The sequence below is a fragment of the Carcharhinus amblyrhynchos genome, chromosome 13, assembly GCF_965287045.1.
Source record: "Carcharhinus amblyrhynchos chromosome 13, sCarAmb.v2.hapA, whole genome shotgun sequence".
NCBI classification, from domain to species: domain Eukaryota; kingdom Metazoa; phylum Chordata; class Chondrichthyes; order Carcharhiniformes; family Carcharhinidae; genus Carcharhinus; species Carcharhinus amblyrhynchos.
In genome coordinates, this window is record NC_137336.1 from 41,861,953 (window position 1) to 42,006,131 (window position 144,179).

Here is a 144,179-nt window from a genome sequence, read left to right on the forward strand (position 1 = left end):
TGAGCGTGCGCCTTGGCGGGGAGAGAGGGAAAAGGAGTGATTCAGCTGAGGGGCGTGCTTAATGTCCACAGGAGTAGTCATATTGTAGGATTGGTACTTTAACACCTGGTATTTACCCCAACTTGAAATAAGCAAGGTCCCATTAACAAGAGAGGTGAGCCTCTTCCTCTCATTAGCTGGTTTTTCCAGCAATTTCTGTTTTTAAACTTGCGATTTCTAGCTTGCATTTTAGCTACCAAGGCATTTTTTCCCCCATTAAGGAAAATAGCACTAGTCAGCAACAGCAATGATACCCCTATGCCTAGAATCCATAAGCCTAAGGTAAGAGAACCTCGACATTATATTGTAAATATGAATATAGATTCATACAGTAAATACTTCCTTCAAATGGTTGAAATTCAAATATGTTATAAATAATAGTTCACTTCTATATAACAAAGTATTAGTTACTCTGTACAAATGCAAGCCAGGAACTTAAAATGAAACAGCCACAAAAGCTGAACCCTATTCCCCCAGCTGAGGCTGTGGAGATGCTGATGTTGAACTGGAGGAAAACATAGAAGTCTCACAACACCAGGTTAGAGTCCAACAGGTTTATTTGATTGTAAACACCATAAGCTTTTGGAACAATCAAATAAACCTGTTGGACTCTAACCTGGTGTTGCGACTGTATAACTGCTGTAGAGAGTCAATTACCATGTTTATCAAGAGAACTCATCTGACTTGATGTAGCAAACTGCCTCTATGTAATCACATGCTGGACAGAAGATCTCAGATGGAAATGATTGGGAGGCTAATAGTAGCCATTGTATCACCATGTTCCCCCCAACCCACCATCCAAGATTGGGGATGTGGGATGAACATCATATCTTACATTGAAGAGACCCTGAACACAAGCCAGATGGGGACAGCACTAGAAGAACCAGATGTTCTACAGGCAGTTCCACCTAAACCAGCAACTTAACCAATTTATGAACCAGAAATGAGCTGCAAGGCATCAGGCAACCAGATTACAGCTGTGCTCATTTGAAGTTCAGCTGAAAACTAACCTATCTCCTAGTTACTCAATTTAAAAAAAATCTCAAATCTGCTGTGAACACTTTTTTGTTTAAAAAAATGAACAAGACCTTAATTTAAAATGATCAAATCCATTCAATAGATGACAAACTTGTCACACAGGAAACCACAAAATCAGAAAACCACAAATCAGAAACTGAAATAACTAATCTGTTGAATTGCATTACCTTTATCTGTATCTAAATTTTTGAATGGGTGAATGAGATAGAGTGCAAGACGTTACATTTAATTTGTGGAAAGAGAAAATAAATACACACAAAAGCTTGCTGCTGAACTATTTATTTGGAATACACACTCCAACCTCTTTCCTCACAGAAGATATTATTCACAGGCAGAGAACACATTCTGTCCAATGACAAGGCATAGGCTAATTTATACCCAGAACTATGACAATTATCTGAATTCAGATTGGCAGCACCAATGCTTAAAGATACCATTTCTGCCAGACAGATTTACCTTCAGCTTTTAGCAGCTCTAGTTTAGTTCTGCAAATTCATTTGCCTTTTTCCAATTGAGTTTTGATTGTATACTCTATTCCCAAGCCTGCTGTCTAATCTTGGTTTTCAAATAAATGGTGATTAGACTACAAAGACTGGCTAACTTCCTTCCCCATATAATCTTCAAAATGTCCCCTATCCCAGTAGAGGACTGTGAACTGCTAAAAAAGGTGACCAATGTTTGATATTTATTCCTTTTCAAAATCCAGGTAAAGCTAAAAAGAGATGTTCTTTCCTACCTAACCCCCACTTCCTCAGCCGCTAGATTGTCACTACATTTCTAATTTAATTGCTAATCTCCAACACCTCCCAAGCTGCAAGCTGCCATGAGAAACAATAGTTCACATGGTACTGCACATAAGATATTTTGAATTGCAACTATATTCCAAAATAATTCCCTGCAGTTACAGTCAGAGGGAAAGCAGGCTAATATTCAAAGATGATGCAATCCACTGGTTCTTGAGCTCTAATCAGAGTTATTTGGACTATATTTCATCAGCCAATCTACAAGTAGTAATGCTTTAAAGTTTAGAAATGGAATACAGCATTTAAATACTTATAGCAACAATTACAGCTGCATTCAAAATAGAAATCTAATTATTGACAGTGTTTGAACCATAATGAAAGACTACAGCCCAGTGTATATTATATTAGACTTCGAGTTCATTTTAATCTTGTAGATGTTTCATTTCTAGATACTCATCTTGAAAAGCAATTGACTGATATTTGTCTCACACTGAGCATCAAAGAAGTATTGGTGAAAATTGAAATCCCATACTTGCACAAGAACAATATTTGCAACAGCTGAATTTTTAATTGAATAATTTAGTACAATACTGATTTAAGTGCTGTACGTGCTGTTTATACAGCTTTAAAGTTTGGCTCAATTCAAGACACCTCAAACAACAAATTTGTTTTTAATTCCCAATCCACTCTTTGTAGCTGTGTCAGCATGCGCTTGATAACCAATGACAACTTTCATGGGAAGACCGAGCCTTTGCTTGTAGGTTCTCCTAAAGGTGAGGAAAAAACAACTTTAGCTTATAATTTGAAGTTCATTCAATATATTTACTCGTTAACACTCCACACTACAACCACTGGACATATGTTTATGGTCCCTCATGAATGGTGGCTAATAGAAGGGAACATTAAAGTTACATGTATAAGTGGCTAAACATGAAAATTCTAAAAGTCAAGAATATTCCCCACAATTAAGAAATATTTACCATTTAAAATGAGCTGCTTGGTGATACTGTCCTAGACAGTTAGTTTGTAATTACTTCCACCACTTGAGGGGCAGAGATATTTTTCAAAAACTAAAAGAAGAGATTTCATTTGGGAGTTTGGTCCAAGAGAAGCAATTTTTTGAAAGTGGTGCAGATCTGAATTCAGGAATGAACTTGTTGACATTAGTGCAAGTTGACAACTAAGAGTATAATGGACTGTCTCAGCAGCTGTGGCACAATTAGTCAACCATCAAATGGAGCTGAGCTTTCAGAAAAAGAATGTTGGATGTGGATTGGCCTGAACTTTAAGCATAGAAAAGCTGAATCAGAATGGTAGAGTTAAGTGCTCTACTGGGTGCTTTCTTCAGTTAGAACCAATATAAAAGTTACAGCACAGAATGAGGCCATTCAGCCCAAGGACACCCAGATGCCCTAGCTCTGTGGCTTACAGCACTCAAGATGCAAATCCAGGTACTTTTAAAAGAGTTTAGGGTCTCTGCCTCCAACACCAACCCAAGCAGTGAATTTCAGACACCTACCACCCTTGAATACAGAAGTTCTTCCTCATTGCCAATTATCTTGTATCTATGTCCTTCAGTTCTCAAATTGACCATTAAGATAAACAAATTTTTCCTGTCCACTCTCTTCCTGTCATAATTTTGTACACTTCTATCAAGTCACTCTTTAGCCTTCTTTGTACCAAGTAACCCCAATCCATCCAATCTCCTCATAGTTACACTTTTCTAACCATGGCAACATTCTTGAAACTTCCTCTGCACCCTCTTCAGGGTAATTATGTTCCTCCTATAATATTGTAATCAGAATGGCACAATACAACATTATATTGTTACTACTCTGCCAATAAAAAGGAGAGCATTCCAAATGCATTCTTTACAACCTTGTCTACTTTAACTGATGCCTTTAGGGACCTGTGTACTTATATGCTAAGATCTCCCACTTCATCTACCCTTCTTAGTATATTCCCATTCATTGTGTACCCCCTATACCTGTTTGACCTCCCAAATGCATCACCTCACATTTCTCTGCCACCCACTCTAAACAATGATCTGAATGGGTTGGTAGAGGATAACCATAATCTACAGATTGTAGAATAGCCAAGTTGTTAACTACCTACTTCTTATCCCCACAGCAAAAAATCATCCTCCTTTACAGCCAAGCAGAACTGCCCTCCCCAGTTTGTCTCACTTCTGCAGCAATATCTAGAAGAATCACCTGCAAGAGATCTTTTGTCTTGAATTGATCCTGGAGTTGAATTTCTCAACTGCATATTCCTAGGCATCACATACATGCAGACATTGCACCAACTCCATCACCATTAACAGAAACAGAAGATAGAAGCAGGAGGCGGCCATTTGGCCCTTCAAGCCTGCTTTGCTATTCATTACGATCATGGCTGATCATTCAATTGCCTAATCCTGCTTTTTCCCCATAACCTTTGATCTCATTCACCTCAAGTGCTATATCCAGCTGCCTCTTGAAAACATTCAATGTTTTGGCATCAACTATTTCCTTGGTATTGAATTCCACAGGCTCACCATTCTTTGGGTGAATAAATGTCTTCTCATCTCCATCCTAAATGGTCTACCCAAATCCTCAGACTGTGATCACTGGTTCTGGACTCCCCCAGCATTGGAAATATCCTTCCTGAATCTACTCTGTCTAGTCCTGTTAGCATTTCATAAATCTCTATGAATCCTCCCTCATTCATCTGAACTCCAGCAAAAACATTCCTAACCTAGTCAATCTCTCCTCATACATCAGCCCCACCATCCCGGAATCAACCTGGTAAACCTTTGCCCTCGAGAGCAAGAGCATCCTTCCTCAGAAGAGACGACCAAAACTGCATATTTCAAAATCAACAAGAAATATTCATATGTCCATGGTGGAAAAGAACCAGGGCAAGGGCAATTGCTGGAATAATTCAGTTTCTATCCAAATTGAAGCCTTATAAGCAGGGAAGGGATTGGCAACACCAGGCTGAGTATTTGATTGTCTGCCAATTTCACTGAGGACTGAAATGTCATTATATGAAGGTACATATGTAAATGGTACAATTTATAAACTCCACCTAGAAACTCTTGAGTTTCCCCTCCCCTCATGAGTGCCAGCTATTCTGTTGAGTTGGATAGCTGAACAAACAGATAGGATGTGTGCCAGCAGTCAAACCAAAATTTTGGAAAGACTGAAGCCACTGTAGGAGATCCAGCACAAATTCAGTTCTGTGTGGCTCCCCATTTCTATCCTACTCTATGGCAACGGCTTGAAATGGAGCCAGAACATTCACAAACTGAGGAGCTTCCAACTATCCATCTGCACAAGTTTCAAGAGTGCAGACTAACATGGTCAGACTCTGATGTCATTCCTTTGTGGCTGACAAATTCTAAGTGTCAAGTTAGTGTGAAGATGAGAGAATTGCAGATGTGCTCTATTTTTGGGTGAGCTTTTACTCTCAATCTTACAGTCCTTGAAAAAAAATGGGCTAGACTGTTTCTAGTAACTAAAGGCAGTGAGCAGGGCTAAACTCAGCCAGCTTGCTCTAGCAGAAGAGGCAGCTATTGCATATGTGCAGACACATGGAATTTTAAAACAGAAGCCTGACAGATTGATATCAGTCAGGCCTTTGCTGTTGCATCCAGCCTCAACTCAGCCATGCTGCCATCCCACAGCTAAATCACAAGCTCCACTGCCCCCCCCCCCAAAAAAAAAATATAGCTGCCCTCCCCCTCCTCCCAGGGTGCAAAGTGCCCCCTTCCTCTCCTCCAGTTGCATGCAAAGCAGCAGCAGGATACCATCCTTCCTCCTCCCTCCACTGATTGCAGGCTGAGTGCACAGGGGAGCCCCATCCCCTCCTTGATTGGGTGCCCCCTTGACATCCCTAGCCCTGTTCTACCAGTGAGGGCAAAACAATTGTTCCCTGTTGCTGGGGAGCAGGTGTTTTCCCCTCACTAAAGCCTCTCCCCAAAGGGCCACAAAACTGAGTCCAGATGATTGAGCATTGGGCTTGCAAGACACATTTCAATTCATGCAGCCTTGCTGGAAGTGGGTAAGAGGATGACTGTGCCAGAAATCAGGTGCCAGTAAGATTGCACTTGTGCTGAGAAATCAGGCAGGATCCTGCTTTCTCAGCTCATTGATGGGCAGGGCAAACCAATAAAATCACAGCCATTATGTTGCCTTTACATTGGAGTATTCAAACTTCTGCTGTTTGATCTCCCCATCTTTCACTGTCCAAATTCCTGACATAAAATTCTGCTGTCTGTACTCAATTCCTATCCTAGTTTTGAAATTCCCCCTCAGACTCACTCCTCTCATCTCCAACCTACAGCACTAATAAAGTTTCAAGATCTGAACTCAACATATGCACCTTGATTGTTCCCCATTTTAAAACTCTCCACTATAATATAATTGTGCTGCCAGCTGTCTGGATTCCAAGCTCTGGAATTTCCTCCCCATATTTCCACTTTCTTTAAACTGTCTCATCTCAGAAATATTCCTTGAAACCTATCTCTGACTAGTCCCAGTATATCCTTGTGACTAATGCACACTTTGTCTTTGTCATTTTGTACTGTTAAAGGCATTATACAAGTGCATGAACTTTTAAAAAGCAAGACTTATATTACAAACAAGAGTATGGAAACCACTGAACAGTCACAAAAAAACACAAATTATGCATCATGCACTATAAGAGCTTAATGTTTGGAAAACTTGCTGTTTTCTAGCAAATTTTCCAACTATCAAGCTCTCTAAAAAAGTAAAATTTAAGAATAAAAATGTGATATCACTTTGGGCAGGGGGTGTGGGGAGGTGGTGGTGGGCAGAAAGGGAAGGGAAATTAAATCAAAGATAAAACTGCAAGGTAAAGCAAAAGATTAAAAAAAAAACTGGGGCAGTGGAAGAAAAGGATTCTGGCAGTACAAACTTTCCATAGTTTAGTAGGGAATGGCCCCCATGGTGATCAGAGAACAAATTGCTAAAGCATTAACCTACCCTATATGTAAAACTGCTTCTTCGTTTTCAGTGTCACGGGTCCATATTGCTATTTTATCTCCCTTTGATCGGACATTGATTACTGCACCACATACTTCATTGCTATAATCATCAAAAGCTTCTCCAATAAGGCATAACAGCTTATAAAAAGATATTAAATGCAAATATTAATACAAAGTCATTGTTACCTTACAGATTCTGAATGCTTAATTGTTCTATAGGCAATGACTGCATAGATCTTTAAGTAGAACTGAAGACAGATTTTTAAAAATTTAATTCAAACTACAACATTTAGATAAAAAAACTTCTGATCCCAAAATGCTTTACAAATCAGTGAAGCGTAATCACTGTTGTAGTTAGGAAATACGACAGCTAATTCACACACAACCAGCCCCCATAAACAGGAATGCACGAGTGGTCAGATAACCTGTGCGGGTGATTTTAATTGAAGCATAAGTGTCATGTGGGAGGCTGGGGTTGAATCCCTTGCTCTGCATATAATAGCATCATAGGAACCAAGAGGGCTGATGGAGCCTGTTTAACATTTCATCTGAAGCAGAGAACCTCAGTAATACACTAGAATTTCAACCTAGATTTTTGTGGTCAAGTCTCTACAATAAGATGTAAATCTACAACTTCTGATTCAAAAGTAAACATTACTGCCAGACATGGTGTCCCTTCATAAATCAAAGATTTAAACCTAAGCAATTCTACTTTGACCTCAAGCAAATTTTAGCCACAGCCATTAAGTAACAGGTGCAACAACTCATGCCAATAATCAATAGAACGCTGAATAGAGTTTGTCACCTAGAAGGGCTTTTACAATTTCTAATTGTTTAAGAAAAAAAAAACAAAATAAGCATTTGAACTGCCCATGACTGAACATCACTAAATAGGCTATACTTGTATTAACTCACTGTTTCTAGCCAGAACTGATCGAGTTCAGTCATCCTTTGCTGCTTGGACAGTGTGATTAACCATCTTCCACCACATTTGTTTCTGTCGTCTTCCCACATGGGTTCAATACCATCCTACTTAACAGTGCAATTAAGAGTGTCAAGTCAGATCCAAATCTCAAAGTTCAAATTTAAACTCAAATCCTTTCAAAAGGAAAGCCAAATTTACAATAAAAACACCTGGTTTACTTTTTACTCAAGTCAGCAAGTGTGATGAACCTGCCGTCCCACTTAAAGTTCATTTTCAGATTGAGTGTAATCCAAGTTTAATTTCCACCCCCCCCACCCCGCCAATAAAAAAACCTGCAGAGATTACCTATTTTAAACAAGTACCAAACAAGATGAAAAGGAACTTCAGGTTGCATAAAATTCTCAAGTATAATGCCCTTGAGAACATTAATTCCCACAGCTAGCACTGCAACAATGTGCTCCTCTTCCAGTCAATATGGTAATTTAAGCAAAAATGATAGTTGGGTTAAAATTGTATGAAAACTAACTGCCATTGAACAGGAGAATGTATTTGCACCAGATCAAAGGTTTGTAAAAAAGTGGTTAGCACTGCTGCCTCAGAGCCAGGGACCCAGATTCAATTACCAACTTGGGTCACTGTCTGCATGTTAGCCCCATGTCTGGGTGGGTTTCCCTCCCATAGTTCAAAAAAAAACATGCTGGTTAGGTGCATTGGCCATGCTAAATTCTCCCTCAGTGCACCCAAACAGGTGCCCAAACCATGACCAGGGGATTTTCACAGTAACTTCTTTTCAGCATTACTGTAAGCCTGCTTGTGACACTAATAAAAACTTTAAAACGTTAGGCAATGGCAATTTTTTTTGGCAGTCAGGTCATGGACATTTGGTTCCTTAAAACATTAAGGAAAATCGTCACTTTGCTACACTTCCTCATGGGGGCACTGTAAACAAGGCAAATCACGTTCAGTACTCATCTTTCAGAAAAGATTTAAGGTTATGACTAAGTTTAGATTCTCTGGAACAATTGCTAACTTTGCCTAAAGATATCAAAACATACAAACCTTAAAAAGAGAGTAATCACAGCCTGACATCAGCCTACTGGCAAGTTGAATGTGGTTATATAATCTATCGAAGCAAAAGAAAGGAAGTTTCAGTAAGAGAGAAAACACATTTGATGCGGTTTTGCAACAGTTATCCTCAGCATTGATACATGGTTGATCTCACAGAAATAAGTAGTTGCACTCATATTTCAGACAAGGTTTGCTGTAATCTGCACTATCCTAGTGATTCATGGCCAACATGTTCAGCACATTGAACAAAGACAAGAACTAGTGCAGAACAAAATCTATATAAAAAGTGAGAAATGCTAGTCAGATAGTACAGGAAGAAAAGAGCTAAACAACTGGTCATAAGAGCAAGAGCTTAAAACTTAGATTTAGTTGGTAGCTATAATTAATGTTTCCACATGGCATATCAAACAATAGCCTTAAAAATGGACAGTCAGTTCACTAGCTATAATCTCAATTACGCTCCAGAATAGTGTGCAATAGCATGGAAGATGTACAATCAATTCCAAAAAACCTCGTCTGGATTCCTTGTTTTATTGTTACCAAAGCAGAATTTTTCCAAAAATAATTTGCTAGGAGATTTGTTATCAAGTCATTTAAAAACCTCTGTCCCCATATCAATAAGTTCTTAATGTTCCTTAATTAACATTAATGTACAGTGCTTCAAGATATCACATCCCCACAAACAAGCAGAAAAGAACTTTGACAATTTTCTTGCACACCATCCTCCTAAGTATATCTCAAGGCAGGAAAAGAACATAAGAACATAAGAAATAGGAGCAGGAGTAGGACATCTAGCCCCTCGAGCCTGCCCCGCCATTCAATAAGATCATGGCTGATCTGTCGTGGCTCAGTTCCACTTTCCCGCCCTCTCCCCATAACCCTTAATCCCCTCTCTTATCAAAAACCCATCAACCCGCTTCTTAAAAATACTTAGCGAGGCAGCCTCCACCACCTCAACGGGCAGAGAATTCCAGAGATTCACCACCCTTTGAGTGAAGAAGTTCCTCCTCAACTCCGTTCTAAACCGCCTCCCCTTTATCTTGAGGCTGTGCCCCCTAGTCCTACTGTCTTTTTTGAGCGGGAAGTCTCTCCACCTCTATCCTATCCATCCCATTCATCATCTTATACGTCTCAATGAGATCTCCCCTCATTCTTCTAAACTCTAACGAGTACAAGCCTAGTTTATTCAGCCTCTCCTCATAGCTCAATCCCCTCAACTCCGGTATCAGCCTAGTAAACCTCCTCTGCACTCCCTCCAGGGCCAAAATATCCTTGCGCAGGTGCGGCGCCCAAAACTGCACACAGTACTCCAGCTGCGGCCTCACCAATGCCCTATACAGCTGCAGCAAGACCTCCCTACTTTTATATTCAATCCCCCTCGCTATGAAGGCCAGCATCCCATTCGCCTTCCTAACCACCTGCTGCACCTGCAAGCTGGGTTTTTGCGATTCATGCACAAGGACCCCGAGGTCCCTCTGCACCGTCGCCTGCTGCAGTTTTTCGCCACGCAAGTAATAGTCCTTCCTACCATTCTTCCTACCAAAGTGGACCACCTCACACTTGCCAACATTAAATTCCATTTGCCATTTCCTGGCTCATTCACCCAGCCTATCTAGATCCTTCTGCAGACTCTCCACACCCTCTGCACAATTTGCCCTTCCCCCAATCTTGGTGTCATCAGCAAATTTCGACACCCTGCACTCGGTTCCCTCCTCCAGATCATCTATATAAATGGTAAATAGCTGAGGCCCCAGCACCGACCCCTGGGACACCCCACTAGTCACCAACCGCCAATCCGAATAGCACCCATTGACCCCCACTCTCTGCCTCCTATTTGACAACCAATCCTCTAAACACGCTAACACCCTACCCCCAACTCCATGTCCCCTGACCTTCTGCAATAACCTCTTGAGGTACCTTGTCAAACGCCTTCTGAAAATCCAGAAAGACCACATCCACCAGCTCTCCTCTATCCACTGCCCTAGACACATCCTCATAGAACTCCAGTAAATTTGTCAGACACGACTTCCCTTTAATGAAACCGTGTTGCGTCTGCCCTATCAAGCAATTCCCTTCAAGATGCCTCGCAATTTCCTCCTTAATGACGGATTCTAACATTTTACCTACCACAGACGTTAAACTAACCGGCCTATAATTCCCCGCCTTTTGCCTGGCACCCTTCTTAAACAACGGCGTAACATTAGCCGTTTTCCAATCTTCCGGCACTTCCCCGGAATCCAGCGACGTCTGGAAAATAACCACCAAGGCATCCACTATAACCTCCGCCATTTCTTTCAGAACCCTCGGATGCATTCCATCCGGTCCTGGGGACTTGTCCACAATCAGCCCCTCCAGTCTGTCGAGCACCACCTCTCTAGTAACAGTAATGTCATTAAGACCCTCCAGTCCTACCACCTTTCCATCACTAACACCCGGCAAATTATTCACGTCCTCCTCCGTGAAGACAGAAACAAAAACAAAAACAAAGCCTTGGATAGAACAAATTGCTTCTATATGGCATATGGGAAAAGCAACAAAACTGTCAAGAGACAAGATCTAATACTATTGCAGTCTGTTATGCTTTCTCACCCCACCCACAGGTCATAATCAAAATTTGACTCTAAACTGTGCTGTAAACCCACTCAAAAGTTCCATGTTTAAGAAAGATAAAGCAGAACACTGAACACATGGGATGTTGCAAATGGTCAATGTCATAGGGTGTTTGCAAGACCCAAAAATGCAGCAATTTTGTTGGCAAGTTCATTTAAGTTTTAGGAGAGATTTAGAATTAGCACTGATTTAGGCTCATTTGTCACAGGAATTGATGGAGCAGGTGCTATAACACTAGCCAACACGATCAGCTGTTATTACATAGTGTCAGTTCACTACAAACAGCATTTTATCCTGAAGCAAAAAAATCTAAATTTTAGAAGTAATTCAGTTCAAAGTTAAACCTTTAGAAATATTTCCACTTTCTAGAAATCATTCCTCAAAATACTTACGCCCAAAAATCTTCCACAGTGTCAAATTTAGTAACAAGACGAAGATTTGCCTGCCAGAGTTTACTTCTATCATTTTTGAAAAACCAGAGGGTCCACCTGCATTTGAAGATAATAAACAGAATGAAACATGTCAAAAAAAGTAGACTTTTTAAAAAAACTGCTTCAAAGCAACAATGTATCTGACTAAAATAACTGAAGAATCAGAATTCTGACAGTGCAGAAGGCGGCCATTTGGCCCATCGACAACAATCAAGCCCAGGCCTTATCCCCAACACCTCTCTCCCACACGCGTTTCCCCCCTCCCCCCCCCACCACCCCTGTATTTAACCTAATAATCCCCAACACCAAAGGGACAATTTAGCATGGCCAAGTCATCTAACCTGCACATCTTTGGACTGTAGGAGGAAACTGGAGCATCCAAAGGAAACCCACACAGACATGAGGAGAATGTGCAAACTTCACAGGCCATAATCGAACCCAGATCCCTGGAGCTGTGAACCAACCACTGTGCTGTCCTGAAGTCTAGTAATACTACCAATGCAGTCTCCATTCTAAATAATGAATATTTAAGTACAATTGAAAAATGTTGCACCTATTTTCAAAGTAAAATTATAAAGAGACTGACATAATAAAAACCCTGCATTCCAAATACATGAAATTCAGCTTAGTCAGAACTCATTGCAGAAACTGTCTTCCGAAAGCAAACTTACCAATGGCTCAAAATATTCAACTATCTTGTACAGTCATATTTCTAGGATATTTAATTTAAACACTTGAAAAATATTAGGTTTGTACCACAGTTGCTATGTTTTCTAAAGATTAAAAAAAGCCAAATTGCAGCATCCAATTGCATTCAACTACTATTTTGGTATACTAGAGGAAAATATACAAGATGTACTTTTTCCTCCAACTGAAACCAAGATATCTGCAAAGTTCGTCTACATTGCATGCACCAAAATCTTATCATGGCAGCACTAGTGCTGACAGATTACAGAATAGCTTGCTTGCCAAATGCCAAAGCTACCAAATCAGATTTGATTATCTTATGACAAATAGATTCATTCAGGATCTCTCAATACAAAGTCAACTTTGAAAATAAAGTTGTTGGACTTTAAACTGGTGTTGAGATTTCTTTCTGTTCAAAGTCAACTTTATCAGAAGAGTTCATCTGCATGGTGTAGCAGACTTACTAATCTGATAGTCACAAGTTTTATCCAATTCAATATTGAATCAAATAATAGGCAGGGAGTAACAAAAAAAAGTTTAGTGAACTTGATCAAAATTTGTTGACCCATGCTGGAAAAGTCACATGTGAATGTTTGGCAAGGCCACAATTGTACTGAGGTGTGATAACCCACAGATTGAGCAGTGCATTAGCACTCAAAATCTAAATCTAGATAATGAAGACACCATTTGGCTTACATCCATTAAATTATGCTTATTAAAAGCTCATTTTCTGAGGAACAGAAACATACTAAATTGGTAAATAGCAAAACAATTCTCATCCAGTTAACCAAAAGAGTACAACACAAGAAAGATGATACCTATTCTGTAAAGGATGCTTCACATATGGTTGAATAGTCAGATGCTCCTTTTCAGCAGACTTAGTTTCTTCAGACTCTTCAAAAACTACCAGGTATACCTTAAATGGCAATGTATAAACATAAGCTACCATTGTTGGAATACAAACATCTAACAATATTTTTATACTCAAGTCAAAATCCCAGACTACATTACCAAAGAGCATGGAGTGTACCTTCAGGAAGAACTCTATTCAAAGAGACAAACCACCATCACCACATTCTCAGGCCAACATCAAATTGACAAACATATTGCTTTATTAGCAACTCCACAGAGAACAAAAGAACAAAACAAAAGGTATTGTTCAGACATCAAGTGGGCAGGGCATCCCATGGAGGGGGACTCAGATCATTATATCATGCATCAATTCCATGTCCTTGGTGCAATTATAACAAAAAAAAAGCTTTAAACAGGGATTCAAAGCCAAATAGCTCCTTGTAACTGTTGTAATATCCCCAATGATAATGGGTTCAAAAGACAATACAATACTGGGACATATGACAAAAGATTGTTTTCTTCAAATTTACTAATGTCACCATTTAAGAGTGTCGATGGTATAATGGTATTATCACTAAGCTATTAGTCCAGAAACTCAGCTAATGTTCTGAGGACCCAAGTTCAAATTCCATCACAACAGATTGTTGAATTCAAATTCAACAAAAAAAAGTCTGGGGATTAAGAATCTACTGATGGCCATGGAACCATTAACAAATGGTCAGAAAAACCCATCTGGTTCACTGATGTCCTTTAGGGAAGGAAATCTGCCATCCTTACCTGGTCTGGCCTACATGTGACTCCAGATCAATTGACCTCAGGCAACTAGGAATGGGCAATAAATGCTGGCCAGCCAGCAACACCCAGTTCCACAAGTGATTTTTTTTTAAAAAAAAATGTACTTCTGGCTAAGATAACAAGGCAAAACCAGGAAACCATATATTAGATGGAGTATAGATTTATGGAAATATTCTTTAAATGGCCATTTTCAATCATACCTAATTTAGGTTACCATCCTTTCCTTCTTTAGTCTGCAAGATGGATTTTCTTCAATAAAGAATTTAAATTCTAATCTCATCATTATCTGATAAATTCAGAACGGCTTCTCAATTTTAATCTCAATATTCCCTCAACCAAATTAGTTTGATTTTAAAGCAAGCAACAAACCAGCCAAAACAGATTATAGCCGCACCCGTAATGAGTTAAATCCAGTTTACCACATTCATTGCAACGAAATGCGACTCGAGTCTTGTTCCTGACCACAGGAAATAACTTAAAATCGGTGCTTGTTAAAAAATGAACAAAAAGTAAAAATCACAAAAAGCAAGGTTTGATCTAAGGTACCCTGTGTAAAATTAGCCTTCTCTATTTTCTTCTGTTGTTCGACTCCATTGGAGTCTTGCGTTCGTGAGTTTGAGAGGGCGGTCAGGCGGACAATTAAAAATACTGGTGTTAAATTACATTCTTCTAACCTGACAGCGTTACATACTCTTGATAATTTGTATTACATCTGTCCCCCGGGCAAAGAAACTTTGGTTTAATTAAAACGTAGCTGAAAAAGAACTTCGAACAAATTAAATGGCAAGTTACAATTCGCAGGTATCCCTTTTGTGTCTAAACAATTGTATGGCACTCTTTCACAATACCGACTACCGAGACTCACTCACCGGCTTTGCTACCGCCATACTGAAACGTAGAACCTCCCAATTACCTGCCTCGTCCCACATTTATGGGGCTAATTGATCACTTGTTAAAGGGATTCCATTCCAACTGCTTAGTTTGATTTAGTAACTGTAACTGTAAAAGAATCATCAAATTCGTACCTAATAACATTTTAGTAAATCATCTGACACTTCCATGTATTTTTTTTCTGGATTTACTGTATTATAACCCCGTTCACATAAAGTGGGGGAAATCTCCCACTATATTTGGAACATTTGTTAACGGAAAGGAGAAAAAAAAACTGTTTACAAAGTGTGATAACGAAATTTAATCGGATATGGTCTCTTAAAAATACAAACAATAACATTATGTATATATGTTTTAGTGTTTTCAAATCGTTTGGGTAACGCAAAATGTAGCAAATCACGAATGGATGGCAAAATCCACGTGGAGTCAAAAAACCAAGTGTTTTGCTAATTGATGAAGCAGTCCAGTTTTTCAATCCCCATTAAATGACTAGGAAAAGAGAAGATGGTTCGGGAGAACTGTGGGCAAGCATTCAATACATTAGTTTTGGAGCATGCATTTATATGAAGGAGCTGGACGAAATCCTCTTGGTCATGAAATGACCTATTAGTGCCATTGACACCACTGACCCTTTTAGTGCATAACTGACGCTGGTATCCTATGGGCAGATTGCACATGCTTTGCATCTTTCTGTCAATTGATACTAAGACCCAGTGGATATTCTCCTACCAATATTGCTAAGTGGGACGAAAACGGTTTCTTCCATTCTTCCAATTCTTCCATTGCTCCTCCTCATCTTGGATATTCTACCTCTTTTAAGGTCAAACCAAATAGACAAACTCAAATTAAATTAGGACAAAGTATCTTGGATATTCTAAAACACTAAGAGTGACAGACTACCTAAAACAAAGGTCCCTGACTAATAAGCAAATAATAAAAAAACTCAGAAAGAGCCTTAAAATGTTTTTTTTTAACTCTTACTCTGGTCTATTTAAAAGCTCCTGGGCAAGAACCACATATCCATAGCCACATATGTTCATTTTATGTGGACAAGTAATATGATTGCCCCATTGGCAAAAAAAACAGAAACGTGTGAATCACTGGAGACTAATTCTCAAAGAATCAAAATACTTTTTTCCCCTTGAGATGTGGGCAACATCAGTTTTTATTGCCCTGTTCCAGATTTCCTGAGGGCATTAAGTGTAGACCATATAGTGTTGACTGAAGCACATGTAGGTCATGGCTGGTCAATTGAATTTCTTTAGGGCATTTATGAGTCACATTCAACATTTAGGACTGCAACAAGTATAGTCATTTTCTGATGCCAGCCTACAAATTAGCCGATGGAATTCAATTTCATAACTTGTGGTCTGATGGGATTATGAATTCCTAGGCTGGCTTGGGTGGCACAGTGGTTAGCACTGCTGCCTCATAGTGCCAGGGACCAGGTTCGATTCGCAGCTTGGGTCACTGACTGTGCAGAGTTTGCATGTTCTCCCTGTGTCTGTGTGGGCTTCCTCCAAGTGCTCCAGTTTCTTCCCACAGACCAAAAGATGTGCTGCTTAAGTGCATTGGCCATGCTAAATTCGTCCCCAGCGTACCCGAACAAGCGCCAGAATGTTGCAACTAGGGGAATTTCACAGTAACTTCATTGCAGTGTTAATGTCAGTTTTACTTTAATAAATAAAAAAACTTAAAAGTGAACAGAAGAAGGTAATCATAGAGAGGGCTCACTGGGAATGAAGTCATCTCCCAGCTCTGCTGAAGAAGAGATGCTGGTGTTAGGGACTCAGTCTTTATGCACAATTGTGTAACATACTGAAAAATGTGCCTAGAAACTGCTGCTCTACTTTCAACTGACATAATGTTCTATTGCAAGACATCAACACTCTGTAACCTTGAAAGTGACCATATCCTAGTTAAGGTAAGCATAACTGTTGTCGTGGATTTCAGGAAGGGAGCCATGCTCCCTGACTGGTAGGGAATTCACAGATATAGATAGATAGCGGAATTAATAGGAATTCATAACTTGGTGCCCCTTGCAGCGTATGATGCATGGAGATGTTAAAAGAAAACTAAGGGTTGGTTTAAAACACAAACAGGTATTCAACAGGAGAAACAAAATAAGCACCTGTGTATTTGAACACAGCAAGTAGTCTCACAACATCAAGTTAAAGTCCAACAGGTTTATTTGATAGAAAAGTTGGACTCTGTTGGACTTTAACCTGGTGTTGTGAGACTTCTTACTGTGTTTACCCCAGTCCAACGCCGACATCTCTACGTCGTATTTAAACATAGTCAGAACTGTTTTAAAATTCAGACTGCTGGGAGGAGTTATAGTTACAAGACCGCAAAGTGTCTGGAAATTGATAATGGGTGTACATTAATACTTAACAGCTCTCATCTCTTTATGTTAACAGCTAATTGGAAGACATTTATATGTACTCTAGACCTATCAAAATTGGCATTCCACTATATAACATCTTTGAATATGTAATGGTAAATGATCTCCAAGCATTATACATGACCTCCAGGAATCATAGAATCCCTGCAGTGCTAAAGGAGGCCATTCATCCCATTAAGTCTGTACCAACCACAATCACACCCAGGGCCCTATTCCCATAACCCCACATATTTACCCTGTTAATCTCCTTGACACTAGGATTAATTTAGCATGGGCAATCAACTTAATATGCACATTTTTGGACTGTGGGAGGAAACCAGAGCACCCGGAGGAAATCCATACAGACAGAGGGAGAACGTGCAAACTCCACACAGACAGTGACCTGAAGCTGGCAATGATCCACCTAACATTCCATGAGTTACAGCTTGCCTACCTGAAAATGACCCATTTACAAGAACACTGGAGCAGACATAAGTCATTTGGCCCCTTGAGCCTGCCCTGCCATTTGATATGATCATGATTAAGCTGTGTTTCAACTTCTACATTCCCATCTACCGCTGATAACCTTTTGATTCCCTTGCCTAACAAGAATCTATCTACTTCCACCTTAAAAATATTCAATGACCGTACCACCAATGCCTTCTGAGGTGGAGAGTTACAAAGTTGTAGAACAATAAGAAGAAAAAAATCTCAACTCTTTGTTTGCTGTTAGTACACCAGTGCTCTATCCATGCTAATATTTCACCCCCAAAACTGTGAGTTCTAATATTTAGCAGTAACCTTTTAGGTGGCATCTTACTGAACATCTTCTGGAAATCCAAATATATCTGCTTATTTCTCTTTATTTACCATTTTGTTACATCTTCAAAGAACTCGCTAATAACTTAGCCAAACACAAAATTTTGTGGACTCTGCCTGATCGTATTTTGATTTTCTAAATATCCTACTACCACCTCCTTAATAATGGATAATAATATTCTCCCAATGCCAGACTAGCTGGCCCAAGGTTTTCTGCTTTAGGCTTCACTTGTTTCTTGAATAAGGGTGTCATATTTACAGTTTTCCAATCGCTGTGATCTTTCCAGAACATAGACCAGAATTTCACCTTGCTTGGACAGGCATGCATCCAACCTGAAAGCAGATGGAATGGGGCAGCATTGTGGCACAGTAGTCAGCACAGTGCCAGGGTCCCAGGTTAAATTCCAGCCTCAGGCCACTGTGTGTGCATGGAGTTTGCTTGTTCTCCCCATGTCTGCATGGGTTTCCTCCAGATGCCCAGGTTTCCTCCCACAGCCCAAAGATATGTGGGTTCGGTTGATTGGCCATGCTAGATTGACCCTAGTGTCAGGGGGATTAGCAGGGTAAATGCGTGGTTTGTGGGAATAGGGCCTGGGTGGGATTGTGGTCGGTATAGACTTGATGGACCAAATGTGCTCCTTCTGTACTGTAGGAATTCTATGAAATTGCACAAAAAGACATCAGATTTGTGTTCTGATATCATTGTGCACTTGCGCACTATTTCAGTTGGCAGGTATGTGTGAGAATCAAAAATGTGCCTGTTGATAATTAAGCAGGCAATTTAGCTCATTAAGGAGTCAATTGAATACAATTTTAAATGGCCAGACTGCTCTTACAGTTTGTAAGCAGTCTGATTGGCCAGACATTTTGCTGCGACTTCAATTCAAGGTGGGATGAATTGTCGGGGCTGAAATAAAATTTAAAAAGGTGCCTAGGGACTGAGGTTTGTGTTTGAAGGTGCTGCCTAAAAACTCTTTGCATAATTTTTCCATTGCAATTCATTTTTTTACAGGTCTGCAACTCCCTGAGACAACTTCACAGCAGCTATTCCCTTGAGGAAGCATCTTAGAAGCACCAGCTCACACCCTCCTTTTCCTCAGTGCCACTCTCTTCGTTTCTTGCCTGGGAAGAGCATTGCTGAACCTTTCATAGTGCACATTTCACACTGCCTGCCTGTTAATTGGCCAGCCAGCGTGAAATCATGTCCTGAAGTGTTTTGCTCCAGCCTCCAAGCTGACTGAGTGCACATTCCTGAAGGATGAAATATTCAAGCTATGTGGAATTTTAGAAGATGACAACCCAATGCACCTACTCTCTCTGTAGTCACTTCCTTTAATTCTGACGATAGGATTCAAGCCATCAGGTCCAGACACTTGTCAGACTTTAGCCCCATTAGTTTTCTTGTTTTTTTTCCCAGTGATCATGAATGTTTTAAGTCCTTCCCTCCTTCTTGCCTCTTACTTTCCAATAATTTTTTGGTATGCTTTCTGTGTCTTCTACTGTGAAGACAGAGGCAAAATAGTTTTCAAAGCCTTTGTCATTCCCTCATTTCCTAATAATTCATCAGTTTCGCTCCTTATGGGGCCAACACTTACTTTAGCTGCTCTCTTCCTTTTTATGTACTGGTAGAAGCTTTTACTGTCTATTTTTATATTTCTTGTCAGTTCTTTTCCTACTCCAATTTCTCTTCGTTTTCTAGTCTTCCTTAATACAATGACACAACATACCTGTGTATTACAGCATTCTGAAGTCTATCTCGATTGAAAAATATTCTGCTTTCATTTTTTTTTAATGTTCCCAATCTTCTAGGCTACCAATAATCTTTGCAACATTGCACTTTTTGTACATTATGCAGTAAGTTAAATGGCCTACTCCTGTTTCTTGTTTGTACACTATTCTTAACTTCTTTAGTTAGCCATGATTTATGAATGATTTATCCCTCTGATTTATCCCCTATTCCTTTCTCAATGGAATATAACTTTGTTGAGAATTATTGCCATGACCACATAAAGGGCATTTCCTCAAAGTAATCTATGAGCTAAAATTTGTATGGCTGTATGCAGTTCCCTTTTAATTTGCAAGTGATTCAATTTAAAAATGCCCAACAGCAAAGCATTAGTCTTAGGTAAGATAGATGTTTGTTTACTATAAAACTACAGCTGTAAGGTACTTAAGTAAAATGAATAAAGTTACTAATTGGCAACATACAACGATTAAATGTGGATATGGATTAAAGATGAAATGATGTTCCATCCTTTTAGATACTGTTGCAGGCCCAGAACTTACAGCTGAAGTATTGGTTATCTGAAGCGAAAGGTTGAAGAGTTGTGCTCAGCAGCTGTGATGACTTCTATAGTCAATTATTTGCCTTCTCAGGTGGACTCAGCAGATTTTGGGAGGCAGAAAGTTCCATGTTCATCATCAGTTCTATGGTTACAGTCCTTGAGGTTTTCTTAGATTATTTTCCAGCAGAAGAGTTGATTTATGGATAGCTTGCTTTTTGTTCTCTCTTGGCCAAGTACCCTCTATGATGTTGTTTCTTAGAGGTCCTCTTGGTAGTTCTGCATAACATGACTGTTCTCAGTCAGATTTTATTCAGTTCAAAACTCAAAACTCAATCCCAAACTGTTGAATTATACTTCATATTCAGTTTTGGATTTGCCCAGGTCTGGGTGTAGTCCCATCTGTTGTCTTTTAGCAAAAGTAATTAACTTTTCAAATGTCTCAGCCATTAACTTGAAAGGCTCCCATTCTTCCAGGTTTGGTGATACTAGAAAGAACAATTCACACTTTCAGGGAAACCATTGTAAATGAGTGTCTGTTTATGCTTGTCGAAATGTGCATTGAATTTTAAATGCGTTCACATATCTGATGTGTTTATTTATGATCCACTTGGAACCTTGTGGGAGCATAAGAAATATTGCAGTTGTAAAAGGTTGGGAGACTTGTGGAAGCCAAATTAATGCTTCTAGTGTATTTTTAAAAGAAAAATTGACATTTTATTTACAAAATTTATAATATCACAACTACAGTGATATATATCATATGTATATCACAACTATATCATACTACTATAAGTATGAAATATATCTTTAGATGTCTGTCACTGCTTACCTACCTTTTTATTTTTTAACCTACTTTCCCAATCTATTTAACCAACTCTGTCTTCATACCCTCAAAATTGCCTTGATTTAAGTTTAATGCACTCATTTCAGACTTCCCCTCCCACACCCTCAAACTGAACGTGGAATTCTATCATGTTATAATCACCCTTACCTGAAGGATTTTTTACTATGATGTCATTAATTAATCCTACACATTAGTAGGTCTAAAATAGCTGCTCCCTGTTTGGTTCCAGTATGCGCTGGTTTAAGGACCTGTCCTGAATGCATTCAATGAACTGATGCTGTAAGATCATTTCGCCAGTTTGATTAATCCAATCTATATGAAGACAAAAATCTCATTATTATTGCAGAACCTTTTTAACAAGCTCCATTATTTCTCGAGTTATATGTACTCTGTCCTCTGGTGCAGCTACTGTTGAGGGAACTATAAATTACTCCCACTGGTAAATACTTCCTTTGTTACTTTTTATTTCCACCCAAACTGTTTCTACATTTGATCCACTGAACCATGATAATTTCTCACTACAGCACTCATCTCATCTTTTATTAACAGGGCCACCTTCTTCCTCTTCTTCCAAAATGCCAATTCCCCTTAAAAAACCTTACAGGTTTGAGGTTCTTGCTTCCAGTGTGGATGAGGAAGAGGGAGGTGAGGTCGGTGAGCAAACTGCACACAGTACAGTGATGCAGCAGGGCATAGGCAAGGAGAAGGTGAAAAGGAACGTAGTAGTAATTGGGGATAGTGGGGTTAAGGGTATTGACACTGTCCTTTGTCACAATGATAAAGTGCACAGAAGGGTGTGTTGTCTGCCTGGTGCTCGGGTCCGGGATGTCGCATCTGGGCTGCAGAGGAACCTGGAGTGGGAGGGTGAGAATCCGGTCGTTCTTGTACATGTGGGTGCCAACGACGTAGGCAAAATGCGAACTGAGGATCTGGGGAGGGAGTATGATAAGCTGGGAATGGAATTAAAAAGTAGAACCGACAAGGTGGTTATCTCTGGGCTACTGCCTGAACCGAGTGCAGACGGGCGTAGGGTTGATAGGATTAAGGAAGTGAATGGGTGGCTCAGGGATTGGTGTGGGAGGAATGGGTTTGAATTTATGGGGCATTGGCATCAGTATTGGGGTAGGTGGGACCTGTTCGGGTGGGATGGGGTTGGTCTGAACCGTGCTGGGACCAGAGTCCTGGTGAATCGTGTAAAGAGGACTGTAGACAGGGCTTTAAACTAATTAGGGGGGGGGAGGGTGCGAGGGTAGGTGACATTACGAGGCCTAAAGTTACGGAGATGGTACAGGTGAGGGAAGAGGCCAAGGATGTCCCAATAATAAAGGGAGTAGGGGGCGTGAGTATGGTTGGTGGCTTACTGGCAAATAGGGTCCAGGTGAAGGCTGGGATGAAGGCACTTTATCTGAATGCACGAAACATTTGGAATAAAGTGGATGAGCTGGTGGCGCAGATCAGCACAAATGGATATGATCTGGTGGCCATTACAGAGACGTGGCTGCAAGGTGACAGGGACTGGGAGCTGAATGTCCAGGCGTATCAAGTGTTTAGGAAGGATAGGCAGGAGGAAAAAGGGGGGTGTATAGCTCTGCTGGTTAAGGATTGCATCAGGGTGGTAGCAAGGGATGATATTGGAGCCAAAGAGCAGAAAGTGGAATCGTTGTGGGTGGAGATTAGGAACAGCAAAGGGAGGAAGACGCTGGTGAGTGTCGTCTATCGGCCCCCGAATAATGATCTGGAGGTGGGGCGGGCTGTTAACACGCAAATAAGTGCGGCGTGCAGCAATGGGACGGCCATAATTATGGAGGATTTCAATCTGCATATTGATCGGTCGACCCATGTTGGACGCGGTGAGCTCGAGGAGGAGTTCTTGGAATGCTGCCGGGATAGTTTCCTTGAACAGTGTGTGTTGGAGCCGACGAGGGAGCGAGCTATCTTGGATCTGGTATTATGTAATGAGGCGGGTAGAATTAGGGACCTTGCGGTGAAGGATCCTCTTGGGGAGAGTGATCATTGTATGGTGGAGTTTCTGGTGCAGATGGAGGAGGAGAAAGTGGGTTCCCGGACACGCGTCCTTTGTTTGAACAGAGGGGAGTACGGTAGGATGAGAGAAGAATTGGTGAATGTGGACTGGGGGAGCGCGTTGGAAGGTAGGTCTGCTGAGGAGCAGTGGAGGATCTTTAAGGAGATCTTTCTTGGTGCTCAGCAGAAATTTATTCCGATGGTCAAAAAGGACCGTAGGAGGAGAGGTAATAAGCCGTGGATAACGAAGGAGGTGAAGGAAAGTGTTAAATTAAAAGCGGAGGCGTTTAGAGTAGCTAAGAGTAGTGGGCGAGAAGAGGATTGGGAGAGGTTTAAATGTCAACAAAGATTGACAAAGAATTTGATAAAGTAGGGTAGGAGAAACTATGAAGCTGGACTAGCGCTTAATATAAAAAAGATAGCAAGAGTTTTTATAAATATATAAAAAGGAAGAGGCTGGTTAGGGTGAACGTTGGACCCTTAGAGGAGGAGAAGGGGGACTTAGTGGTAGGGGATGGGGAAATGGCTGAGGTCTTGAATAACGTTTTTGTTTCGGTCTTCACGGAGGAGGATGTGAATACTTTGCCGGGTGGTAGAACTGGAGGGTCTCAATGACATTATTGTTACTAGAGAGGAGGTGCTCGACAGACTGGAGGGACTGATTGTGGACAAGTCCCCAGGACCGGATGGAATGCATCCGAGGGTTCTGAAAGAAATGGCGGAGGTGATAGTGGATGCCTTGGTGGTTATTTTCCAAACGTCGCTGGATTCCGGGGAAGTGCCGGAAGATTGGAAAACGGCTAATGTTACGCCGTTGTTTAAGAAGGGTGCCAGGCAAAAGGCAGGGAATTATAGGCCAGTTAGTTTAACGTCTGTGGTAGGTAAAATGTTAGAATCCGTCATCAAGGAGGAAATAGCGAGGCATCTTGAGGGGAATTGCTTGATAGAGCAGACGCAGCACGGTTTCGTTAAGGGGAAGTCGTGTCTGACAAATTTACTGGAGTTCTATGAGGATGTGTCTAGGGCGGTGGATAGAGGAGAGCCGGTGGATGTGGTCTTTCTTGATTTTCAGAAGGCGTTCGACAAGGTACCTCACAAGAGGTTATTGCAGAAGGTCAGGGGACATGGATTTGGGGGTAGGGTGTTAGCGTGTTTAGAGGATTGGTTGTCAAATAGGAGGCAGAGAGTGGGGGTCAATGGGTGTTATTCGGATTGGCGGCTGGTGACTAGTGGAGTGCCCCAGGGGTCGGTGCTGGGGCCTCAGCTATTTACCATTTATACAGATGATCTGGAGGAGGGAACCGAGTGTGTGGTGTCAAAATTTGCTGATGACACCAAGATTGGTGGAACGGCAAATTGCGCGGAGGGTGTGGAGAGTCTACAGAAGGATCTAGATAGGCTGGGCGAATGGGCCAGGAACTGGCAAATGGAATTTAATGTTGGCAAGTGCGAGGTGGTCCACTTTGGTAGGAATAATGGTAGGAAGGATTATTACTTACGTGGCGAAAAACTGCAGCAGGCAACAGTGCAGAGGGACCTCGGGGTCCTTGTGTATGAGTCGCAAAAACCCAGCCTGCAGGTGCAGCAGGTGGTCAGGAAGGCTAATGGGATGCTGGCCTTCATAGCGAGGGGGATTGAATATAAAAGTAGGGAGGTCTTGCTGCGGCTGTATAGGGCATTGGTGAGGCCGCAGCTGGAGTACTGTGTGCAGTTTTGGGCGCTGTACTTACGCAAGGATATTTTGGCCTTGAAGGGAGTGCAGAGGAGGTTTACTAGGCTGATGCCGGAGTTGAAGGGGTTGAGCTATGAGGAGAGGCTGAATAAACTAGGCTTGTACTCGTTAGAGTTTAGGAGAATGAGGGGAGATCTCATTGAGACGTATAAGATGATGAATGGGATGGATAGGATAGAGGTGGAGAGACTCTTCCCGCTCAGAAAGGACAGTAGGACTAGGGGGCACAGCCTCAAGATAAAGGGGGGGCGGTTTAGAACGGAGTTGAGGAAGAACTTCTTCACTCAAAGGGTGGTGAATCTCTGGAATTCTCTGCCCGTTGAAGTGGTGGAGGCTACCTCGCTAAATATTTTTAAGACATGGGTTGATGGGTTTTTGATAAGAGAGGGGATTAAGGGTTATGGGGAGAGGGCGGGAATGTGGAACTGAGCCACGACAGATCAGCCATGATCTTATTGAATGGCGGGGCAGGCTCGAAGGACTAGATGGCCTACTCCTGCTCCTATTTTTTATGTTCTTAAATATTTAGGTGCCAGCTACAGACATTTTGCAACCATGGGCAGGATTCTCTGGCCATGAGCACCCCAAGATCGGAAATTTCTGCTCAAGCTCAAAAGACCATTGACTGGTCCACCGACTTTTCTGTCTCGCGTGTACAATTCCTGTGTTGGATGAGACAAGAGAATTTTGACCCATGTCTCTGCTAAAGCTATCATATATTTATCTACTTCCATTGGTGCTATCAATTCGCCCATCTTGTTACGATTGTGGCCCACATTCACATAAAGAGCCTTTCATTCTGCTTTGATTACTATTTTCCCTTACTCTGATCTTATTTAGGAGTGCACTCGTATGATTGTAGTCTCTATCCCTTTCTCCCACACTTTGAATCATAGAATCCCTACAGAGCCGAAGGAGGCTATTTGGCCCAGAGAGGTCACAAATTCTCCTGTCTCATCCAACACACCAACAACAATCCCACCCAGGCCCTATACCCATAACTCCACATATTACCCTGTTAATCTCCCTGGCACTATGTGCAGCTGAGCATGACCAATGAACCTAATCTTTGGACATTTGCACATCTTTGGACTCTGAGAGGAAACCAGATCACATGGAGGAAACCCACACAGTAAGAACGCGGAACTCCACACAGTTACCCAAGGCTGGAATTGAACCCGGGACCTTGGCACTATGAGGCAGCGGTGCTAACCACTGTGCCACCATGGCACCCATAATTTTAGTTAGCATTACCCTTCAGCAATCCTGCTCTATCACATTGCCCTTTCTTTTTTTCACTTTGCAAAACTCCCCTCACCTGAACCCTCCCTCCCACCTTATTAGTCTGCAGTTAATGAGTTTGGAATTTATTGGAAACTTCACTTTAGGAAATAAATATGACTAAATTAAATCGCTCCACACCTTCCAGCCGTGGAGGCACTATATATTTTTTAAAATTTTTATTGACACAAAATCTACATTGCAGAATTTTATGGAGCAGTGTGTGCTGTAATGAGCCCAATTCGTCACCGTTAATGTACGAGGGTGGGCGGAACGGCTCAAATATGTTTGTAAAAAGAAGAATTCGCCCTCCCACCCACGCAATGGAAAACACTCCTGATATGTAAGGACAAAGGACAGAGATCGGACTGGTACAAAGGACACAATGATCACTTGGTGAAAATAATATTTGACTTGTCTAAAGGGAATTACAATGCAAGCAGTGTGTGTGTGTGTGTGTCGGGGGGGGGGGGGCGGTGGCGGTGGTGGTGGATGTGTGCGAGTGTCCGTGTGTGATTGCACGGCACTTTGATGAAATCACGCTCTTTCTGGAGAGCGATAGGTACAGAAGAGGAGGGAAAGATCCTCGGAGGGAGCACACTACAAGACAGCAAGACAGCAGCTTCAGGTTGACAGGTCAGTTAATCGGTGGCCACATCGGTGCAGAGCTGGATGATTTCCATTCTCGCTTAAGCACACCCCCCCCCATCCCCCCTCACCCCCCCCCCTCTCCCCCAACTCCCCTAGCGCCCCACCACCACCACCACACAAGCCCCACATGATGTTTTGATCCAATCTGTTCAATCCATTATAATCCAGTTTGACAAAAGGTCAGTACTGATGCCTATGTAATTGTCAGTCGGCGCCCGTTACCTTCTTGGCTGATGTCTGGCTCTTTGAGGGTGAATGCATCAGATTTAGCAGATGCTTATTCTACAGTGTTCCACTGATCGAGGAGGACCAAAATGGATGTTTTCATGAAAGGACTGTCCAAAGCGAAGGAAGGAGTGGCTGCTGCGGCCGAGAAGACCAAACAGGGGGTAGCAGAAGCGGCAGAGAAGACTAAAGAGGGAGTGCTGTATGTTGGTATGTACAGACCTAAAGTCAGTGTGAATGTGTAATGGAAGGGAACTATCGCCCCTTCCACAGTCACATAATGAAACCCTCCCTTCGCACAGTGACTGGTCGGCTGAGTTTTTACAGTCGCGGCATTATAATGGTCCTTTCTTTAAAAAAAAATGCATCGAATATTAGAAATACAAATTAAAAGTGAACGGGAAAGGATTAATCTGGAGGAATCGACCCACTCTCCACCCAGGGATGCTCTCGTTGTTGGCTCGGGTCTGCTCTGATTTCCGCTAAGCAGATGGACCAGCCATATGGCACACTCCTCTCAGCCCAGGGGAAAATATCCTCTTCCCAAGGATGTGGCATCCAACACATTCAGATCGCACGCCTGTCGTTAACCAAAAAAAAGCAAAGAACCGTCGTGACACTTAGCAAGAAATGTTCAATTCGCGCGAAATCGTTTCTGAAATGATACATTCAAATATTTGCCCCCCCGGAATAACCGTGTTTTATCATCAATTTCTACCCTTAGGCTCCAAAACCAAAGAAGGCGTTTCAAGTGTCGTTTCTGGTAAGTTCCCATGAATGTTTACATAATCCAGTAATTGAAATGTGCAACAATGCAGTTGTTGGTACTCGCTTCCACCCGTGTACCGAAATCAGAGGCTTATTGTGTTCGCTATCGAGAGGCTGATGTGTGATGTTGGTTCTGCATCGGTTAGATTCGGGGACAGAAAGAAATCAATTCATTAACATCAACAATTCTTACAATAACGTGACGTGAAACTCGAGAGGATTTATCGGATGTGTAGATTGCCCTTACATTGTACCTGTAGCTGATTAAGTAACTTGTCATCCTGTACATCCGTGAACTGCAACGGTACATTACAAAGAGTGAAGTTAAATAACGTGAAACGCTTCTCAGCAAAGTTGACTCATTGCTGTGTTAACCTGGCTTTTACTATGAAGTTGTGAACACGTACAAAAGTGTAGAATTGCCATGTGCTACGTTAATGTATGAATACTTTATATCTTGGGTATTGCTGAAAAACACATTTTGTCGAAGCTTTTGGTCTTCTACTCATCAGGACAATTGCAAGAATACCAATATTAGGGGAAAGGACAACTTTATACTGTATGAGAAGAGAGTGATGGTGGGTTGGCAGGTAGACATCAGTATTTTTTTGATTGTCCCGATGAGGGTGAGATAAAAGCTTTGACAAAATGCCTTTTAGGCCAACTCTCAAGTTCTGTACTACCAAATGATCACTTAATATTACTTACTTAATTTGCTATTTTATGGGAAGGATTATCTATTTAAAAGAAAAGGTTATAAATTCTCTGTTTTTTTAAGCATTAACATAAATGTCTAAGAACAAAGAACAAACAAAAGTACAGCACAGGGAAAGGCCCTTTGGCCCTCCAAGCCTGTTCTAATCATGATGCGCTAACTAAACTAAAATAACCTACTCTTACTCGGACTGAAAGAACAAAATCCTACATGTCATGCATGTAGGTTTGAAGAACATGTTAGGCGAATTTTAATTGCCCATTTGTTAGTATCACATCCAGAAATTACTGAGCTATCGCTTTCAGGAGTAATGTAATTTTGATTAATATAAGATTACCAAGAGATTTGTTAATAATTCAGAACAGTTATACTGCACATCTTGGTCCAAAACCATTGGGCCCGATTTTACCATTTTCATTCTAAGTGCTGAATCTGGGCGCAATTCAGATCCGACTTGGAAATCTGCTTTCAGGCGACCCATACACTCAGCCTGAAAAAAAATTGCGGGTCCAAATTGCACTGTGGGCGGGACTTAGAGTGTCCGAAACGATCAGAGCTCTGAACTGCACATGTGCAGTTAGAAAAAAATTTGAAGAAGCGTGCCCATGTCAGATTGCTCCCAAGCCGCAGAAAGCGGAGAAAGCAGCCCGGAAGCGAAAAGCAGGAGTGATGGCTCCTATAGATATCACGTCCCCCCTATCCACCCCCTCCCGCTACCCAGACTGATCGTGACTCCCTGCCCCCTTCCCCCACACCAATCGCCCACAGAGTGGCAGCAGACCCCACCCCCCACCAAAGATCCATTTCCATCCCCCCCCCACCAGTGAGTGATCGGGCCTCCCTCCACCTCCCCCCCCCCCCGCCTCAAGATACATCTTACCTGCCTCCCTTCTCCCCTCCCCTCCCCAGAATGATCTGGCCTCACTCCCCACAGCACCCCCCCCCCCCCCCCCCCCCCCAGAGGAACATCTGACCTGCCTCCTCCTCCCTCCCCTCCCGTTCACCAGAGAATGATCTGGCCTGCCTCACTCCCCCAACCAGATAATGATTGGTCCTCCGACAACCCCCCCCCCCACCAGACAACGGTCGGCCCTCCCCCCATCCCCCCAACACAGGTAACGGTTGCCCCCCCACCAAACAACAATCAGCCCTCCCCCCCCCAACCAGACAATGATGTGGCCTCACTCCAACCCCCCCCCCCCCCCCCAAGAGAATGATCTGGCTTCTCTCCTCCACACACAGCCCCCAAGAATGATCTGGCCTCACTCTCCTCCCCCTTCAATTAGAGAATGATCTGGCCTCACCCCATCCCCCCTAAACAGGAAATGATCTGACCCACCTCCCTCCTCCTTCCCACCACTGATCTGAGTCAGAAAGCCATTGGAAGCACTGAACTCGCCTCTTCAGCAGCTGGAGCGCCTGATTCAGACTTTAATTCAGCATGTTTATTTTGGCGCGATTCTGGATCAGCGAATGCGGTGGTGAAGGGGAAAATGCTAATAAAGTTGAGTGAGCAGTTCATTAATTCATTTTAATTGCATGCAAATACATTTAAATCACTGTTGCACCTGTTTTGGAGGCAAATCAGATTGCGGCCATTTCCGGGTCTCAGTAAAGTGGTCATCTGCGCATCCGACTTTACCTGATTTTTGCACCCAAAATGCAATGGTAATGTAATGGTAAAATAAGGCCCATTGTGTGCTCAAATGGATGTAGTATGATAATTATATATTAACATTTCCATTAAAGCACTTGCTGAGACCTTTGACAAGGTACTGCAGTTGTCGCATAAGATTAAATGTCACAGGATCCAGGGTGAGGTAGCTAAATGGATGCAAAATTGGCTTGATGACAGAAGCCAGAGGGTGGTTCTAGACGGTTGTCTTTCAAACTGGAGGCCTGTGACCAGCCGTGTGATCATAAGAACATAAGAACATAAGAAATAGGAGCAGGAGTAGGCCATCTAGCCCTTCGAGCCTGCCCCGCCATTCAATAAGATCTTGGCTGATCTGTCTCTGCTCAGTTCCACTTTCCTGCCCTCTCCCCATAACCCTTAATCCCCTCCCTTATCAAAAAAAAACCCGCGTCTTAAAAATACTTAGCGAGGCAGCCTCCACCACTTCAACGGGCAGAGGAATTCCAGAGATTCACCACCCTTTGAGTGAAGAAGTTCCTCCTCAACTCCGTTCTAAACCGCCCCCCTTTTATCTTGAGGCTGTGCCCCCAGTCCTACTGTCTTTTTTGAGCGGGAAGAGTCTCTCCACCTCTATCCTATCCATCCCATTCATCATCTTATACGTCTCAATGAGATCTCCCCTCATTCTTCTAAACTCTAACGAGTACAAGCCCAGTTTATCAGCCTCTCCTCATAGCTCAATCCCTCAACTCCGGTATCAGCCTAGTAAACCTCCTCTGCACTCCCTCCAAGGCCAAAATATCTTTGCGCAGGTGCGGCGCCCAAACTGCACACAGTACTCCAGCTGCGGCCTCACCAATGCCCTATACAGCTGCAGCAAGACCTCCCTACTTTTATATTCAATCCTCCTCGCTATGAAGGCCAGCATCCCATTAGCCTTCCTGACCACCTGCTGCACCTGCAAGCTGGGGTTTTTGCGACTCATGCACAAGGACCCCGAGGTCCCTCTGCACCGTCGCCTGCTGCAGTTTTTTTTTTCGCCACGTAAGTAATAGTCTTCCTACCATTCTTCCTACCAAAGTGGACCACCTCACACTTGCCAACATTTAAATTCCATTTGCCATTTCCTGGCTCATTCGCCCAGCCTATCTAGATCCTTCTGCAGACTCTCCACACCCTCCGCACAATTTGCCGTTTCCCCAATCTTGGTGTCATCAGCAAATTTTGACACCTACACTCGGTTCCCTCCTCCAGATCATCTGTATAAATGGTAAAAAGCTGAGGCCCCAGCACCGACCCCTGGGGCACTCCACTAGTCACCATCCGCCAATCCGAATAGCACCCGTTGACCCCCACTCTCTGCCTCCTATTTGACAACCAATCCTCTATCCACGCTAACATCCTACCCCCAACTCCATGTCCCTCGACCTTCTGCAATAACCTCTTGTGAGGTACTTTGTCAAACGCCTTCTGAAAATCCAGAAAGACCACATCCACCGGCTCTCCTCTATCCACCGCCCTAGACACATCCTCATAGAACTCCAGTAAATTTGTCAGACACAACTTCCCTTTAATGAAACCGTGCTGCGTCTGCTCTATCAAGCAATTCCCTTCAAGATGCCTCGCAATTTCCTCCTTAATGACAGATTCTAACATTTTACCTACCACAGACGTTAAACTAACCGGCCTATAATTCCCCGCCTTTTGCCTGGCACCCTTCTTAAACAACGGCGTAACATTAGCCGTTTTCCAATCATCCGGCACTTCCCCGGAATCCAGCGACGTCTGGAAAATAACCACCAAGGCATCCACTATCACCTCCGCCATTTCTTTCAGAACCCTCGGATGCGTTCCATCCGGTCCTGGGGACTTGTCCACAATCAGCCCCTCCAGTCTGTCGAGCACCGCCTCTCTAGTAACAGTAATGTCATTAAGACCCTCCAGTCCTACCACCTTTCCATCGCTAACACCCGGCAAATTATTCACGTCCTCCTCCGTGAAGACAGAAACAAAAAAGTTATTCCTTCAGTGATCAGTGCTGGGCCCACTGTTATTTGTCATTTATATTAATGATTTGGATGAGAATATAGGAGGCGGAGGCATGGTTAGTAAGTTTGCAGATGACATCAAAATTGGTGGCATAGTGGACAGCGAGAAAAGTTATCTTGGATTGCAATGAGATCTCGATCAATTGGGCCAGTGGGCTGATGAGTGGCAGATGGAGTTTAATTGAGATAATTGCAAGACGATGCATCTTGGTAGATTGAACCAGGGCAGGACTTAGTCAGTTAATAGTAGGGTGTTGGAGAGAGTGACAGAACAAAGAGATCTAGGGGAACAGGTTCATTGTTCCTTGAAAGTGGAGTCGCAGGTGGACAGAGTGGTGAAGAAGGTATTCAGCATGCTTGGTTTCATTGGTCAGAACATTGAATACAGGAGTTGGGCCATCTAGTTCAAGTTGTACGAAACATTGGTAAGGCCACATTTGGAATACTGTGTACATTTCTGGTCACCTTATTATTAGAAAGGATATTATTAAACTAGAAAGAGTGCAGAAAAAAATTATTAGGATGCTACCAGGACTTGATGGTGTGAGTTATAAGGAGAGGCTGGATAGACTGGGACTTTTTTCTCTGGAGCATCGAGGGCTCAGGGGTGATCTTATAGAGGTCCATAAAATAATGAGGGACATAGATCAGCTAGATAGTCAATATCTTTTCCCAAAGGCAGGGGAGTCTAGAACTAGAGGGCATAGGTTTAAGATGAGAGGGGCGAGATACAAAAGTGTCCAGAGGGGCAATTGTTTCACACAGAGGGTGGTGAGTGTCTGGAACAAGCTGCCAAAGGCTGTAGTAGAGGCGGGTACAATTTTGTCTTTTTGTCTTTTAAAAAGCATGTAGGCAGTTACATGGGTAAGAGGGATATGGGCCAAATGCGGGCAATTTGGACAAGCTTTGGGGTTTAAAAAAAGGGCAGCATGGATAAGTAAGGCCGAAAAGCCTGTTTCCATGTTGCAAATCTTTATGACTCCAGGTACTTATGTGGTGGGGAAGGATGCTGCTAACATGGTAATCCGGCCAATTCAGGGTACAGACCTACAAACATTACAATGATGTCCATAATTGCCAATCACACCAAAAGCAACTGGAAATATAAACTCAGTAACAAATTGTTGATAATAATGAAAAAATGTTTTCAGGATGCTTCATGGCTGAGTTGCAATTTTAGGCTGAATATTTCTGTATGCCCCGAGTCCAGAGTTATAATGCCTCCTGCAAATTGAGAAGTGGTGCCTTTTGTCACATGGAATTTTATTTCTCCTACTTTCATGCACGACAGAATTAAAATTGACTCCATGACTTTGCTGCATAGAATCATAAAAGTAACAGTATGACTGCAATTTAAAAAGACTATGCAGAAATTGCATTGACATAATGTTTCAAATGTAGCAAATAAAAATATCCTGAATGGTGCACCAAGCTCTATCTCTAAAGGGATATGAGTTTTCTGTCATGCGCAATTAAAAATAAACAGAATGCTACAATGTGTTCTATATCTCATGTCTGCTGCTTGACCAGGGTGCAGTTATTTGTGGTCAGAGTGACTGAAAGAAAAGGGAAAGGAAAACAAAATTGTTTGATTAAGTAGTATGTGGGGTTTTTTTGGAAGGAAGAGGTCATGATATTTTTGGATAATTATGGGACATAGTTGAAAGATGTCATATTGACCACGTTAGACTGTTCAAGCTGTGGACCATGTAATTCTGAAATTGATACAGATATGCACAATCACAACCCTATCTTTGTGTATTCGCACTGCATGGAGTTCAAGGGTAGAACTTTCCAGTTAAAAATGATAGCACTTCACAATAGGAGGTCAGACAATTTGTTTAAAATATTCCTGCATTCATACATTAATTCTAACTTACATTAAAATCAAACACCTCACAGTGAATCCAGGCTTGCATTCAAGAAATGGTTAGAGGATTATTTCAATTAAATCCCACAAAACGTATTGATTCAATTTAAGCATTTAATTTTAAATTCTCTTGAAAAGTGGCATTGAAAAGAAGGAATTGAAATAAGTAAAGTCTCCTTTGAATAGGAATCAAAGTATACTGATGCTTGCTTTTTAGTCGCTGAGAAGACAAAGGAGCAGGCCTCGTTGGTGGGTGGCGCAGTTATCACTGGAGTCTCAGCTGTGGCTCAGAAGACAGTGGATGGAGCTGGGAGCATTGCAGCTGCCACCGGTCTGGTGAAAAAGGAAGATTTCCCATCTGAACTAAAGGTGAGCCTTTATCAAATTGTCCACCTCATCCTCTGCTGCTGTAATCATACAGCAAACCATTCTGATTTAACTCACTTTGTAAGCATGTTTTAAAAAAAACTATATAAACACCCAGCATATAATGAGTACACAATACTGAAGATCTTAATTTTACTTAGATTTTAATATTAATGAGTTGTTTTAAATGCCTCAGGATTTGAGGTATACTCTTCCTAATAATTTCCAATATAGCAAGAATTTGCATAAAAATTCAATGGGTCTAAATTTGGCTGTGTAGAACCACTTTTTAAGGCACACTGTGGTCATCTAACAGTCAAAGTTGGGTCTGAGAAAGATGAACTGACCTTTAATGGGAAATGGACAGAATTCCATCCTAGTAAAACAGGTTTGTGCATGCACATCAAATGACTATTCGCAGCATGGAGAGCATGTAACTTAGATGTTTATCAGTGTTTAACACTAATTTGACACCATCACTGCCATTTCCAAACTTCACATTCTGACCAATACCCAGAACAACCAAATCCCTGCCTTAACCTGGCACAGCAGAGCATGACTTAAAATGGACTGAAGGCTCTCTACCCCACCTCCCTGCCACTTCTTTCAAACTTGTGCTATTTAAAGGGATCATGAGCCACCTAAAGATTCATTGCTGGATTATTTCTTAGTGTACTCACCCTGGTTGTTGATGCAATTGTACTTGTTTTTGGAATATTGTTATAGTTGACTAAAGTTTGAATAGTGTTCAGGTGCTGTATATCCTTTGCCGTAGTACTCGTGGAAAATGTTTGTTTCCCCAATGGCTGCAAGATAGATGCTAGATTATTGCTAAGGCTTCAATAGAGAAGACTGCAGATGACGTTAGACAGTGACCTCAAGCTGCTCTGTACCAGTAGGACCCAAATTCTAGCTGTACTATCTCAGTCTGGCCTGCAGCAGTCAGGTCTGGCTGGCTGATGGGGAACAGCGAGGGCATTGGCAGATTGACTGCAATAGAAACACAAATGGATAACAGGTTTGTGCTCCATCAAGCCACTGCCACTATTCTGAGGAGCTGCCTCATCAATGATACTGATTTATTGGCAGACAGATTGATGGACTGCAGTGACGTCCTGAAAGCCCCTTCGATAAAGGTAACCAAAGTCACAATGGCAGCAGTCTCAGCTCGCAAGGCAACATTCTGACCTTCCAGTGAAGCATTCAGATGATTGACGTTAGTTGTTTGTACTGTACTGGAACCTATTTGTGTGGCAATGCAATCTTTGACATCTGCCATCAGACTCTGCATCATAATGAATTCCACAATGCTGCTGGAAGTGACCACTCATTCATGTTGGGAGGGGCGACTTCATGTTTTGCTCAACCTTGTGTCAAGTTTGTACTGAACTCTTCCATTCTTCTTGACATTGAGTGCTGGCAACAAAAAATTGATTTTACATACTCATTAACCTTCTTCGTAGCCAGACCCAACAAAGCCATCATCGTCTGCAGTGAACTAGCAGTGGTCTTGCATCCTCATTATCCTTTCCCCTGTCCTCGCGCTGAATGATTTAACCTTGGTGTCAAACCATCTGCAGATCCCTACTCTATGTTGGTTCTAAATTACATATAGTATCAGTATCTGGTGGTTATAAGTGTAAAATTAGGAGACAGTATCTCGCCATCTTCACTGTATCCATCTTCTTCTTCCTCTGACTGGGATGGTTCCAGTTCTTGGTATCTATAAAAAACATGGGCTGAGTTGTGTTGGGGAAAGAGGAGAAAATACAAATTGCATGCCTACATCATCTGAAACTTGTAATTCAGAAAATGTTATCTGATCAGGGGGTGGTGGAACAAAAGGGAGATTGAGTATGCAGCTACCCTCATTATCAGTCCTGTCCAGCTGTAGTAGTCATTACAGCCTCTTTCCCAGATAGCCACCAGTTTCCTTTACAGGTACACACTTGTCCTCTTTTGCTTCTTTCCTGCTGCCTCACATTATAAACTGCTTTCTCCAGAAGAAAGAGGGACGTGTGTCATTGAGCTTCCTGCAATAGATTGATGTGATGTGATTGTTGAATACTGCCAGTGTGTCAGAGCTGTGTGTTGTGGATGTGATCTCACAAAGGTGTTGTGTTTGAGGAGTATTGAGACTGAGATTTTAAGAGGTGGGTGATGAGAGTGTGGAGAATTGAATGAGGCTAGTGGTGGAGTTGGTAGGATATGCTATTTGACGATGAATTCATTCACTTAACAGCATATTTGAGATTGTTAAACATCTTTTTTGCAATGCACCCATGTTCTTGGGGCAACACTCCTGGCATTAAATGTCTGCCACTAATTCTCCCCACTTCCTCCTGACCATATGGCTGGTGGACCTCCTATCTCACAAAGATGTTTCTCCTCTTTTCCACCTCCTATAGTAAGGCCACCAGTATACTATCCAAAAACCTTGGTCCCACTCTCTGCCATGTTCAGCCATTCCTCAAAGCATTACAGCCCACATTCACTATTGAAAAAAATCACATCACTTCTTGCAATCACCGTGCACATTCATTAAAAGACATGCAGGCTGCTTTGAAATATCGCTGGCCAATCACGCTGATGCATGAAGCCAACGTACAGCACACGTTTGAGCTGGCTGACTGCAGCTATCTTTTTAAAGCATGATTTAACATGCTCCAGCAATGCAATGAACCAACGTGGGTTAATCTCGTTGCCCATTTCTGGGTGTTGTTCGAAATAACCTCTAAATAATTCTATCAATTTCTTCCTAAAATCCTTATTCATAAAATCTTATTTTCCATCTAAGGATAGGTCTTGGTGAGTTTTAAATTTATAGAAAAATGTTGAGTCTCCTTCAAATTATTAACTCGAAGAATTGTCTGCTGCACAATGCAGTGGTATTAAATATGTTATACCACAGAGTAACAAGATGTAATGTTTTGGGCCTGATTATTTACAATGTGGGTTCACAGTCTTGGTTAGGTTTTCCGGAGATGGGATGGGTTCATACTTTCTAATAGCTGCTAGATACTGAATGTACTGAGGAAATAGTGAAAAAAGGGACCTAAAAGAAAGTAGAATTAATGATTTTTTTAAAAATTAAAGTTCAGTTAAAGTGTGCATTGTTATAATTAAAGAACAACATGGAGTGCACAAGCCTTGCCAGTTTATTAGAAAATCGTACAGGAAATAATAAGGATGCAACATTACCTGTCATTCACATAATGCTCCCGCAGCAGCGCCCAGTTAAATCTCCATTCACTGAAGCAGGAAGGGAAAATCCTGCTGTAACATTCCAGCCCAAGACTTTTAAAGAAGCAGTTTTTATGGAATAGCTTTGATCAAGTGGAATAAAACTAAGTGACCCAAGATGACATTTTATCTGGACAAAAGTAGATTTGGTGCCCTCATTCAAAATCTGTAAATTAAGTGGCATATATGAAATGGAACATATAGATGGAAGTTTGCAGCTCTAACGCAGTGGGAGCAGGGCTGGAAAATGTAGCAAGCCATTCAAAACTCCATTGACTTCAGTGGGACTGAAAAATCCCACTGCCCATAATATTGAAACACATGACTTCAGGAATGTCAGTCATGTGTCACTGTAATAAGGTTCCTTCATACTTCTCAAATTGTTAGGAAGTCATTTAACCAGTTTAAATAATGGAATGTTTGGTGAGAAAGTTGTGTCTGAAATGAGAGACTCTTTACAACAAATGAGAGTGATTAAGGGTTAAGAGATTAAGGGATTAATCCAGCAGGATTAAGGAAAATCCCAAGGCTTTTTATACATATATAAAGAGCAAGAGGGTAGCCAGGGAGAGGGTTAGCCCACTCAAGGACAGGGGAGGGAATCTATGTGTGGAGCCAGAGGAAATGGGCGAGGTATTAAATGAGTACTTTGCATCAATATTCACCAAAGAGAAGGACTTGGTGGCTGATACATCCAGGAAAGGGTGTATAGATAGTTTCAGTCATGTTGAGATCAAAAAGGAGGGGATATTGGGGTTCTTGAGAAACATTAAGGTAGACAAGTCCCCAGGGCCTGATGGGATATATTCCAGACTACTGAGAGAGGCAAGGGAGGAAATTGTTGGGGCCTTGAGACAAATCTTTGTATCCCCACTGCCTACAGGGGAGAATAGCCAATGTTGTTCCTTTGTTTCAGAAGGGTAGCAAGAATAATCCAGGTAATTACAGACTGGTGAGCCTTACATCAGTGGTAGGGAAATTATTGGAGAGGATTCTTTGAGACAGGATTTACTCCCATTTGAAAATAAGTGGACATATTCACGAGAGGCAACATGCTTTTGTGAAGGGGAGGTTGTGTCTCACTAACTTGATTTTTTTCAAGGAAGTGACGAACATGATTGATGAATGTAGGGCAGTGGATATTGTCTACACGGATTTCAGTAAAGCCTTTGAAAAGGTCCCTCATGGCAGACTGGTGCAGAAGGTGAAGTTGCATGGGATCAGAGGTGAGCTGATGGATACATAACTGGCTCGGTCATAGTACAGTAAGAAATCTCAGAACACCGGATTAAAGTCCAACAGGTTTATTTACTAGCACAAACACAAGTGACTAGTGCTACCAAATAAACCTGTTGGACTTTAATCTGGTGTTGAGAGACTTCTTACTGTGCCTATCCCAGTCCAACGCTAGCATCTCCACACCATAGAAGACAGAGGGTAGCAGTGGAAGGGTGCATTTCAGAATGGAGGTCTGTGATAAGTGGCGTTCTTTAGGGATCAGTGCTGGGATCTTTGCTCTTTGTAATATATATATAAATGATTTGGAAGAAAATGTAACTGGTTTGATTAGTAAGTTTGCAGATGACACAAAGGTTGGTGAATTTGCGGATAACGATGAGGACCATCAGAAGATACAGTAGGATATTGATCGGTTGGAGACTTGGGTGGAGAGATCGCAGATGGAATTTAATATGGACAAATGTGAGGAATGCATTTTGGAAGGTCAAGTACAGATAGGAAATATGCAGTAAATGGCAGAACCCTTAAGAATATTGATCGGCAGAGGGATCTGGGTGTACAGGTGCACAGGCCACTGAAAGTGGCAATGCAGGTGGAGAAGGTAGTCAAGAAGGCTAACGCATGCTTGTCTTCATTGGCTGGGGCATTGAGTTTAAAAATTGGCAAATCATGTTGCAGCTTTATAGAAACTTATTTAGGCCACACTTGGAGTATAGTGTTCAATCTTGGTGCCATACTACCAGAAGGATGTGGAGGCTTTGGAGAGTGTACAAAAAATATTTATCAGGGTGTTGCCTCGTGTGGAGGGCATTAGCTATGAGGAGAGGTGGAGAAACTTGGTTTGTTCTCACTGGAATGACAGAGGTTGAAAGGCGACCTGATAGAAGTCTACAAGATTATGAGGGGCATGGACAGAGTTAATTGTCAGAAGCTTTTTCCCAGGGTGGAAGTGTCAATTACTAGGGGGTATAGGATTAAGGTGTGAGGGGCAAGATTTAAAGTAGATGTATGAGGCAAGTTTTTTACACAGGGGGTGGTGGGTTCCTGGAACTCGCTACCTGGGGCAGTAGTGGAAGCAGATACAATAGCGACTTTTAAGGGGTGTGTTGACAAATACATGAATAGGATGGGAATGGAGGAATATGGTCCCCGCAAGAGTAGGAGGTTTTAATTCAGTTGGGCAGCATGGTCGGTGCAGGCTTGAAGGGCTGAAGGGCCTGTTCTGTGCTGTAATTTTCTTTGTTCTTTGTTCCTTTTTAGAAACAAGTGAATGAAGTAGGGTGTAAAGGTGGTTAGATTGCCAAAATGGCTTCTCCTGCCTTAAATGGCTTCTATGTTACTGTTGCTATGTTAACATCCATCCGTCTGAGCAGAATTTAGTGTCATGTATTGTCAGGAACAATTAGCTACTGACATGCTAAGAATTTTTTTTCCAGTACTCAACTGTATATTTTGTGGTGACGGGAGATCTGATCAATTTTTACCAAATTTAGTGTATCTACGTAAGAACTTCTGAACCACTGACATGAACATCATTAAAAAGAGCAGCCAGAATATAGGGACAGGAATAGACCATTCAGTCCCTCAGGCTGATTCTGCCATTCTATTACAACATGTAAACAGGCAACATTTCATTCTTTTTGCCTCTTGGCAGTTCGGGAGGTTTTCAAATATCCCAATTAAATTAATGGGCCTAGAATGAATTCAGATAAAATAAATTATTATATTAACAGCATTCTAGAAACTCAGAATTGAAATAAAAAACTCATAAAATATATTTCTGATATCCTTTTTAAATTAAATGTTGGTCAGATAATGCCTCATTTTATGGAGCTGGTCCTATCTCTTCCCATATCCATCAAGCTACGATATGGAAGTTATGCATTCGTTGTCTTTAAACACAAATCCATCCTTCGGAATAGGTAGCAAAGCTCCACAATAATTAGCAACACTTTAGAGTTCTGTTAGGAAGTCTGACATATCTCCTGAATGCTATACAACAGTGGGTATCTGAAGTGTACTTAACATGGTTGTGCTGTGAGCAGAACGACATGTCTGTTTATACTAGATTTTTGGATCGAGAAGTGTAGTTTACAATCTGGATTGCCAACCAAGCTTCACAGTCTTTTACTTGACCATCCTTACAACTTGCGTCAGTTTCAAACCTCATACAGAGAAAAGGCTGAGGCAGAACAAATTATTCATGACAGGAGTCAGGATGAATCAGCAACAGACATTGATAATATTTTATATTCTACTGCACTGAGGGCCTTAGGAACATTATGGTGGCACAGTGGTTGGCACTGCTGCCTCACAGCGTCAAGGACCCGAGTTTGATTTCCATCTTGGGTCACTGTCTGTGTGGAGCTTGCACATTCTCCCCATGTCTGCATGGATTTCCTCTGGGGTTCCAGTTTCCCCCGCAATCCAAAGATGTGCGGTTAGATGGATTGGCCATGCTAAATTGCTCCTTAGTGTCAGGGAACTAGCTAGGGTAAATGCATTGGATTATGGGGATAGGGCCTGGGTGGGATTGTGGTCAGTGATGACTCGATAGGCCAGATGGCCTCCTTCTGCACTGTAGGGATTCTATGATTCTATTTTGACTACCACAGAAAGCTGTTGCTTATTGAATCACAGGAACAAGATGTCGTTATTTGTAGAGTATACAGTGCCTTGACTATCATGTCAGCTCCGAGGCTATGGAAACAATTAGTTGTCTGGAAGTTAAATGCAGTTTTTATCTTCAACTTTGCTAGAATAATTGTGTTGTCTGACGTAGAAGCAGTTCTTCATTGGAGCCTTTGGTGCTATTGAGACTTCACTGTTTACAAGGGTATGGAAAATAATTCTACAGTACCAATCATAATGATCAAGGAACTATGTATATGCAATAGAAACAGAACATGCTGGAAAAACTCACCAGGCATGCTAGCATCTGTATAGAGTGGAAAAAGTTAATATTTGAGTCTACATGACGTCTTTAGGAATAGAATCAAGTGGAATTCAAAACATGAACACTTCCACAGACGTTGCCAGGCCTGCTGAGTTTTTCCAGCATTTTCTGCTTCAATTTTGGATTTCCAGCATTCACATATTTTGCTTTTATATTAACTGTGTAAATAGAGTTGTCTAAGTGTTGCATTTGTGAATGATAATATATAGTTCTGGCCATAGCCCTTCCCCCGATTGCTGAAGAAATAGCACTACTGCTTTTAGCAGAGCCCAGAACACTAGCTAATAAAGTATGCAGCTTCCCCAAGAGTTGCATTGCTATCACATTTGCTTAATAGCTCACCAATGTAATGTGAATCGTGGCACTGTAATGTAATGGGATCATTTGACATTTGTCTTCAATTTCAACCTTTAAATAAATCAACCATTGATTGCTAATTACTGGTAAGCTGAAAGAAAAGGCATTTGCAAATGCAGGGAAAAGTGGAAGTCCAGCAGGCAGACAGAGTTGTAAATAGCAACAAAAGGATATAAGGAAAGTAATGGGGTGCAAAAAGAAAATTTGCAAAAAAAATTGCAAAGAGTGTAAAATACGATCTAATTTAAGGTTAACGTAGGAGAGATAATAATGGACAATAAGGAAATGGTAGACTTGTTAAATGAGTACTTGTGGTACAAAGGAACCTAAAAATAAGTCAAGGAGAAAAACTTCAGGGACCCGGGTTCGATTCCAGCTTTAGGTAAGTGTCTGTGTGGAGTTTTCATGTTCTCCCTGTGTCTGCGTGAGTTTCCTACTAGCGCTCTGATTTCCATCCACAGTCCAAAGATGTGGGGGTTAGGTGAATTGGCCATGCTAAATTGTCCCTTAGTGTTCAAAGATGTATAGGTTAGGGAGATAATAAATATATTGGGTTACAGGAATAGGGCAGAGAATGGGATAGGGCAACATGCTCTGTCAGAGAGTCAGTGTAGATTCAAGGGGCCAAGTAGCCTCCTTCTGCAATGTAAGGATACTATTTTATGATTAACAATATGATAATAAAGAAAATAACGGAACTTAAGACAAATCTGTAGGATGTGATATCCTCCACCTTGAAGGATTAAGGAAAAATACACATGTTGCAAAATTGCAAATGATTTAGTCATGATTTAGTCATAAAGCTCTCTCGATTCAAAATTTATCCAGTTGGTTAATAAAATTGCAAATGTCACTTCATTATTTAATGTTAGAGGAAGGGAGGAATCTTGTTAGGCATGGTATTTAGTAACATATGAAATCATATACTCCTCCTTTCAGAAATTCTGTCCAAATATTGAGCTGTAACAATGCTCCAGATTCAATAATAATAATCGGTGGACTTGTATTAGTCTGCTGAATAATATCTGAATAAAAATCAGAAATTTAAACCATTGTCTTCCCACATCGTTTAACAAATGCACTCGCAATTTTTTCATAGATTTTTTAAAATCTTGGGTAATGGAAACTGTCAACAGAATTTTTATAAAGTCAACAAACAGAAAAAGGGGAGAAAGGATTGATACTGTAGAATTATTTTCCATCAACTTTTTTCATGGAGCTCGACATTTTCTGTCCAATATAGTACAAGATCGAGCAGTGAAGCGTTTATATCCACTGGTATGAGTAATAGGTCAAACTTTAGCATTGGTTTTATTGTTGATCAATATTATAACCTTGCTGCGTTAGGAATTTGGATGAATCGGAAAATATCCCCATTTCAAATTGTTCAATCTCCATCACGGTTGTTTGGATGGCTGTTTTAAGACTGATGTAGTTTAAGTAGAACACGGTTTCATAAAGCACTTCTAGTACTATACCAACTCAATTGTTTTCATGGAGCATGAATATCATTGGCAAGGCCAGGATTTGTTGTCTGTTCCTAATTGATCTTTGGGAAGGTAGCGTGAACCACTGCAGTCCATCTGGTATGGAGATGCCGGTGTTGGACTGGGCTGGGCATAGTAAGAAGTCTCACAACACCAGCTTAAAGTACAGCAGGATTATTTGAAATCACAAGCTTTCAGAGCACTGCTCCATCATCAGGCGAGTGCAGAGGTAGGTTTCACAAATACAGCATATATAGACAAAGACACAATTGTAAGATAATGGTTGGAATGTGAGTCTTTTCAAGGCGGCCGTTTACTCCAAGGTGGCCTTCAAGACACACGACAACACAGAATCACCGAGCAGAAACTGATAGCCAAGTTCCGCACACGTGATGATGGTCTCAACCAGGATCTTGCGTTCATGTCACACTACATTTAACCCCTACCTTTTGGCCTGGGCTTGCAAAATCCTGCTAACTGTCCTGGCTTGAGACAATTCACACCTCTTTAACCTGCGATAATCCCTCTCTCCACTTGCACTGTCTGTATCTGTAAAGACTTGATTACCTGTAAAGACTCACATTCCAACCATTATCTTGTGACTGTGTCTCTGTCTATATATGCCGTGTTTATGGAACCTAGTGTCCACTCACCTGATGAAGGAGCAGCACTCCAAAGCTCGTGATTCCAAATAAACCTGTTGGACTTTAACCTGGTGTTGTGAGATATCTGGTGCAGGTATACCAGTCTAGCTGTTTACAAAATAGGCTATGATTATATCACAATTTTTTTAAACTCTGAAAAGGTGAGTGTAAGATGCAACAAATAATGCTATTTTGATGCAGTGAACTGCAAAGCGATGTTCTCCCCTTTGTGCTTTCACTGCACAAACCTTTTGGTCTTCATGTGCCTTCAGTAAAATGACAATGGACGTATTTCTGCAAAGTTGTTTTTGATGCTTGATTCTGTCAGATTTTGGAAGACCTGAATCTATTACTCAACTTTCAGGAAAAGGAAACCAGATTTAATGTAAACACAAGGGACTAGATTTCTCTATCAGTGGGTTTGTAGATGGGGGTGGTGACATGTAAAATCCAGCAAGTGATCTGCCTGCTGGATTTTACATGTCAATGGGGCACGGGGAAGGTGTCAGACCCTCAAGCTCACCCTTGAGACTATGAAGATTCTTAAGTGGTCCATTAATGGCCATTTAAATCTTTTCCCACCACCGTTAATATTCCGTCCACAACAGAGACCCAAGCCATGCAGATACTTTGTAGCTTTAACTGCGTGATTTGATGCCAGTCAAGGTTGAGGGGAATCATCCATTAGCCCTTGGGCCCTTTGAAGACACTTCCTCCAAATTCGACGGATATTTATTTTCTTCTCACTGGCACAAGTAGTCAGTTTTGTTTTCAAGTTTTAAAGGGTAGGGATTTAAATAGCCTGACATTTCAACTTAACTTCATGCGCTTAAGAACATTGAGTTCAAATGGCCCTGCTGAGTTCAGGTTTTGGACAATTGGTAGTCCCTTACCACCCTCAATTGATCTGTGCTCCACACAAGCCTCCTCCCATCCTTCTCCATCTATCCAGAGCAAGATAATCTTTTATACCTTTCACCTTTGTGAGTTTTTCTAGCTTCCCCTTAAATTCATCAAATCTATTTGTCTCAATTATTCCATGTGGTGACAATCTCCACATTCTAGCCACTCGCTGAGTAAATACATTTCTCCTACATTCTGTATGATTTATTAGTGACTATCTCTTAGTCACTAATAAATTATGGCCCTTAGTTTTGATCTCAACCACAAGTGGAAACAACTTCTCAACATGTACCCTGTCAAACTGCTTCACAAGCTTAAATATTGTATTATGTACTTCAGCCTACTCTTTTCTAGAGCAAAGAGCCCTACCTGTTCAATCACTCCTGATGGGCTTGACCAGCTAATTCTTAATTATTATTGACTCTGAGTACAGTTATGTATGTTCGAATGGGACACAGCAGTCCCAAGCCTTGGGCGTAATGATGATTTGTCTGGAATGTGGCAAAACATGCAAACTCCAGCTCTACTTTTGTTAAGTTTTAAATCCACTTCCTACAGCCAAAGAACCCATTAATTCACACAAGAAAATTATGAATTCTGGTACTCCTTGATGCCAGGACTTTTCAGTTGCCTACGATCAGCAATGTGAGTACTATCACAGCATGATAGATATGTAACAGTGAGCATGACTAACGTGTATGATTCAGAATAGTATTGTAGGAGAGGATGTGTTATGTCAGAGTGCTGTGCCAAATAGTTTCTCCATTACGCAGGAATATGTGGTGTATCAAAGTGGTGATGTACCAAAGTTGTGATACATGAGTGCCATATCAAGAGACGAGCATCTCTCAGATATGGTGGGCCCACAAAACTGATGGTGTACTGGCGATAGTGATACCACAAACACTGGTGTTGCACAGTTGGGTAGCATGAAAACTAACATGACCTTAGTTCCCTCACCCCCTCTCCTCAGTGTTGCTGTCACCTGCACTCTTGCTTAGTTTTATTTATTATTGTCACAAGAATGCTTACATTAACACCACAATGAAGTTACTGTGAAAATCCCCTAGTCGCCACACTCTGACGCCTGTTCTGGTACACTGAGGGAGAATTTAGCGTGGCCAATGCACCTAATCGGCACATCTTTTGGACTGTAGGAGGAAACTGGAGGAAACCCATGCAGACACAGAGAGAATGTGCAAATGCCACACAGACAGCTGGGAATCAAACCCAGGTCCCTGACACTGAGGCAGCAGTGCTAACCACTGTGTACTGTGCCACACTTAAACAAAGCTACGAGTGTCATTGTCATTAGTGAGCTGTATTTTAATAATGATCCATATCTGACTGCTACAGCCCTGTATAATTTAGGGATGAAGCTGGCCTGCCTGCAATTCAGAAGCTGGGCTTCCTCCACTACCAATTCCTAGCCCCATCATGTGTCTTGCACCAGCTACCCACAGTGCCCCTATTGACCACAGGACATCCAAAAGTGCTTTACAGTCAATGAAGTACTGTTGAAAGAAAAGACTGCATTTACATCACACTTTTGACAACCACCAGATGTCTCTTTACAGCCAATGAAGTTCTTTCTGAAGTGTTATAATTGTTGTAATGTAGGAAACACAGCAGCTAACTTGCATTCAGCAAATTATCAAAAAGGACAATGTGATAATGACCTGATAATCTCTTTTGGTGATGTTGATTGAGGGATAAATATTGACCAGCTCAACTTCCCTATTCTTCTTCAGAATATTGCTAATGAGATCTTTTACATCCTTGTGAGCAGGTGGAAGGGGCCTCAGATTAACATCTCATCTGAAAGACAACACCTCCAATGGTGCAGTGCCTTCTGAGTAGTGCACCAGAGGGTCAGCCTTGATCATGATGTTCAAGCTGAGAGTGCAACTTAAACCTGGAACCGAGTAATTGTGTTCCCGTCTGAGCCAGGGCTGACACTGCACTCATTGACAATGCAATCACTGTCACAATGCAGGAAACAAGGCAGTCAACCCATGCTCAGCAAGCTCCCATTTAAACCAACGATCAGGGAGAACCTGCTTCTGTGATGTTGGCTGGAGGACAAGATATTGATCAGGACACCAAAGTTAACGGCCCTACATTGGTCTAAGAACAAACATTACAAGTTTCAAGTGAAAAAATATTGTCGATATTGAAAATCTGAAATAAAAATGGAAAATGCTGGAAACACTCAGCAGGTCAGGCAACATTTGTGAATAAGGAAACAGAGTTAATGGGCTGACTATATTAGAGTTTATTGCAGTGGAAACAGGATGGCAGAGCCCACTTAATTATAGATGGAGATCCATGCCAATCTTGCAGTGGGATTGTAGAAACCTGCTCCAGTTATACTGGGGAGGAGAAGGGATGATACAGATTCCCCACTGCCAGTGATGGGATGTCAATTAGGTTCATTAATGAGCCAAATGACACCCATTAACTCTGAGCCCACTGCAATTTAGTGACCACTCTGGGATTAAGCAGGGGCTGCACTGCATTTCACACCTTCCGAAGACCACTCAGCAAACCCTGTCAGGTACACTCTGCCTGATCAATGGATTTGGCATCAAGGAGTGGGGTGTTGCTTCTGCCCTTACCTCTAATCCTGCTGCTACCCTTCTCCTGTGATCTTCCATCCTGTGACCCTCTATTGTGCCCTCATTACCTTTGGTCTGATGTCCCATGATGACCAGTGTCACCTCTTGTGAGTGCAATGACATTAACTGCCACCACTTCCTAATGGCATTGGTGTTTTAAGGAGCTTCGAGCCTTGGATTGGATGGCAGTTCTTGATGGCGTGAATTAGTTGCCAGGGACCTCAATCTCAGGGAAAACTCAGTGGTGGCCATTTAAATGCCTGAAAGAAATTTGATTCCGTTAGGCCTCCCCTACAGAAACTGATAAAGTTTCCCAGTGGGTTATCTGACCAATGGCCTGACAGAATCTAGGCCAATGTTTCAATGTTTGATAATGTTTCTTGAGCCCTGGAACATTAACCTTGCTTCTGTCCCCACAGTGATTTGCACTGCTGCCTCACAGCATCAGAGACCCGGGTTCAATTCCGGTCTTGGGTGACCGTCTCTGTGGAGTTTGAATGTTCTGCATGGGTTTCCTTCTAGTGCTCCAGTTTCCTCCCAAGCTCCAAAGATTTGCAGGTTAGGTTGATTGGCTATGCTAAATTGGCCCTTAGTGACAGGGGGACTAGCAGGGTAAATATGTGGTGTATGGGAATGTGCCTTCATGGGATTGTTGTCAGTGCAGGCTCGATGGGCTGAATGGCCTTCTTCTGCTCTAGGGATTCTATGATGCTGCCTGACCTGCTGAATATTCCAGCAATTTCTGTTATTCCAAGTTTCATTTTTTATGTGTTATCCATAATTCAAAAATAATAATTGCCTTTTCTTTACTGAAATTATTCGCAAATTATTCATATATTAAAAAAACATAGATGGGAGGACACACAATATGATTAAAACACACCTCCATTTAATAATTAAACACAGCTACTGAATATGCATTTTTCATGCACAACAGACAGTCACATTTAACAAGTATTATATTCTGAGAGGCATAATTTAAGAGTCAATGCAATCCAGTTTAGCTGTTTTACATAAAGTATAGTTAATTAACTTAATGTAAAACAAGATTAATATGCAGGATGAAAAGAAGATGTAAGATGGCGGGTCTCTGAAATAAATTTGTTAAATTGCTAGAAAAATCACAGAAGCACAACTATTCCAGGCATAATTTTTGCTAGTTGCAATGCAGCTTTGAAAATGCATATTACTCAAATAAAATAAAACATAATGTTCAAACTAGCAATAAAACAGGCTGCAAATTATTACCAGAACAAAAATGTTATAGTTGTTAAAACATAGGTCAGAATTTCCTTTGCACCCAATGACTCATGTAATTGGGTCATAAATGTCAACACCTGACATTAAAGATTGAAGAAATCTGAGCAGTGTTATGCACTGAGTCGCAATGGGCCCTATTTTACCATTTTGATTCTAAGTGCTGGGAGGACTTGAAACTGGGAGTGTTTCAGATCCAATTTTTAGACCCGTTCTCAGGCGCCCCCATACGCACTCTGCCTGAAAGAATATCAGCAATTCCAAATCGTGCTGCAGAAACCTGTGGGCGGGGCTTAATGCATCCGAAATCCTGCAGCTACAATTGGCACCTCCAACTGCACACGCACAAGAAAAAAGTTAAAATGCGGCTCCTTGCTCCCGGGCTGGATAATGCCTCCCTTGGCCCCCACAGGCATTGCCCCATCCCCACAACGTTACTGACCCCCTCATCCCCCCAGACCCCTGCCACCCGATCATGGGGTCCTACAACCCCACTAACCACAGGCAGAGTGGCAGCGGACCCTCCCTCTCTTCCTCCTCACTGTTTACAGGCAGAGTGGCAGCGGATCTTCCCCCGCCCCTTCACCCCTCCCTCCCCCCCACCCCACTGATCTCAAGCAGAGAGCTGTCGATCACTCAGCACTTATCTCCTCAGTAGCTGGAGCACCCAAATCGGACTTTTGTAGAGAATGTCTGTTTCATGCCGATTCTGGATGTGCAAACACGGTGGTAAAGGGGGAAGTGCCAGTAAGGCTGGGCATGCAGAGCATTAAGTCAATTTAAATGCATACAAAATGGCCTGAGCATGGCTATTTTTGGGCCTTGGTAAAGGGGGAACTGGCACGGAGGCGGACGCAGATCTTGCTACACGCCTCATGCCCAACTTTACCAAGCCTTTTCACCCAAGAAAGGGTGCAACTTGATGGTAAAATTTGGCCCAATGTGTCCAGATACAGCGTTTGATAAATAGGTAAGAAAGATTGAGGAAATCTAGGCAGGCATTGGACAAACACTTGCACTGTCCAAATTTCCTCTTATCTTTTAATGCTGTTTATTAAGCTCTGCACTCAGACACATCACAGCCGACTCTCATGGCTTAGTCCCCAAGGTAAAGAGTGGTACACAAATTTCCTGCAATTGCAAGATATGAAATTAAGTCTAGAGTTCCGGGGATATGCAGGCACCAGATAAGAACATGGAAACATGAGTACTCCATTCAGTCCCTCAAGCCAATGATAATGAGATCATGGGTGATCTGTATCTTGACTCCATCCACCTTACTCGGTTCATATTCTGCCCTGGGTTAGCAAAATATTATTGACCTCAGATTTAAAATTCTGAATTGAGTCTGTTTTTCTGGAGAGAGTTCAACACTTCTACATTCTTTCCATGAAGATGTGTTACCAAACTTCATCCTGGATCATGAATCTGAGCACCATGTTGATGATTTTTGCTTGGCATGAGATTCTGAAGGGACTTAACAGGGTAGATGCTAAGAGATATTTCCCCATGAAGGAGAATCTTGAACTGGGGAGCACAACTTCAAAATAAGGGATATACCATTTAAGACATGAGTGGTGAGTCTCTGGAATTCTCTGCCCGTTGAGGCTACCTCACTGAATATATTTAAGTCACGGGTAGATAGGTTTCTGATAGACAGGGGAATTAAGGGTTATGGGGAGAAAGCGGGAAAGTGGAACTGATCCACTTCAGATCAGCCATGATCTTGTTGAATGGCGGGGCAGACTCAAAGGGCTAGATGGCCTACTTCTGCTCCTATTCCTTATGTTGTTATGTTAAGACAGAGATGAGGAGGAATTTCTTCTCTCAGAGCCGTTAAGTTTTGGAATTCATTATTCCGGAAAACAGTGAAGGGTGGGTCGTTAAATATTCAAGAGTGAGTTAGACAGATTTTTGAACTACAAAGAAGTCCAGGGTTATAGGGGTGAGTGTGGATGGGGGGAGGCGAGGTGGGGAGCCGGAAAAGTGAAGTTTAGGCCACAATCAGATCAGCCATGATCTTACTGAATGGCCAAGCAGACTCAAGGGGCCAAATGGCCTAGTCTTGCTCCTATTTGTTCCTATAACTACAATTTCCAAACTTCTGTCAACTTGGGAACCATTGGAAAAATATGCATGTCACTCTGCTATTTAAGGAAGCTGAAAGATGGAAACCAGGGAATTAGAGACCAATTAGTTTAACATCTGTTGTCAGAAAATTACTCGAGTCTATAATAAGGATAGGATGACTGAACACTTTGAAAGTGTTCATCTGATTAGAGAAAGCAAGCTTGGATTTGTAAGTGATAGAAAATGCCTGAACAATCTGACTTTTTTTTGACGAGGCATCTAAATTAATGAACAATGGAATGTCTATTAATGTTATCTATATGGATTTCCAAAATGTATTTAATAAAGGCCCTTATAAGATACTGTTAACTAAAGTTGAAGTCCTTGGAATTGAAGGGAAATTATTGATCTGGTTAGAAGATTGTCTGAGTGCCAGGTGGCAGGGAATAAGAATAGTGGAAAGGTGCTCTAATTGGCAAGATGTCATCAATGGTTGCCAACCCTCCAGTGGAGGCTTCAGGAATTGAAGATCAACCTTCAAGACACTGCTAGGTGCAATCCTGGGGAAAAAAAAACTCAAAGGGACATTAAAAAAGATACATTTTTTCAACTTTCTTTGAGCATTCCTCAGTAAGGCTGTTTGACTGACAGTCAAGTTTCATCCAATTGGGTAATGAGTCTTTTTGCTTTGCAATTGGCCTAGGACATAAGTGCATCATCAGTGTTGGCTGACAATTGGCTGGACTGTAGGGACAAATCAGATGTTGAAACCTCCAGGAATGTGTTTAACCAAAGTAGGCAGTCCTAATGGTATTTTGGGACCTTAACTATTTGTGATATTTATTAACAAATTGGATAATGGGATAGAAAGTGACATATACAAATCTGTTGATGACACAGAACTTGGCAACATTGTACATGACATGGATGAGTGATTATACAAACTAAGGTTGTATTCCCTAGAATTTAGATGGTTTTGGGGCGATTTGATAGAAGCTTTTAAGATATTCAGGGCAACAAATAGGGGAGGTAGAAAGGATTTTTAATCACCTGTTAGGAGCTAGAAGTTGGAGCTGGTTTTAGGTCCTCACCCTGCACTGTAATTTCAAAATCTTGGGCCAAATATGGGTCAGTGAGTGGGCTTGACATTCAATCAAGGATAGCAGATGGACCCGACATTGGAGATTCACTGTGGCATATCCCAGCATTCTGTGACCTACAGTCTCTTGTGAGAACCATTCTGGGAAATTTCTGGAAATTCAAATAAACACCATCTGGAGAGATTCCACTGCCTACTGATTTCACAATAAATTCAGTTGAGTTTGTTATCCATTACAAATCCATATTGGTTATCTCTAATCAGCTTACATTTCTCTAAATGCTAAGTCATTCTATCCTTAATTTTAGATTCTAATAGCTTTCCTAGAATAGATGTTACACTATCAAGGCTCTAATTTCTTTGTTTCTTTCGTACACCTCTCTTAAATAATGGGGTTACATTTGCAATTTTCTGATCTAAAGTGTTAATTCTTGAATCAATAGTGTTTTTGAAAATATTCTGAAGAAGCATTTGGAATTTTCTCAACTATGGCTTTTGCATTGCTAGAGTAGAAACCATCAGTCCTTTATAGCATTATGGACTGAAGTTTCCTACTTATGTGATGACCAACTTGGAGTTGGGAAAATTGAGAACATGGGTGGAGTGATGCTGGCATAGCTCCCCGACATTCCTCCTGCCAGGGGACTTTCCCAGGGTCAGGCATGAAATCGCATTTGTTGTTCACTCCAGGGTTGTGGGCAACCAATAATGCTGGTTAAGGACCCAGTTAGGAGTGATTAAGGAGCCTCAGTGGCATTCTACCATGAGTGGAGTCATCCCTTACTGTGTGTGGATGCAGTCAGCTCATTTGTGATAGCCTCTCTACATCAGGTTGGATGGCCATCAGAGCAGGAGACTTCATATTCAATTGAAAGGGTTGCGAGAATGAAGGGCCCCAATCTTGGCCTAGTCCAATCCAACAGAATCATCTCCATCCATCTCTGTGTAAAACTGCCAATCTAAATCTTGTTGAGACCTTCACTGCTTTGCAGCCCCAGTGGAGCATCGCCACTTTGAGGCACCCTCTTTATTCCTGAGCTGCCTCAGCAGTGCCCACCTCCACCTGTGGGACTGCCATTGCTCCAGAACTGACAGCCCTCTAATTGGACTGCGGCATCAGATCTACATGTCATCTATAATAGGATGGTGAGTTCAGCACTGGCCAATTAGGAGACCGCTGATTGCTGATCTGGTCTTCGTACTGGCAAGACTCTATACTTTCAACACATTTCTGTGAGAGGGGATAAACTTGAGACAATGAAGATTCTCTATTGAGGGTCTTAAGTTAATAAAGAAGAATTAAAGGAGATGGGAAAATGGTGGTCTAGTGGTAATGTTGTAATCAAAGGCCCAGGCTAATACTCTGGGAATAGGGATTCAAATCCAACCATGGTAGCGCAGAAGTCTGGAATATAAAGTTAGTCTCAGTAATGGTTACCATGAAACTATAACCAAGTGTGATTAAAAACCTACTTGGTCCACTTTCCTTTAGAGAAGAAGATCTGCCATTCTTATTTGGTTTGGCTCCAAATCCCCAACAATATGATTCACTCTTAACTGGAGTCAATTTTCACAAAAATATACTTTATTCATACAAAATCTGAAAGACACATTGTACAGCATTTCAAATTGTTATAGCAGTGATGATATTCACATTTTCTCCAGAGTCAAGATGCACTCTGAAGTGCTTCACGTCAGTAATGAGAACATTACAAACACTTCAGTATTTTCGTCACAGAGTAGTGGCAGGATTTTGCAGTCACACGCGCCCAAAGACAGGAAATTTCCACCCAAAGTCAACTGACCTTTAAATGGTCCACCAAATTTCCTGTCCTGCCCACTATGATTCCCTTGGTGGGAGGGAAAGGAAAATTCTGGCATTCAATTCTTTCCAAACTATATACATCAGTCATGTTGCACTCTGAGTTGCTTCAATAAAGTTGCATGCAGTTAACAGCTGGAGGGATTTTAACAGGTTACCAGCCCTTTGGCATATATTGGCTGAAAGGCCTTACATGATGGCCTTTCTCCAATGCGCCTTGGCAGTGGCTGCCCAAGATTGAGTGTGTCCCTCAGCACATAGTCCTGAACTTTGGAATGTGCCAGCCTGCAGAACTCAGTCAAGGATAATCCTTTGCACTGGAATTTTAACAAGTTTCAGGCAGACCAAAGATCATCTTTCACCGAGTTGACGATTCTCCAGCAGCAGTTAATGTTTGTCTTGTTGTACATCCTTGGGAACAACCTGAAGAGCAGAGTTCTGCAAATTGCTTAGGATGAACCTCAACAAATATCTCTGCATTTCTCTCCAGATCTTCTTTACAATGCTTAGTTCATGAACAATTAAGGGTGTGGAGCAAATGCTACCCTTGCCAATGATGGCCATGTCCTACAACAGAATAGAGGAAGCACTACTTCGAAATAAGGATTTCCCAAGCCCCCTAACCTTACCCCAATGGTTTTCACAGACCCCATCCCTGGAACTTCAGTGGCTGATTCTTATCTTCTGGAATGGTCAAATTAGAGGAATTAATGTCGACAAATAGGTGCATGAAGGGTGCATAATCAGCAATAACTTGTTAATTATGCCCCCTGACCACAACTTAATGCTGTTTTAGGAAGCATTAAAATAATTCAGCACATAGATCAATGTGAGAGAGAATTGGGAACTCAATTTTATTAGTCAGGCATCATCAATATCTTCACATTCAAGATGAATTGAGCCATCACATTGCATCATGAAACCTTCATATTAACTTATCCAGTGATCAACTTGAACTGATGTAGTGCAGTTAAATACAGGAGTAATGTTTTGATTTCTCCTATTGACTATTTGAATACAAGATGGCATAACTGTCATGAGCAGTCAAAGACACTGTAGAAAAGTCACATGAAACTGCTTCTGCATTATTTATTTTGAAAATGAGCATTAGGGTGGCCACAGGAAAAACTGTGAAAAATCTTCCATAACAAAGCATCTGAAGGGAGAATAACATTCATAATTACATTAATTTGGTGGCCTTGAGGATATGTGTAATGTAACAAATTGAATGCATGGAGTCTACTCTCTCGATATGGGATGAGCCTGAAAATGACTTGAAAGGTGGTCTAGATGTTGAAAGGATGGACAACTCCACAAAAAGCTCAATATTATTCATGTGTGCATTCAAGCATACATTCCCCATATTCTGTAATTGTTCCAAACTGTAGAACCCAGATTTTAATTTACCTTCTTGTTTCTTACCTTTCTACAGGTAGAATGATTTAGAGGGGCAGCAAACTCCTGCTTACTGCTGCCCCTAGTTCTTATGTTCCTGTGTAAACAATGTTGATGTTTAACTAAAAGGAACAATGATAAAATCACTTCAAACTATATGAAGAATGCAGTTAAGCTGTAATAATGTTAGCAAAAGATGGACACAGTTTATTTTCAAATGGAAGGCAGTAAATCTGAAATCTAAACAGCCAATTAAATAATGTTTGAATGGATTATTAATACATACCTTTCAGGTGAAGTGATAGTTCATTTTGATACCTTATAGGGCAGGGAGTCCATCCTGATTACTGTAATCATTCCAAACCAGGAAAACAAATGGGGTTAGAGTTGTACTTGCAGGTGGAAATCCCCAGTTGATGATCTTCTGGTTGAAGTAATGACGCAAATCTAGACTGTACTGCTTCAAATTGCCAAGTGGATTTCATCATCTAGAACTGTCAGTGCTTGGGGCTTACAAGATCTAAATTCCTTCTGTAGGGTAGGTTTTCATTTCCAATTGCATTTTCTACCCAATATACAACTGCTCAACTGATACTGCATTGAGATGAATGGATCCATGATAAGCAGATGATTCACCCCATCAAGTTGTCACTCAAGTGGAGAAATCAAAACATTACTCCTGTATTTAACAGCACTACATCAGTCCAAGCTGAACCAGCCTAGTGAGTTTTTCTCTTTTTCACAGTGCCTCATTATTTACAGATAGATGTTGTTACAACAGAATAAAAATGAATATTTGCCCTAGGGATCAATAGCTATTTGTCAGGATTGACATTAACATGCTCCATTGAGTGATATTAATCTATGTTGAGGCAATTAAAGACTAACAAATCAAAGCTTGGGTCCAGAAAAACATTGACAGCAGTATCAACAATCGAAGACTAAAAACTGCAAATCGCGCGTATGAGTGAAGTTTGGCTTAAGTACATTCAATGTATCTCTGATTATTTGAGTAAATAAGATGCAACTGGAGGAGAGCTCTCTGTAATTAATAATTTGTTACCCTACTGGGACAGTTATCCCTGCCACATCAAGGAGCAATTTTCTTGTCTGAATACATAGAATCATAGAAAGGTTATAACAAACAAAAATGCCTTTGTGCCTGTGTCAGCTCTCCACAAGAGCAAATCACCTAATTTCACTTCCTGGCCTTTTCTCCACAGCTCTACAAATGTTTTCTCTTCAGATAATTGTCCAATTCTCTTTGAAAACCTTTGACTGAAGCTGCTTACATAACCCTCTCAGGCAAATCATTCCAAACATCCACTGCACAAAAAGGATTTCCCCCATGTTGCTGCCTCTTTCCTAGCCAATTACCTCAAAATAATGTTGTCCAATCCTTGATCCCTCAGTCAATGGGAGCAACTTCTCCTTATCCACTTTCCATTGTAACTGCTCGTGATGCTGAATGCCTCCACCAAATTTCCCCCCAATTCCCTCCTCTCTATGGAGCACAGTCACCTGAAGCCACTCCCATGATCCTCCACTGCAAAATAGTTCCACATTCTTCCCATAGTGTGGTGCCAAGGACTGGGCACAACATTCAACTGATACCAATCCAGCGTGCTGTATGGATTTGTTATAACTTCACTGCTCCTGCATACCTCATCCTCACCCATGAATCCCAGGATCCATATGTTTCACCAACTGCTCTCCCAACCTGTCCCACCTCCTTTGATGACCTGTACACATACACTCCCAGATCCTTCTACTCCTGCATTATCCCACAGAACCATACCCAGCATTCTACATTGATTCACCTAGTTCTCCAGAGTGAATCAATCCACGCCTTCCTGTACTATATTTGCCACCCATCTTCCCACTCCACCAGTTTGTCTATGTCCTCTTGAAGTTCATCACTATCCACTTCACAGTTCACTACAACCCCAATTATTGTCATCTGCAAAGTCTAAAATTATGTTCTGTACACCCCAAGCCAGGGTATTAACATATAGAAAGAAAATCAGAGATTCCAACACCAATGCCTGGGCAACCCCACTATATCTTCAACCATCACAAAAAACTGTTTGCCATTATTCTCTGTCCCCACCACTTAGCCAATTTTGTTTGCCTACTGCTACCATTCCCTCTCCCTTCTCCACAAGTTCTAACCTTCCTCTCAAGCTTGTCATGTGGCACCTTATTAAATGGCCTCAGGAAGTCCATTTATACCACATCAACTGCACCAACCACATAACCCCCATCAACTTTCTGTCACCAAATCAAAAAACCCAAGCACCTCCATCAAATATGACTGCCCCCAATAAATTCATGTTGATCCTCCTCTAACCAATCCAGATTTATCCAAATGACTGTTATCTTTTTCATTTCTATAGATCTTCCCACCACTGAGGTCAAACTGACTGGCTCATAGTGGCTGATTTTTAAGTACAAATACCATGCTTGTTCCCAGAAATCATACAAAATTTACTTTTGTACTTTCAGTCAAATCTCACATCGATAGTCTCAGGATAAAGAGCTGATCATTTAGTATAGAGATGAGCAGAAATTACTTCACTCAAAGGGTTGCGAATCTTTTGAACTCTCTACCTCAGCGAGTTGTGGGTATTCTAACATTGAATATATTAAAGGCTGGGACAGGCGAGTTTTTGGTCTCTTAGGGAATTAAGGAATATGGGGAGTGGGCAGGCAAATGGAGTTGATGCCCAAGATCAGCCCTGATCGTGCTAAACAGTGGAGTAGTCTCGACCGGCCATCTGGTTTACTCTTGGTCTTATTTCTTATGTTCTCATCTTCATATGCTTTCTGTGTTTTCTAGATTGTTTTGTAATTCTTGATTAGCAGATAATAACTGGACACTTAGAGTATTCAAATGCAGTTCATCTGGTGGCAGTGAACTATTTGTAGTCCGCAAATCCCAATCCAATCAATTATCCTTTGACTTGGAATGAATTGGAGATGTCTCTTGTTGCTGTGCCAATAGCCATTTGCAGTTTGCCCATTGAGCAACGTAGGAATTCTTTTTTGGCCTTTTCTGACAACAGTATTTCCCTACATTTTTTATTTAGCAATCTAACATTTACTTTCTCATTAGATTCTAGTACTTGAAATACATAGAATCATAGAATGGCTAGAACACAGATACATCCCTTTCAGCTTATTGTGCCCATATCAGCTCTATGCAAGAGCAATTCTGCTGGACCCATTCCCCTGCCTTTTCCCTATAGCCCAGTAAAGTAGAACTATAGTACTCGCACTAAACATTGTTAATTAAGGTAAAATTGCTTGCATTTATTGTTAAATAATGATTTAGTTTATCTTGTTATTTTTCATCTTGGCTACTTTAACTTCAGATTTTTGCCTAATGAGTGATAGCTTCTTTCTGTTGTTTTATTAACAAAAGAGATATGCTTTTACCTGACTGAATAATGCAGTGGCTGCTTGGAGCTGTCAGATGATTGAATTTAAATAATCTAGTGTAATAGTCAGTAATAGCATAGTATCTTTGTCTTCTGCAACCTTCTGTCGAGGTTTCTGCATGATGTTGTGACTTGCTTCTGTGGAAAAACTTTTCCCTTTGATATCTGGTCCTGGCATATCATGATACCTTGATGATCAGGCAGAGATGCCAAGGATGGTTGAGATGGAGTTGTAGAAACATTGGCCATGGACTTTTAGTCCTCCTTGCATGCAGTGGTGATGCCAAGGAACTAACGAGTTGCAAGTGTTTACCCTTGCTTGGAAGGTGGGAGAAGTGAATTGAGAGATAAGCAGGTGATACCTTTTAGTTACACCTTTAGATAGTTCATAATTTCTTGGACGATAAAAAGCCCAAAATATACCGAAAAGCAATTGGCACCAATATTATTGAAGGAAGATGTGCATACTGCCAGTGAGATATTTATTTCCTTTGGGTATAGGGGATGATGTTCCCTCCCTGAGAGGTCTGATTTATGACAGCTCAGGCAGACTTCTCCCATGCCCTTCCACGGGTTCATTGGAGGGCAAGAGGGGAAAGATATTGGCGGACAGGAGGTTCAAAAATTGGTTTCACACCAGCATGAATTTCCTGTGGGATCTACAGGTGGACCTTCCAGCTTCAGTATCATCGAGGGAATCCATCTTCCAGCTTCAGATTGTTCCTGGAAATCAATCTTCATTTTCAGGTGTTCCATCTTCTTTTTTCAATAGTGGGTCAGTGATGTTGGGCACCTTTGCAATATGGCATTCAGATACAATGGCCTGCCCCACCATGGAATACAACACAAAACACCTGGCTGCAAATTAATGAGGTCAGGGCCAGAAGATATGACATATTTTCCCTGTGGCCTTCACAGAGGGAAACACTCCACGTTCCCGACCCTGCCGCAGAACTTAGTCCCCAGATGGGAGAACTCTGCCCTTCATATTGTGCGTTTTATTGCATTTTTAGTCATACAATAATTCTGATCTCTGAAATAAAAATCGTTTTTGAAATAAAAATAACGAAGTTTGAAACATTTTAAATAGGAACATAAAAGGTTGTATGAGCTTTAATCCAATCTTTCAGCATAAAATCAAAAAAACCATGTTAATGTCCCCCTGTTAACACTGACAGAGGGATGTTGTATCAATGCAGTCAGTTTTTGTCCACTATTATCACCCACAGAAAATTTCTGCTTTTTTAATTTGCTTAATTTTAACTGTCTCAAAATGTTGATTTTCTTCTACTGGAAGTAAAAGGATAAATATCCATTGCAATTGTCAAACAAAAGTAAATTATGTGTGATTCCCAGGAACAAGCATGATATTTGTATTATCAAGTGCAACTGGTGGATTGTCTCCAGCATGGGGTTTGCAATCTATTACATTTTTATTGATTGCGATTCTTGTCTCTCCTTGAATGTTAACTGCTCTAATATAGATGGAGTGAGTCTCTTTTTATTTACTCTGTGGGAATAAAGAGACAGACAAGTTAGAAAAAAAATCCACGTGACATCAGTTAGTTACACGACTCAAATCTCACTAAACCAATGGTCCATTCCACACTTCACAGCAGTATATCATAAGAAAATCCACATGGCTTTCAAAACTTCTACCTCAATCTTGATTTCCAACCCTTGGGATTCCATCAGTGCAGTACCAAGAATACTCACTGAAGTGTATTCACATCTTCACAGCAGTTAAAATTTGAGATGAGTTTATGTGATTGTTCTCATGATTGTCCAATGCAACTTAAGATCTGTACTAACTCCAAAGAAGGCAAACAATGCTGTTTACCACTTTTTGGAGGGATTTCTTTGCATTTTCTGCAGAGGGTGAAGTAGACGATTAGGAAAGCTTCATGGAAATTCACCTCCTCCCTCCTTAAGCAGAATTTTACTGCTCCTCCCACTGGCCAGATCTTCCGGTCCCACTGAAGTCAATGGACTTTTGAATGGCTGGCTGGATTTTGTGGACCCAACATGTCGCAACGGGGTCAGAAAATTCAGGCAACCTAACTCTAAAATGTGGCTAGAACTAAGTCACATGAGACTGCAAATGCCTCAGAAAGTTCCATTGCAACATATCAATAGTGACCTTACGTTTGTTGTAAGGTAATCTTTTTTCAAATACTAGAATTCTCAGAAATCATCAACTTAAATGTTTTACATTCTTTCATTTATCCCCAGCCAATAGTGGAGACAAAAATGACTAACAGTTCTGTCTAACTGATCTGATTGATTCATATTGATAACGTCGCAGCTCAATGCTGATAGTCTCACAGCCCGAATTTAGATGCAGTCACCTTTATAACTTGTATTTGGTTGTTTGAGTGGTATTAGTTACTTGAGTTTTGTAATGTCTGGGAAATGCTTTTAGCTTATCACTGCTGGTTTGAGAAGTTATATTCTCTACATAGGTCTATTATCTAGCTAATCAGTGAACGCTGTGCCGTGATGTAAAAAGATAATTGCTACACAACTGAGTTATATTGAAAGCGGGTTTGAATTTAATGCATGGAAAGCAACTATTCAGGCCTTCAGTGCTCTCGGTACCCTGGGGAATAATTTCATCTGGTTAGTAAGGGATGTGCCACAGATCACTAATCGTTCATCCAGCTGAGTATGAAGTGAGTCTTGCGATCAACTCGTAATTGCTTCTAACCAGACAGAGACTGCAAAAAGAAGATTTCCCTTTGCATCCTTACTATTATTCACTAATTGATTCTGTTGCCTTGATTAGATTTCAGTTCAGCATTCTGAGGAAAACAAGGATGACTTAAATAGGTGTTTCAAATGATTAATGCCATCTGCTCCCATTAATTACTTCAAATTCATTTGACGTCACATCACCTTCAATTCCATAGAAACAAAGCCATGTTAACCCTTTGAGTATTGAGTATCCTGGTATTCTTTCCAACACAATGTTACATCAAGCCGCTCTAACCACCATTCAGATAATGAGATAAGAATAAAGGATTGAAGTTTTTTAAAAAATTACTCATTGTACCATACTAACATTCTATTATTGTCCAAAATATTTCTAGAATGCCATGAAATTTAGCCACTGTTGTGATTTTTAAGCATTCTATAGAAATAATCCAATATAAAATAAATCAAACATAAGCATATAATTTTATCCTGTAGTTCTAACAGAAAACTTTTGTGTGTGTTAAAATAAATTTTGGTACAATATTGCTAGACAGAACTGAACAAAAGAGAAGACAATAATCACCCCTCATATCTGTTGGTAACATGGAAAAGCCTGAACCAAAAAACACTACTTTTCAGATTTATACTCAAATATTTAATTATTTCCTATTATTATGACAATGTAATAGAATAGCTATCGACAGCATTCATATGGCCTGCAGGCTAAATTTGCAGCTCTCGTATCCCTTTTCCACTAGGGACAGCAAAGTTCTGCTTAGAAATAAAAATTAAGTTGAGTGAATGGTCCAATTCTGGGAACTCCTTAAACTTTGCTTCACATAGTGGACTGCAGATAGATTTGTAATGCCGATGTGAAAATCCAAGCAGTGTAAAACCTTATCTACCAACACTAGCTTTGTACTTCTTGTTGAGAGTGACCACCTAGTTTTGAATTGGCCAGTTGATGATTTTCACAATTTGCCTTAATTCCCCATCCCATTCAGGTTTTCAGCAAACCAGAAGTTGTCACCCTTGCCTTCTTATAATCTGATTCAATGAGTGATATCGCTGAGCCTTCTTTTGATTCCTCTTAACATTAAAAAAAAATTTTGTCTTAAAATCAACTGTTAGTGTAGCTGCTTCATTACATTAGGATATGGATAAATTTAAAATGTTTGAAGCAAATTTTAACATTTTGATACAAAATAGTGTAAGAAAGCATTTACTGCTTTAAACTCACTAATACAGTTTTCCTGACAGGTCATAAATTAAAGAAAATATAGCTTCAGATTTTTAATGAATTTAGATAACCATCCTAACTAGCATCAGAATTGACAACCTGACATGACAGGGTGACAAAAAGAAAGAGTGAGAGATTTTTACAGTGGTTTAAAGAAAAGTATATTTGTATGTGTAAAATGTGGTATGTGGATCACATATCACAATGATTCATTCTCCATTTTTATGATACCAGCTGATCCCAGGATGAAATCTGGCTTGCTGGATCCTAAATTTTATTTAGATTTTGTTTAGATACATGGAACAGTCACAGGAGTCAACTGCAGAACTTTCAAGAAAATAATAAAACACTTATTAAACAAGAAAAAATGAATTATGATACACAACCCCTTTACCCTAATTTACCTTTACAGATATATACAGATTTATAAAGATAACACAAGTTATGCGGATATATAAAGATAACACAAGTTACCAAATCTATCTGATATTCTAATGTTTTCATGAAGTACACAGTCCACATAAACCAATAGATGAAATGTGGTCAAATGCCCCACACTCTGAAACCAAGTGACAGATGCTACTCAAAACAATTCCTATGGATTTTTCATCAATTCCCCCCAGACGCATGTCACACTGTGAACCAACTGGTCTCTCTGCACTCTGTCTTCCACACAAGGATTTTCAATTTCTGCTCTAAAAGGACACACCTTATAATCTTCTCCCAATGACGCTTTTTCCAGATGTCTTCGCGAAGGGTTCACCTCCAAGGTTCACCTCTTCTTCTAGTATTCCACTGCCCTGGAGCCTCATGTGCTTTCAAGCTTGGTCATGCTAAATTGCCCCTTAGTGTCCAAAGGTGTGTAGGTTAGGTGGATTAGCTGTGATAAATATGGAAGTGGGGGGCTACAGGGATAAGGGGGGATTGGTTTAGGTAACGTGCTCTGTCAGCATGCTGGTGCAGACTCAATAATCTGAACGGCCTCTTGCAATGTAGGGATTCTATGGCAAGCTTCTGTTCCCACACAATCTCTCAGATACCCTGACGTGCCAACAGAACATCACAACTTCACAGGCCTATAGAAAGGAGTCACCAAACTTTGGGTCTCCTTGGATCCCTGGTGAACCATGAGCCCACTTGGCTTTCTATCGGCTTTCTGCAGCTTTATCTTTTTCTCTCTCTGTCTCTCTCTCTCTGTTCCTCACTCATAACTTCACCAAACAGAACTTTTTTCCCATATTTCTTTTTTTTCCCCCTTTTAACTAGGAACTCCACTTGGAACTTGCTTCTCTCCCTCTGCCTGATTTCTAGGATGCCTGAGATCTTATTTAGTTTCTGGGACTTGCTTTCTCCTCACTGTGTGTTATCGTGCCTGTTTTGGACATTTCTGGGGAATGCTGCTTCCTCCTGAGTCACCTTGTTCCAACTGGACTCAAGCTGCTTTTGCCGCCTCTTTAGGCTCCTGGTTGCGAGGCATTAGCCTAGATTGTTTTACAGTCATAAAAACCTCATTATAGGGCAGGCATCTAAACAAACTCACATACTTACAGGTAACTTCTTTGAAGTTCTTAACACACAACTGTATATATATGAATTGAGCTTAAACTTAAAGCAATACTTTATTCCTAACATCCACAATACAAATGTTTCATAACGTATGGGTGGCATGGTGGCACAATGGTTAGCATTGCTGCCTCACAGTTTTAGAGACCTGGGTTCGATTCATGCACTGTCTGTGTAGAGTTTGCACATTCTCCCCATGACTGTGTGGGTCTCCTGTGGGTGGTCTGGTTTCCTCCCTCAGTCCGAAAAATGTGCATTGCTAAATTCTCCCTCACTGTACCCGCACAGATGCCAGAGTGTGGCAACTAGGGGATTTTCACAGTAACTTCCTTGCGGTGTTAATGTAAGCCTACTTGTGATACTAATAATTAAACTATAAAAAAACTTTAACATCATTTACAGGGCATAATGTACACTGTTTCTTATAATTCTGCTATAATGACTGTCCTTAAAGTGTATAAGCATTAGCATAAAAAGATTTTACTTTAACAGAATCTGTGTTAAGAACTATATACGAGGTCACACTTTCAAATAGATTACACAGCATCTTGATTTATATAATTAACAGGCACTCTGAAAAACATTGATCTCTACTTCTTGAGGCTAATCATGAAAACATCACATTTATTTCAATGCTAAATTGCATTGTGACCAACAACCACAAACTTCCAACTTCAAGATGCATCACCAATTAAGCAGTAATAAAACAAAATGAAAAAAGGCACATTTTCTCATTGAGAATAGCACTTAATTGTTATCTATCATTACATGAATTGCAAAACTAATAACTTTCAATGGTTTAACACAAAATTAATAAATTGCTCGCTCTCTTAATGAGAAATCACAGCAGATCCAAAACAGACCCTCGCAGAATTTCATTCATAACAGTTCACCGAATCAAAATTTTAACCGTTTACTAATGCCTTTTAGTTCCAATTGTTGAACCAGTTTTTAAATTCATCTAGTTCATTGTAAATAAACATGTCAATATACTCTGTTTCAAAGTCTTGCATGTAGACCTTAATGAAGTGCTTCTTGAAAATCAGATTCAATCTTAGGGATATTCTCCCAGCTTGCTGCACTGTTCACATAGCACTGCAGGCTGGGAGTTATCAGTGGCAGCCATTTTGTGGGATTCCTGCTGGGTGTCATGGCATCCGTGTGTTTCCCAGCTAAAGATTTTTGGCATTATCAGCCCCATGCCGGAAACTGGTGTGGAGCTGATTATTACATGGAAATGTCATGGAAATTGACATATGACAAACTGACATTTCCATATGATTAGCGGGCCCGGGACAGTATTCTCTGGGTGGTTTAGGTTCGTGGGTCATTGTTTTGTAACTGGTCGGCGCAACATCGTGGGCCGAAGGGCCTGTTCTGCGCTGTAATGTTCTATGTTCTATGTTCTATATGGTGACTTCCCCCACCCTGCCAGAAGTGGTTCCCTCCAGTGAGGTCCACAACTGCTCCCCACTAACGGGGAACAGGTGGCCTGACCCCACTGGAGGGAAGAGAGACGATTGGGCTGACCAACAATCCGGAGGCTGGCAATTGGGGGGGAGCCTCTGCACATGCGCCAACCTCTATGCTGACAGATCGTTGCATGCGCAGTGGCCTGCTTAATGCTATGCTGTCAGCCTTTTGGGCAGAAATAGGCCCTGTCCACCACTTTTCAGTGGGAATCCCGCCAAGGCACTCGGCAATGCTCAGAGTGTTGAAGATTCATTCTGGAAATCACAGGAAAAGAATCAGTGGGAGTTATTCCTGTTTTCCCACATGTTTGGGAATTTAGAATTTTTTGGGGAGAAGCTTGGCCTTATCTTTTGAATAGTTAGAATCAGCTAGTTTTGTACCTACTGACGGAATTCTAGCTGGCCAGGAATGTATTGTATCCTATAATACTTCTAAATTCACATTGATTACACCATATAGATTCTTTACTCCTTAGACAGTATTGACAGCTCATTTTATATTCCATTCAGGGGATAGGCATTGCTGGCAAGGCCAGACTTTGATGCCTATTCCAAATTGCCTTTGAAAATATGGTTGTGAGCCACCTTCTTGAACTGTATAATCCATGTGGTGCTGATATCCCACAGTGCTATTAGATGGGGAGTTTCAGGATTTTGACCAAGTGGCAATGAAGGAATGGTGATATAGTTTAAAGTCAGGATGGTGTGTGACTTGAAGAGTGACTTGCAGGTACAACTTCAAACTTACTATGAAATGAAAATTAAGATGTAAACACATGCCAACCGACTCAAGAACAGCTTCTTCCCTGCTGCCGTCAGACTTTTGAATGCATCTATCTTGCATTAAGTTGATCTTTCTCTGCACCCTAGCCATGACTGTAACACTACATTCTGCACTTTCTCATTTCCTTCTCCATGAACTGTGTATTGTATCTGTGGAGCACGCAAGAAACAATACTTTTCACTGCATGTTAATACGTGTGTCAACAATAAATCTTACTGACTGAATGGCTGGAAATTGGGAGAGGATTGTGCAGTGGGACCTGGATGTCCTTGTGCACCAATTGCTGAAGATAAAGAAAGCAAATGGTTTGTTGGCCTTCATTGCAAGAGGTTTCAAATACAGGAGCAGGAATGTGTTATTGCAATTATGCAGGGCCTTGGTGAGGCCACACATAGAATATTGTGTGCAGTTTTGGTCTCCTTTTCTGAGGAAGGATGTTCTGGAACTTGAGGGAAGGTTTACCAGGCTGATTCCAGGGATGGTGGGACTGATGTATGAGGAGAGATTGACTAGGTTAGGATTGTTTTCGCTGGAGTTCAGACAAACAAGGGGGGATCTCATAGAGACTTATAAAATTCTAACAGGACTAGATGCAGGGAGGATGTTCCCGATGGTGGGGGAATCCAGAACCAGGGGTCACACTCTGAGGATTTCGGGTAGACCATCTAGGACGGAGATCAGGAAACATTTCTCACCCAAAGAGTGGTGAACTTGTGGAATTCATTACCACAGGAAGTAGTTGAATGTATTCAAGAGGCAACTAGATATAGCATTTGGGGCGAATGGGGTCAAAGGTTATGGGGAGAAAACAGGATTGGGCTATTGAATTGGACGATCAGCCATGATCATAATGAATGGCGCAGCAGGCTCAAAAGGCCAAATGGCCTCCTCTTCTCCTAACTTTTATGTTTCTGTGTAGAAGGAAATTTGCTCAATTCAACTTCAGCCAATGAAAAATATCATGGCATATGAGTGAATATATAAATTGCAAAATCAATTTTTCCTTTGATAAATATTTGGAAGGCATTGTAGCCTTGATTTAAACTCAGAAAGGGAGCAGGATAAGCAGGAACTTTGGTGGAGTGGGAAACCATTCTGAACTTGGCAGTGAGAGATTTAAACATCTGGGCCTTATTTGCCTAGTCTCTGTGAGTCCAACGTGCCAAATCACAGAGAACCAAAAGCTGGCCAGGGATCAATGAGCCACAACTGGTCAACCAAAGGAATGATTGCTTCTGGTAGTCAGTGGGGTGCGGGGAAGTAAGCTAGGGCCGAGGAAACCTAAACTTTCCTTCTGGGACCTGGAGAACCATTCAGGGCCCATTGGAAAGTTGAAAAAATACGCAAAAGAAAAGTTTAATTATTTGAACCTCACCTCTTTCTGCTGCCTTGTCAACAAAGAACAAAGAACAACCCAGCACGGGAAACAGGCCCTTCGGCCCAACGAGCCCGCGCCGCCGCATCGCCCTACACCTATTCTACCCTGCATGTCTACGAATGGGACCCTACTCAGTCAGATTCAGGGAAGAAATAGTGTCAATTTGGTGGAAACCAATTAGCCTAAGAGCACATCTTTGGGGTGTGGGAGGAAACCGGAGCGCCCGGAGGAAACCCACGCAACCACAGGGAGAATGCGCAAACTCCCACAGACACAGGCCCAAATCCATGTATCTGCACAGCTAGCAGTGCTAGTCACTGAGCTGTTGTGGAGCCCGTCTATCGGTCCAGGATCAAGCACACACACCGACATGAAGTACTAGGCCACTCCTGGACTTCCAAGAGCAGCCCACGCACAACCCGCCGTGTGCATGCCCCTCGCTTGACACGAGGTGGACCTCCACCTGTGGAATAAAGACAAAACATATTAGTTATACAGCCTGCCCTTCCGGTGTCTCCCGAGGTTTACCCTATTTAATAGCCCCTACCATATCCCTCCATTCCCGTTTCACTCATATGCCTATCTAACTGCATCTTAAACGAGTCCAACGTGCCTGCCTCCACCACCCTACTCGGTAGCGCATTCCAGACCCCCACAACTCTCTGTGTAAAGAACCTTCCTCTTACCTCCAAATTATACCTCCCCCCCCTCACCCTTAATTGATGACCTCTTGTGTTCATACCCAGTCTAGGGAGCAGTCTCTCACTATTAACTCTATCTATTTCCTTCAGTATCTTATATACCTCTATCATGTCCCCTCTCAATCTCCTTCTTTCCAAGGAGAATAGCCCCAGTCTCTTCAGTCTCTCCTCGTAACCCAGTCCCCCCATGCCAGGCAACATCCTGGTAAACCTCCTCTGCACCCTTTCCAGAGACTCCACGTCCTTCCGGTAATAAGGTGACCAGAACTGGACACAGTACTCCAAATGCGGTCTAACCAACGTTCTGTATAACTGAAGCATTAGACGGCAGCTTTTATACTCTAAGCCCCTTCCTATAAAGGCTAACATCCCATAAGCCTTCCTAACAACGTTCTCCACTTGTGACACAACCTTCATGGATTTGTGGACCTGCACTCCCAGGTCTCTCTGTACATCTATACTCCTAATCGGCCTACCTTTTATCACATAACTCCTCTCTGCATTATTCCTTCCAAAATGCATCACCTCGCATTTGTCAGGATTAAATGCCATCTGCCACCTATCTGCCCACTGCACCAACCTATCTATATCCTGTTGTATCACCTGACAATCCAGTTCTGTACCCGCCAACCCTGCCATCTTGGTGTCATCAGCAAACTTGCTGATCACACCACCTACTCCCTCTTCTAAGTCATTTATGTAGACTACAAAGAGGAGAGGTCCCAGTACCGAGCCCTGCGGCACACCACTGGTCACTGGCCTCCAGCCCGACAAGGTACCCTCCACAACTACCCTCTGTCTCCTATTTCCCAACCAGTTCTCAATCCACCTAACTACCTGGCCTCGTATCCCATGCGCCTTAACCTTTTCTACCAGCCTACCGTGAGGGACTTTGTCAAACGCCTTACTGAAATCCATGTAGATGACATCAACGGCTCTCCCATCGTCAACCGTTTTTGTCCTGGGGGAAAAGTCATAAAATTATGTTCTTGGTTGGTCTCTGGTAAAATAATAGTCAGGTCCCAATGCTGCTGGTGAAGCCTGATTTGCATATTCATAGAAGGACCCTGAGAGCTTCCAGCAGGTTCCCTTCTTGATGTGTAGATGAGCTAGTTACAATAAGTGTGATCAATGTAGGAGTCCCATAGCTACATCCACCCTCTTTGCCCCAGTTAGGTAGCTTTGAACTCACCCAATGACTATATTTATACCTTCAACTGATGTGATTTTCTGTTATATTTGTGGGTATATATTTATTTTCTTCTCTGTTGATAGCCAGAAGAGGTTGGGGAGGAAGCTGTTGAAATCATAGGGGAAAGTACAATGGAATCAGAAGGCGAAGTTGAACCTGAAACTTATGAAGAGGCTCCACAGGTAAGATAGTCACAGACTTAATTTTAAATGACTGATGTAAGTATGTTTGTAAGTTGTCCTATTGGAATTACCAGCACTGAAACCTAAGGGCAACTTTTCTTTTTTAATGTGGTCTGATCTGAATCTGCATCACAAATTTCAGCTTTCTGGTGTATCCTCAGTCACAGCCCATAATAAATGATGGATCAGACTAAAAGTATTTTGTGGAGATTTATAAAAAGCTATTTATATCTAATAACTGATAATCGAGCAGAAGTGATAAAATAATAACTGATTTAGTAACTATGCTTCATAAAGGAATAATGGAAAAAATTCTCAAAGGAAGTTCTATACTCTACACACAAAATATGATTACAATGTGAATAATAAATACATTGTTATTTAAGTGAATGAAAATATGAAACATTGAAGGCATTTAAACAGCTTTATCCAATGAAACTAAAATATAAGACCAGTTATAATAATATCATACAGCAACTGTCTCCATTTTAACCTAAGTTACTAAAGAATTCAACCATGTGTATGGTGTAACATGTGGTCAATTATTTCTAATCGATCATCGCTAACTCTAGGAGCAGTATAAATGGTAACATATGGACACTAATTTTACACTCTCCAGGGAGCAGGCTGGCAGGGCAAGGGAATAAAATGATGTTCATGGCAAGGGGCACCATGCCAATAGTTAACTGACCTTCATGGTACTTTACCAGTGGTGCGAGAGGTGCCAGATCGCCCTTGGGCCAATTGACATCCTTAACTCACAATTAATGGCCGCCAGTAGTATTTTTCAAGTGGTCAGGGTTGGGGGGTGGGGGGATGGAGACCATGCCACATGGCAAGGCCACCAGGTGAACCCTGGTAGCACTGTTATAGTTAGAGGAGTCACCCTACTGTTTGCGGATCCGTGTCCAATGGAGGCCATTCCCCTACCACATCTCATACTTTATCCCCCACTTATGTGTGCCTCCCCCCCCTCATCCCCCTCACCCAGTTTCCCAATGGCAGACTGGCAGACCTCCTACCCCTTCCAACCCCATCTTGACTGGAAACAACTTGACTAGTTCTAGTGAACTCTCCCTCCTCAACACCCCATGCTCGTTTATATCCAGACCCCTCAATATGCTCAGTTGGGGACTGATGGCTGAAGATCTGGTGGTCATCTGATTAGGGTGGAAGTCTCACCCTGAGTTAAATAACGGCCCAACAACCGTAAAATTATGTTTGAGATTCCCAGTCAGTCATTCCCGGCTTTTTAGCCGGAGGCCACTGCCTCTGATCAAATTTTCAGTCATAATCTTCAGTCAAATCTATCATCCACCATTGAATGAAACTACTTTCTGTGATACCATGCATAAATGTAGACTAAAACTAATCATTTTGGACTGGTCATATTGAATATGCAAGTTAGATTTCTTTGATTCTGATCGGAGGAGGATTTTACTGTATAAGTAGATATTGCACAGTGTGAGCTAACCTAACACCTTGAACACATTGGAATCAAATGTGGAAGTTGGCAAGTTGGAGTCAGCTTCCTGACACACTGACAATTTTGTCAATGTTAGCACTCCCACCTGCTCCCAAAGCGCTAACAGCCGATATTAAACATCCACGTAATCCGTTGCTATATTTCGTATGTTCTGCTGTGAGTTGACTCAGAGACACAGAAGAAATCTTTGAGAAGCCATTAAGTAAAATTATAGTGAGAACCAGAATTAATAGGAAGTCACTAGCACTTGATTGTAGTGTAACTGTGGATCTGAGAAATGCTTAGAGTTTACCAGGGGTAGAGTCTTCTGAACTAAACTACTACATTGCATGTCAAAATATTTAAAGGTTACACATGATCTTGATTCCAACACTAAGGATTTAGTAAGATTTGCACAACAAAATCTAAATCTTGTCAGATTTTGACACAGATCCATAATGAATATAATACTTTTCATAAAACAGGCTACCTTCAGGAATCTGTTAGATTCCCCAACGTGTTGCATGCTTATGTAAATTTGCATATTCTCAATGCCAGTTTCTTGTTTGTGAAGTTGAATGTTTTGGAAAATTTCAGCGAGCAATGATGTCAGTGAGTGGTTTATATTCTAATAGTTGAGCGTTTGAAATTCAGAAACTTTCTTTCCGGGTATTCTGTATATCTTCCAGACTGAAAGCTCTCATGTGTTCTGCCTTTAGTCCTGTTTCATTGCCCCACCACAACTTTCATTAGATGCTCTATGAGAGCAAACTTGATTCCCTGATGTCAGTCATCACGCCCTCCATGGGTGGAACTATCTTAACTATCAATTGCTGAAACTTTACATCATTCCCAAGCTAAAGTTCACAACTCTCAAACAAAGAAATGGACGCACAATTGCAATACGACATTCCATGATGCATCAAATCATCACGCTACCTGTAGCAGGAAGCTCCATGGGGGATGGGAAATTGATCCTTTGGAGTGGAAGGAGTGGGAGGAATAGCCTGCAGAATCAGGCCAAGAAAAGTGCTCAAGTTTCAGAATCTTTTACTTGAACATAAGGGGTGCCGAACTAATGGAGGGAAAGGAAAAAAAATTCTGAGTAGCTTTTCCATCTTAGCATTATAGCTAGCAAAAAGGCGACAATGACAATTCTGATCTGGCTCCAAATAGTACATGCTGAAGAATATGGTATAGGAATCTTGAGCTTTGGATTTAATGAAACGCCATGTAATTGTAGAAAAGGGTATCTGCAGATTGACCATCATAGCACTGATGTACAAATATTGTCTGATATACATCGCAAACCTTATAGCTTACTCAAGATCGAGCCTACTGATGCTTCCCAACGGAAGTGGGAAAGTGTAAACATATTGGCTGGAACAGTTGCGGCTACTTCTGACAGGTCCTGCGTGGTGCATCCTGTGCAGCAAATCTGGATTGTAAGCATCCTAGCACTGCCTGCTGAGAGGATAATGGAAGCTTGTAGAGTGGGCTGATCATGGCATCAAACAATATTTAACACTGATTTGATGCATTAATTGTGGACTTGGAGGTCCTGTTAACAACCTGTCTTATAGAACATAGAACACTACAGCACAAACAGGCCCTTCGGCCCACAAGTTGCACCAATCATATCCCATAACTCTCAATCCCATTAAGTCCCTGTCTTAAACACTGCCAGATATACATGAATTCTGTTATACAAGTTATACCAACTCTATTTAAAAGGAACACGTAGGGACTTTTAGATGATGGGTGCAATTTTCCCAAAATAAACCTAAGTGCTTTCCCATGGGCGAGCTGATTTTTGATAATTTACGGCACTCTGTACAATACAGAGGCCATCAGGAGAATCCCGCCAATGGAAAGGGGGAGCCTAATCTCGCTGGAGAGACTGGCAGCAGAGTGTCCAGGGGGCCATTGGATATGCACTAAATGCCCGGTATGCTCAAGGAAAAATTCTGAGTAGTTTTGCCAAACTTAGTGTTATAGCTAGTGGCAGTTACTCCCAGTAGCACTGGTAGGCTGCCCGTTGGACAGTGGTAGGGTGTCCATTGGGCAGTGACTGGGTGCCAGGCTGGCACTGCCAGGGTGGCATGCACCCTACCCCACCCTGCCCCCAACCTTCTGTGGAGCTTCAATGGCCTCTGGTCCCACCAGCAAGGCCATACGACAGGTCCCTATTGCTGAGGACTATCAGCGATTCCCACTGGTGTGGATCCTCCACCGGTGAGGTCGGAAACCTAAGTGAGCTCAGGTGATTGCATTTCTAGCTCACTAAAGAGATTTAAATAGCGTTACAAATAGTGCACGAGGCTGATCACGTTATAAAAAACAGCCTAGGAAAATCACGAGCGGCATCCTGTTATTGGCCTTTCACTGATATTTCCTGCCCGTCACACTACTCAAGCAGCGCAGCGGGTTGGGGAAATTGCGCCTGATATGTTTTTAACTTTCTTTTCCTGGTATAGAGTCAGTGTGAGTGTAGTGTTAAATGGTTTTTTTAATTCATTCGTGGGACATGTGGCATCACTGGCTGGCCAGTATTTATTGCCTATCCCTAATTGCCCGAGGACAGTTAAGAGTCAACCGCATTACTGTGGCTCTGGGGTCACGTCATAAAAATCATTGAAACCCTACAGCACAGAAGGAGGCCATTCGGCCCATCGAGTCTGCACTGACCACAATCCCATCTAGGCCGTACCCTCATATCCCTACATATTTTACCCGCTAATCCCTCTAACCTACGCATCTCACGACTCTAAGCGGCAATTTTAGCATAGCCAATCAACCTAACCTGCACATCTTTGGACCATGGGAGGAAACCGGAGCACCGAGGGGAATCCCATGCAGACACGAGGAGAATGTGCAAACTCCACACAGACAGTGACTGAGGCCGGGAATCGAACCCAGGTCCCTGGAGTGTGAAGCAGCAGTGCTTAACCACTGTGCTACCGTGCCACCCATGTAGGCCAGACCAAGTAAGAAGGCAGATTTCCCTCCCAAAAGGACATTAGTGCAATTTGGAAAATATTTAGGATTTACAAGGGAATAGTGCTGGACTTTGACAAGGAGGTTACAGATGTTAGACAGACTCTCAGGCCTCCTCCTGAGGTCACTAGCATCACAGATGCCAATCATCAGCCAATTTGATTCAGTCTGGGTGATATTAAGAATCAATGGCATGAAACATTTTGTGCTAGGAGCAATATTGTCAGGAATAATCAAGACATTGCAGGAACTAGTCTCACTGCAGTGTCGTACAATATTCACAAAAGTGTATTTTCCCCAGTCATGCAAGATGCTTGAAAGTTTCTCTTCAAAGTTTCCTGGAAGAGAAACATAAAGGGAATCAAATTTTGTATCTTCGGTTTATTAAAAGGGCTGTAGGCAAAGACGACATTGTCCATTCTTACATCTAGATGAATTTAATCTTTCCGATATTAGGATTTGTTTCTTCAAGAGAACCAGAGGCAGTCAAGTGGAGAAGGCATCTGCATCTAAGTGAACATAGAAAATCTCAGAACCTTATTTCAATTTCCCATTAAATGTCAGGGGAGTAAGATTAAGTCAGTCAAATAATGAGAATTCCAGAAAGGAGATGATCTGGTCATTGATGAGGTGATAAACAGTGAAGGAAGACAGAACTTCGTGAAGCTGACTGGAGCAGGCAAAATGGCAGATAGGCCTGAGAATCATCTGTGAAGACTCCCATCCTATTCCCGACGGTGGGAGAAGTGCACTACCAAGTGCATGGTGGGGGAGAGTGTGAAACACAAAACAGCCTGCTGGTGGCTTGTTGATAACCCACTTTAACTCAATTTACGTGAATCTCACCAGACTTTATGATGGCTCTCAAATTTAACAGGATTCGGAAAGGTAACCTGTGCCTTTGAAAATCCCGACCAGAGTAAGCCGGCGTTATATAAGTGGCTCCTCTGACTCATTGTGAGAATGGATTTGACTTCCAGGGCTGAGGTATGACGTGTTAACTTCTCGAGCAGAAAGCAGAGTGATCAAATGTCCCAATTTTATGGGATTGTCTCATAATTGGCCTTGCTGTACTCCATGCCAAACATGGGCTTCCTGGAATGCCATTTTCCCATGTTTTTCTGGGCAGCAATTAGAGACTCTTCAGAGTCTCATTTTGCTCTTGCCTGAGTATCATTGGTATCTGCTCATGTGCACTGTACTACTGTGCATGAGCAGTTCACAACCCATACTCAGCATTGTTTATTCTTGGAGAGGTTAGCGAAGGTCATAGATTGGTAGAACCAAGAAAATACACAATGGATGGCTGGTGTTGGTGCAAATCTACAGCCCATCACTGCTTCCATGAGCTCATCACTCTCGTCCTCAGAGGAAGTCTGAGGACATTTGCCAGCAGTTTCCTCACGGCTCTCAGCTGCAGTTACACCTGCAAAGGTAAAATACACACAATTAGTTCTTTACATGTTTGATGCTGTACTCCCATCCATGAGTGCCCTGTCCTTCCTTTTCAGCTAGAGTGGATGTGAGAGCCGCAGTCCTCCTCAATGACCCGTTCCAGATTCCCACCAGCCTTCAGTCCCACCAGTGGGATTCGCAACACCACACCTTTTTTTAAAGTTTTAAAATTTATTTATTAGTGTCACAAATGGGCTTACATTAACACTGCAATGAAGCTATTGTGAAAATCCTCTGGTTGTCACACTCCATGAGACAAGGGATTAATGTTAACTGAGACACAAGGGGAATTCACCTGCCTCCTTTAAATAGCACTCAGGGATTATTTACATTCATCCAGTAGACACAATGTTCGCTACATTGAGGGAGAATTTAGTATGGCCACTCAATGTCCATCATTCCAATCTCAGCATCGGAGATGGAACCACTGCCCTTTCTCTGGCCAACTCTGTTGCCTCCATCTCAGCAAGGTCAGAAAATGATTTCTTCCATTAGTTTTCACCCTTTCAATGTTGCTCTTTTATTCTGGCTGTATAAGGGGATAGTGAGTTAGCTGCTGAGCAGAATGCCTCACAGCAGAACATCATTGGACTCATGATGGATTATAGCATCAATATGTCCTTTGTAAGTTTATACTCTCACAGGAGGGTCTGACATGAAGAATGAGATGCAGAAGCCTGTGACTCTCATGCATCCACCACTGCTAAGGCAGCTGGTAAGGGGGCACAGTTATGCATCTCCCTTATGATCCCATACAAATTGTACGGCCTTTCTGTCCCTGTCTATCTTGCATACACCCACAGTTTGCACATTATTCTCTTACTCAGCATCGTGGTACAGAGTACTCATCCTCTTATTATGCTGGACCCTGTCTCACTGATGCTCAGGTTTGCTGTGATTTCTACCAGGCTTTCTTGGTTAGCCAGGAGGTAATCTTACAACCATATGCTGGGAACAATGTACATCACACTGCTCAGTAACCACCTGGAGAAGGTCTGAGGCATCCTTTCAGTTTTACAGTGTGCAGCTGACAGTAACTTTTACTGTCTCTCTCTCTGGGGTGTCCTATGCTTCAATGATATGTGACTATAATTGGATGCTGGAGTCCTTTAGTTTGAGCTGCTCGTCTCCCTAGCTACACTTTTCAGGGACACACTCCAGCAGCTTTGGAAATCTGAAGGCTGAGCTGGCTGCCATTAAAATATAGTGCCAGCTCCTGCACTGAACACTTCTGATGCTGGCATTCCTCCTTTCCCCAACCTGTAATTACACAGGCTCCCCATGTCAATTCTGTTCATTGGCTGGCTGCCATTTTTATCATAATTGACCAGAAGCTACAGACCCGTTCCAGATTCCCGTCAACCTTCAGTTCCCCCAGTGTGATTCACAACACCACATCCTTTTTTTTGAGTTGTAAAGTTTATTTATTAGCGTGATAAGTAGGCTTACATTAACACTGCAATGAAGCTATTGTGAAAATCCCCTAGTCGCCACACTCTGTGAGATGAGGGATAAATGTTAGCTGAGACACAAGGGGAATTCACCTGCCTTCTTTCAGTAGCACTAGGGAATTATTCGCATTCATCCAGTGTACACACTTTCAGGAACACTGAGGGAGAATGTAGCATGGCCAGTGCGCCTAACCAGCACATCTTTCAGATTGTGGGAGAAAACCGGAGCGCTCAGAGGAAACCCGCACAGATTCAATGAGAAGATAAAGACTCCACACAGACAGTGACCCAAGCTGGGTTCCAGGTGCTATGAGGCAGTACACCACTGTGCCAACCTATGACTTTAAAAAGAAAGCTAGAACCTTCCTTAGCAAATTAATATTCTATGCAAGGAATCAAGTGAAGAGCTCCTCAGGGTTTTTTGAAGGACAATATAACACTGTTTTAACAGCTATGTGGGAATTTTGATCATGACAGTAAGATTAATGTAACAAATTACTCATACTTGTTCTAATGTGCAAAGATAAACCAATGCTCTGGGGTTCGAAGATTCCTTTCTGGGAAATGTTGCTATGCTGCAACTGATGATGGAATTATTCATGCGTGTTGCTTTCCATCAGTTAAAGCTGTTACATTAATTTTCAAGAAATATTTGTAAAACACACAAATTGAAATTCGATCTATTACCCTGTTTTCTTTTATTTTTATATCTGTTTTTCAGAAAATCACTATTTACACAACAGCCTGCTTCCATGAGCAATAAAATAATTGACTGGATAATCTGTTTTTCAGTGATGTGAGATAAGGGATAAATGTTTGCCGTGACACAAGGAGAATTCGCCTGCTTCCTTTCAATAGCACTAAGGGATTATTTGAGGAGGCAGCAGTTTAATATTTGATTCAAATGATAGCATCTCTCCTTTGGTGCTGCCCTGTTTGGAAGTGCAGTAAGTAGTCTCACAACACCAGGTTAAAGTCCAACAGGTTTATTTGGTAGCACAAGCTACTAGCTTTCAGAGCGCTGCTCCTTCATCAGGTAGGTGGGAGTTCTATTAACAAACAGGGCATATAAGGGCACAAACTCAATTTACAAAATAATGCTTGGAATGCGAGTCTTTACAGGTAATCAAGTCTTAAAGTACAGACAATGTGAGTGGAGAAAGGGCCAAGCACAGGTTAAAGAGATGTGTAAGGTGAGAGTGAGTTTGCACAGACAGTACACACCTCTTTAACCTGTGCTTAATCTTCTCTCCACTCACATTGTCTGTTGTGAGACTTCTTACTGTGCTTACCCCAGTCCAACGCCGGCATCTCCACATCCTGTTTAGAAGTGTCAGCCCAGGTTATGATATATCAAGGAGGTCATGCTGAAAGGGTATCTGGAGTTAGGCTTTGAGCTAAAAGACAGAGCTATCAGAAGAGTTAACATGTGGCTAAAGGGCTGGTGTAGGAAAGTGGGGTTCCTTTACATGGTACACTGGATCCAGTTCTGGAACAGGAAGGAGCTGTACCAATATGATGGGCTTGCCCTGAATATGGATGGGACCCATGTCCTGGCAGAAAGGGAAAATAGGAAGGTGACATAGGCTTTAAATTCATAAGGGGGAGAGAGAGGGATCTATGACAAATATAAGCAGCTGATACAGATGGTTGCGGGGGGGGAATAATTCAAAAAACCCTTCAAAAACTCCTCTCACTACCCATCCATAAATAGAAAGGTGTCTTGATTTTGGTTTCCCCCTTTATAAATATTGGTTCCAAGTGTTCCAAATCCTCTATGAATAATTTGCACAGCAAACCAAAGTAATATAAAATAAAAGAATATAGTGTTACACTTACAGAGTGAAGAGAAAGATCAGCTTAATATGTAATAGGATCATTCAGAAGTCTGATGGTAGCAGGGAAGAAGCTGTTCTTGAGTCAGTCGGTACGTGTTCACAGACCTTTGTATCTTTTTCCCGACAGAAGAAAGTGGAAGAGAGAATATCCAAGGTGCGTGGGGTCCTTAGTTATGCTGTCTCCTTTTCCGCGGCAGCGGGAAGTGTAGACAGAATCAGTGGATGGGAGGTTGGTTTGCGTGATGGATCAGGCTACATTCACAACATTTTGTAGTTTCTTCCGGTCTTGGGCAGAGCAGAAGCCATACCAAGCTGTGATACAACCAGAAAGAATACTTTCTATGGTGCATCTATAAAAGTTGGTGAGAGTGGTGTGAAGAGTTTTGGTCCCCTTGTCTATGGAAAGATATATTGACACTGGAGGCAGTCCAGAGAAGGTTCACTTGATTTATGGATTTTCTCATGAAAAGAGACAGAGTAGGTTGGGACTGTACTCATTGGAGTTTAGAAGAATGAGGAAATGACCTTATTAAGACATGTAGGATTTTTAGGGGGTTTAACAGGGTAGATGCTTAGAGATTGTTTCCCCTTGTGGATGAGTCTAAGACCAGAGGGCATCATCTCAGAGTAAGGGATCGCCAAGTTAAGACGGAGATAAGGAAAAGTTTCTTCCCTCAGTGGGTAGCGAATCTGTGAAATTCTTTATCATAGATGTAGAGTTTAGGTCATTAGGTGTGTCCAAGGCTGATTTAGACAGATTTTTAATCAGGAAAAGAATCAAGGATTATGGGGATAAAATGGGAAAATTGAGTTGAGGATTATTATTTCAGATCAATCATGATCTCATTGAATGGCAGAACAAAGTCATTGGGTCAAATTGCCTACATCTGCTGCTGTGTCTTATGGTCTAGATCAGCAGTCTCCAAACTGTGATCCGGATGCAGCCAGCTGCAGGCCAGATGTGGCCCAAGGGCCATAGTTTGGAGACCCCTGGTCTAGATAACACAGGATGCAACCTGGAGTCCAGTTCTCTATGGAGGTCAAATAGTAATTGCGTAAGTTCAGGTCTATATGGTAATATTATAAGTTCTATCAGCTTGTGAGGTCGTGTGACATTCCTCCCACCAATTCTCCCAGATGTTGGACAAAGGATATATTTCCCCAGAGCTGGAATCTTAATGTGTTTAATAGGAGTCAGGATTCCTTTTGCTTATGGGGACACGCGTTTCAGGTTCAATAAATAAGGCTTCTAGATGAAAGCCATTGTTTTTTGGAACAGGTAACGCTTAAGCCACCAGCAGTGGATTAGTTGCACACAGCTGCCTTTGTTCAGAGCTGGCTGGGACCAGCAGCTCATCTGCTAAGCCCCATTGTTTTGGCTTGGCTGTTTAATATAAACAGAATAGGGCAGCAGAACATTGGAAACAAATAAAGTAAAGGAGGATGCGAATAGCAAAGGAATGAGTCGAGGTATAGAACAGGAGCCAAAAAAGATGGTTAAACATTCAAAGAAAGCAAGTCCTATTTAAAAGTGTGCTAAAATATACAGCGATGCTCAAGTGTTCATAATAAAACAGGGAAGGTGGAAGCTATCATGCCTTGGAAAAAAAAAGGAATTACCGAGACAGGGCTACAACAATTTTGGAATTGGGAATTAAACATTGTAGCACAGTACATATTTAGAAAAGTTAGAAAGGGAAAATGTGAGGTGGAATAGCTGTACTTAGGGATAACAGAATGGCAGCAGACAAAGGGGAATGCAGTCATCAGCATGACAGAAATAGAATCCATCTGGGTAGTAATAAAGGATAATAAAGGACCAATCACACTAATGGGTGAAGTCTACAGACAATCAAATATTAACCCATAGAGTGTTAACCCAGTTGATCCATGGTATGAACCCAGTTTTTTTCCTTTTCATAAGAACATAAGAACATAAGAAATAGGAGCAGGAGTAGGCCATCTAGCCCTTCGAGCCTGCCCCGCCATTCAATAAGATCATGGCTGATCTGTTGTAGCTCAGTTCCACTTTCCCGCCCTCTCCCCATAACCCTTAATCCCCTCTCTTATCAAGAACCCATCAACCCGCTTCTTAAAAATATTTAGCGAGGCAGCCTCCACCACTTCAACGGGCAGAGAATTCCAGAGATTCACCACCCTTTGAGTGAAGAAGTTCCTCCTCAACTCCGTTCTAAACCGCCTCCCCTTTATCTTGAGGCTGTGCCCCCTAGTCCTACTGTCCCTGTGGTTTATAGTAATCTTTGTGTGAGTTGAAGATGTTTCTCCCTGTAGTGTGGATGTTCTTCACCAGTGCGCTCATGTCGTAGTTGCGCTTTTAATGCACCCTGGCGAGCTATTGGTTTCTTGTTCCAGCATCGGCTTGCAGGTGTGTGTGTGTTGGCTGGAAGTTACCTGTGTCTGTGCTGTGGTGTTTACAGAGAGTGTGGCAGCAACTGTTGGAGCCTAGGTATGGATCTCGTTCCTCTATTTCTTTGGTCATTTTCCTATCTTACACTCAACAATTTGGGGCCTCCCAAATCAGAGGATTTTTGAGCAATCTATTTCAGGCTTTAGCTAAGGTTTTTAAACCTTGAGTGGAAGATACACAGGAAAATGACCTCAATCTGAAGGATAATCTCAGCACAGCATTTCACAGTCACAGCTTTCAGCCAATCTGTATAATTTGTTTATAAAAGCTTCAGCCAATTCTCCAGGCTGTCAGACACCATTGCTAAATGCTGCTCTCTCTAAAATGATACTGCTTCTTCGATTAAAATATATATCAAAGGATTTCTTCAAATTTATCTGAAGATTTATTTATTCCTTGCCTCGCAATAATATCAGACCTACCTGCTGAATAAAAGAGTGTATTCACTTGTTCAGCTTCTTCCTTTTTATCTAATCCTGAACCTATCATGTAACTTAATCTTTGTCACCAAAATCCCAGTTCTTTGTTTGGTTTAGCCCTTGGATCAACCCAAAGTGGTCTTGCAATGTTGACTGGTTGATCATGGTTGCTTGAAAGTCCAGAGGAGCATAACTTCAAATGCTCTGTGTGTTCTAAAGATGGAGCCATTGCCGCTGTTCTTTCAAAATGCCTTCGTGTGTTTTCATGTTTTGCTGGACCGCCATGGCGATAGTAGGCCCAAACTCTTCAGCGTTTTGTTTTTTGTGGCAATGTATTAAATCAACAATTTCGGGACTCCTCTGTGGTGGCAAAGGATCTTCAGGCATTTTATAATCCATTCCGACCTAGACTGAGGTTTTTAAACCTTCCGCTTCTTTCTTTCTTTTCAGTAAGAAGTCTCACAATACCAGGTTAAAGTCCAACAGGTTTATTGGAATCATGAGCTTTCGGAGCACTGCTCCTTCATCAGGTGAGTGTTACCTGTTGGATTTTAACTTGGTGTTGTGAGACTTCTTACTGTGCCCACCACAGTCCAATACCAACATCTCCACATCATGATTTCTTTTTTTACTGACAACAAGCTTGGCCGGCACATGGTGTGGCGTCGATTCTGAATCTAGCTGGCCTCAATTATTTCGGAAATGGGCTGCTCTGACTTTTACAGCTCTGAAACTTTTTAAACTGGTCCGAGCTTTGAACTGAATATTTCGCTCACTCCTGCTACATCCTTTGACTGAGCACTTTGTGAGCATCCACAGATGGATGGAGATTTTTCTTCTGTCTTTCTACTTCCAATTCTGCAGTGGAGCTTCCTTCATGCCATCTTCTTTTCTGCTTTCGGCTGCTTTCAGTCAGGTTACACTCTTTGAATTTTCCAGCATTTGAATTTCTGCTTCTGCTTCTCTGAGGTTTTTCCATAAACTGTCACCATGTTGTATGTTTCCTAGTCCCAGATTAACACTTGTGTCTGCAATTATGTCAGACTTTTAATTTTTCTTTTCCACTGTTTTTTCCTTTTGGAGTAGCTGCAAGGTCCAACCACCTCATTGCCAATTTTCCATGAAGTGCTTTTAAAAAGATAGGCTGCAGGCCTTGAATGTTTAAACAGATGCGGGCATTGGCAACAGCTCTCAGCGTAAAGCACCCACCAAAATTGCACCAACAACCTGTCCTGGTCCCTCCATACCAATGTTATAGTTAAGAAAGCCCACCAACATCTTTACTTTCTCAGGAGGCTAAGGAAATTTGGCATGTCCACTACAACTATCACCAACTTTTACAGATGCACCATAGAAAGCATCCTGTCTGGTTGTATCACAACTTAATATGGCTCCTGCTCTGCCAAGACCAGAAAAAACTACAAAGGGTTGTGAACGAAGCCCAATCCATCACACAAACTAGTCTCCCATCCATTTACTCTGTCTACGCTTCCCGCTGCCTCAAAAAAGCAGCCAGCATAATCAAGGACCCCATGTACCTTGGACATACTTTCTTCCACCTTCTTCTGCCAGGAAAAAGATACAAAAGTCTGAGGTTATATACCAACTGATTCAAGAACAGCTTCTTCCCTGCTACCATCAGAACTTCGAATGGACCTCCTTATATTAACCTGACCTTTCTCTACACCCTAGCTCTGACTGTAACATTACATTCTGCGCCCTCTCCTTTCCTTCTCTATAAACGGTATGCTTTGTATAGCGCACAAGAAACAATAGTTTTCACTGTGTACTAATACATGTGACAACAATAAATCAAATCAAGATCAGATCAAATTAAAATCAAAAAATGAAGAGCTTTACTGAAACAATACAGGCTATTAAGATAGACTACCTGTTTGCCCATACAAACGGTCAGTGATGTCATCAGTGATGTCACATGGTCAGCTTCTTAAAGTGCACCCGTTCCACTGCAAAACTGCGAGTGAGGAAACAATAGAAATAACATGAACATACAATATTTGGTGAATTGTGCTCAGGAACACTAAATTATTTTCTCTTGTGTCCTCTCCTAGAATTGTTCCCAGCAAATGATATGAATATTCTATGTTGGCATGACCAATATGCATGGCACAACATTTACCCAAATTAAATGCTCCCTCAGTCACTATCCTAGTGACTTCTGAAAAATCGATCCCAGATTAATTAGGCGTAAGTATGTTTTAGAAGCCATGTTGTGACTTTCTAATTTCGCCTTCCCATTTACAAAGGACATTTCTTATGATTCCTTCCAACATCGTCCTCATAATGGATGTCAGGCTGATAGACCTGCAGACTCTTGGCTCTGATTTTATTTTGGATGTTTTTATTTTCTTTCTGGCACATTTAAGGTTTGTTTGTTCAAGTGTTTACCTTATTCCCCTGCTGTGCTTCTTTCTGTTTGAAGCTTGTTATCTCTCCCTTTTTTTTAGCTTACTCATTATTTCTTTCGCTGTCGTTTTTTTATCGGTTTCTATTTTCTTTGAACACTTTTGTTTCTGTCCCCCAGTGTTATTTTATGTGTATGTTTCTACATTTTTCTCTTTTTAGTTATTTACCATGACTTCCTCTCCAAAGTTGTTGCATGTGTTGTTGCTTCCCAGATGAATTCCCTTCTTTCCTGGAATTCCATCTTTGAATCCCTGCAATTAGGTTTCCGCCCTTGCCACAGTGCCACAACTCTTGTCAAAGTCACAAATTTAAATCCAATGTGACTGACAGAGATAAACTTTCTCCCTCACTCTTCATAATTTGTCTGCAACATTTGACATGGTTGATCACACCATTCTCCTCCACTGCCTGTCTACTACCAGCCAGCTGGGTTGGATTGCTCACATGTGGCACCAAACTTACCTATTTCATCATAGCCAGAGAATCACTTACAATGGCTTCTCTTCCTGGTCCTGCATTCTGAATTGTAATTGCTCCAGTGGTGGCCATTCCTTCAGTTGTCAGACTCTGGAATTCCTTTCCTTTACCTCACTTTCCTCCTTAAAACCTACCTTATTGACCTAACTTTTGGTCATCTAACCTATTATCTCTTTATGTTGCTCTGTGTCACATTTGCTTAAAATGCTCCTGTGAAGCACCTTGGGATATTTCATTACATTAACGGCACCAAATAAACACAACTTGTTGATTATAAACCTTTTTTTAAATAGCAGCCCACATTGACTCTGCCAAAGCATTCAAGAATACATGCAGAAAAGGCTGAATATAAATAAATGCTACCAAACACTTGCACTAGATACGCAAAGCTAAGACATTACAGATTATCAACCTGTCCATTTGTTAAATGGAACCATTCATAAAACTGACATATCACAAAGTCTGATTTACAGTACTTTATACATTCCATCATACTCTGCTGAACAGCTTCAAGTGAGAGACTATAAGCCATCTAACCACATCTAATATTCATAGCTATGTAACTGACATGATTTTTCAAAACATCTTACAGACATACAAAGCTTTGCTGTAGCATTTTGAAGTGTTTTTTTGTCAGGTATGTCATAATCCAGTTTGTGATATTTTCACGTTGTTTAAGGTTCTTGGGGTTACTTTCTTTTAGATATGACACAAAAAAAACATGAATTAGATGGAAAATAATATTTTAGTTCCTATTCATCTTGCGAGGTCTACCAGACTCAACATGTCTTTTACTTGCTTGATGACATATTTAAGAAACTTGCTTGATGTTACTCTTGTCGCTAAGCACAGCTGACATTCTGAATACCAAGCAATCTTATTCCAAGCATCAAACATTACAGATGATGCTGAGGAAGTAGGAGTGATTTTCTAAGAATTAATTAATCTGAGGACTAATTGGAACATCCAACCACTTCAAACTATTATTGGATTGAGTAATAAAAATGTTTTATTCTCTGGAATTGCCACTGTTAGCATAATATACACACAAAATTAATATGCTATTTTTAAATGAAATACTAAGCTGTAGTGTACGACTGATGGAAATCTGATGAACCATAACACATTTTTGCCAAAAGTAGGCATCGTTATTTTAGACATTTAGAGAAGGCTGAGTGTAATATTATGATCTTAGTTTGAGCTGGATAATGATGCAATAAAACAACATCTGCACCAGTCCTTCCTGTTCCTCACGGCAACACAATTACATATTCCAGCATTAAATGCCAAGGCTATTAAACAAGCACTGACAGCCAATAATCTTCCTTCTGAACGTCATCCTCTTTGCATTGCTAAACATATTTTCAAGTATCAATAATGATGGTGTGCAAGATCTTAAAATTACAGTGTGCACCAAGCTTTTCAGTGGAGATTAACTGTATTCCGATCAAAGACGCTGGTTAAAAAAAAGTACTGCGAAGTGCAGCCCTTCCCCAACTGAATTTTAACTGACCTACTTCCAGAAAAACAATTGCATACATATACTGTGATCATTAACTGCTATTCAGCTTTTGTTATGAAAAATGGGGTAAAGCCACAGTCGAAGATAAAGACATTACCTGCTTTTTAAGAGATAATTATATTGTAACAATTCATTGAGAAAGCAGAAACGCTGCAAGATTTTCTGTGTGTTTCAATCACCAAAGGGAAACAAACCACAAAAGCAACTTGGATTGGTCTCATTTTTAAAATGGTAATTGAAGATCTTTTCCTATTTGCCTTCCTCTCTCCATAAATACCTAATTCAATGCACTGTATAAATGCCATTTTATTGCTAGCATTTAAATGATTTTCATTCATTCTTTGAAGATTCTTTTCTTTTGTTTAACAATGAATACTATCAGTTGCCAAGAAAACAAAAAAAAGTAAGCATTTACACACATGCTCATGTCATTGCTTTTTGTGCCAAACTTGGATGTCCTGATGAAGCTGTGACATTTGATGAAGCAGTTTCAGAAAGATTCCATGATGGTGCCGGAACGTGGCGATATCTTGCAAGCTGTGCCCAGCATACCCTCTAATTCTATTATTTACTCTTGTTCTATGCTTCTAAAACTTTATTAAGGTGATCTTGCTCTGCGCCCTAGCTATGACTGTAACACTACATTCTGCACCCTCTGTTTTCCACTTCTATGTACGTACGCTCTGTCTGTATAGCACGTAAGAAACCAATTCTTTTCATTGTGAACTAATACATGTGACAATAATAAATCAAATCAAATCAATGGAATGACCACTGGAGTCACCGACTGTGGACTGAGTCTGAATCCTTTGATGTAACAAATGATGTGGGGCAGAGGTGTGTCATGGCCCTTCTGCTCTTTGATTTATGTTTTGCTGCTTTGCTTTTTGGGGCATTTGATCGAAATATTTAGGGAATATACATCCAATTCATAACAGATGACAATCCCTTCAACCTGACTTGACTGAACTGCTCAATTAAGATATGATAGATGATTTTATGAAAATTGTTGTTTGCCAATTACTGTGCCCTTGTATCAAACTGTGAGCCTGGTCTTCAAAGGACCGTAGACTGTTTTTCAAAAGCATGTGATGACTCTGGTCTAATGTTTCATCATCTCAAGGAAAACTTAGATGCTCCATCAACCACCAGCAAATTCTGACTATACCCCACTACAATAGCTATCAATGACATGACCTTGGAGGCTGTAGATAATGTCAACTATCACTGAAACCAATCTCCAGAAGTGTCTGCCTTGATAGTGAGGTGGCAAGTAGAATTGTCAAAGCAAGCTCAACATTTACCCATTTAAACAAGAGACAGTGGAGGATATGAATTATCAAGCTACAACAAAACTTTTTTATGTACAAGCTGTGGTAATACCCGCTCTCTTATATACCTGTGAGACATGGATTACAGGAGAGGGGCAGTGTAGTAGTGGCATTGTCGGTGGATTAGTAATCTAGAGATCTAGAGTAATGTCTGGGGACCTGGGATTGAATCTCATCAAGGCGGATGGTGAAATTTGAATTCAATAAAAATCTGGAATTTAAAAAAAAACTCTAATGATGACAATGTAACAATTGTTGCAAAAACCAATTCGGTTCACTAGAGCCTTGAGGGAAGGAAATCTGCCACCTTTACCTGGTCTGACCTACAAATGACTCCAGACCCACAGCAATGTGGTTGACTCTTAAAATGCTCTCTGAGCTGTATGAACAAGCCACACAGCTCAAGGGCACTTAGAGATGGACAATAAATGCTGGCTCAGCCAGCAACACCCACATCCCTTACTGAACAAAAACAACTCCAGACACATTAAGTAGTTGGACAGGCTCCACATAAGATGCACCTGCAACATCATGGGCATGAAATGGGAGGACAAAATCAAAGAGTAGGAATGTCCAGAGTTGAAACACTCCTTATCAGAGCTGTGGGAGAGCAGAACTAAGCTCAGCAGGAGGTTAGCCAGAGGGCCAAGGAAATTAGCACATCAGCAGCAACACTGTCACTGTGGACTGGCTATCGCTGCATATGCATGAAATAGACAGCGCAGGCAAAAAGTAGATTTTTCACTATAATCTATCAACAGGACACAGCTGAATGTCCTTGCTAACAACACCAAAACTATAATAATGATATGATTAAGTGACCATTGTCTGAACGAACATTCCATCCATCTATCACTAAAGGTGATAGATTCCATCCATCTATCACATTACCAATGGGACACGATTACACAGCTATTGTCTCAGATCTACCTCTTTGTATCATATGTAAATAATTTACCGGTGTGCGTGACTAGAAACAATTATCTTTACTAGAAGTTGTAAGATATGTCCAGTGAAAAAGACTGTACACGACAGGGCACAGCAGAGTGAAGAAGCCTTAGGAATTCCTCAGTCCTCCTCTCCTTATCGATAAGAAGGCAATAAAGGATCCATCACTTGTAAACGCTGTGTCCAAATGTCTTTTTAGCTCTGACAGAGCCCAGTTCAAATTGAGTGAACAAAATCCCTAAGACAGTCATGTATTTACAAATAAAACTTAGACACTGCCTACAAGGTAGGCTAAGATTAAGGTTCAAGGATTCCTTGAAGGCAAACTTCAGGAAATTTGACCTGGAGAAAAAAGGACAAATACATACAAAAGAAATAATTGGGGAGCAATCTTGAGTAGTGACATTGTTTACTTCAGATAGGAAAATATAGAGGGAGAGGAAGATAAAAGACTAAAGAAAGTCATGCAGGTTTGGAATTGGGCTTCACAATCACATTAGTCCACACAATAAAGGACGTTATGCACACAAGAAATGGCCATCTTCAATAAAGAAGGAAAACTGACATGACATACCTTGTATACATTGGGAGCGATTTTCCTAGTCAAGGGAAAGTAGGTTTGGGTGGGTATAGTGGATAGAATCCTCTTTCCTAGCTGGTGGCATTTTCAAAGAATATCAACAGAATTCTCTTTCCGCCCTAGCTAACACTTCTAACCCAAACATCAGCACCAAAGAACAGTTTATCAGGCCATTTTGTGGGATCGTGCTGTGCACCAAAGCTTGTCACCAAAGCGTCACATTGGTGTTAGTTCCTTCATAAAAATTAAACTTCTAATCAGATTTTCAAACAAAAAGCTTGTTGATAAAATAAGAGTGGTGGGAATGTTGAGGACCAATTCAAAGGATCAAATGTTTTGAGCAGCTTAATGGCACAGCACGTTGGTTATTTTGCTGTACATGTGATCTGAGATATAAGAAAAATAAAAATAAAGTCAGAGGGACTCGAACTGTGTATCTTATCAAAGGTTAAGTTGGTGATTTTAAATTGCTGCAATCAGTATTAATGTGACTTAAAAATAGAGTCAGTAAACGTAGTAGCCTTTTAATCCTGATTCCTTGCCCGCTGTAACTAATTAAAATATATCGGGCAGAACTTTATGGTTTCCTCCCCACACTGGCAAGTTTGGCTGTACAATTCCCAGGTGGCCTACTCGTTGCCCTCCCGCCCAGCCTGCCAACTTGACGTTAGGCAAGCAAGACCTAGGGTGAACTGCCTGCTCTGACTCCAACTGAGGCTCTTAGATAACCGATTGGTCGATTATTTTTTGCTTAAAGTCGGATTCCTTCCCCAGCTCCAATTTTGAGGCTGAAAGTAGGAGTTCAGAGGCCTGGGGAAGTCTGGTAAGTCTTCCTGCTCACCTTGGATGGGAAGGGAGTGGAAGGGCACTTCCATCAATGGCACCAGATCACCACCTCCCCCCCTTCTTCCACCTCCCCATGCTCCCGTCCATGAACTTCCCCTCATCTTTGCCCCCTCTCATCCTGGCCACTCCATGATGATCCCCAATCCTCTTCAACAGCCATCCCTGACAGAACACCGCCCCCCCACCTTACCTGGCCCACCTCCACACCCAGTCATGTACTCCAGGGCTTAGAATCTATGGACTGTTAATATTTCCTGTCCTGGCCAATGCTGTCACTGGTGCATATGCCAAATAGATTGCCTAGCAACTTTCTGAGACATTACTTCTGCCCAGGTGAGAGACTGTAAGTCCCATCTCCAGCCAATTAACGCTTCTCAGAGTATTAAATGACAGTGGGGCTGCTGTGATCAATAGGGCAACATTCCCTACCATCCAAAAAACACTGCCCATAATTTGGGGCCCTCTGACATATGTAGAATCCTGCTCATCATTTTCGGGCAAAATTGGTTAGAGTGTGCACTCTCTGCCAAGGTTCACTCATGACACAGCAGAAGAATCCCAGACATCTAAGATTTATGCTTTTTTTTCGTGGAGCCATTTCTTTGGGGTCCACGCTCTGAGTGATCAGAACTTACCTTACTGTCATCTGGCTCTGGACTATCAGGCATTGGTTGAATTCAGAAACTTACTTCTTAATGTGGTCCCAGCCTCAAAATGGCTTTGGCCTATTTGCTGCTGAAATGGGTGAATGGCCAGTATGCTCCACCAGTTGGCCACATAAAATGGATAATCGTCGCTAAGGGTGAAACTGGAAAAAATGCAAACACATTATACTGAGAGGTAGGACAAAACCATCTGATTCGTCAAGTCTAGTACACACCATAATGGACAAAGCATCATAACACTCTCCCCTTCATTCAGAACCATTGGGCAGGGTGGCAGAAGCTTGACACAGGTTAACTGTCCATTTGTTGCATCAAAAAAGCTTTACAACAAATTGGTATTAAAATGAGGGTGGAGTACAACATTTTAAAATTAACAAGAACCATAGAACTCACATGTTACTTTAGAGAGGCACATTTTGCACTGTGAATGACCACATGTGACAATCTCAGAAACATCCTGTCACGGGAAAAAGCACTGACACAACTGCAAGGTTGACTGATTCTAAAGAACAAAACCAAAGGGAAACAAATGTCGGGATTGAGAGGATTATTTGAAATAAACAGGGAATGATTGGGAATTGATCTATAATGAGATTAAAACCTCTGAATGTTAGGCTTAAAAGCAATAGTACAGATTATTGGCTGAGGATTTTTTTTTAATTTTTGGTTTCAAAGCATGGGCCTGTTATTTTCCTTCACAATCTTAAGAGGAAACAATATTTGAAAGTAACATTATTCATTCTTTAGTCTGTTACATTGTTCATACCTGGGCTATTTAAATGTCTCCTGGCCAGAATGTCATCGTCCATTTCAGTTCATCCAAAATGTCTTTTCCCTGCAAGGTTTCACCTACCACTTCTAACAGCACAGTTTTTTTTTATTCGTTCATGGGATGTGGCATCGCTGGCATTTACTACCCAGCATTTATTGCCCAATCCCTAATTGCCCTTAAGAACATAAGTCCCGGGTATAAGTGCTTCAGGTGTGATAGGGGTGGGTCGCTGAGAGGTGGGGGAGTGGCGTTGTTAGTTAAGGATTGCATCATAGCAGTGCAGAGGGAGGGAGGTATAGAGGATATAGGAATCGAGTCGCTTTGGGTGGAGTTGAGGAATAGGAAGGGAGATGTTACTATGTTGGGTGTGTACTACAGACCGCCCAACAGCCCGAGGGCTGTGGAAGAAGGGATAAGCAGGGACATTCTAGATAAGTGCAGGAAGAATAGGGTGGTGGTAGTGGGAGATTTTAATCTCCCCGGGGTAGATTGGAAGGTGCCGAGATCAGAGGGTGCTGACGGGGAGGAATTTGTACAGTGTGTAATGGAAGGATCCCTGGAGCAGTATGTGGATAGCCCGACCAGAGAGGGGGCTATACTGGACTTGGTTCTGGGGAATGAGCCTGGGCAGGTGGTTGACGTTGAAGTAGGAGAGCAGGTGGCTAACAGTGACCACAACTCTGTCTGGTTTAAGATATTAATGGATAAAGATGAAGCCTGTCCTAAGGGGAGGGTGTTAAACTGGGGGAGGGCTAGATACAACCGGATTAGGCAGGATCTTAAAGATACGGACTGGGGTAAGCTGTTTGATGGCAGGTCGACGCTGGGTATGTGGGAGTCTCTCAAGGGAAAACTAAAATCTTTGCAGGAAAGACACGTGCCGGTCAAGAGGAAGGATGGGAAGGGTAGGATTAGAGAGCCGTGGGTAACTAGGAATATTGTTGACCTGGTCAGGAGGAAGAGGGAGGCATACATTAGATCTAGGCATTTGAGGACAGAGATAGCGTTAGAAGAATACAGAGAATGTAGGAGAGAACTTAAAAGGGGCATCAGAAAGGCAAAAAGGGGCCACGAAATGGCTTTGGCGGGTAGGATTAAAGAAAATCCTAAGGCATTTTACTCCTATGTTAGAAATAAAAGGATGGTTAGAGGGAAGATTGGTCCTCTCAGGGACAGAGGAGGGGAACTATGCTTGGAGCCTGGGGGAATGGGGGAGATCTTGAATGAATACTTTGCGTCGGTATTCACGCAGGAGAGGGGCCTGATGTCTGGTGCTGTGCTTGAGGAGTTTGAGGATCCGTTGAGGGAAGTAGTCATCACGAGGGAAGAGGTGTTGGGACTTTTAGACAGTATAAAGACGGATAAATCTCCGGGGCCTGATGGCATCTATCCCAGGCTGCTAAGGGAGGTGAGGGATGAAATTGCTGGGCCTCTGACGCAAATCTTTGTCTCTTCTTTGGACACAGGTGAGGTCCCAGAGGACTGGCGGATTGCAAATGTAGTACCGTTGTTTAAAAAGGGTCAGAGGGATAACCCAGGGAATTATAGGCCGGTGAGCTTGACTTCAGTTATAGGCAAGCTAATGGAGAGGATCCTCAAAGATAGGATGTATGAACATCTGGAGCGCTGCAATCTGATCAGGGATACGCAGCATGGCTTCGTTACAGGGAGGTCGTGCCTTACGAATCTAGTGGAATTTTTTGAAGAGGTGACAAAAACGGTTGACGAAGGACAAGCCGTTGATGTCGTCTATATGGATTTCAGTAAGGCGTTTGACAAGGTCCCTCATGGTAGGCTGATAGAAAAGGTGAAGGCTCATGGGATACAAGGCCAGGTATGTAGATGGGTGGAGAACTGGCTTGGGAGGAGGAGACAGTGAGTAGTAGTGGAAGGCTCCTTTTCCAATTGGAGGTCTGTCACCAGTGGTGTGCCGCAGGGCTCGGTACTAGGACCTCTTCTATTTGTGGTATATATTAATGACTTGGAAGAGGGGGTAGGTGGTGTGATCAGCAAATTTGCTGATGACACTAAGATGGTTGGATTGGCGGGTACTGAGGAGCAGTGCCTGGCAATGCAACAGGACATAGACAGGCTGGTAGATTGGGCAGATAGATGGCAAATGGAATTTAATCCGGAGAAATGCGAGGTGATGCACTTTGGCCGGAATAATGTGGAGGGGAGTTATACAATAAAAGGTAGAACTATCCGGAGTATAGATACGCAGAGAGACCTGGGGGTGCAAGTGCACAAGTCGCTGAAGGTGTCGGTGCAGGTGCAGAATGTGATGAGGAAAGCGTATGGTATGTTAGCCTTCATAGGAAGAGGTATAGAATATAAGAGTAGGAGTCTGATGTTGCAGTTGTATAGAACGTTGGTTAGGCCTCACTTGGAGTACTGCGTCCAGTTCTGGTCGCCGTACTACAGGAAGAATGTAGAGATCCTGGAGAGAGTGCAGAGGAGATTTACCAGGATGCTGCCTGGTATGGAAGGGCTGTCTTACGAGGAAAGATTGAATGAACTTGGGCTGTTTTCCCTTGAGAGACGTCGGCTGAGGGGGGATCTAATAGAGGTTTATAAGATTATGAAGGGGATAGATAGAGTAAATGGTGGTAAGCTTTTTCCGCTATTAGAAATGGATAGAACGAGGGGTCACGGGCTTAGGGTGAGGGGGGCTAGGTATAAGACAAATATTAGAGGGCAGTTTTTCACGCAAAGGGTAGTGGGGGTGTGGAATGCACTACCGAGTAAGGTGGTGGAAGCAGGCACGCTAGGGTTGTTTAAGAGTCACTTAGACAGCCACATGAGCGGGCTACATATAGGGGGATATAGTAGGCCTTACTAAACATTGTAGGCTTGGGATTACGTTTTTGCCTCAGGGATGTTACAGTCTTTGCCTGTTTAATAATGAATTTTTTTGTCTCCACAGGCATTTAAGTCCAGCAAGGGGCATGCATGCGGCAGGTTGTAGTGGGCTGCTCTTGGACGTTGCTTCGGGAGTTGCCTATTGCTACATGTCGTTAGTGTGCTTAAACTGGACCATCTCGAGGGCAACATGACAGCTCAGAGACTATCTCTGTTGCTGTGCGGACACATGGATTTGGGCCTGTGTCTGTGGGAGTTTGCACGTTCTCCCCGTGGTTGCGTGGGTTTCCTCCGGGTGCTCCAGTTTCCTCCCACATCCCCAAAGATGTGCTTTTAGGCTGATTGATTGGGTACTAAATTGTCCCTAAATTGGACCTCCCTGATCCTCGCACATTAGGCGTAGACTAGGTCACTGAATAGGTCACTGAGACAGTGGGACGGCGGCGCGGGCTCGTTGGGCCGAAGGGCCTGTTTCCCGTGCTGTGTTGTTCTTTGTTGCTCTTCTTTGTTATATAACATAAGAAATAGGAGCAGGAGTAGGCCAACTAGCCCTTCGAGCCTGCCCCGCCATTCAATAAGATCATGGCTGATCTGTCGTGGCTCAGTTCCACATTCCCGCCCTCTCCCCATAACCCTTAATCCCCTCTCTCATCAAAAACCCATCAACCCGCGTCTTAAAAATATTTAGCAAGGCAGCCTCCACCACTTCAACGGGCAGAGAATTCCAGAGATTCACCACCCTTTGAGTGAAGAAGTTCCTCCTCAACTCCGTTCTAAACCGCTCCCCCTTTATCTTGAGGCTGTGCCCCCTAGTCCTACTATCCTTTCTGAGCGGGAAGAGTCTCTCCACCTCTATCCTATCCATCCCATTCATCATCATCTTATACGTCTCAGTGAGATCTCCCCTCATTCTTCTAAACTCTAACGAGTACAAGCCTAATCTATTCAGCCTCTCCTCATAGCTCAACCCCCTCAACTCCGGCATCAGCCTAGTAAACCTCCTCCACACTCCCTCCAAGGCCAAAATATCCTTGCGTAAGTACGGCACCCAAAACTGCACACAGTACTCCAGCTGCGGCCTCACCAGTGCCCTATACAGCCGCAGCAAGACCTCCCTACTTTTATATTCAATCCCCCTCGCTATGAAGGCCAGCATCCCATTCGCCTTCCTGACCACCTGCTGCACCTGCAAGCTGGGTTTTTGTGACTCATGCACAAGGACCCCGAGGTCCCTCTGCACCGTCGCCTGCTGCAGTTTTTCTCCACGTAAGTAATAATCCTTCCTACCATTATTCCTACCAAAGTGGACCACCTCGCACTTGCCAACATTAAATTCCATTTGCCATTTCCTGGCCCATTCGCCCAGCCTATCTAGATCCTTCTGTAGACTCTCCCCACCCTCCGCACAATTTGCCTTTCCACCAATTTTGGTGTCATCAGCAAATTTCGACACCCTACACTCGGTTCCCTCCTCCAGATCATCTATATAAATGGTAAATAGAAGGGCAACTCCTAAATAAGATACGTGCACCCAATTCATGAAATTCAGAACTAATGAGCTTTTGTGGGATTGTTTAACTTTTCTACAGTCCCTTGAATTTCAAATAGTGAAACAACTCTGAGTAAGGTCAAAAGTGAGATCCTTTCTGTGATGGTGGTGTATTATCCTTTGTCTCTGCAGCTTTTGACATGATTAAAACACCATCGGTCTCCAACATCTTTTTGCTATTGTCCAAATCAATGGGATTGCAATTACGTAGTCCTGCTTTTATGTGTCTGATCACAGTGAAAACACCTCCAGTAATGGCTTCTCTTCCTACCCCACATTGTTACTTCTGCTCACAACTCAACTGGTCCCAGAATCAATCCTTGGCTCCTGCCTCTTCACCTACATCACCAAAGAAATGTATGATGTATATTTTTCCATCACTTTTTCAACTCCTCAACTGCCCATGTTAGCAGAATATAAGTTTCTCACAGTGTAAAATAATAATAACTCCTCATTCACACCCCTAAATATAACCTCAAATTCAACTTTCCTAATATGGTCTTGTTTGTCATGGCTGCAATGTGGTCTAATTAAACTTTTGCATCTTCGGTTTTATTCAACATGAAGGATTCATAGAAACATAGAAGATAGGAGTTGGAGGAGGCCATTCGGCCCTTTGAGCTTGCCCCACCATTCATTATTATCATGGCTGATTGATTCAATATAAATATCCAAAGAGTTTCAATGTTTTCACATTCCCTTCTCTGCCCTACAATTCAGTGAAGTCTATTCACTGGAATGTATATGAAGAAAATTTTGTGATGTCAGTCCTAAATTCACCATTTACTGGTTTAAACCTATATACCCTCAATTTGGTTTGAAATAATTATGTCTAATCATTTATTATCTTAATTATCTCTATAAAATCACCCTTCTATTTGAAAAATCTGAAGTTCTTCAGTTCCTCATAACTTAGACACGTAACATTGGGATAGCCTTTTTTACACTTTTTCAGGGCCTGGGCAATTTTCCACATTCCTGTATAGGTGCCAGTGTTGTAACTGCATTGGGGCAGCTTGGCTGGGAGTGTGGCAAATTCTGAAGCACTAGTCTTCAGCATTATTGCCAGAATATTGTCTGGGTCCATAACCTTTGCAGTATCCAGTGCCTTCAGCCATTTTCTACAATCATGCATATGAATCAAACTAGCTGAAGGCTGAGATCTGTGATGCTGGAAACCTCCGGAGAAGGCCAAGATGGATCATCAGCTTGGCACTTCTGCCTGAAGGTTGTTGCAAATGCTTCAGCCTTCTCTTTTGATAGTCTGGGTTCCTTCATCATCGAGGATGGGGACATTTGTAGAGTCTCCTCCTCTGGTGAGTTGTTTAATTGTCCACCATCATTCACGGGTGTGTCAGGACTACAGAGCTTGGATCTGATCCAATGGTGTGGAATTGCTTAGCTTTGTCCATTATTTGTTTCTTGTGCTGTTTGGCACTCAAGTAGTCTTGTATTGCAGCATTCTTGGGTTGACACCTCATTTTTAATGCACTCTTAGTTGAATCAGGGTTGAACCCCTTTGGTGGTATTGGTAGAGTGGGGGATATGCTGGGCCATGAGGTTGCAGATGGTGGTTGAATACAATTCTGCTGCTGCGGATGGTCCACAGTGCTTCATGGATGCCCAGTCCTGAGTTGCTAGATATGTTTGAATTCATCCCATTTAACACAGTGGTAGTATCATACAACACGATGAAAGTTATCCTCAATGAGAAGACAAGACTTGTCACCACGAGGACTGTGCGGTAGTTACTCCTAATGATGCTGTCACGGACAGATGCATCTGTGGCAGGCAGGTTGGTGAGGATGTGGTCAAGTATGTTTTTCCTTCTTGTTGGTTCCCTTATCACTTGTTGCAGTCCCAGTCTAGCAGCTATGTCCTTTAAGGCCCAGCCACCTTAGTTTGTGGTAGTACTATTGAGCTACTGATGATAGACATTGAAGTCCCCCACCCAGAGTACATTCTGCACCCTTGCCACTGTCAATGCTTCCTCCAAGTGCTGTTCAATATGAAGGAGTATTGGTTCATTGGCTGAGGGGAGACAATACATGGTCGTTAACAGGATGTTTCCCTGCCTATGTTTGACCTTGTGCCATGAGACTTCATAGGGTCCTGAGTCAATGTTGAGGACTTCTAGGTCAACTCCCTCCCAACTGTGTACCACTATGCTGTCAACCTCTGCGGGGGTTTGTGATGCCAGTGGGACACGGCGCTGATGGTATCTGGGACATTTTCTGTGAGATAGCTCTCCCAGTTTTGGCAAAACCTCCAGATGCTAGTGAAAAAGACTTTGCAGGATCGACAGGGCTGGGTTTGCTGTTATTGCAATGAGTCAACAGACATGGAAGTCCCAGAGCTTGGCATGGGGGCATCAGGAGCTCATTTCCAAGAGGCAGGCTGCCAAAATAATTTGGACTAGTGTGCTGGCTGCAATCTCTTAACTAGCCACTACCAGTAAAATTCTGTTGTCTGCCTTGCTGTCTATCGCACAAGCCCAGAGCACACTCCTGGTCCTGGCAGCAGGACAACCATTTACTTAAAATGAAGCCCAAAGTGTTCAAGTGTGAAGATAATGGCCAGAAATTTATTGTCCCACCCACCATGGGAATTGGAGCAGGCGAGGGGCAGACAAAGGTCTATTGACCTCAGGTGGCATTTTATGATTTTGAGACCAGCAAGGCCATAAAATCTCGCCCAATATTTTGTGTTTGATGCAAGGTTAGGTCAGCCTTGATGTCTCATTCTTAATCCACACAAGGCATTAAGAAATGTCAGAAATAAATTCAAGTAACACCTGAAATATTTACTCAGTCATAAAGTGACATTTTAAGCTACAGAGTATTTATAAAAATTGATATATCATACGTTCCAAACATGAGTAAGAGAAACTATGGTGGCAAGGACGTCTGAAAAGTTAAATTCAGCACTGTTGTATTATTTTGTGTTGCTGATCTTTGAACTGCTAAGTTATTTTTGTTGTTATTTTCAAAGTCAGCCATTAAAATTTACATTTGGTGTACTACAGAAATCAGCGCAGAGCTGGAGGATTATTGGTTTAAAGGAAATAATTATTATCAGAGAAAATATATCTACAGTTCACTCAGTGATGAGGTTATGTATGAGCCATCTCACCCTGGACTTAATTGTGGCAAAAACTGTTGCACTGATACACTGTTATGCTGTGTGGGCGAACAATGTATTATTCTGTTGTTAAACTTTGGGGTTGTTCCATTAAAATCAGAAGGCAAACAGGAATTTTCTCAGACTGCCAAAGAAGTTATGGCAGATTGTCCAAGGAAATTCAATCTTTTGTTTCTCTTATCATTTAAGGTTTTTTAAATGAACTGGACACTTTGTACAGTCAGAGGACAGCTTTTTGTTCCCTTACTTCCTTTTAAATCTGACATGGAAATTCCTAGTGTAATGTTGAAATGCGGTGACCAGAAAATTCATGCCAGACATATTAGGATAGAAACTCAACTTGTACAGTCAGCAATTTATGAATTTTCATTTGTTAAAACGTTTTGATAGGAAATTTTGGATTGATGAGTGCAGGAATGGAGTTGTTTTTATCATATTACTAACTCTTTTCTGGGTGTGGCATTTGACATGGAGTCAGGGGAGGGGGAGGCAGAATTTAATGCCCTCTCCAAGGTGCATCTTGAAATTGAAGACTCAATCATAGTGTGCAAGGTGGGGACCCCACTGACCTCCTAATTGTCAATAGCTAAGTTACTCAGTCTTCAATTCCAACTAAACATTATATACACACGTTGGACTATTATAAATTAAGTCTTTGAGAGGTTTTTCTTTTTCTTGTGGAGCAACATAATTCTGTAGCCTGAGATGCTTCCACAGGATCGACACTGACAGAAGCTGCAATAATGGAAACCCCCTCTGGCACAGTCAGTTCACTTCTACTTCCCTTCACTGAGACATCAGTTATGTCTATAACAGGTCGATCAGGTACTTTGGTGTTACGGGTTGAAAAACATTTCTTGATAGCAACACTGACTGCTGGAGCATCTCCATTATCCTCAACTCAGGAATCTACAGTGCAGAAGGAAACCATTTCACCTATCGAGTCTGTATCAACCACAATCCCATCCAGGCCCTGTTCCTATAACCCATCATTTACCCTAGCTAGTCCCCCTGACACTAAGGGGTAATTTAGCATGGCCTATACACCTAACGTGCACAACTTGGGATTGTGAGAGGAAACCGGAACACCCGGGGGGAACCCATACAGATATGGGGAGAATGTGCAAACTCCACACAGATAGTGACCCAAGCCGGGAATTGAACCAAGGTGTCTGGCACTGCAAGGCAGCAGTGCTAACCACTGTGCCACCGTGCCACCCTACTGATCTACATATTTATGAATGATCCGTCCCGTTACATCCACTTGCTACGACAGGAGTCCTGTCTCAGAGACAATGGGTGGGATTTTACTGCCTTGCTGGTCCCAAAATCCTAAAACCCCACCCAAGGTCAATGGACCTTCCAAATATCTTCCCCTCGTCCACTCCCATTCCTGTGGTGGGCAGGGCAGTAAAATTCCAACCAATAATTCCAGGAATCCAACTTGATCCACGATCAAAGTTTCATATTATATACTTATGTTTGCAGTAGTGATGGATATTTGATGAGATCTTGAGGCTTGTGCATTTAAATATAAAGGTGGGGTGGGGGGAGGGGGTAAGTTCTGGGCTGGTAACATGATCATGAATCGTGATGGCCGGAGAATCAGTAGTCAGCGGGAAAGCGGGTTTTATGCCAGGTGCCAAACCTGCTGTGTCCCTCCCAGGTCTTGCTGCCAGCCCCAGTTGGATTCCCGTCGATGCATACTCAAATTGAAATATTTCAATATAATTAGCAGGCTGGCAGCTTGAGTCAAATGGCCCTCACTATTCATCTACCTCCCCAGCGGGATCTGCATTGAGCGGGCTTTGGTACAGGTCCTCACAAGCGTGGGCCTGACGTGTTGGATCCTGAGGGTTGAGGAAGCATCACTTACCCCTCAGCAATGAGAAGCATCCTTTCTGTCAGAGTCAAAATGGTGTGATCTCACCTGCAGCTTCTGACAGGGAGAAAGGAAAATCTCCGCTGCACAATGGAGTGCTGTAACAGGCAGGGGTTTTTTATTTGTTCTTGGGACATGGGCATCACTGGTTGGTCAGCATTTATTGCCCATCCCTGGTTGCCCATGGAGGGCAACCACATTGCTGTGGCTCTGGAGCCACATGTGGGCCAGACCAGGTAAGGATGTCAGATTTCCCTCCCTAAAGGACATTAGTGAACTAGATGGTTTTTTTTTCCCCACAATCAACAATGGTTTCATGGTTATCAATAGAGTCTTAATTCCAGATTTTTTTATTGAATTCAAATTCCACCACCTGCCGTGGCGGGATTCAAATCTGGGTCCCCAGAACATTAGCTGAGTTTTTGGATTAATAATCTAGCGATAATACCACTAGGCCATTGCCTCCCCTAAAGTTGTCTGATATGAATAATTTAGCATCAATCAGATGGGAGAATCCCATCTGAAGGACACTGATACTGCCAGTGGGAAATCCTTCACGCCAACACATTTATTGGAAGCGTTTAATTATGTATGGTTCCAATTATGGTCTTGTATGGACTGTTCCATGCAGGCTTGCTGCTTACTGAATACTTTCGTAAACTGTTCTCTGGTCATGTGACTGCATACATCATTCTGTGGATAGGGCCACTGTCCAGCCACACATTGATCCTTACTCTGACAAATACCTTACATTATAATTCATTATAATACAAGCAGGCACAAATCATTATAATACAACAAAGTCTTTTGTCTTGATAGCTCTTTCAGAATTTGGTCTGTCATGCGTGAAGGCGTGTTCATGGCATTCTGTTTCTGGTACTTCGGTCATGTATAAAGGGGGTGATTCTCCTCTCCCACTAGCTTAAGGTGAGATCACTGCTGGCCTGTTGAATTGGCTATCAGTGCCAAAACAGGAATTGCACCAGACATCATCCCATTGTGATTTAACCGGCCTGCAATACTAGCCCCAAAATGGTTCCTGCTGCTCAGAGGTATTGCTGCCACCACCACCAGCCTTCCCCCCACCTCCCCCACCCACTCCCATGATGTCCTGACAAGCATGGACTTAGCGTCTTGGACTCTGAGTAAAGTGAATGGCAGATGGAGTTTAATTTAGACAAATGCGAGGTGATGTATTTTGGTAGATTGAAATAGGGCAGGGCTTACTCAATCAATTCCTTATTATTAACAACCTCATACTTTCACCTTAACTGCATTACTGATCATCGCAGTGTCGTCTTGAGCACAATGCTGAAATAAAAGGCACCACTAAACAAACTTTCCAAACTAACTTTATAAATCAAACCATTCAATGTTCCATACAAAAATCAAGTAATTACCGCTGTAAATTCCCTAATAACTGTCTTCTATGTTTCCATGTGCCTCATGTTTCTAAGTGATGCTGTCCCTATGGCAGCAACATAACTATTGACTTTCTGTGCCAGTGCCGGGGAGTATATGGCCTCGGGGAAATCTCATCGAGGTATGGTTTTGGACTGCATTAGCTCAGCATGGGCAACACAAGCAGCTCAGCTGCCAGCAGGGGCAGAAACGGGGGGGGCATCGTGGCAGAGTGGACAGCATGGAGGCATCGTGGGTGGCACAGTGGCACAGGATTTAGCACTGCTGCCTCACAGTGCCAGAAACCCACGTTCACTTCCGGCCTGGGTCACTATCTTTGCAGAGTCTTCACCCCATGTCTACATGGATTTCCTCCGGGTGCTCCAGCTTCCTCCCACAGTTCGAAAGACGTGCTGGTTAGGTGTATTGTCCATGCTAAATTCTCCCTCAATGTACCTGAACAGGTGCCAGAGTGTGGCGACTAGAGGGTTTTACAGTAACTTTATTCCAGTGGTAACGTAAGCCTACGTGTGACACTAATAATAATTAACCTTTAAACAAGGATTGGCCAACTGACAGGAAACAGCAAGCGCACTGGCAATGATGGCAGGATCACTGCTGTCATCCTGAGAGAGCCACTGCCATTCTCCCAAAGCAGCACATCAGGGTTCCTAGCAATGTGTTGGAGGACAGATTGTGAGTCTTCTGTGATTCATTGCAAGCCCCTTTGAACATTGGTATTGCAGCCGTGATGACGGCAATCTGAGGTTGTGTGGCAATGAGCTGCACTTTCAGGACTGAACTTGTATGATTCCAGTCTGAGTTCTGGCTGTAGCACTCATATCTTATATGGCTTTTGCATGTGGTGCAATAGAAGCTGAGATAATGACCATTTGACATTGAAGCCGGCTTGAGTCCACAACTATGATAATGGGGTTGAACACTGCTTCCATACTAAAAGGAATGGACTCCGAGGTCTACACAAAGCTTTGTTCATGGTTCATGCTGGGCTCCCAGTGACCACGTGCTTACTGGCAGGCCTGCCAATACATCAAGCATCTATGTGCAAATCCAGCTGCATTTTTCTTTATACTACCCCAGCAAAGTTTTCTTCAGAATCCTCTGCAGCAGATCTCTCACGTAGCTTCACCCTCTGACCAGCTGTGCTAGCGTTCATTGTAGTGACTCTGCCCTGTCAAATACTCTCTAAACTATGCATGATGCAAGTATGTGAACTGGCGCTTGCAAGCGTGAAGTTGAGTGAGAGAGTCTTTTCATAATATGCCTTTCTTTCTCTTCCACTTCTTACCCCTTCACCACTGCTTGGCCAAGCTGCAGTTTATGGATATCGGAAGACACAAGGGTATGTTTAGCTGAGAGGAGGGGGTGCAAGCATATATAACCTGCAGCTTGTAAATCAGAAGAAATTGTGGGGTGAGATTGGATGTGAGAGAAGGAAGATTACATGCAAGTATTTTGCCATCCTCAAAGGCTTCAGACCGGCTGCTGGTTGTGGCCTCAGTCATGGACATTCTAATGATGGTGACCACCATCTCCTCTATCAGGGGAATTACATGTAGCCCTGCCTATCACCTAAACAGTAGATGGTGCTATCTGCATTTGCACACTGTCCTGTCCTGAAAGAGAGAGGAAAGTGTGTCAGTGATCCTGGTATAATTCATTTGTGAGTTGTGGTAGTTACAGCTGAAAATGTGTGCAGACTGTGAGATGGGATGTAAGGTTTGCAGCAAAACTATTTTTTAAATTCTTTTATGGGACGTAGACATTGTTGGCTGGGCCAGTATTTGTTGTCCATCCCTAATTGCCCTTGAGAAGGTGGTAGTTAGCTGTCTTCTCGAACTGTTGCAGTCGATGTGGTCCAGTGCACCCACAGTTTTGTTAAGGAGGGAGTTCCAGGATTTTGACCCAATGACTGGAAAGTTACAGCAATTTAGATTCAAATCCAGACAGTGTGCGACTTGGAGACAAACTTGCAGCTAGTGGTGTTCCCACATTCCTGCTGCCCTGATCCTTGTGGCTGTGAGGCTGAGGTTAAGCTATTAATGTGAGGTATTAGTCATGGTTGAGAGATATTATTAGTTGGTGGTGAGAGATAAGAAGATGGTGAAATTAGTAGTGTTCAGTAGCTAAAACTTCAGTTGGTGGGATATGGCATCTGAACCTGCATTCACTCACCCTGACCACTCTGATGAGTTAATTGAACATTTTGCAGCACTGCATCTATGACCTTGGGACTGAACTGCACGGTGGAGGGGAAGGCTGGATTGGGATTCTCTTTTGGAGAGTCAGTACAGACTTGATGGGCCAGGCAACCACCTTGTACATTGTAGGCATTCGATGTAGTTAAAACTTGGTTTTAAGGTAAAATTAAAGCATGGGTTAGTGTGAAGAGAAGGGTGCTCCACTATACCCCTACTATGTTCCTTAAATACAAATTTGCCAGAGGACAACCTTGCTTCATAGCTTGCTTCCATTTCTTGCACCAGTTATACTGTAGCCTGCAAGCTCATCACCACCATTTGTGCAGAACTGTGAAGAATCTTAGGCTTTGAACTTGTGCTGACTTCAAGTGATATTGACAGCCCAGATATTTAATAAAGGACCTCACTCAACAAATAGAGACTTTCATCCCAATAGCCTTAAGAGCAAAACCTAAATCTACACAGTCAGATTTTCCCAACCACTTTGCCACTCAGTGTCATTTTTAAATAATTGCAAAATTGAATTAATTATTTTGGGAAAGATATTTTTTAAGTTAGTGATCGAAAAATATATCCAACATCAGTAAAATTAATTTGATTTGATTTTTATTGTCACATGTATTAGCATATAGTGAAGAGCATTGTTTCTTGCATGCTATACAAAGCATAGAGAAGGAAATGAGATAGTGCAGAATGTGGTGTTGCAGTCATAGCTAGAGAAAGATCAACTTAATGCAAGGTAAGTCCATTCAAAAGTCTGATGGCAGCAGGGAAGAAGCTGTTCTTGAGTTGTTTGGTACGTGACCTCAGACTTTTGTATCAACTTCCCAAGGAAGAAGATGGAAAAGAGAATGTCCAGGGTGCGTGGAGTTCTTAATTATGCTGGCTGCTTGCCAAGGCAACGGGAAGAGTAGACAGAGTCAATGGATGGGAAGCTGATTTGCATAATGGATTGGCCTACATTTACAACCCTTTGTAGTTCCTTGCAGTCTTGGGCAGAGCAGGAGCCATACCAAGCTGTGATACAACCAGAAAGAATGCTTTCTATGGTGCATCTGTAAATGCTGATGAGAGTCATAGCTGACATGCCAAATTTCCTTAGTCTTCTGAGGAAGTAGAGGCATTGGTGGACTTACTTAATTATAGTGTCGGCATGGGGGAACCAGTACAGGTTGTTGGTGATCTGGACATCTAAAAACTTGAAGCTCTTAACACTTCCTACTTTGTCCCCAATGACGTAGGCAGGAGCATGTTCTCCTTTACACTCCTTGGAGTCAATGACAATCTCTTTCCTTTTGTTGACATTGGGGGAGAGATTATTGTTGCCACACCAGTTCACCAGGTTCTCTATCTCATTCCTGTATTCTGTCTTGTCATGAATCCCGTTTACTATACTTGGATTGTACTTCTAAATTTTCAGGTCAGTTACTGTTTATTTTTCTATTATTTTTCTATCAAGGGCTTCACAGTGCATATTACATATCCACATCCAATTGACTTGGAGTATTGACTCAGGGAAATGTCAGTTTGCTGCTTAATTAATCTACACAATTAATAGTGGCAGTGTCAACTTTTGAGATAGCATCCCCACTGGAAGACATGAACTAAACCAATGTAGGCACATCAACACAGTGTATGTTTAAAAGAGAGAACTCTGAAAGCGTTAAATTATATTCTGTGCTTGTATGGAAAAAAATGCTAACCAATTGTTCATAAAATTTCAGAAACAACTGGTAATTTTTATTTCTTTACATCTTAGGGGGAGTATCAGGAATATGAACCAGAGGCATGAAGCACAATGTGACCAACAAGATATAAAAAGAGATTCGTATAAAATGATTACTGTAACCGTCTTCTATTGATCCAATGATTCCTTAACTTTTGTTATTTTGTTATACTGTGTAAAAGAACCCGTTGTTAGCCATACTAGTGTTATACAATTTTATCTGCCATGGCTCAATTCACTGAATCCCTCCCACTGAAACGAGACCTTGACTTTGTAGAGATGGCATTGTTTTCAAACTGTTTCTATGTGTGATTTTTGTGTTTTGAAAAAAAGGACCAACGTTATTGCAAACATCAAGTTTGAACTTTCAATTAGATAGCTGTCTAGCTGTACATTGCTTGTATGTGACTAGGTGTTTCATATTGACTGACTTTTTATACATTTGTGTTACTTCAATGTTGTTTGTTGTAACCGTCAAATCAGAATGGAGTAAAATGTTTAATATCCTGAATTATAGCGTAAAAATGTCCAAGTGACTCCCGATTCAAGCCAATTGAACAGGGATATGTTTTTATGCTGAGAAGAACGATTACCTGTAAATAAAGTGCTCGAACCACAATGTATTAGTTTGTGCAATATTTCTAGACTTTTACAAGGAAACAAAAGGAAACTGCTTATCAACTACATGTCAAATCACTTTATATTTTACACTTCTAAATTGGATGAATTGTATAACGATTGCCACATTCTTCTTAATAACAGTGAGAATTAATAGATCCCACAAATCAAACTGTAAACTAATGATAATTTGTTGGTACAAAATGTTTATTTAATTAGTGAAAGTAATAACTCTCCATCTGTAATAAGATTCTGGTATAAACAAACAACCTTCATTAATGAAGTGCCACAACAGAAGCGTCCATGTATAAGAGGAAGAAAGTTCAACAACTGAATGGATGCATCTCATCCCAGACTTTTCTGATATCATTAACATGAACTGAGCTGCAAATTTTACCAGGGTTATTGCTGATTGATATAGAACATAAAATGTAACTGCAGCAAAAGGTCTTTGTTTCATAGTCATGAGTCACTCACTACAATTCGTAAAGAGCAGTGTTTTTTGTGTGAATATTCAGACTTGCAAACATCTTTGGCATCATTTCTGTGGTGCAGTTCCCAATCCCCCACTGTAACTTCAGTGGGAGATTGGCAGAATGTTCAATCAAACAGAGAACAAGTAAACAGAGGAAGATCGGAGTACCCCTGCTGAAATTCTACCCCCTTGAAGTAGGAGGCTTCAATGGAATTGGCCTTAAAAGACTGATTATTAAGCATCTGTTTCATTTTCCTACTTCCACTTCAAATATTTGGCATGTTTGAACATTAATTATAAATCACTCTTGCTCTTGGTAACTTACCTTCTTGGTTGGCAGGACAGGTGTCAGTAAAGGAAACTGTTTTCCTTTGTGCGATATGGTAGCCATCTGAGACTTTTGAGTCAGCATTTTAGTATTTAATAGACTGCATAGCCATGGCTTTCAGGAGAAAATTACCGTTATGCAGTAATCAGCATCACATCATTCATTAACATAAGTTAGTATTATACCAGCAATATTACAAACAATTACTTGTATATATTCCAATGTGCTTCTTGCTGTTCAATTATTTGTATTCTTCACCTAAATCTTTCACTTTGTATTACTTTGTATTCCTACATTGAAGAGACTGGGCTAAAAATACTGCTTTCTAGTGTAGCGGTCATGATTTGCGACCTGCCCGTACTCATTCAAATGAAGATAGGCATCATGCATGTTTGGTGCTGCCACCTAATTTACTGGATCGTAGCCTGGCTGGTTGAGGGCCTTGGGTGCTTGGCAGTGTTAGCTATTAAAGGAGATGGAGATAATTAGTATACAGCAGCCAACTAAAAACATGACACATGGTCTGTGTTGAAAAGTGTAGCAATAAACAGCTCTAATACTTGGGAAGATAATTGCAAGGACTGGCCCAGTATCTTATATTATCAACCTGCAGAGCCGTGAAGTGCAGAAGTATGTAGATCACATCAGAAGATGAGAAGCTGCAGCTCATACCGCCTGTCATCTGAACCCAGTAATGGAGTCCAGTGTGGCAACAACTGAGTCGGCGTTGGCAGAACCTAGTGCTTCCCAAGGAGCATCTTGTTTGTCAGCACAAGCAGAGGGAAAGGGCATCAACCCAGGCTCAATGTCAGAATCTGTCAATCCACCGAGCCCTTTCATAGATTCTGATACCTCCAGCTTGAAGAACCTGGTTGCGGAGTTGCGACACTCCCCAAGAATCCAAAAGTCCTCCGAATAATTGACTTTATAAGCTTTCTGGAGATTCTACTTTGACTGTACACAGTTGCATACAAGAGTTTGTATTTTGTATGATTGTAAGGGAATGTGGTAGCATGGCCCCTTTAAGGAGATGATCCTTGAGGGCCACATGATTGGGCTGGTCCCTGTGGAGAGCCAGTGCAGGAAGCCGAGCCCACTGGGAGTAAGGAGATGTACCCGGGCCAGGGGAGGAACCTCAGTTGAAGCCGGGGGGAGCAGAGAATATAGCCATGTCTTGAGAACTGTCTGACCATTGCTTGTGTATACATATTTATATTATTGATTAAAAAATCCCTTTTTGACTTGAAGTTACAATGAGTCTCCCTCAAGTTAGTACAGGTCATGTAAGGGGGGGAGGAATGTGATAGTGTGGCTCTTTTAAGGGGCAATTGTTTGGGGAGGGGTCACATGATGCTCCCAGGGACTATTGGAATGGACATGCAAACCTCAACCTTTGGATTTTTGGCTATGGGTCCCGGCAGCTGGAACCGTCAGTGTGAGCCCAGGAGTCGGTGGGACTAAACCTGTATCTGTACAAAGTTTCTCTGTATATGATTATAACTATGATTCAATAAATCACGGTTGTGATTGAAAGCTTCCTCGTCATATTACCTTGCATTACAATATCAGTTGAGCAGGTTCCTCAACATGCTCTGCTGTGAAGCCTATGCTGGAAGCAGTTGGCAACACAGCTTTCAACCTCAGATGGGCATTTTACTTCTTTGATGTTGCAGATCTGAATATTGCGCACCTTATTTATAAACCTGTGAGTTGGACAAATGTTTAATGGAAGACTCTAACATATACCCAAAAGAGAATTTGTAAATTTTATTTTTGTTGGTAGCTATTACAATCATAACTGATATAAGAATGTGTTACAACACAGGATATATTTTAATGTTTTAAGGCTTATTTTCAGTATTTACAGAACTCAGCAAATGCTTCCAGTGCAGATCAGGCTTCCATTTTTCTGGCGAATTAGACAGGAATGTCTCACTTAATGGCACAACAAAAACACTAGCCCAGTATGTTATTGAATTCATATTAATTAGTGACAGCACTGACAGATTTGTGCTTGGTCAACAACAGTTACTATTTATTCCCAAGGTACCTAAAAGTCTTGCTAATTCCAACTGTTATTCTACAGAATTTTGAAAAAAGTTAGGTGCTGTGAAAGAAATATAAAATGTATTATGGGTTATAAATGGGCAAAGAAAACCATGTTCAGAGTATTTTACAGGTTTAGCAGAAAACCCTGGGAAAATCTTCATGCCAAGTCAACCAAAAATGCTTATCTTCGAAGAATTAATCACAAAAAGTTGGAAAGACAACTGCATCACACAAATAAAATACATTAAAACCTGTCATTTTAAAATTGACTAATGACTACATGGTTATTATTAGGTTGTGGAAATGGGTTTATAGCTATAAAAAGAGTTAAATAATGATGTGAGGAAGTGAAGATATACTATATTTGGCTCTGGCAGTACAACACCACAGCAATCACAGTTCTAGTGTAAACTTCTGCCACTCACTGTCATTACAAAGATAAGCATTCTTGAAAATTGGCACCCTGTAATACAAATGATTTGGACAACATAGGTGAGATTTTCAATCCTCCCCCCATCCCACAGATTGGCATTGCCAGTTTGGCAGTAATAGGTTGGCAGTAATAGGTTGGTATAGGATGCACTACCCAGGCATCTCCTTCCTCACACCTCCCCCCCCCCCCAAGTGTAACCCTTAGCTTTGCACCCCTGGTGGGTTCCCCTCAAAAGCTTCCCATTTTGCAATGGCTGTTGTAAACTTTGCCGACGTCACATCGGAAAGGGGGGAATGCCTTATCTGGGGAAAACAAATGACAGGAAAGCCCTTTAAATATATTTAAATGTATTCAATGTATATTTAAATGTATTTAGTATATATTTAAATTTACTTAACCGTGGTTGGGCAGGAACGTTGTTGCATCACCAGCAAGAGGTGGGAAAATCTGAGACAGATCTCGCTGCTGAAATTCTCGTTCCTGTGGACTCGTGGGATTTTCCGCGAACACTGGCTGAAAATCTCCCCCACACCCTTTCTTAATAACAGTTAAGACTACATGCTGGTACTAATTAATTCCCTTTATATTTTGTTGAATATTAGAGTCAATAAGTCAAACGTTGCACCACAAATTAGTTCTTTAACAAGTTAAAGGCTAATTTGTTTAAGTTTAAAATCTCACTGATTTGGCTTTTACAGTCACAAATCAAATTGTGTGACAGCCTCAACTCTGAGATCAAAAGTTAGTTTATTTATTAGTCACAAGTAGGCTTACATTCACACTGCAATGAAGTTACTGTGAAAATCCCCTAGTTGCCACACTCCAGCACCTGTTCGGTACACTGAAGGAGAATTTAGCGTAGCCAATCCACCCAACCTGCATCTCTTTGGACTGTGGGAGGAAACTGGAGCACCTGGAGGAAACCCATGCAGACACAGGGAGAATGTGCATAATATAACTTGACAAACTCCACCCAAGCCAGGAATTGAATCCAGGCTCTCGGCACTGTGAGGCAACAGTGCTAACCACTGTGCCACCGTGCTGTCCACCTGCTCAGCCAAGAAAGACTGCGTATGATGATACTAACCTCACACTTGTTTACATGACTATCATTAAACAGAAGAAGGAGGAAAAACAATTACATTTGTTTATCAACGGGCTAAATATCATTCAGTCCAGTGGGTGTGATGGGGATGACTGCCTGACTAAATTGTACACCGTGCAACATCAGAGTACTGTGACCAACCCATCAAACCCCCATCATAACATGACTGGACAGGCACCACAAAAGCTACAAGTTCCTAAATCGCTTTCCCTTGTTTATGCCAGGAATGCAAAAACTGCTGCAGCTCCACATTTTGTATCAATCCAAAAACTATACATACACACAATAGCAGAGGTGAAGTGTTGTTCCTGCCTATGAAGATATGTTCAGGACACTCTGTCCTCCCTGTGTAGAAGTTGAGGGTGGAATTTTTGCAGTGTTGCAGTGGATGTGAAAAATGATGTGAAAGTCGCTGGCTCCAAGAACAGCTTGCTCTGTGGTATTTTTAGGATCTTTATAAAAAACAATTAGGGGCCAAACCCCACAACATCATACTGATGGGGGAGGGGAGGACTGTGACTGCATCTTAGTTTTTTGAAAAATTTTTCAAGGGTTATTTTTAAAAATTAAAATAGAAACATCCTCCCAACATGGAACCCCATCCCCCCCCAGTGCTTTCCAGAACACTCCTACAGAACCCCTCCTCCCAGAAAACTCCACATGGAACACCACACAACACCCCTCCCACAGAATACCATCCTGGCACTGCCAAGGCATGACCTTCTCTCCCTGGGGACTGTATTCATCTTTGCGCCTCCAATGGGTTCTGCTCGCCAGGCGCACGTCATGGGGGCTGTTGTGATTCACGTTGGTTTGCCCTCACATTGACATGAATGAGCAAATTAACAGGGTGGTGGGATGGGGGATGGGGGAGGTTATCAGGTGTAAAGGCCTGATAATAGTATTTAAATATATTCAAATAAAGATTACATCATTGTTAGGGGCTGGGGACAATCATAATGGGAAATCCCACCGGCGTAAAAAGCGTTTTGGGATTACCGTAGGATTTCCCACACCCACCACTTAGTCCGTGTCCTAAAAATGGGAGAGGAAATTCCTCCCCAAACTTGGTAATAATACTTGTTTCACAAGCCAGAGGCCCATGTCACATGACTCCTATCTCTCCATGTGGCACAGTGGTTAACACTGCTGCCTCACAGTGCCAGGAACTCAGGTTCAATTCTGGCCTCAGGTCACTGTCTGGGAGAAGTCTGCATATTTTCCCCGTGTCTGCGTGGGTTCCCTCCGGGTGTTCCGGTTTCCTCCCACACTCCAAAGATGTGTGGGTTAGATTGATTGCCCCATAGGGCCTGATTTTACCATTGCATTGCGCCCATTTTCAGGCCCACTCTTGGTAAAGTTGGGTGTGAGGCGAATAGCGCAATCCGCACCTGCCTCCGTGCAGGTTCTCCTTTTACCTAGGGCCAAAAATTGCTGTGATAGGGACCGCTCCCAAAATGGGCGTGATGGCCATTTAAATGCATTTGTATGCATTGAAATTGACTTAATTGGCTGCACGCCCAGCTGTATCAGCACTTCTCCTTTTACCAACACCGTAAAAATCTGAGTCGGGCGCTCCAGCTGGTGAGGAGGTCACTAGTGTCCGACACCTCTCTGCTTGAGATGGGGGGAGGGGGTGAACGGCAGCGGAGGGGGTCCATAGCCACACTGCCTGAGATCAGTGTGGGGAAGGGAAAGGGGGATCACTCTGCCTGAGATCAGTGGGAGAAAGTGATGGAAGGGGCCACAATCGGTCTGGCTGGTGGGGAGGTGGGGGGATAAGGGGGTCAGTAATGTTTGGGGGTGGGGCATTGTCTGTGGTGGTTGGGGGGGGGGCATAATTTGGCTCGGGAAGGATGTGGCAGGAGAGCCTCATTCTATCATTCTTTTCTGTGCATGCGCAGTTGGAGGCACTGATTGGTGCTACAGGATTTTGGACTCGTTTAGCCCTGCCCACAGGCTCCTGCAGCTGGATTCAGAATCATTGATATTTTTGCAGGCAGATTGCGTATGGGGGTGTCTGAGAATGGGTCTAAAAGTTAGATCTGAAACACTCCCAATTTCAAATCCGCCCAACACTTAGAATCAAAATGGTCAAATAGGGCCCTTAGTGTCAAGGTGACTTGAAGGGTAAATATGCGGGGTTACGGGGATAGGACCTGGGTGGATTGTTATCAGTGTGGGCTCGATGGGCCAAATGGCCTCCTTCTGCACTGTAGATTTTATGATTTGATGATAAAGGATGTGTATCCATCATCTGGATTACAAAGATGGTTAAATATCTCAGCCATTAGGAATTGAAAGGAAGTTGGCAGGGCCTTTACAAACAATACATCTCCTGTTGGCAAGCCTGGGTTATTAAATGCAGATGGTCTTCGTAAAGCTCGCTTTGAATGTGGGGTGTGCAATCCACAGGCTCCTCAGAGATAACAAGGCATAGGTTTTCCCAAAACTGCCATATACCTCCTTTTGTTGTGGGGTCACAGATAGATAAAGGTTCCACAATTTTATATGTCTTTGTTCAGTTTTAAAGTTTTAAAAATAGCAATGAGCTTCTCTATGCAAAATTTATAAAAGATATGCAGTGTGAGGTCTTGTCCTTTACATGATGTAGACACAGCCATGAGGTTTATCAACAGCCTAAAATAGAAAAAAAGAAAATAGAAGCAGGAGTAGGCCATTCAGCCCCTCAAGCCTGCTCCACCATTTATTATCATGCTGATCATTCAACTCAATAGCTTGATCTACCATTCACCCCACATCCTTTCACCCCCTTCAACCATAGAACTATTTCTAACTCCTTCTTGCAAGGATTTCTGTGACTGTGAATTCTACCAGCTTACCACTCTCTGAGTGAAGAAATTTCTCATCTCAGTCCTTAAAGGTTTACCCCATATCCATAGACTACAACCCCTGGTTCTGGACACCCCCACGAACAGGAAAATCCTTCCTGTATCTATCCTCTCTAGTCTTGTTGATTTTTATAGGTTTCTATGAAATCCCCCCTTAATCTTCTGAACTCAGCAAATACAATCTCTTCTTATACATCAGTCCCGTCATCCCAGGAATCACTCTGGTAAACCTTTGCTGCATTCCCGCTTGAGCAAGAACATCCTTCCTCAGATAAGAAAACCAAAACTACACACACTATTCCAGGTGTGGCCTCACCAAGGCCCTGTATAACTGCAGAAAGACATCCTTACTCCTATACTTGAATCACCTCAATAAGAAAGCCAACATATCACTTGCCTTCTCTATTGCCTGTTGCAGCTGCAGGTTAACCTTCAGCGACTGGTGTGCGTTTGATAAGGTTCCCCATTGTAGGCTACTGCAGGAAATGCAGATGCATGGGATTGAGGGTGGTTTAGCAGTTTGGATCAGGCATTGGCTAGCTGATAGAAGACAGAGGGTGATGGTTGATGGGAAATATTCAACCTGGAGTTCAGTTACAAGTGGTGTACCTCAGGGATCTGTTTTGGGGCCACTGCTGTTTGTCATTTTTATAAATGACCTAGATGAGGGTGTAGAAGGATGGATTAGTAAATTTGCTAACGACACCAAAGTCGGAGGAGTTGTAGACAGTGAGGATGGATGTTACAGTTTGTAGAGGGACATAGATAAGCTGCAGAGCTGGGCTGAGAGGTGGCAAATGGAGTTTAATGCGGAAAAGTGAGAGGTGATTCGCTTTGGTAAGAGTAACAGGAGTACAGAATATAGGGCTAATGGAAGGACTGTTGGTAGTGTCGGCGAGCAGAGAGATCTTGGTGTACATGTGCACAGATCCCTAAAAGTTGGCACCCAGGTTGATAAGGTTGTTAAGAAGGCGTACGGTGTGTTAGCTTTTATTGGTAGAGGGATTGAATTTCGGAGCCATGAGGTCATGTTGCAACTGTACAAAACTCTGGTGCAGCCGCACTTGGAGTATTGCATACAGTTCTGGTCGCCGCATTATAAGAAAGATGTGGAGGCATTGGAAAGGGTGCAGAGGAGGTTTACCAGGATGTTGCCTGGTATGGTGGGAAGGTCTTATGAGGAAAGGCTGAGGGACTTGAGGTTATTTTCATTAGAAAGATGAAGGTTAAGAGGTAACCTAACTGAGGCATAGCAAGATGATCAGAGGGTTAGATAGGGTGGATAGTGAGAGCCTTTTTCCTCGGATGGTGATGGCTAACACAAGGGGACATAGTTTTAAATTAAGGGGTGGTAATTAGAGGACGAATGTCAGAGGTAGGTTCTTTACTCAGAGGGTAGTAAGGGCATGGAATGCCCTGCCTGCAGCAGTTGTGGACTCACCAACTTTAAGGGCGTTCAAATGGTCAGTGGATAGGCATAAGGATAACATTGGAATAGTTTAGGTTAGAGGGTCACTAGATTGGCTCCACTGGTCGGCGCAACATCGAGGGCCGAAGGGCCTGTACTGCGCTGTAATGTTCAATGTTCTATACCCAAGTCTCATTACAGGTTCCCCTCCCTTATTTTATAGCCGTTCAGGTAATAATCTGTCTTCCTGTTTTTGCTACCAAAGTGCATGACCTCACATTTAGCCCCATTGTACTGCATGTGCCATACATTTGCCCACACATTCAGCTTGTCCAAATCACACTGAAACATCTCTGCACTCTCCTCACAGCTCATCCTCACACCCATCTTTGTGTCATAGTGATGGGAGGTAAGCAATATTGCAGAGCTTAAAGATTTGGTAACAAATCAGATATGAAACTGAGCTCATTTTCAAACAACAAAGCCAGGTTTTGGGCATGCCAGCTCAGTTTCAGCAGTAAGTGGCAGGGCAGCTCCTTTCTCTGCGGTGGGATACTCAGCTAGCAATCCAGGTAGAAAGTGATCACACACAGCAGGTGGCCTGATTGGAAAATCTGAGCACCAGTGGACAGCGACAAGAATTAAAGTTTATTTATCAGTCACAAGTAGGCTTAGATTTACACTGCAATGAAGTTACTGTGAAAATCCCCAAGTCACCACACTCCAGCGCCTGTTCTCTGAAGGAGAATTTAGCATGGCCAATACACCTAACTTGCACATCTTTGGACTGTGGGAGGAAACCGGAGTGCCCGGAAGAAATCCAGGCAGACACAGAGAGAACGTGCAAACTCCACACAGACAATGACCCAAACTGGGAATCAAACCCAGGTCCCTGGCAGTTTGAGGCAGCAGTGCTAACCACTGTGCCACCGTGCAAGTCAACACATGAAAAAACGGATTGGAAAGTGAACAATTTTTTGCTCAAAAAAAACCCCAATAGTATAAAGAATCCTAGAATAAAAGTCTACATCAATATCTAATTTCCAATATTACACTGAAATATCAATGACCAGCTCTGAGAAAAGATACAAAATCCTCTGTAAGGAGACCACTCCACAAACTGCCTTGCTTTTTTCGAACAGGCTTAGCAATTAGTACAATTCGCAACTAGCCCAACCCATATGGTACTCACAGTTCCTGAGCTAGTGTGAACAGTTCAACCAGATCCAGCAATTGCAGCAGCTGCCATTTTCAGACGGAGCCATTTAGGATTCAGATTATGCCACTTCCATTGGCAACGATTTACCGAGCATGAGCTCAAACACCAGAGTAAAATGCAAAATCAGCAACTCCATTTAAAAATGCATTCGTTTGCAATTTGTGATAAACAAAACACACACTAAGCTGCCTTTGCTGAACACCCCATTAATCTCATCCTTTTCAAAGAGAATTCTACTACTAATCATGGTTTGTGTAGCCTTGTCAAATTTCCGCCTCAGGGCATTCACAGCAAAACTATTAAACCCCTTGTACCAGAACGCGTTCCCCGTGTGTAGCTGCCGTGGGTTCATTTACTGCAACAGAGCAGGGGAGAGCAGAATAATATGGCATCAATGAAAAAGTCACTTGAAGAGCTGAAAAATACAACGCAGACAGCTGCAAAGGGAATGGCAGACACAACAGGTTAGTAACTTGACAAACACATGGAGGGGGGTTCACATGGATGCTCAGAAGAGTATAATCACGTTACTTCTTTTTAAAGTTAAACTTTTTCCTCACCTTTTAGTGCAGGCAGCTCAAGAGGCAGTTCAACAAGTGGCTGAATCATCCAAGGAAACTACTAAAACAGGTATCTCAATAAACTGAGCTCTCCACTCCTTTCACAACTCAATCTTCCACAACCATTGGAAAGCAGTGACGCTGGTTAAAATGTTCTTTAAAACATTCTGCTTCTATGAAAGGAACTAAATAAATGACAGAAAATTGGTCAGAGACACAGTAAAATTATAAAATGTGTGGCTTCCGCCAGAGAAGTTGTGAAACATTATTTTCCACTGTAATATATAGAGCATAAGTATTTTAATGCTAAAGCCAGTTTGTTGCAGAATTAAAACAGAAAGTGCTGGAAATACTCAACAAGTCAGGTAGTACCTTTGAAGAGATTCAGATCAATGACAGATGCAGCCTGACCTGTCGAGTATTTCAGAATTCCAACATTCACCATATTTTGCTTTAGTATCATATTGAACTACTTTGTTTATCGGAACTTACTAATGAATGTTTTGCTTAAAATGATTTGGCATTTAATTTTCTGTTTTCTCTGTTAACCATAAGAATTCAGTTGCCATAAAAAAAAGTTGCCTATTTTTAACTTCTAATTCAGAGATATGAATACGGAACTATAGAGTTAGAACTTTAATGGGGGAGAGATGTGCTCCTAAATTCAACCTGTCATTGAAATTCTGCTAACATTGTTTAATTGAAGTTGTTATATTTTGAATCAGGATGTACATCTAAACTTTTGATGCAATATTCTTAAATCATGTTGCTCTTTGAAATAAAAATAGAAAGCACAGTAGAAGTGCAACAGGCCAGCCAGCATCTAAAAGTAAGTGTGACATAAATATAAACTCCTAAATCATTAAATGTTACACAATTTCTTTTTATATTGCCTTCTCACGTATATAGATCATAGAACCCTACAGTGCAGAAAGAGGCTCTTCAGCCCATTGAGTCTGCACTGAACACAATCCCACCCAGGCCCTACCCCCATATTCCTACATATTATACCCATTAACCCCTGTAATCTACACATCTCTGGACTCTAAGGGGCAATTTCTTAGCATGGCCAATCAACCTAACCCGCACATCTTTGGACTGTGGGAGGAAACGAGAGTACCCGGAGGAAACCCACGCAGACATGAGGTGAGTGTGCAAACTCCACACAGAATATCTTCATATTCAAATAATGGCATTAGATTTCCTGTGAATTCATGTTGGTTCCTTGTATGGAGCTTTTGGACAATTAGCTGCATCTAACAAATATGTAGTTATCGACAGAGGAAAATAAACCAATTAAAGTTAAAATGAATATCACAATAAATGATCTATCAACTTCTAAACCCAGATAAAGTTTGCAATATCACATGCACTTCCAAGAGTAATAATCATTATCAGCAGTGGGTAACCTGGTCAATTTACTCCAATGTAATGCCTTTTAGCCAACCGAGGCACTGCTACTGGCATCTTGGCTGTGGTCAGCTAATTTAGCATGTACCATGGATTAAACCTGGGAATTTATTAGACTCCTGGGCACAGCTACTCACTCAGCTATCATGGATATGATCCATTCAAGCAAGCCCTAATGTAACTATTGGTGAAGATTTAAGCTGATACAGAATCCATAGAAACATAAAACCCATACAGTGCCAAAGGAGGCCATTCGGCCCATTGAGACTGCACCGAGTCTCTGGAAGAACATCTTAATCAGGCCCCCTCCCCATCCCACCCACCCTATCCCCATAACCCTGTGCATTTACAATGGCTAATGCACCTAAACCGCACATCTTTGGAGGAAGCCAGAGAAGCCGGAGGAAACCCACATAGACATGGGGAGAACATGCAAACACCATACAGATAGGTACTGGTACCCAAGGCAGAATCGAATCCGGATCCCTGATGCTATGAGGCAGCAGTGCTAACCATTGCTCTATCGTGCTGCCCTACATAGGAGTACAAGGACTTACAGTGACTATTTAGACATATTGAATGCTACTTACCTATTTTTGTTTTCATGTATGTCCATAGCTACTGAAGAAGCATCAAAACAAACGCAAACTGCGATCAACTCTGTTGCTTCCAAAGCACAGGACGGCATCAAGGGTCTCGGGCAGAGACTTGTGCAGAAATGAACTTTTGCCTGCACTGCTCAAATCTGAGAATTTTTATACATACTGCAGTGTAATTTTGCACAATGAATTATATTAGATTTAATACTTAGAACTTCAAAACAGAATACAATTTCTAATGAAGCTGTAATTCCAGATTCACATGGACTTGGGCAGTTAGAAGATCAATACTGCTTTCTATTCTAATTTTCTCTGGATCATCGCTGGCACAAGTAATTTTATGTAATAAGATAACGTAGTATTTTTGGAGATTTATTCTATTTTATATTCAACAGAATAAAAGAAGATCTCAAGTTTTAAGGCAGCAGTTTATATATGAAGCTAAGGGAAACTATAAAACAGTCCAATGTCTAATAAGAGCTGTAATGCAAACCACACAAGCATATAAAAGAAGATTATATTTAAAATGTGAATCCAATTCATGAATAAACAGGAAACTTTCTTAATTACACAATCTCTTGACCTCGCACACAATCTTTCTTTGCAGTTGTATGTATAATTCTCTAAAGTTCCAGACAGGAAATTTCACAAGAGGATATGAATGAATACATTTTAAGCATTTCATGCAAATGAAGACCACAATAGGTTTTAATAAAGTCCATAAGACCAGAACATAAAAAGAGAGCAAGATATAAAGGCATTTTTGCATGTGATTTATTTTCTACTGATTTGGAAAATGATTATTTCAGAAGAATATGTGCTGAAAAATACTTTTACTTTTGAAATGAAAAGACTCACATCCTTCAAGAGCTTTTAGCCTTTTCCACTTTGAGGAAAGGTAACCTTTTATCTCATTTTAAACAGTGTACTTTTGCTGATCAAGGAGTATGAGCGTTTGGAAATGGAATAATGCTTTCATTCAGTAGATCAACCAATCTCATTGTAGTAATGTATGGAAAAGTGGAATGCGAAAAGGCCATTCAGCTACTGAGACTGGAGAAACCTTTTTTTTTATAAATAAGAGCTGTTAAAAATGCTGCATTTACTATATCATTTGTTGAAGTATCAATATATTAAGAAGAGGATTAAATTCTACACTTAAGAATGGTCCAATTAGATTCCGTCAAGCTAAGATATGCCTCTCAATTAAAATGCAATGTACGTGTGCACAGGAATACATTGAAATTGCAGGATGCCAACAATACACTATCCTAAAACCCATGGATGAAGACTGCATTGAGAGTTGCTAATTTCACCACAATTTTATCACTATTATTGCAACTGCACAAAATATTATCTCTGGGATAATCTCAAATTCTCTAAAGTTAAATTGTTCGCAATTAAAACCTGAAAAAAATAAACAGGGTCTGCTGATGAATGGTTTGCCAAGGTTATTAAAGTTCACCATCAGGATAGTTAGGAATTTTATCATAGTGTTTCACTAATGTTTAATCTTAGTTTTCCAACAGCTTTTTCCTTGGATACTTTGAACAGTTTCCTCCTTCTCATCAATAATTGTTAAGTAATAACTTCAACTTAAAATTTATGGTTGCTATTCCATATTTTGTATTTTGCTCATGAGTTAATACTGAAATTAAAATAAATCTATTTGTAAATTATTGATCAATATATTACTATATGCAATGAATTTAAAATCAGAATCCTTTGACATCATTTGAATCCTAAAGGATAGATGTTAGAGGGAATCTCAAGCTTAATGCTACATTTAAAACTGTTCAGAAATATTTGGGATTTACAAGCAGCATTTTGTCTTTTCTGCATTTTTTCATATTTCTGTATAAACATTGAGTGCTGGTACTACTATTTGTGGAGTTGATATGGAAGGGTGGTGGAGACCGCGAAAGGAGACGTAGTGAGCCTGGGTATATATTAACATACTATTACTGATGGTGCTAAAAATCAGTCACGGATGCATCTTCGTCAGAATATCCATCTGTTCCAGACAAGAAACAGTGAAAGCTGGAAAGCAACATAAAAACCTGAAATGGAATACAAAAAAAAACTTTGCAAAAAGACTTTACAAAAATTTTAAATCTGGTAACTGTGATTTTCAGTCCTGTATGATACAGTTTAATTCCAGAATAAGGATGATTTAAAGTTTTGCTTTGTTTTCCAAGGTGGATTTTAATAATACGGTGAACTTACCATTCGGTCTGGTGTAACTGCTACAAGTCAAAAAGACTAAAATCTTGGGTGCGAGGCTGATGTAATAATTGTAATTATAAAATCATAATGTGGTCACTATTATACTGAATGCAACCAATTTAATTCAAAATATACAATTGATTTGGTGCATTTCAAAATGATATATTTCAAAATTGTAGTTTCTGTGTATCAGTACCTCATTGAGATGATATTAAACCTTCACAATACATGACATTTAATTGTCCGAAAGCACATTTTATCCGTATGGAAAACAATCAATTGTGGACGGTTTACAGGATGGTCACATAACATTGGAATCTCTTAGAAATTGATCTGTTGAAACTTAAATTGTACATAGGGTGGAAGTGTCAATTATAAGGGGGCACAGGTTCAAGGTGAGAAGGGGAATGTTTAAGGGAGATGTCCGATGAAAGTTTTTCATGCAGAGAGTGATGGGTGCCTGGAATGCACTGTCAGGCTAATGTGCCTGTGGAAGCAGGCACGTTAGCAACATTTAGGAGGCATCTGAGTGGGTACATGAATAGGGAAGGATACAGACTGAATAAGAACCGAAGGTTTTTTTTAGTTTAGGACATCATGATCAGCACAGGCTTGGAGGGCTGAAGGGCCTGTTCCTCTGCTGTGCTTTCTTTGTTCTTTATAACAATGTATATAAACATTACAGGAGCCCAGGTACTGAAAATGTGCAAAGCAATATTTGAAAATATAGAGGGAATAGTTGTTCAAAACTTCCCACATTCAAACTACTACTTCAAACCACATGAAATGTACAGCACAGCAGAAGGCTATTCAGTCCAGCAACGAATCCATTTTAACTTTGACACTTCAGGAAGAATTTTCCGGCGCTTCCCATCAGCACGGTCCCACTAAAGGTAACACCCGCTGTCAAACAGGCAAGCCACACAAAAAGTCATAGACTTCGGTGAGACTGGAAGATCCCTTCAGCAGCCAATGGCGAACCATCTCCATAATGGGGAAACATGCTGCTGGAAGGCCAGAAAATCCCGAACTTCATTCAATCCTCCCTCCCATCTTTCCCCAACTAACTTGATCAGAATAACATTCCATTTTCTTTTCTCTCATATACTTACCTAGGCTCCATTAAGTTCACCTCAACTGCTGCCTGTAAGTTCCACATTCTCACCACCGTCTGAGTAAAGAATTCCCTATTTGATTTCTTGGGAGTATTTTATACTTATGGTCTCTCGTTTCACTCTTTCCAACAATTATAAAATCTCTCTCTCTATCTAGTCTTTCAAAATCTATAATTTTAAACTGTCTGGTAATCACTCAACCTTTTCAACAGAAGAGACACACAGGATCTTCATCCATTTCTGATACCATCCTTGTAAAATGTTACTTTGCACTTCCCACTGCATCTATATCCTTTTTTACGACAAGAATTACATACAGAACTGCAAATGTGGTCTAATCATGATTCAATACAAGTTTAGCATAAATTCCCTACTTTTCAAATTCTATCTGGCCATGGCAGGCACCAGCAGAAGGGACCATGGGAAGTTCACACCTCTTGCCAAATCTTCTCCCTCCCGCATCATCTGCCAACCCGGACTGCCACTGAATTACCTGGCAGGCTCATGGAAGAATTCCGCCAATGCGTTCATGTAAAAGGTCACTCTCCTGAAGCAGAAATCAATTCCTGTCATTTTACTCTCTCCTATTACTCTGGAAAAATATTGGGCAGGATTCTCCTTAACCACCCACGGCAAGTTTGGTGGCAGGCAAGTGTGGCAAATCTGATGGCAGCCAAAGTCAGAAACCTGCTGGCGTAAAATTACTTTACAATTCTCCCAATGGCAGGTTAACGGTGGGTTAGATGCCTGGTTGGCAGGCGGTGCGAATTCCATTTACATTAATTTGCATCTCAAGAATGCTCATTAAAAAAGAAGTCCGCCAGCATCCTGTCGGTCTTTCCAATCTTGTGTCACATCCGTGGGAAATCGCATCAGCATCAATCTCAATTGCTAAAGAGCCGAGTGCACAAGGGACTCCTCAGTTCACCAAGGATTTCAAGGGGATTGTAATACTGCCATCACACTGAACTGCTCCGGATGCACTGTTCACCACTCTGCCGGCAGACCGGTCCTTGCCCTCCATCTCCATGCTAAGCTGGTCCTCGTGGGCAGCACCATGTTGCTGGACCATTGGACCCCTCCTGTGTCACCGAGCCAGATCAGTACTGCACCCGGGGTTAGAGAATACAGGGGGTCTCCTTCCCCCTGGTGCCACACATCAGTGCCTATCTGGGCAGCGCTGTGCTACAGGACAAATACAGCCACAGCGACAAAGATCTGAAGTTCCACTCATTATGTTAGTTCATGAGTCAGTATCCCAAAATCTGAAGCAGCCTTTCCACTCTAAAATATCACATCTTTATTTTTAAATATAATTTCTATAAATTTTTTTTGTGATGGTTAATTTCGCACAATACAAGGTTCAAGGTCTCCCTTCTGGTTCAGTGAGTTGAGACAATCTGGTTTGCTCAATATCCTTTCACTGAGGGATGAGAAGAAGCGTTACAGTCAGTTCTTGAACTACACAGTCCTGGCAATATGGTAGCTTAAACAATGCTTGATGCTGGGTCCACCTATCACTTAAGTTTGCTTATTTCCATTTAGTATGTTGCATTTATTTCTCATACCAAATAGTGTTCTATCACAAGAGAATTAAAAAACAAAAGCCAGAACTTCCCAACCTTTCACACCTCGTCACTGCTGCCAGGCAGGACGGAGAATTTGGTGCACCAAATCTTTGTTCACTGCAGCAGGACCGGAGAATCCTAGCTGCTGGCGAGGTCAGAGAATCCGGCCTGCAGGCCAGGATTTTCCAGCTCCCCCATGGTAGCTTTTCCGGCAGCGGTTGTAGCTCACTATTGGCTGTCGGGGGGATCTTTCAGTTCTGCTGAAGTCAATGACCATTTATGTTGCTCGCTGGGCACAACGCCAGGGAACCCACCTCAGGGAGTTGCCTTCTGCAAGACTGGAAGATCCTGTCAGTGGGAAGGGCTGGATAATCCCAGCCATCTGTGCACCTTGCTTGAATCATGGATTATAATACTCTAACGATCATGGGGAAATATACAAATCACTACACCCTGGCTGTAATAGGGTGCAAACACCAATAGTTCATCAAGGTGGACAAAATAAGAGATAAGAAAATGCCAATCCATTATTACACAATGAAGTTCACATGACCTGCAGCTGTGCTAAGGACAAAAATTGGAGGCGGTGCAATTTTACGGGATTGATCATTGGATATATTTATGAGATCTCACAATAAAAAGTATGTAACAGTAGTTCTAGATTCCAGAATATTTAAACTAATTTGATCAATTTTACTTTTATTCAAACCACAATTTTGACTACGCAAGTATAGTACTAACAGACAGACCCATACCCATTATGCTGGGTATCAATATTTTACACAATTATATGGCTACTCTGAGACAAATAATCCTCCAACTGCACACTTTTCTTAAAGCAGAACTCAATGTCCAATTGCTCTTAAATGGTATTATTATATTTACTCTAAATACACTCTACATCATAGACGATTTCAATGGTCTGACAATCAGTTCAGAAATAGGTAAAAAGTGTATGTGTGATGATACGCTTAAAGAAAGACACTAAAAGACTAGATAATTTAATAAGAAAAGCAAATAGAATGAGAAACTTGGCTCCTTTCTTCCATTCTTAGAACACCATGAGTTTCCCTAGAGCTCCAAAATGGCATGCACATGAATAATTGTAAAGGAAATCACTCCAGACACCATACTGGTACCAGCATCAACATGCTGGGTCCAATGGAAATATGCAAAACAGGCAAATCATAATGCCCATCAGAGGCATTGTTGATTTGATGGCAGCATAATCACCTTGGAGCTTAGCAATCTTGCTGGCATAATATAGCAAAGATGAACATACATTCAGCAGCTGGAGGGACACCCATCATGAAGGAGCAGTCCTCATCACCAATGATAGTGTGTAGCTAAAAAGCAGGAGCAAGGGGAGGAAGAAGAGGAAGGAAGATAACAACCACTTTCCATCTAGCTTTCTCTATGCTCCTTGACATTGAATACAGTCAGTCTGGCTGATTTCCAAATACATCCAATATTTCGTTGGAGATACCCAGCGGGGTGCACAGGAAAGACCTCATCTGAGTCTGCAGTGGAACTTGAGTGTGATCTTGCCTTCCACGGAGCTGAGGTCCACATTACCCATATCCCTGTCCTGGACGCCCCCACTTGTCTCACTACATGCAGATTCTGCCTCTGATCTATCCTTCAAGATATGTGCAGTGTCTGCACCTGAACTTGTGGCTATGAGTGTAAAATCAGTACGATGCTGTGTGTTCATCATCACTCTCTTCCTGGTATTCCTCCAATATCAGACTGAGTTGCATCTCTTGGGTATCTGAGTGGAAAAAAGGCATAAGGGCAAGGTTGTGGTGAGGGAAGATGAGGGAAAACAAGGGATACATATTTTCTCCATCAGCAGCTTGTAAATCAGAAGAGAGTGTGGGAGTAAGGGGAAGTGAGATGTAAGAAACAGGAATAGGTATGAGGATACTATCATGTGTGCTGTTTTCAGTCCCTCTGCTTTTTATTTTATGTATAAGAGGGTTTTCTCTCAAGCTGCTGCATCACACGAGTGCAGGAAATAGGAGCAGGAGCAGACCATGCAGCAAGTCAAGCATGAGCCACCATTCATCAGGATCATGGGCACCAACTCCATGTTCTCACCCACTCCCCACATCTTTTAATTCCCTCAGAACCCCCCAGAAAATCAGTCAATCCCGGCTTTAAATGTATTCAACGATGGAGCAGCCACAATCTTCACGGGTGAAGAATCCCAAGGGTGGAATTTTCCCAAATATCGGCAAAGGCAGCTTAATCATCATTCTATTGACCGGTGCACAATCCTACGCTAAAACCAATTTGTTTGATTTTCTCCCTCCCCCAGATTGCTTAAAACACCCAATAGCATCAATGATATTTTCCAAATTGTCCCATAAATAATTCAATTATTGAAAACTAAGAAAATTGTTTGAACAATTTGTCTAATGCCATCTTTATAAGAAAAGTTCTCAGCCCTGAGTTCTGGGACAGTGGTGAAGTTCTCCATGTTCGATCAGCGACTTCACAAGGGAGCTCTGAAATCATGGTTGTGCTCTCAAGTCTGGTCATCAGATGCTAGATCCTGCCTTTCAAAACTAGCTGATCATAACATTTCTCATCACTTGATTGGCCATTAGACTTGATAAACTAACTCAGTTGATTGTCTTAAGTGTTTCAACTGGATTTTTCACAATAACTTCACTGCAGTGTTAATGTCAGCCTACTTGTGATTGATAAATAAATGTTACTTTGGATTTCGTCCACTTGATGCTATGTTTGCTATATATAATGAAGCAACCTCAGAGAACTTTCCACACACCTTCAACTCTCATGAGTATAATTTATATTGTCTTGGGCTTGAACCACCAAGATCTGGAAGGTTTTAGCTTTGATCCTGCAGCTTCTCAGTTGAGTGAAAGTAGATAAACAATCATTCTCAACAATCCTAGATTCAGAAGAGGAATAGTAAGTTTCAATTTTAAAATAGGATTGTGCTTGGCTTTAATGTTCTCCCTGGTCAAAACAGCATATTCAACGCATCAATAAGGGCCACTTGCCAGAGTGTTGCCGGAGACATAGAACAATGTGAGGATCAAAAGATAAAAAGGGTGGACTTCAATGGAAGTAAAAATCAGGTGAAGAGTAAAATGTGTTATCAACTTTCATCAATTTAAGCCTTTGCACTAAGTGAAAATTATTCCCCACGTGTGATTATTCACAACACACTGAATAAAAAATAACAGCGTGTAAGTAATGCCGAATTTTTGTCATAGTCTTTTATTTGGCTATTTCTCCTGCGCTCAATTCCAAAGCTTCTGAATTCATATGCGCATCCCCGAGTCTTTTTGCAGATGTGGGATTCATCGTTATGTCTGCTGTACATGTCACAAGGTAAGCTTTTCATCCTGGCACTGTTAAATTACTAAATTCTTTGCTTCTCTGCCAAAAATAAGAACTAATTTTTACTTACCGGTTTAATCCTGTGTATTCAGGCCCTCATTTGTTCAAACATCATAACTCAATGAGAGAAGCAATCTCCTGATGCTGGGTTGTCAGGGAGCTGAATTAAAATGGAATTACTTTTTGATTATTCACATGAAATTAAACATTTCGGCCTGAAACTTTATCCAGTTATGCTATGGGCTTACTGCTATTGGTATATTACATTTGAATATGGAAGCATGTTGTATTATTTGTGGCACTATCAAAGAAGGTTTCTCTACAATATAAGGCAGTAAGGAGTCAATGGCTCAAATTTCTCATGAAACAAAGAACACCTGACACATAACTGCATAACCTACCCATTTAAACAATATAACACCAAGATATAATGGGAAAAACTGGAAGAAAAGAGAACTGGAGAATTCAGAGACATGATGGTGCAGGAGATTGGCCTTGCTCCTCAAAGTCACCACAAGTTATGTAAATCACTGTATTACCACCATTCCAGAAAAGACAAAGTAAGGTTGAGGAGTCCAACATTAGGAGGCTGCAGTTCAGTAGACAAGCTGTCATTGATCGCACCCCCCACCCCCCCAGTCTTTAAAGTGGGTGAGTCAAACACCAATACAGTGTTTGCCCTGTCAGAGAGGAGCACATTTATCACCTTCTTGCTTCTTTGAAAACAACACAGTAAAGGTGAAAAACACGTAATTGCATGACCAGGATTGCAAACAGAGCAAATACAAATTTCAACAGAAGGCACAATAGAAGCTTTATAAAGGTATAAAAATATGAACACAATTTCCAAATAAAGGCCACCTAGAAAACTAAAGAAAGTGAAACACAATTTATTTAAAAAGTGTCAGTTTCATTTCTAAGTCACGGAATCACAGAATTGTCCCAGCGCGGACAGAGACCTTCAGCCATTGTGTCTGCACCAGCTCTCTGAATAAGCATTTCATTCTCCTGCCTGCTCCCCATAACCCTGCAGATCATTTCTTTTCAAATAATCATCTAATTTCCTCTTGAATGCCTGCATTGAATCTGCCTTCACCACACTCTCAGGTGGTTCATAACCACTTGCTGTGTGAAATAGGTTTTTCTCACATTGCTTTTGATTTTTTGCCCATTACTCTAAATCTGTGCCCTCTTATTCTCGATCTTGTCATAAGTGGGAACAGTTTCATCGTGTACTCGTACAGACTCTTTATGATTTTGAGTGTTTCTATCAAATCTCCCCTTACCTTCTTTACTCCGAGAACAGTTCCAACCTCTCCAATCTATCTGCATAACTGAAGTTCTCATCACCAGAACCAAGCTTGTAAATTTCTTCTGCACGCTCTCCAATACATTCACATCCTTCTGATAGCGCGGTGCCCAGAATTGTATACAATAGTCCAGCTGAGATTTAACTAGTTAATGTCTTATACAAATTTAGCATATTTCACTATATGTTCCGAATAATAAAGCCTAGGATATCATATGCTTTATTAGCAGCTCTCTCCACCTGTTTTGCCAATCAATAGTGTATGTACATTTACATCCTCTAATATCTTAGGAAGAGTGACAACCACCAAGCAGAGTAACTAAAGAACTATTTATTGACTATATAGAGAGTATGAAAAAGATGCTACTGATAAATTCAGTCTCTCAACTTCCTGGGAGACCTGCGCTCTGTCCCAGGATTCATGCACTTTGGCCCAGTTGGCTGGACAGATGGGGAATCTTTTGTGTAGCAAACAGAAACATGAGTTTATCATGCTCCTGCAGTGCGATCTGGTCTGTGCTCATCAGTCACTCCAATCCTGTAAGGAGCTTCAGGGAATCATTTTCATAACTGGAGCCAGGACATTGTTGGTTGACCTTGTCATTTTTTGTAAATGTTTAAGATTGATGCAGGCTGTTCAGTTGAGCAGTGAAAAGTCCTGGTTTTGCACCATGGAAAGGGTGTCTAGGATTTCTTTGTCTTTCTAATTGAGTGTCCCCTATAGGTTCCTTCCACTGAGAGTTTGATGCCTCTTGCTCCATACAGATGCATTGTGGTGCATCAATCAGTCATTGGGTCACCTGCCATGGTTCTCTCACTGATAGGACCATAACACTGGTTCCCATGTCCAATTTAAAGTTTGTGTGATGGCCATTAACTGAGATTTCCGCATCAGAGAACAAACATCCAGGAACTTTGAAGTTACCCAAAAAGCATGTCCTCTTGGTGTGCTGCCGCGACCACATAGATTCTCAAGGGGCCTTCCATGAATTTTGGTGTTTTGACTTTACACAGTTTCCTAAAGTGTCCTATTTGTTTATATTGAGAGCATTAGGCTGAAATTGAAATTGCCAGATATTCATCATGTGGGGGTGCTTTGCTCCAGTGCTGACATGGTTGTGTTACTGGTCAGTTAGGGTATTGCTCCCCTTAGTTTGGAGTGTCCCTGTTTCTGTGCTGTTTCACTAACTGGACAGGGGGGTTTATTTTGTGCTATGTTTAGTTTCTCCACTTTATATGGATCTGTGCTGCAAATGGATTTCAGAGTGCCTGACAATCAGGAAAGCTTTCTCAAAGGGTTAGATCTCCCTGTACTTGAAACCCGTCTGAGAATGCATCATCTGCTGCTCCTACAACTATTCTATCCTCAATTTGCTCAGATTTCAGGTCACTGTAATCACAGCCTTCAATCATTCTGTGCTGGTCATTAATGAAGGAGTCGACACGTTATTCCTGGCTGCTGGCCATGTTTATTCTATTTAGCCTTTTCAAGAATGTTGTTACTATTAATGTTAAAATAAGCATCAAATCATTTTAAACTTCATTAAATTTTGCAGATGATTTGTTGATTCCTTACCTAGCTATTGTTGGCTATGAGGCTTACTGAATAAAGCAATTAATTTATTCAGCATTTGTCTTTTATCCAGACATAAAGCAACCATGTAACTAAGGAATCTCTTTCTCCAAAGTCTCCAATATTGTGATTGATCTGGGCATTGCATAAGTTTAAGCTGATCTGAAAGAGTGAATTTCTGATCCATGGTTAAAATTTTTAAATTGCAGGTTCAGCTTTAAGAGATTTCCAAAAATCCAAGATGGCTCATCGGTATACTTCTTCACAAAGGGCCTGGTTTTACCATTGCGTCGTACTCATTTTCGGGTGTGAAAACTTGGTAAAGTCGGGCGTGAGGTTGTTAGCATGATCCACGCCCCCATCAACGCAGATGCCCACTTTACCAAGATCCGAAAATGGCCGCAATCTCAACCACGCTAGAAATGGGCGCAACAGCAATTTAAACGCATTTGCATGCATTTAAATTGAATTAATGGGCTGCCCACCCAACTTTACTAGCATTTTCCCCTTTATCATTGCGTTTGCCCGTCCAGACATGCTCGGCAAGGTCTGTTTTGGGCACTCCAGCTTCTGAAGAGGTATGTTCAGAGCTTCCAGCGGTTTTCTGACTCAGATCGGTGGGGGAAGGGGAAGGGGGTGGGGGGGGCATCAGTGATGGTGGGAGGGAGGCCCAATCATTCTCTGGTGGGTGGAGGAGGGAGGAGGGAGGTGGGTCAGATGTGTCTCTGGTGGAAGGGGAGGAGGGAGGCCTGATCGTTCTCTGCTGAGGGGGCAAGTGGTGGGGGGTAGGGGAAGGGAGGCCTGATCATCCTGTGGTGGGGAGGGAGGAGAGAGGCCCAATCGTTTTCTGGCGGGGGAAGGAGGAGGAGGGAGGTCCGATCACTCTGTGGTGAGGAAGGGGGGAAGGGAGGAATGAGACCCGATCATTCTCTGACGGTGGGGAGGGCGGTCAGATAACTAGTGTTGGGGGGAGGGGGAGGTGGCAGGAGGGGTCTGCTGCCACTCTAAGGGTCGCAATCGGTCTGGGTAGCAGGCGGGTGGGTGGATAAGGGGGGCAGTTATGTTGTGGTGGTGGGGCAATGTCTATGGGGGCCATCACTCCCATTTTTCACTCCTAGGCTGCTTTATCCGCTTTTTGCAGCCCGGGAGTGATGTGACACTGTGAGATGTAATTAGTACTCTGCGTATGAGCAGTTCAAAACTCCAGTCAGAGCTGTGGCATTTCAGGTGCAATAAGCTCTGCCCACAGTGCAATATAGACTTGCGATTTCTTTTTCAGGCTAAGTGCGTATGGGGGCGCCTGAGATCAGTTTTCCAAGTCAGATCTGAATTACACCCGAATTCAGCACTTAGAATGAAAATGGTAAAATCAGGCCCAAAGGGCTTCCCTGTGCTTACCAATTTTGTTGTGTGCTGCAGTAACGGCATTCATAATCTCAGTGATTAAATTGGTTCAACAATAATTGCCAGGATGAATTGATTAGCGTCCCCCTGCTTTAATGCAATGATCTTGGGTCTAGGAAACATTGGATCCTGATATTTACTTTTCAGTAAAATAGAACATTTCCCCTTTAATCAGACCAAACTTGGCCGTCACATATTTAGGTGCCGACTCAGGAATCAGTTTTCTTAGATTGTGATTTTAAACAGCAATTTTTGACCAGTGCAATATTTATCTTTTTTCAGGACTTGTGCATGAATTTCATATTTCTTGCTCACCCCGCCAGGTCTGCTCACTCTGCATGGTTTTGAAGTGAACTTCCATGGCACTCCTGGAGTTTTCTACCATAGTAAGAAATTTAATTTCTACTTTCAGATTCCAAGCCTTTCTTTGGAGCTTTTCTCTGGCGATCTCCTTCTACATGTTTGATTCTTGAACTTTTCTTCAGGTCAGAATGCTCCTTAGATTTTTCAGGATTTTAACTTTCTTGTGTAGTCTCTGCAAGGTTTTGAATTGTTCTATTCCCTGCCACCATGTTATAATGTTTTGGGCAGCGTTCAGTTGGTCTCAAGATATTCATAGTTTGAGGTAGATCAACAGAATTTATTAACTATTAGAAACTATATACATAGATACAGTAAAGATCCAAGCTAGGAACTGGCTCCATGTTTGCTTCTGCACATGGCTCTGTCCAACACTACACAGATCTCGCAGGTCATGTGTTCTCTTATAATACTGTGTGGTCAGTACCGTACTCAGTCTCATTATTAACTCTCTGTTTCCAGAGTCTTATACTATATAAGGAAGTCTGACAAATCATGGCCAGCTCCTCTGCAATTTCCACTCTCCCTTCCCTCAGTGTATTTGGATGCATGTCATCAAAGTGCCTTGAGCACTTTAAGTATAGACAGTCCATCCATTAATGGGAGGCGATGGCCTAGTGGAATTATCACTAGACTATTAATCCAGCAACTCAGCTAATGTTCTGAGGACCTGGGTTCAAATCCCACCACAGCAGATGGTGGAATTTAAATTCAATTTAAAAAATCTGGAATTAAGAATCTACTGATGACCATAAAACCATTGTTGATTGCTCAGGGGAAAAAAAACATCTAGTTCACTAATGCCCTTGAGGGAGGAAAATCTGCAATCCTTACCTGGTCTGGCTTACATGTGACTTCATGAACCACAGCAATGTGGTTGACAATAAACTACCCTCTAACAACTAGGGATGGGCAATAAATGCTGGCTGCCAGCAATGCCCATGAATGAATTAAATATTCTCCTTGTCAGCTTTTAACAATTTTAGTGAATAAATTTCCTCCTCTTTCACCATGGCCTTGGTAGCATCTTCTTCTTTGGTAAAGACAGGTGCAAAGTATGCAAGTATGCATGTTTCTTGTGGGTTTATGGATCTTCACCACTCACTGCCCATCCTTGATCTATGTTAATGGGCCAGTTGTCCAGCCAGAAGACCTAATGGGTTAACAGGTTCACCTCTATCTGACACTGCAAGATGTAATTAGTACTCTGAAGATCAATCCAGATTCTCATTAGAGTTGTTTTGTCAATTACTCTGCTTCATTTGCATATTACCACTGGGGCAAAAACTTTCATTTCAGCAGACAAAAATCAGAGCTAGAACATATGTGTTGGCAAAAGAAAGATAAAGCAGATTTTGTTTAATTACAAAAGTCTGGCTTATTCCCAAAATCTGTGACTAACTTCCATAATAATATGTAGCATCTGGCAGAGAGACATTTTTTAAACTCACTTGTTTTTGCCACGACTGCAATGTGGGATTTTTCCTGTAATTAAGGCTAATGGTTTACACTCTCATGACAGGTCAAATATTAAGCCATGCAACAGCATTCTCAAGCGAGACATCAAAGTCATTTGCAAGCCTCCACTAAATGGAGATCTTTCTTATCTTTAATTCTTCAGGTTTGTAAGTTTATCATCCCAAGAGTGAAACCAATAAAAAGCAAAATATTGTATTTTAATACCTAACATTTTTACAATAACTAGGTGGTAATTGTGATTCTGATATTTGCAACATTACCTTGGAATTCGGTTTTCAAGCAAATGACAGTTTGAATGCTAGCTGAGTAGGGTTACTGTGAAAGTCCCCTAGTTGCCACACTCGACAGCTGTTCAGGTACACGGAGGGAGCTTTTGGCATGGCCAATTCACTAACCTGTACATCTTTGGACTGTGGGAGGAAACCAGAGCACCCTGAGGAAACCCACGCAGTCATGGGGAAAATGTGCAAACTTCACATAGACAGTGACCCAAGGTGGGAACTGAATATGGGTCCCTGGCACTGTGAGGCAGCAGCGTTAACCACTGTACCTCTGTGCCGCCATATCTGCGTGGGCTTCCTCTGGGTGCTCCAGTTTCTTCCCACAGTCCAAAGATGTGCTGGTTAGGTGGATTGGCCATGCTAAATTCTCCCTCAACCAAACAGGCACTGGAGTGTGGTGACTAGGGGACTTTCACAGTAATTTCATTGCAGTGTTAATGTAAGCCTACTTGTGAGTAATAAATAACTAAACATTGTTGCTCAACAAGGTCAGACTGCTGCCATCGTGGCTGCAAATATTCATGGAGGTTTGCAAGGTAAGATTGTACTCCAGCATTCTGCAGTGCAGCAGACCACCAGGATTGCTAACACACCACCCCAAGGACATGGCATTGGCTTCATGGAGCATAGAATTGTTAGGTGCAACATTTAGCAGATACAGCAGGCAGTAAAGGCGGCAAATGATATGCTGGCCTTTGTAGCGAGAAGACTTAAGTGTAGGAATAGAGATGTTTTACTGCAATTGTACAGGGCGCTTGTACACCTGGAATCTTGTGTGCAGTTTTGGTGTCCTTATCTGAGGAAGGATGTCCTTGCTATAGAGGGAGTGCAGCAAAAGATTACCAGGTTGATTCTGGAATGACAGATCTATCACGTAAGTGGAGACTAATTGGGGTAGGATTGTATTCATTGGAGTTTAGAAGAGTGAGAGAGGAGATCTCATACAAAATTCTAATAGGATTAGACAGGGTAGATTCAGAAAGAATGCTCCCATTGGTGGGGATGTCCAGAAGTAAGGGTTATAGTTTGAGGATAAGGGGTAAATCTTTTAGGACTGAGATGAGGAGAAATTTCTTCACCCAGAGGATAGTGAATCTGTGAAATTCATTTCCACCAAAAGTAGTTGAGACCAAAATATTGTGTGACTACAATAAGGAATTAGATATAGCTCTTGGGGCTAACGGGATCAAGGGATATGAGGGGGGGGGAAGGGGGGATCAGGAAACTGAATTTGATGATCAGCCATGATCAAAATGAATAACAGAGCAAGCCTGAAGGGCTGAATGGCCTACTCCTGCTTCTATTTTCTACGTTTCTATGACAGGCATGCAGGGAATGCATAAGGGTGATTGTAATTTGTATAGAATTGGTTTAATAGATGAAATTTGTTTGAATATTTGTTCTGTGTTGATTTTCATGTTAGAATCATGACCAACAGGATGTTGTGAGTATCAAGAACAGGAGGATGGTAAGATGTGAGATTGTCACTGAATTCACTAGTATCTTTGTCAATCAGCTGATCATAACTGATTATGATGGATGTCCTTTGAGTTCAACGAAGACAGTAGAAAAGCAGGCTCAACAATGATGAACACAGAGATGGCTATGCAGTCTCATTCAGTGTCAGAAATATTTGGGACATTGGAACTTGTATCTTTTGACATGGACTGATGCTGCTCAATGACACTGTTCACTGACTACAATAAGATAGTGACGCCAATACTCTTCGGAGGTGACAGAAACTCTTATGGATCAGAGTTCTCCAGCAAGTTCCTTCTCGCGCTCCAACTCATCAGGCATGATGCCGCAACACTTTTTTGTAGCTCTGGCGCAACCAACCTTAATTCCTTTTGACAGATGCTAGCTTTCCATACAGCAGCTGTTCCAGAAAGCAACGGCCCTCCATTATAATTACACACCCTATTCAGCACAGTCAGGCTCTAAGCAGCATTGCCTCGGTACTTGTTGTCTGGGCTCGGTCCAAGATTTCAAAATTTGTGATCAGATCTTGCCAGTGGGTGTTAAGGATGGAGCAAAGAGTACATGTGTGAAATTGTTACAGCTGCCTTATGTATCGGTGCTATAAAATCCACGATTCATGTCCATTGAGGAAGGAAGGAATGACAAGAGAGTTGTACATTTTGATCTTCATGGACAATCTAATGTTGTGGTGGTTTGGTACTCTGCTGCCAAACCTTTCGACTGCCTGGCTCACCTTGCTGATTCTAACTGATATTTTGTTATTTAACAGATCATCGTTGGTGATAGTGGTTTTAAGTATATTTATTAGTGTCACAAGTAGGCTGACATTAACACTGCAATGAAGTTACTGTGAAAATCTAAAGTATTTGAAGCTATCAACATTCTTCAACTTTGTGTCATTGAGGGAGATGTCTCCTTGAACAATATTGGAATTTGGCAAGGGCTGGCATAGAGCCTCAGCTATTCCAAGGCTGATGGTCAATCCAAACAGTTTTGGAGCCTCTGAAAGTCTTTCAACAATTGTCCTCAAATTTTTATGAGCCATTAAGGCACAACCATTGAAGAAGAGGACTTCCTAGATTAAATTCTCAGAAGCTTTGCTTCTTGTACTGAGACATCATACGTCAAAGAGCGAAATGTCAAGATGATATCAGAGATACACTCCCTGTTTGATTTCATTTGATTTATTATTGTCACATGTATTAGCATACAGCAAAAAGTATTGTTTCTTGCGCACCATACAGACAAAACATACAGTTCATTGAGAAGAAAATGAGAGTGCAGAATGTAGTGTTACAGTCATAGCTAGACTGTAGAGAAAAATCAACTTAATGCAAGGTTAGTCCATTCAAAAGCCTGACAGCAGCAGGGAAGAAGCCATTCTTGAATTAGTTGGTACGTGACCCCAAACTTTTGTATTATTTTCCCAAAGTAAGGTGGAAGAAAGAATGTCTGAGGTGCATGGGGCCCTTAATTATGCTGGTTGCTTCTTCAAGGCAGTGGGAAGTGTAGACAGATTCAATGGATGGGAAGCTGGTTCACGTGATGGATTGGGCTACATTCACAACCTTTTGTAGTTTCTGGCAGTCTTGAGCAGAGCAGAAGCCATACCAAGTTGTCATACAACCAGAAAGAATGCTTTCCATGGCGCAGTTGTAAAGGTTGATGAGAGTCGTAACTGACATGCCAAATTTCCTTAGTCCTCTGAGGAAGTAGAGGTGTTGGTAGGTTTCTTAACTATAGTGTCAGCATGGGGGGGGTGGGGGTGGAGAGCGGAGGAGAGACCAAGACAGGTTGTTGGAGATCTGGGCACCTAAAGAACTTGAAGTTCTCAACCCTTTCTATTTTGTCATCGATGTAGACAGCTCCTTTTGGAGATCCTTAACAGCATAGCCAAGGAGATGGTAAAGAGCAGGTTATAGAGGCACAAGACTTAAATGCAGCCCTGCTTCACTCTGCTCAGCTCAAGATCTCAAAAAGGAACCAATGATTCTCTTTTCAAGAAGACGCGGCTTTTCATTCCACTGTGGAACAGCTGAAGGATTTTGACTGATATATCTGGGCAAGCATGCCATTGCAGCGTTGTCCATGGGCCTCCCTGTTCACTGTTAAAAGACCTTGCGAGGTCAATGAAAATTAAGTAAAGAGCCATTTTCTGCCTGAGGCATTTTTCCTCAGTGAATATCATATCCATTGTGCTTCAACTTGGTTCGAAAGCCATACTGAACCTGATTTGTTTCTGCCACAATTATAAGTTTGTTCAGGATGATACAAGCAAAGATCTTTCCAGCTATGGAGGGAGGTATTACTACCTTTGCTGTGTTTGTTTTTGCAGAGAATAACAATTGCAGCATCACAAAAGTCATTGGGCATTTTATTACAAACGCACAAAAAAAAAATTGTGGAATATCGCTATCAAGTCAGGGCCTGGCACTTTAAAATATCCACTGGGAATCCATCTTTCCCTAAAGATTTGCTGACTCATTGGCTTTGCCATTAAGAGAACAGTGAAATAATTTTTTAAAAGTTAAGATCAGAAGTGTACGTTAAACACTTTCGTACAATCCAACAATTTAAAAGCAACAGAATCTGGCATTTTCAAATAGAATTTGTTCAATCTTTCATATAGTCTGTTAAATTCCAACATGTGTTCCTTAATGGAATAAAAAAACTTTTTAAATTCATCAAAATCTAGCTATGCCTCAAAAGCATTTAATAAATGAACTTTCTTATAAATTTTAATAAAATATCCAAATCTTCATCAGTATCTAACTGAAGAAGCTTTATCTAAGAAAATATTTTGCACCATTCCTTCTTTTGTTAGGAAGTGACAGTACTAAGGCAATACCTGACTTTTGCCTTGGTAAAGTCACAACCCATGTCTACACATCAACTTCATTTTCCCATTGGATTTTATAAGGTTCAAATTCAGAGAATATAACTGGGAAATCATAACCTGCCACTTTAAACTTAGTTTCAGCCATTCTTCTCAAAAGTTACTTTGATTTCTAGTTTGTGCCTAAATTGTTTTCATTCTTCGCCTTCAGGCAACCATCCTCTACTATCATGATAAATAGATCCAAGCCAGATATTTTCCTTGTTAGTAGGTTTATTTATAGGTTGCAGCATTACAGACCTTTGCCTCACAACTACTAACCCAGTGTCCCAATGGCCTCTTCTAATACTCTTTTCAGTCAGACTCCCTTTAAGCTATTTTGGGATGAACCAATTAAACAAACTGAAGGGCAAATCAAAAGAGCAGCACTTTAAAGGGACACTGCATTAAACAAAAACAAATGGCAAAGGAAACTTAAACCCTTAAATCACAATGTGATTAAAGGGGTCAATTAAACACCAGACTCTCTTTATTTGTGCCCTCCATCCTTAATCAAAGATTGCCCACTGCCTGTGTATCATCAACAACATAATTGACTAGCCATTCTCCTTGCTACAAAAGCCAGTATTTCATTTGCCTCCCTAATTACTGCATGTTACCTTTTTGTGATTCATTTAAAAAGACATCTAGATTCCACTATACCATGGATTCTGCAGCCTCTCTTCAGTTAAAATGATATCCTGCTTTTCTAATTTTCTCATCGAAGTGGGCTACATTTTCCCACATTATATTCCATCTTCTAATTTTTACCAACTGCAGTTAGCGATGAAATGGGTGAACACCCATCAGAAGGAGGGCTGGCATGTAGTCAGGGAAGCTCCAGAATGTATCTCAATTCATTTTTTTTTTCGCATTGGAAAATGGTGAGGGTGACAATTCCTCTGGGGACAGCAGCCAGAGCAAAGTTCACGGCACTGCGAATGGGTGGCTCAGCTGCACAAGGAGGGAGAAATAAGAATCAAAGAGCAATAATGGTAGGAGACTCAGTAGTGAGGGGTGCAGACAGCTGATTCTGTGGCTGCAGATGTGACTTCAGGATGGTGTGTCGTCTCCTTGGTGCCAGGGTCAAGGACATCACTGAACACTGTAGGGCATTCTGAAGGAGCAGGGTGAACAGTCAGAGGTCGTGGTTCACGTTGATACCAATGCCATAGGTAGAAAGAGGGATGAGGTACTATAACAAGAATTTAGAGAGCCAGATAGCAAATTTAAAAGCAGGACCGCAAAGATTGTAATCTCTGGATTACTCCCAGTGGCACGTGCTGGTGAGTATATAGGCATTGGAGGGTATAGGAGATGAATGTATTGCTGAAGAGGTGTTGGGAGGGAGAGTTTTAGATTGCTAGTTCACTGGGTCCTTTTCTGAGGAAAGTGAGACCTGTACAAGTTAGATAGGTTGCACCTGAACTGGAATGAGACCAACATCCTTGGGAAGGTTTGCTAATGCTATTGGAGGGAGTTTTGAACTAACTTGCCAGAGGGTGGGCCACAGAGTGGAGGTACAGCAGGGGATGATGCTGAGCCAAATATAAAATAAAAACTGAGTCAGTCTGGAAGACAGTGCAAAGACAGACATGATAAAGTACACAGAATATGGCAGGACTGGCTGGCATTTATTATAATGCAAGGAGTCCTATAGATAAGGCTGATGAATTGAGGGTGTTGAAATACACATGGGAGTATGATATTATTGTGATCACAGACACAAGGTTGAGAGAGCGATACCCTAATATTTCAGCATATAGAAATTCAGGTAGGAGGGCATGGGATATAGAAAAGGTAGTGTTGCAGTATTGACCAAGGAGTCAATTACTGCAATTAAAAGGGATAATATCTTAGCAGGCTTCCCAATTGAGGCCATACGCATGAAGCTTAAAACAAAAAGGGGTCATTCATGTTTCTGGGAGAACAATATAGGCTCCCAGACAGTCATGGAGAGATAGAAGAGCAGATATATGAGCAAGTCTCAAAGAAGTGTAAAAATAATAGAGCAATAGTAATAGGGGATTTCAACTTCTCTGCAATTAATTCAGATAGGCATGTGTGAAAGGCATTGTAAGCCTTTTCTTTCAATTTGACACCATCCCTAAGTAAGGCCAAGTAATTAGCAGTAGTCCACAATGGCTTAGAGGGGTTGGAACTCTTAAAGTGCATCCAGGGGAGCTGAAGTCTCAGCACTGATTCCTGTGGCATCTCAGTTTGCCAATCTGAAATATGTACATTTAGGCCAACTCTCTGATTTCCTGTTTGTTAGCAACCTTTTATCTTTGTGTTAATATATTACCTCAACACCATCTTTTATAGGGTACCTTATCAAATACTTCTTGGAAATCCAAAAATACTGCATCTAGTAGTTTCCCCTTATCCACTCTGCTTTTTCTTACATCCTTAAGGAAGTCTAATGAATTAATTAAACATGATTTCCCTTTCATAAAACCATTGTAATTCTGAATTATGATTTTCTAAATGTCCTGCTGTTAACTTAATCATGGATTCCTGAAATTTCTTAATGACAGACGATAGGCTTGCTGGCCCACAGTTTCCAGCTTTCTGGCTTCCTCCTTCCTTGAATACAGGAGTTACATTTATGCTTTTCCAATCTGCTGGGACCTTTCTAGAATGTTGGGAAGTTTGGAAGTTCGCATTCACTATCTCTGCAATCACTTTTTAGACCCTGGGACTGTTGTCATCAGGTCCAAGGGACTTGTCAACTTATAATCTCAGCTTTTTTTAGTACTTTTTCTCTACTGATTGTGTTTGTTCAGTCCTCCCTTTTGTCCCTTGTTTTTGTTATTATTTGGATTTTTTTTCTTTGTCTGTGAAGACCAGTACAAAATACTAGTTCAAAGCCCATGCAATTTCCTTATTAATTCTCCAAACTCGCCCCCTAAGTGACCAATTTTCAGTTTAGCTAATCTCTTCCTTAGTATGTAGCAGTAGAAACCCTTACTGTTTGTTTTATTTTTCTTCCTAGTTTACTCGCTTCCCAATTTGTCTCTCTTCAATATTGTTCACTCATGCTTTGCTGGTTTCAAAAATCTTCTCAATCTTCCAACCTACCACTTATCTTTTGCAGCACCATAAACCTTTTCTTTCAATTTGATACCATCCCTGAGTAAGGCCAAGTAATTAGCAGTAGCCCACAAGGGGCCATAGGCATCTCTGTTAGAGAGAGAGATAAGTGCTTATATAGCTTGAAGGCCCCCATTCCAATTCAAGCATGGGGCAAGGCAAGGAGACAGGTCTCCCTGAACTACCACCACTAATAACGGGAGTGCATCCACATTGTTGGTTTCATTCTGCAGCCCACTCTAGCCTTCAATCCAACTGAACTATCCAACTGCCACACCATCATTAATTTCAAGACTTGTGTTCTTTGGTGCAGTATCTATCCCCAGTTAAACTGCCCTCCATGGCTATTACATTCCTTTCTACATCCCACACTTGAATAGTTCTCTGCACTATGGTGGTGTGGTAATATCCTTCCTGCTGTCCCTGTTGTACGAATCTCAAACTTGTTGGACAACTGCAGAACTGAGGTTCCTACAGTGCTACCTTCTGGAACTTTATATCTGCCTTACTCATAGTCAAACCTTCTCCCTAACTAAAGGCTGAATTTGATGTACCTAACCTAAGCATTGTGACTGCTTGCTGAAACTGAGTGTTCAGGTAACTTTCTCCTTCCTTGATACATTGAAATATCTAAAACTCTGACTCCAGCTCATCAACTCTGATGTCCACCAGCTCCTACATGATACAACTGCAGCACATCACCTTCCCTGCCATCTTTATTGTATTTTGTGTAATTAATTAGGGTCTCAAGTTTAGAATACAACTCGATGATAATTAATGGTCAAATTATGTGGATTAACTAGTTAAGCTATAAATTTAATACAGTACTGATATCCTTCTGGTACTAATTTAAATCAGGACAATAGAGAGGACATTAGCTGGGGTGCTGAGGTGAAAAATGGTACTGCTACAGTCAAATCAGTATTGCAAACTCACTGACATCATCATCTGCCTATTCTGTATAATACCGGCAAGTGCTCCAAGAGACGGTGTCAATGGCCTACCCATAACGTCATGCGGCATAGCTCATACCAAAAGTACACACATGTGATAAAGTTGTAATTTTGGCCTAAATTTTGTCAGCAATTCTCATCCTCCATTTAATCCTTATTTATAACATAGTGTCCAAAAAATTAAATAATAATTATATCCAGTATGCCCTCTGTTTCAAGTTGTCAAAAGGATGCACACTAAATTCTCCCTCAATGTACCTGCACAGGTTCCGGAATGTGGCAATGAGGGGAATTTCACAGTAACTTCACTGCAGTGTGAGTGTCAGCCTACTTGTGACACGAATAAATAAACTTAAACTGCCATTAAGTACAAAGTAATATGTCACTTAAGTGAAGCACAGATAGAAAACTTTAATCTGTGAAATACTGACACCTGGTGGAAAGTAATTATTCATCATTTTGTTCCTTGTCACAGGCAACATCACACAGCAGACATTCTACAGTTCATGTGAACAGCCCCAAAATGAAGCTGCTCACTCATGATAATCACAGATTAAGCATTCCTTTATCCTGACAGTTACAGTACCAGAAAACTTCCTCAGATGTAGATTATGCCTGGACCAGGATCTGGCAGACTGAATACACAGAATAACCACTTTGAGCATTTCTTGATCATATAGTCCAATGATTTATACAGCCATTTTAAACTTTTGCTGCTGTAATTTATCTTAGAATATACAGGAAAGCTTTGATGTTCAAATTGGTGGGTACCATTAAGGGAAGGCAGATGATTAATTCACAAAGTTAAGTACAGAGATAACAGACAGACGATAGGTACTTTGCATTATTTATCCAAAGTTCCGAAATCGTGTTAAGCATAGAAAAGTTCATGTTGCCAATAAAATGACTACCACAGTAAAAATTGTTGGTTGATCCTTTGGATCAGCAAGTGCACATGATTAGTGAGGGAAACTTCAGCCTGAGTGAACCACAGAGTGAGTGAGTATTCGGATCAAAGTGGGAATCCAATTGAATCCAATGGTCCCCAAAAGGGAGACAAACAAGATCCAAGCTGACAAGATAGAGCATTTCACTCCATCTTGGGCGTGATCTGACACTTAATCTTAGTCAAAAGGCTGAGAACCAATACTAGACGGCATGGAAAGCACTGCTATA

The 144,179-nt window shown here is 41.7% G+C and overlaps 3 protein-coding genes across 3 annotated transcripts; 2 read left to right on the forward strand and 1 right to left on the reverse strand.

The window, feature by feature from the left end:
- Positions 1-2,393: 2,393 nt before the first annotated feature.
- On the reverse strand, positions 2,394-15,065 carry LOC145351617 (eukaryotic translation initiation factor 4E-1A-like). Its single transcript, XM_080201192.1, has 7 exons — positions 15,048-15,065; positions 13,350-13,447; positions 11,806-11,901; positions 8,795-8,858; positions 7,726-7,839; positions 6,809-6,948; positions 2,394-2,587 (listed from the first exon to the last, which is right to left on the reverse strand). The coding sequence occupies exons 1-7, from the start codon at positions 15,063-15,065 to the stop codon at positions 2,473-2,475; spliced, it is 645 nt and encodes a 214-aa protein (XP_080057318.1). The 3' UTR covers positions 2,394-2,472.
- An 11,872-nt stretch (positions 15,066-26,937) lies between these two features.
- sncb (synuclein, beta) lies at positions 26,938-109,742 on the forward strand. The gene is made up of 6 exons (XM_080201572.1): positions 26,938-27,071; positions 27,375-27,521; positions 28,036-28,074; positions 34,566-34,717; positions 70,352-70,450; positions 106,888-109,742. Exons 2-6 carry the CDS (start codon positions 27,401-27,403, stop codon positions 106,918-106,920), a joined length of 444 nt encoding a protein of 147 aa, XP_080057698.1. The 5' UTR covers positions 26,938-27,071; positions 27,375-27,400; the 3' UTR covers positions 106,921-109,742.
- Positions 109,743-117,726: 7,984 nt separating this feature from the next.
- adirf (adipogenesis regulatory factor) lies at positions 117,727-120,033 on the forward strand. Its single transcript, XM_080201221.1, has 3 exons — positions 117,727-117,805; positions 117,909-117,971; positions 119,930-120,033. The coding sequence occupies exons 1-3, from the start codon at positions 117,727-117,729 to the stop codon at positions 120,031-120,033; spliced, it is 246 nt and encodes an 81-aa protein (XP_080057347.1).
- Positions 120,034-144,179: the final 24,146 nt, after the last annotated feature.

What these genes read in the sequence shown, in the direction of transcription:
- adirf (XM_080201221.1), top strand. Translation starts at nt 117,727, where the DNA reads ATGGCATCAATGAAAAAGTCACTTGAAGAGCTGAAAAATACAACGCAG. An exon ending in GGGAATGGCAGACACAACAG is followed by an intron (nt 117,806 to 117,908) that starts GTTAGTAACTTG and finishes CTCACCTTTTAG; the next exon opens with TGCAGGCAGCTCAAGAGGCA. An exon ending in CAAGGAAACTACTAAAACAG is followed by an intron (nt 117,972 to 119,929) that starts GTATCTCAATAA and finishes GTATGTCCATAG; the next exon opens with CTACTGAAGAAGCATCAAAA.
- LOC145351617 (XM_080201192.1), bottom strand. An exon ending in AAGCATCCTTTACAGAATAG is followed by an intron (nt 11,902 to 13,349) that starts GTATCATCTTTC and finishes CTTCAAATGCAG; the next exon opens with GTGGACCCTCTGGTTTTTCA. An exon ending in GTGATTACTCTCTTTTTAAG is followed by an intron (nt 7,840 to 8,794) that starts GTTTGTATGTTT and finishes ACTGTTAAGTAG; the next exon opens with GATGGTATTGAACCCATGTG.
- sncb (XM_080201572.1), top strand. Translation starts at nt 27,401, where the DNA reads ATGGATGTTTTCATGAAAGGACTGTCCAAAGCGAAGGAAGGAGTGGCT. An exon ending in AGAGGGAGTGCTGTATGTTG is followed by an intron (nt 27,522 to 28,035) that starts GTATGTACAGAC and finishes TTCTACCCTTAG; the next exon opens with GCTCCAAAACCAAAGAAGGC. An exon ending in ATTTCCCATCTGAACTAAAG is followed by an intron (nt 34,718 to 70,351) that starts GTGAGCCTTTAT and finishes CTCTGTTGATAG; the next exon opens with CCAGAAGAGGTTGGGGAGGA.